Raw genomic sequence first — 144,179 nt, 5'->3', positions numbered from 1 at the left:
TGCACTTGGTTCCTCCATTGTATTGTTCTCACAACTTTGCTCTTGAAAATGATCATTTGTACTCATAACATCATCAACAGGTACAACTTTATATTCACATGGAGCATCGTCAACATATCCATCAGTATATATATCAATGTGATGTGATTCCGCTATTGGTTTTTCAGACTGACTCTGCAAGCTTTGTGTGGCGGCATTCATCATCTCTTTCTGATCTGTCTGATTCATCTTCATCATTTCAGTCATCATTTTCATCATATCTTCCAAAGTGACCTTTGTCACTGCACCATTCATTAGCTGACTCAAATCTTCAGACATTTGTTCAGCTCTGATGGCCAACTTCAGAAGCACATCTTTGATTTCATGACGAAGTTTGTTAAAATCTGGATTTTCAGGAAATCTTTGATGGGGTTGAGGGGTAGTATTAACAGTTACAAGTAATTCTATGAAGTTGTTCTTACTTGCATCCCTCAACATACCAGACAATATTTGCTTATTTTCGTACCACTCTTGCTCAATATTTCTACATCGTTGATCAACTCGCAACCTTTCATCCATGGACTCTAATTTCTCTATAACTTCGCCCATTAGTATCAAAACTTCTTTGTAGGATGGTCCATTCGTTGCTTCAAATTGCTGTGGTGGTACATATTGTTGCTGAAAACTATTTGGAACATATGATTGCTGAGGTGGACACTCAGAATATGGTTGTTGCTCATGTCCCAAAAAAGATGATCTAGGATATAGATCATTAAATTGTCGTAAAGTTAACCTACTTGTATCAGGTGCAGAAGTAGGTGTGACAATTTGTTGCTGATAATCATATGAATCACGTGGTTGCTGTGGATAGTAATCATAATTCACTTGAAAATCACACTGTTGATTATTTTCATATGAAAAACTATTTTGCATTTTTGAAAGAGGTTTTCTGAAAAGAAATAAGTTGAAAGCTTGTTGAGTAGACTTCCAGGAAAGAGAGGTGCGTCTCAATGGACAACTTAAGTACCTTGTCTTTCCTTAGCCAAAGTTTTTCCCAACTAGTTTCACAAATTTCCCAACAAAATTCCTCAAACAAAAACTATGCTTAAAAAAAATAACTAAATAAAATAAAATAAAATAACTAAAGAAAATAAAAAAAAAATGTTAGAACAAAAATTGAGAAAAGAAAATGTTAGTGATAAACAAAAAATAAAAATAAAAATAAAAATAAATAAAATCAAAAGAATAAAAATAAAAATAAATAAAATAAAATCAAAAAAATAAAAATAAGAACTAAAATGATAAAAATTCTAACCGTGTTCCCCGGCAACGGCGCCAAATTTGATAACGCTGTCGTTGACGCGATCAAATTAATACTACTTATCTATAACAACTTCAGTATTGTTAAGAAAGTAGTCAACAAAATAGTAAGGGTAAAGTAACCCAAAGTCATCTCCCAACGAACACGGAATTGATTTTTAACAAGTTAGTTCTTATAAAACTATACAAGAGTTAGTCAAATAAAATTATAAAAAAATATAGGGGATTGAGATAAACAAAGATAGAAATAAAATTTAAAAGATAAAAAGAAATAAAAATAATAGTAAAGAAAATAGATTGATTCCATTGCTTTTTCAGAATAGATTCATCATCGGTTATCTAAAGATTATTGCTCAATTAATTATTGTTGTAGATTTGCAAATTAATCAATGTAAAGTCTCAATTAATTTGTTGGCGTTCTCACTTTTAACCAAAGTACAGTCTCAATTAAAAGTGAGAACTTTTAGATTATCCATAGTAAATTCAATCAAAGTACAGTCTCAATCAAATTTTACTATGCCTAATCATGTCTATTCTTTAATCTCCTCACCAAATAAAAAGCTTAATTAATCAAAGTAAAGTCTCGATTAATTTTCATTAGAGTAACTACCTTTAACCAAAGTAAAGTCTCAATTATTGGTAAAAACTCATTTAATCACATGAAAGTTTCTAAATAAAATCAAAGTAAAGTCTCAATTAAATTTAAAAACCCTTGAACTCATATGATCAACATGCATATAGATTTAAAATCATTACTTTTTACGAGATTCAAAGATAAAAGACATAGATGAATTAAAACCTCAACAATAATAAAAAGAACAAAGAAATTAATTCATTCTAACCTCAAAATCCATAATGAAATTACAATGGAATCAACCCAAGAGAAGTTTAGCAATCCATGGAATACAAAAGAAGAATAAAGAGAAGAAAAGAGAGAGAAAGGAAACGAAATTAGGCACCCCTAAGGGTTCCAAAACTCCGAAGTCCCGAGCTTGTTTTCTATTTCTCTCTTGGTCTCTTTATATAGGAATTGGACTGGGCTTTTGGGCTTTATCTGTCAGTTGCTAAAATCTTTTATTTTTATTTAATTAATTAGCAACTTAATTTCTGTCCAATTTCCAATTCTGCCCCTCTTATTTAAGCATTTTTACCAAATTGACCAGAATTTGACCAGAATTGACTGCTGACTTTGACTAGTTGACCAGAGTTGACCAGTTTGACTGTCCTATCAGACGCTGACACGTGGCAGTGCAGATTCTCTCTCCAAAATTAGGGTTTCACTCTCACACTCTTCTCCCTCCCTCGTGACGGCGGCTGCTCCAACGTGTGGCTGCTCCGGCGAGCTCGCGGTGGCTGCAGAACAGGTGGTGAACTGCGCGGTGGTCCGGCGAGCGGAGGTGTGGCAGTTCTGTTGCAGCGGCGTGGTGGTCGTGGTGGTGTGCTCGTCTCACGCGTTGCAGAGGTGAGAAGATGGTGCCGCAATGATGGTGGCGCTGCGGGAGTTCAGTGGTGGCGTGAAGCTGCGCAGGTTCATGGCTCGCGCAGATGCAGGTGTAGGCGCGGTGGAGATGGCGATGGTGGTGGCGCGCGGAGCTCGCGGTGGCTGCGGAAACGGAGCACGCGATTTGTGGTTGCAGGTTCGTGGTGGCTCTCTGCGGAGAAGATGACCGCGAGTGGCACCGCTGGATGGTTCGCGGTGGTGGCTGCGCGGAGCTTCTGCTGCTGTTGCGTTCTGCTCCGGCGAAGTGAAGGAAGATGGTGGCGCTGTCACGGTGCAGATTCCGGCGAGGCGGCGGCGGCTGCCGTGGAGGGTGGAAGGAGAGGAGAAAATTAGGGGTAGGGTTTTGGGAGATGAAGATGATGACGTGGCAGAATCTGAGTGGTCAATTGAGTGAGTGGAGGATTATGACACGTGGCGGCTTATGGTTAGCTAATTTTAAAAGGTGAGGATTGCCACATGGCATGATCTGGTTGAGTGGAGTTTAAGTGGTAGGAGGGGTGCAACTTAGTGAAAACTGGGGGTGCATTTAGCTCCTGATTTATTCTTTTTCAAAATTTCTTGATTTTGGACTTATTTTGTAACTTTGAATATTTAAAATCACACTATTAATTGACCAAAAATAAATTTCAGCTGCATTAACAAACGTTAGAATATCCAATAATATTTTATGCAACTAAAATCAATTTTTACGCCACTTTTACCAAACTTACTCAATAAATCCAATAATCACAAATCCTAATTAAATCAATCTTTAAGAACAGAAAAATCAATTAAATCCCCAAATTTAAATATTAAATGAGGGCAAAAATACACACTCATCAATACATTAATTGAACATAATCATAAACTCTTTCAATGTTCAAATCCAGCAAACATAGACAAAGGGAGCTGGTAGGAAAACTAATTTATTTGTCTTATACACGTCTAGATATTACCTATGCAATGAATGTTGTTAGCCAATTTATGCATGACCCACGAAAGCTTCATATGGATGCTGTTGAGAGGATTTTGAGATATTTAAAGTCCACTCCTGGAAAAGTAATTTTGTTCTCAAATCATCATGGAAACTTAAAAATAGAAGGGTACACTAATGCAGATTGGGCAGGTTCAAAAGATTATAGAAGATTTACCTCTAGATACTTTACTTTTGTAGGAGGGAATCTTGTAACTTGGAGGAGTAAAAAACAACCTGTAGTAGCAAGATCTAATGCTGAAGCAGAATTCAGAGGCATGGCACTAGGTGTATGTGAACTTTTGCGGATTAAAAATGTACTATCAGATTTGGGCTTTAAATAAAATGAAATTATGAGTTTGTACTGTGATAATACGTCGGCTATAACAATTGCTCACAATCCGGTGCAACATGATAGAACAAAGCATGTGGAGATTGATAGACATTTCATTAAAGAGAAACTTGAAGCTGGAATAATTTCCTTTCCTTTTGTAAGATCAGAATTGCTATTGACTGATGTTCTCACTAAAGGAGTGTCAAGCAAAGTATTTAATGAGTCTCAATTTGAGTTGGGAATGTGTGATATCCATGCACCAACTTAAGTGGGGGTGTTAAGATAAGAAAAATATTGTATTAGCTATAATTTAGGCATTATTATCTCTGTGAGCAAATTTGTGCACTCATTCCTTTAATAGATGAGAAATTATAGCACTCTTGTATGTATATAGATGGTATCCTATTCTTTGAAATAATACATCATAACTATTCTTTAAATCGTTTCTATAGTTCGTCTCCTGTCTTTGAGTCCGTAAAGAAGCCAAACATTGTAGTGAGATTCTATTTTTCTTCCTTGTTCAATTCTTTCTTCATTCTTGTCATTTTGTTTCCTTTGTTAAAAGAACAACATATCATAGTCATCTTCTAACCCAAATCCTCCAAGAAAATAAACTAAGCGAGATTCAAATCCTAAACTCTAAATTCAAATCACCCTTTTCCATTTTAGACCACCAAATCACGACCATAATTCCATAAACCTACACCATATTCTCTCTCTCATTGATTCCATAACAAACCAAAACTATGAACCATAAGAAAATCCAATATTCAATCTTATACCCCTTATCATAGTCATAGCTTCCATAAATCATTCAATCTAGCATTCATACCGATTCTTAACTCCAAGAATCATTCAAGATTTGTTATAAATCTTACCTAACCTTCAATCCACCATTACCATTCCATAAACATGCAAATTGCGCAAACTGTAGCTTATCATACTAAAAATTATCCTAAGAAATCACAAATTTGGATTCTCTAATTGGATTTTCTTTATTTATCTGTTATACTTTCAAAATACATTAATGATCACTTATTTTTAAGTTATATATATATATATATATATTGTGATGATATTTATTTGCTCTTAATTTACATTATGTTATTCAAATTTTAAATTTATATTATAATCAAAGTCAGTTTAAAATTGAGGGGATCTAAATATTTTTTCCTATTTATTTTCTTCATTAATGACAAAGAAAAGTTATTCTCTCTTTTTTTCTTGAAAGCCATCGCATGAAGCTATTCTCTCGAGATCTATTTTCTTCTCCTTGAAAATCCTTTTGATAAGTATTTTCCTTCTTTATGTTAGTTGTTTTCTTTTCTTTATTTTGAGTTTCAGATGATTATAAACCTTAATCTTAACTTCAATTTTTTTAACCCTAACTTCAATTTTGAATCCTATTCTTTAGCTTGTTATAAAATTGAGATATCATTCTTCCCCGTAAAGAAACAAAACTAGATATTTTGCTACTAATATGAACATATTTTATCTAAAAAATACAAATAGAGATGCATTTTAGTGCTAAAGGGGAACAAAGATGGTATGTAAAGGCTATTATGTTTTTAGCATTACACAAATATAAAAACTTTATATGGTGAAAATTTATAGAATTTATTATTAACAACAGGGGAAAAATATGTTTTTGGTCTCTGAAATTTGACCTAAATTTTGATATGGTCTCTGGTCGAAACTTAGTCATTGTTTGATCCTGTACTTTCAAAATCATTGTTTTTGGTCTCTATTTTTGGACGACGTTAAAAATAACAAACACGTGTCACATGTTATTAATTTTTTTATAAAATAAAAAATTAACGTTGGCTATGCCGACGCTTTTCACGAACATTGGAAAAATATGTTTTTAATTCTTGAAATTTGAACTTAATTTGAAAATGGTCCGTAGTCAAAATTTGATCATTGTTTGGTCCTTGCATATTGAATAATAATTATATAATAATACTACTACTATTAATAATAATAATAATAATAAATAATTAAAATAAATAATAATGATTTTGAACTTTTAGGTCAAATAGTGACGAATTTTCGATCAGGGACTATTTTCAAATTTATGTCAAATTTAAGGGATAAAAACATATTTTTCCTTAAAAAAAAGTAGAAATTGATTAATTGTATTTTAGATTTTCTTTATTATATTTTGCAAGGTTTTGAAAACTATTTGTATTGTTATTCGATGTAAAGGAGATGTTTCAATATTGATTTCCAAATGAAAATAAAATTAAATAAAGTTAAATGAAACATAACTACCAAATAGAATCAAATCACCCTAAAATCCAAGTCAACGTTACAATAATTATGATGGAAATTATGATTTAAAATTGTAATTATATCATTGAAAAATAATATGTGAATTTATTTAACTCGATCCAACTAAGTTATATTTTTGTTGATTTCAGACATTTGGTTAAGTTAAATTTAATTTTAAGAAATCAAATTAAATAATATTGAATGACAATGTCATGAATTTTAAATTGGATGGACCTAAAACTTCCATTTATATACTAATGTTTAGTATAAATAGACAATGAAATAATTACTTTAAGATAATTTTTTTCTTTAGAGATAATATTCTTTAAACTATACAAACCAACTGAACTTAATTTAATTATTATAATTGAGTGGAGTCAAAATTGGTTGTTAAAGTTAAAAAAATTAATTCAAACCGATTAAGGAGAGGCTTCGGTGAAGATGGAGGAAGAGGATATGGGTGCCCAATGAAGGAGGAAGAAGGGGTGTCGGTGGAGGTGAAGGAAGAAGATGGAGGGAGGTGGAGGAAGAAAAAGACTGATATGACCCATTGCAGGAAGAATTTGATATGACTATTTAACAAAACTTATTTTTTGGCCCAATATAAAAGACAGAAGAAAATAAAATATATACGTAGCCCAATATGACTCCTAATCACACGAACCAAAAGTGTAGAAGATAACTCTATCTACACCCAACTGTTTTCTCTTTGCACTTCACATATATATTTATTTTGAAATGTTTCATTTTTTCACCCCCTCCTCATACTCTACTTTTTATGCATTCCCTTATGTTTCACATTTCCATTGTTCCCCTCCCTATTTGATGGTGAGTGCTGTTGGGGTTGAATATAGGAGGAAAAATTGGTCCCTATCATATAATTATGTTATTAAATTCATTAAATTCTGAATTGAACCCAGTAATTGAGCAGATTAATGATGGTTGATGTATCCTTCTGAACTCATTGATATTTAAGATATATTGAAACAATCTGATATTGTTATTTTTTTTTTCTTGTTCTGAAAGACATGTGTAAACACGCAACCAAAGAATTGTGCAGGAGGAAACTTGGTGAGACATGTGGTGGACCTGTTACTCACTCCCGCACATAGATATGATAGCAGAAAATCATTAAAATTGGAAGTGAAGTTGGAATGCATTTATTAGGGAGCAGTTTATAGAAAATTACAAAAAATGAAGACAGAGAGTACAGGGACAAAATAAATAGTGTAAGTTTGTGATGTGTGTTAAAATTATGGATAGTGTATTGGTGAAAGAAACTGAGGTTGTCCTTGAGTTGTTCAGCAAATTACGTGCAAGTAACCTAAAAATCTAAGGAATTAAGAAAGTATATTATTGTGGTCGATTGATTATGCCTTCGTGCCATCCATCCATGTCGGCAACACGGCTCTGCCATTCTCCCGCCATTGCGCCGCCATTGTCAGTACATCTGACGTCTTAGACATCAACACGCCGATACAATGCATCAACCCAACACTATCTTCTGCTTAAACCTTTCTTTGGATCAATAAATAAATACTATACTTTTCTTTCTTTACTAAAACTATCAGTAAGAAAAACTCGAATTTTATGTGTTCTTACTCAAATTTCACTTATAGTCTTTTATATACATGCAATATATCTAATAGTTGGATCTTTATTACAGTGTTTGAACTCTTTGATAAGAAGAGTATAGAAAAAAATACTTTACATTCAAATTAAAAAGAGTGGATGAATAATATTATATCGATATTGTTTTTAAGTTAATCATTTTAGACCTGTTTTTAGATTGATAGGTAAGAGACTCTAAAGTCAATTTGTGAGATAAATTGCATATTTACATGATTTTATTTGAAGTTTATATTAAGATAAAGATGAAACCCTATGTTATGGAGGATCAAATGTATTAAGATCAAATTTTATTTAACTTTCAAACAATTAACACATTAAATAATTTGTTTGAAACAAAAACATTTCCTTTTGACTCTAATATAAACTTGATAATCTTATATTTTATTGATTTCTTTTGGATATTGTCTCTACTAAATATTAAAAATATGTGTTGATATTTTAAATAATATCAAAAGTAATTATAATTAATATATTATAAGGACACTGCAGAAAAATTTCACAAAATTTCAGATAATTCAAATTCATAATCATAATCTTAATAGTGTGAGAAATTGTGACGAAAGTGTAATTATAATGAGAGACAACACAGGGTGTGGTGGATTATTTGTACTGGCCTTACGTCACCTGAGTCACTCTCCTTTCCGTTATTCTTCAATCAGTTTGTTCCTTTTTTCCTTTTTCTGTTAGTGCATGCTGAATTAGACCCAGTGACCTCTATCATATTCTTTTAGCCTTTTGTTCGTACAAAGTTAAATATCATTTAAAAATAAATTAGAAACAAAGAGTGATTTTGCATCCCTGAGTCAACTCACCCATTCCGTGTCTAAGAAAATTGGATGCCTCCCTAATTACTTTGTAAATTGTGTTTTCGTGACATTTATGTAAAGTTTCTGTTTAAATAAGTTTTTTAGTATTTTTCAAAATTTCTTTGTGCTTCCAGATTTTGATACCTAGTTTTTAGTAAATACGTTAATTTCACCCTCAAAATAATATTATTATTATTCACTCCATTCACAGTATTAACGTATACTTAATAAGTATGGTAGCATGCAAAGCTATGAAAGTCAATTAATTAACATTATTAATTTAAAATAATAAAATAATTGTTATAATCAAATTAACATATTTATCAACGTTGAACATGGACCACTAAAACAAATGTTAAGAATACAAACATTTTATTTAGTCACGCTTTTATGAATTAGATCAAAACAAAAGTATAAAAATAATGTTTTATTTTATTTAAATTTGAAAATAATAGTATAACTTAAACTTTTTAAAATATATCATGTTTTGTAACACTCTTTTTTTTTTTTTTTCATAAAAGGTCTAATTTGAACTTTCAAATTGATAGCAGACATAATACCAAGAACTATGCCTTTAAGTTATACAATCTTCGCAATTGCTATAAAATAAAATAATATATTACTTCAATTTTAAAATAACAACTTATTCATATTAACAATAAAAATATTCATAACGACAGTTCATTCATAATCAATGAAATCTTGGTTAACTATTCAGTTTCATATTTCAAGTTTTCATTAAGTGGATCGTTTATCTTATGTTTATTTTTAGTTGGGTGCCTGTTATTAGTGAGTCTAACTATATAGATAATTAATTACAGTAAATCTCAAAAAAAAAAAAAAAACATACATGATAAGAAAAACGAATTAAAATATTTCAAATATAACTCAATGAAATATTGTTAATACATAGTTTACTTACTTAAATAACATAATTGAGTGAGTTTCGTATTAGATTTTTTGTTCACCTTAATTGAAATATAACATGGTAAGTAGGCAAATCAAATCTGTTGAGTATTATAGTTGATGAGATTTAGATTCTTTTCTTTTATGAGTGTAGGAAGACGAAAGCCAAGATATGAAAAAACAAAATATGTCCGGCACAACCAAATTTGTTCCATTAATTTGGACTAGAAGCTTATAAAATATTTTTTTTTTAATTCTCTTATTGATTAGAAATAAGATGAGTTTATATTATACATATGGGTGTAAATCTCACCTTACATAAATTTTTTTGGGTTGAGTTAAATTTAAAATTCACCTTTTAACATGGTATCATAGTCATTGTTATAGTCTATTCTAGTGTTGTTTGTTGGATATATTATTCCACCCATTATCAGATCACTCATTAATATCAAGACCCACATACAAAATGCATATACTTCGACATGAGGAGTGTATGTTAAAAGTCGCATATCAACTATAAATAAATAAAACGAGTTTATAGTATATAAGTAGATGTAAATTTTTTCAATTTTTAAGTAACCATGTAGAATATATAAGATTTTTTAACAATAAGACGAGAGTATATACCTAACCTACTAGAAGAATTAGAAGAAGAACAAAATATGAACACATTAACAAAGAATGATGATAATTTTAAGAATATAAAGAGGTAACAAGAAATATAGAAAAAAAATTACTTGGTAATAGAAATCTTCCTAATAAAATCTTTTCTAAGTAATGGTGAAGTCCCCTGAGGCCAACCAAATCTTTTAAGGAAAATCTTAGAATATATATGTATATGTTATATCTCAGCAGACAAGGCACTAAATGAAGATGGGAAATAATGAAGTTACTGAAATGATTTTGCAAACTTGCAAACCCCACTATATTAAATGCTTGATTTGATTGTATAATATGTCTGAAGCTTAATATTATTGCACAAGCTTCTGCAAATATAATTGCACAATTAGAATCAACATGTCTCTGGTTTTCATTCACCAAACACTATATCTGACATTGCTATAGACGCGTAATTAGAACTTCAAGAACCATAATGCACCTACGCATATATAACATTCATCTACCATATTAAAATACTTCTTCTGGCCTAACTTTCTATTTAATATATGTATCCACCCTAATTGATTCCCCTTATATCTATCTCTTTAACAAAGGAAATACGGAAAGATTTTGAAGAAAATTTATAATGCTACAAAAAGGAGAAAATGAAATATATGAATCTTAAACATTTTAAAGTATAGTATCACAACATCAATCAAAATATTGATTGAAAAAGTTGAAGAAAATGTGAATAAATTATAGTTTTGTATTGATTATATTTGATTTATAAATTATGAAGTTGATGTTTGGTCTATTGGTATGGATTAGTTCAAAGTGCAGAGGTGTTTTGAATGAGGTGCAGAGATATTTATGAGCTAAGTATATGTTACTGTGTATGTTTTGTTGTGAGTTGCAATTATTGCAGTTACAGGCATAGTTCTGAAAAAAAATCTTTATAGGAGCAAATAATGAAAATGAAGAGATTAGGAAGATCCTCTTGTAGTAGTCTGTCAAAGATTCAGGGAAGCTAAATGCAAGTGCAGGTTATGTAGCCAACTTGGCCATCATCAGGGTAACATTTCTGACCGTTGCTTTTTTCATTTCTTTCACTTCATCTTTCTTATAGATCACATTTTCTAGACTTCTACCACATTTGTTTTTTTGTGTTAAACCTTCTCAACTAACATCTTTCTACCTCAACAATATTAATAGCCCTACAAGTCAAATTAAATTACTTTGATATTTGAGATTGGATAACGTTAGAAGTCTCAAGTGAGATATGAAAATTTTATAATATATAAATTGAGATACAAATTTTATTTTATAAATTAATTTTGTGAAATTGAATTAAATTTAAAATTTAAATTGAGTTAAATTTAAAATTCACTTTTATTATAGAAAGACTTTTACAGAAAAAATAAAATAAAATGAGTTATCCTTTGACAGTTAGAATTTTAAGTCTTCTCTAAATTAAGCATTAATTTTAATTAATCAATAAATCCTTGATAGCAGAGCGTAATAAAAACTTAATATAAGACAATCATAGGTCCTTCAGCTTTTTACAATCGAGACATTTTTACAAATTTCAGTCTTTTAACATAGAATAACCAATTCTTTAATTACATCAAAGCCGATCTAAAAACTAGCTGAGCAAGTATTAGTATATTTAAAACTGAGACATTTTTTCTTTTTGTGTTGCTCTTCGATTTTATTACTTTTAGGTTTTCTTACACCATCATCCACGCATCTTTCTCATGCACCGATAATCACTATTATGGAATGTTGACATTGTCATATTTCTTCTTTTTCAAATGAGTTCTAAGTGGTCTCTCGTACGAAGGGTAGAGAATGAGAGTGATAGAAAGGATTGATTTTATTGATTATGACATTGTGATTTAGAGAGAAAACATGGTAGAGAAAATGACATTTCTTGCATTGCTCATTTTGTTGCATGTAATACTCCTTTAGGCCATTTATAAGGTTTTTTTTTTCTTAAATATATATTTGGTTCCTATTTTTGTTGATTTTATTCAATTTAGTCTCTATTTTCGTTTTATGTTCAATTAGGTCCTCATTTTTCTCAAATTGTGGTCAATTTGGTCCTTTTCACTAACGGTGTTTAAATAGTTAACGTTTTTCAACAGTACATGTCACGTGTCAGCTCCTGTTTTTTTTTAATTTTTTTTTAATTTTTTTTAATTTCACAAAAAGTGTCCATGTGTCAAGTCACAATTGTGTCACATGTCAGTTTCTGGTAGTATTATTTTTTTTGTTCAATTTAGTTCCTATATTCATTATTTTTGTTCAATTCAGTCCCTATATTCGTTATTTTTGTTTAATTTAGTCCCAAATTTTGTTAAAATAAAACCACTTAATTTTTAAAATTGACATTATTATTACTTATTTTTTAAATTTAATTATAAATTATAATATTTAATTATTAATTGAATATAATTTTTAGATTCAATTGTTAAATAGAATATAATTATTTAAATATAATTAAAATATAATTATTAAAATTTTAAAAATATATATTAACATTTGTAAAATTTATATTTAAATTTAAAATATTTAATATTTTTATTGCAATTTAGATATTAAAATCTAAAATAGTTTATATGTAAATGTTAATTTTACAAATATTAGTTTATTTTTCTAAAATATTTTGAACATTTAAAATATTTTTATATATCAATTTTAAAAATATTTTAGAATATAAATATTAGAAAAAAAATTAATAATTATATTCTATTTAGAAATTAAATATAAGAATTTATTCAATTTATAATTAAATTCAATAATTTATAATTGAATTTAAAAAATTATAAATTTAAAGTTCAATTTTAGAAAAGATATTAATATAATTTGTATAAAAGATATTAAATTTAGTGTCAATTTGAAAAGGACAAAATTGATTTATTTTAATAAAAATTGGGACTGAATTGAACAAAAATAACGAATATAAGGACTAAATTGAACAAAAAAAATAATACTACCACAAGCTGACACGTGGTACTAGCATTGACACGTGGCACAATTGTGACTTGACACGTGGACCAATTTTTTTGAAATTAAAAAAATTAAAAAAAGTTAAAAAGGTTAAAAAAATTTAAAAAAATTTAAAAAAATTTAAAAAAATTTAAAAAATTAAAAAAATTAAAAAAAATTAAAAAAACCAGGAGCTGACACGTGGCATGTACTGTTCAAAAACGTTAACTATTTAAATACCGTTAGTGAAAAGGACCAAATTGACCACAATTTGACGAAAATGAGGACCTAATTGAACATAAAACGAAAATAGGGACCAAATTAAATAAAATCAACAAAAATAGGGACCAGATGTATATTTAAGTTTTTTTTTCTTTGGGTTGTAATCTTTTATGCAAGAGATAATCAATGTTGCATCAGATATATCCTTTACGTTCTCTAAAATTTGCTAAAATTATATGTTAGTGTTGTGTAGAAGATCCCGAGAGTGTGATCTTCGATATTTTACATATTATTTTATTAAATGTATTGGCATTTAACACTGGAAAATTGTATTGTTTAATTTTAGGGAAGTTCAAATTTTATGTTGTCCAAATTTTGTATATGATATATTGCATTTGAAATTCAATATAAATTATTTTTATGTTTTCTTTTTATAAAACCAAAGAGAAGGAGGTAGATATAGTCCTTTTAATTTTTCAATCATACACTTTGAGAAAATTATTCGTTTTTTAATAATCCATTAATATGAATATTTTAATATATACTTTCATATATTTTTAAGAATTTTAGAAAATTGCATTTTGTGTTAATTTTTGAGTATATATATATATATATATATATATATATATATATATATATATATATATATATATATATATATATAATTTTAGTTTATTTAATGTTGTCGTTTTGCTTTTATGTTACTTAAAAGACGAATGTGAAATGCTACCGAAGTTTTTGTGAAATATAAGAAACATGGATTAAAATTTGAAAAATAGTAAACTTTTTAAAACATGAATCTTTCTTAATAGGATAAAATTACACATTCAATTAAAAAGTGAGGTTTACGTGTATGTGACAATTTAATGTAAATCTCACGTACAAAACATATATATGGTTTGAAGTTGGTTAATTCATCAAGCATAAGTGGTTAATTTGTCAAGCATAAGTGATAAGTATAAGAGAAGATTGAAACAATATATACACTGTGCATAATGTAATGTTAGTGGCAGTGAGAATAGTGTAAGGATTTGGTGTCTTATGTTAATTATTTCCTTTTTCATTGTTTTACATGAAGACAAAAGAGAGAACTATATTACACAATCCACCAAGTCCAAAACTCAAATAGGAATAAAAAAATGGAACCTTAGAAGTTCTTCCCACATGCCCGTACCCATAGGAAGCTTTCTGATAACTTTTGGAAGAAAAGCCAACAAGCACGACCTAGTGAAATCTTCACCCTTATCATTATACTCACCACGGTTGAAAGCAAGCTCCTTGTAGATGGTCCAATTAGGATTTAACTTTTCCAATAAATACACTAATCAATTCTAGTACAAAAAAGTCGTATCTACATAGATTTGGTTTGATAACAGAGTAACTTATGATCTATTCAATTTTTTAATAAAATAGTGATAAAAGTTTTGAAAGATTTGAAAACAAGTTCAATTGAATAATGAATTAAGTGAGGTTGATTAAGATGTTGGGATTGAACTTGACTACTTTTCATCTGTTGCGCCTTTAACTCGTTACAAGTTATGCTCTTGACTTTAGTGTTCTTGGAAGTACTACTAATGGTCATTCTAAACCCATCATTGGTATCTAGAACCTAAAGTTATCAGACTCAGAGTGATTCCTCACCCCTGATTAAATAACTCCTTACATTAATGAACAAGACTCTTTGAATCAATTAAATCCTTAGATATATTCCTAGCATCTAACAAGTATTAAAAAACTTCATTGGATATAAACTTAAACCAGTTACATTTAAGTTGATGAGGTAAGATGATTGATCAAATCATCAAAAGGATAAAATCAAATCAAGTGACAACTGTGTAAAGCAATAACATAACATATATTGAAACAAATGCATTATAGAGAGCTAGAGAAGTTACATCTAATCCCAACAATGAAGAGTTTAACTACTCATAATGATCTCTAATACAAGCAAAAGGAGCAAATGTTATCCTCCCATGGTTCTTTTTTAGTATATTACAATATGTGCATAAGAACTCTAGGGATGAATTACAATATCAGTTTTTATTTAATTAACTTCAACCCATTACCAAAATATGCTTATGTGTATTGGAGATTGGCAAAGGGCCAACAAAATCTATTCCTCAGCAGTCAAATATCTCCAAATATGCATCTTCTACCAATCCATCAACACATATCTTAAAGAGGTATGGAGATGAGCCAACGTAGCTTGACGACCAAGGATGGGAAAAAGATGTTAGCCGAGGCTGACAAACAAGTCAAACCGACCCAAACAAATAACCGAGAGAGCTTGGACTAGGTTGAGGACATAAACAGGCTGGACCGGGTCGACAGTCGAGATAGGCTAGGCTAAGCCAAAACCTGAGTCAGGTCTGGTCGACAATCAAGATGAGCCGAGTCGACCCGAAGGCTTAGACGAGCCAAGTGGGGCCAATGGTTGAGAAGGGCCGACGATTGAGACAAGCTAGCCCGAGTCGATGAAAGAGACGGTCGAGCCCAAGTCAACGATTAAAACAGTACAGCCCAAACCGATGGACGAGACAGACTGACCCAAGCCAACAACTGAGACGAACCAGCCTGGGTGATGAAGGATTGACCCCAACCAAGGATGGAGGCACATGCTTAAGAAGACTAAGCATGTTTAGAAAGGAAGTTTACTAATCCTTCATCCCTTTTATTTGTGTTTGTTATTTTTGATTCCCTAAGTCGACTTAGTTGAATCAACTTTAGTTGACTTGTTGACCTTTGACTAGGTTTGAATTGTTGACTATAGTTGACTTGACTTAAGCCAACATGCTAATCTATGTTTATTTGCTTTGTAGGTTAATTAGGAGTAAGAAAGCAATACTAGGTGGCGCATAGTGATTGGGGAGCATAAATGATGTGGATGAGAGAGTAAAGCAAAGGCATAATGCATAAAGCATAAAGTAAAAGGCATAAAACAAGTGTACCTATGTACCTTTGGTCTCCTTTGTTTTTAGCACACTTTGGCCACTTTTTGGAGACATATGAGACACATTCTTTGTCTCCTTTTGTGCTAGAACGAAATTAGCCTTGCACACACCATAGTTGGCTCTTTTGTCTCTCATTTTTGTAACCTTATTTGACCTAGTTTCTAGAAGCTAGGGTTAGGTTTTTATAGACACATCCTTAGGTATCTTTTATTTGCTTAGAGGCCCCTAAACTCTTCTATATAAGGGGTGCTCCTAGACATGTAAAAGGGTTGAACATTTTGAAGTAAAAACACTCTTGTGTCTCAACCATTTGTGAGAGTTTCCTCCCTTGGGAGTGAAACTTTTAAGCCTTATCTTGCATAGCAAGTGGCGGCACACATTCACTCATCTTCAAGGTTGCCATGGCTTCTAGCCTAGCCTTGTAGTGGCGTGTTTCTCACATTTTTACCATTTCTTTCCTTTCCATTTTATGTTTTCTTCTTCCTTTAATTGTTCTTGGTTTTCTATGGTTTATGTGTTTTCAATTTCCTTTTTGTTTTGAATCAATCCATCATCTTCTTCTCTTGAGCTTTGTGAAAGGAACCTTCACATCTAGATAGCTTGCTATCTTAATGTCCAGTGGGGATTTCACTTAGCTTTCTTAATCAACTCAAACCATATTCAATCATCTTAAAAAGGAACAACATAATCCTTCATCATTGGGCCGATGGTCGAGACGGGTCAACTTGAGCCAACGACCAAGATGTGTTGGGTAGCGCCCTAGGTCGAGAAGGGTCGACGGTCGGGAAGTTCTAGCCAGAGTCCACGACGGAGATGGGTAGTGCCAGACCGACGACCGTGACGAGATAACCTTAGGACGACGACCAATATGGGCTGGCCCGAACCCATGATTTAGATAGGTCGATGATCGAGACATGCCAAAAGAGACTAACGACTTAGACGGGCAAGACAAGACCAACAAATGAGATAGACTAGCTTGGGCCGACTATCAAGACGGTCTAGATCAAGCTCAGAATCAAGATGGTCTGAGCTGTTTCGATCCGTCGTTCATGAGGATATGGCTTGGACTGACGACTGAGACAGACTGGGCTGGCCTGTGGCCTAGACGAACGCGCTAGTGCTTGTGGCTCAAACGAATCAGGTCGTGTCGACGATCAAGACTGGTCAACCTGTGCCCACTACTGAGACAGGCTAGCTCAGACCAACGATTTAGGAAGTTCGTCCCGGGTTGACGGACGAGACAGGTCAGCCTAGGCCTACTAGCGAGACGAATCGACTTGTGCCTATAGCTGAGACGGGTTGGGCAAAGCCCATTGCAGAGACATTCATGACAAATCTTTAATCTTCTTAGAGCATTTTATGCTTGGTTTAGAGAATTGGGGAAAGAGGTTTGGTTGGCCAAGGAGAGCCATCATCCAAGTTTGATCTTGTTCAAGTTTTTGGGTGTTGCTTAGTGGTTTTCCATGTCTGCAAGTGAGATCTTGTTGTGCTTGTTGAGACTCTTGTGGGATACAAAAGTCTTAGTGTTTGTTTTGTATATTTTGAAAGTGTAATCTTGTGGATTGTGTAAATCTTTTGAAATAGTGCAAGTCAGGCCTAGGTTGCTTTGACAAACTGGATGTAACTGAGTTTTGAGTGAACGAGTATAAAAATTTGTGTGCTTGTGTTTGATTCTTACTCTCTTTGCTTGATTTTTGATGTAAAGATTCAAGAAATCTTGTTTTAATAATCTTTGTATGTTTCTTGAGTGATTTGACACAATCTGAGGTTGTATCTCTGTTTGTATTACTATCTATAATCAATCTTGATAAGTTGCAAATACTGATTTGGAGTTAATCATCAAATTCATATTTCTACATAATTTCCTAGTATTTCAAACGACTACTTCTATATTTTAATTTGTTGAAATATATTAATTTGTATGGTTGACTCTCTATTTAATGAAATCAACCTATTAACTCTGTTTTCAATCAATTGAAAGTGCATGGTCCAACAGTAATTGCATACTGACTTCTTGGTTGTTCTGATTCAATTAAAGGTTTTTTTACAAGTATAAAAGGAACTAAATTTTTTGAAAAGGCCAATTCAACTCCCCTTCTTGGCTAATTACTTCTTCCATTATTTATAATAGGAATATAAACATTTTGGCATAAATTAGAAGAAATGTTATTCTCATCCTAGAAAGCATATATAAATAAAGTGTTAGAGAGGTTCTAGATGGAAAAACGCTCATCATCACTAGGGATGGCAGTGGGGCAGAGCGGGGACGAGTTTCGCTATCCCATACCCATCCCTATAGAAAATATTCATCCACATTCTCAAATTCAAATCCAACGGGTATCAAACTTTTGTCCCATCCCCACCCCCACCGAGTAACGGGTATAATCTCGTACTCGTATCCGTACCTGTTTTCTTACTACTTCAATATTAATTTTAATTAATTTTTATAAAATAATAAAAACCTATGGTAAATGAAACATAATATTATCAAATATTCAATATTAGGAGGATGATTGTTTTTTCAATATCAAATACTTTGAGATAAATTGTAATTATTTACATTTTAGATTAGAATATGAAATAAAATTTCATGAGAACCAAAACATTTATTAAATTTGCAAACATTAATAAGACCTAGTTGATAAAATTTAAAAATATTTTTAAAAAAATATAAAAGGAAAACAAATATTCAAATTAAAATATATTTTAAATGTTTGTTTACTTCAATTTTTTAAATTCTAATGAATCTCTTTTTTATATACTAATAAAATTTATAATACATCACTTGATCAAAATGACACAAAGAATAAATAATAAAATTTTGACATAGATCTTGTATCTTTTGAACTGCAATATATGTTGGATGGTGATATTGAAAAAATGTGTGTCTTAGAAACAATTTGAGAGAATATTGAAAAAATCGCGCAAAGAAAAAAATGTATAATTAAGAGTATGATAAGATGAAAAATACCTTATAAGAAAACTTTTCAAATGTTAACATATATACTCAATGGTTGAGAAATAACGAAAATTATTTTAGCGAAACAAAAGAGTTCTTCAAATGAAACAAAAATAAATAATAAGTAAAGATTTTTTTTATATTACATAGTAAATGAAAGGTTTATAATATTAAACACTTAAATTGAGAGTATTAAACATTATCATGTGAAAGAAAAATATATAATAAATAAAAATATTAAAAAATAATAGAAATATTCAAATGTGAGACATAAAAAAATTTTAATTAACATATATCATTTTAACATAATTAAATGAAGGTTATGATAAGATGAAAAATATATTAGAGATGCGAATGAGTTTCATGACAAACTAAATAATTAGAAGAAATAAAAAATAGAGAGTATATATATATATATATATATATATATATATATGGTTACTTAATTAATTGTGAATATTTTAATAATTTAAACGAGGATGGAGATATGGCGGAGACAGGTATTATGGCGGGGATATGTACATCCCAATACCCATCCCCATCCCCAATTGAAAAAATTGAGGATTCCCCATACCCATACCCAGTCAATGCGGGGATTCTCCATCAAAACGAGGACGAGTTCAGGCAATACCCACGAAGGCGGGTTTATTTGCCATCTCGAATCATCACACATCCCAATTCAGAAAAGGAAACAAGTTTACTCTTGCTCAATGTCCTAAGAATGATTTTGAACATGAACAAATGGAAGCAATTCCGTATGTGTCTATTGTTAGGAGTGTTATGTAAATCTTTTAAGAGATTATAAAATATTCTAAGGGGGTCAAAGAATATTCTATAGAACCTAAAAGCTTATGTTTGGACAACCAAAGTTGGAAAGGATAAACTTGACGTTAAGAAGTGAACTTTAAGCCTAATTCAATATTACAAAATATTACAAATTTGTTGAAAACAAAAAATTGATTTTGAACTAGATTAAAATAAGGGAAGAAACGCGAATGAGGGAACTACTTTTGGATGAACTGGAGAATAAACGTGAATAAGCAAGTTGCTTTGAAGAAACACACATACGACGTATTGTGCTGATGTTACCAAATTTTAGGAATTTAAGTTAATGTGGGCTATATAGTCCAAATGCGGGTCAACATGTCATTGGTCTATGCAAGTTATTCGAGTAGGGCCTAAACGAGCCAATAAGTTAAAATAGTTAGCATGCCTTGTTCTTTTTCATGTGGGTCAACAGGTCGGTTCACATGGTACATCCTACATTGTCATCCCTATTAATAAAGTAAAGGTTGTATCCTTTTTTATATAAGGTTAAATATGTTTTTGGTCCCTCAAGTTTCAGTGAATTTTGGAATTAGTCCCTCATCAAAACTTTATACCAATTTAGTCCTTCATCTTTCAAAATGCGTGAATTTTGTCCTTTTAACCAAATTTTGCTAAGTTTATCTGACGTTTCAAGCACATTTCATGATAGTATTTAAGTTAACATTGAAGCAAAAATGTGTCAAACAGTGTAAATAATTTAAATACTATCATGAAATGCGCTTGAAACGTGAGATAAACTTAACAAAATTTGGTTAAAAGGATTAAATTCATGCATTTTGAAAGATGAAGGACTAAATTGGTCAAAAGTTTTGATGAGGGACTAATTCCAAATTTCGCTGAAACTTAAGGGACCAAAAACATATTTAACCCTTTTATATATTATAGGGTCACCAGTGCAGTAAGGGCTTTTGGCCCCGGTTATTTTCAATATTCTACCCTGGTTCCAAAATCGAGGCATATTGGGATGAAGCAAAAAAGGGTAGTTTTTGGCCTTGGGTGTCAACCGAAGCAAAAACACCCCCTTTCTGCCTCGATTCTAATCAACCCGAGGCCATACAGGAAACTTTTCTGCCCCGGTTGTGGTCGAACCGAAGCCATATAGTCAAAAAAATTTAATTAAATAAATTTTTCGAAGACCTTTTAGCCTCGATTATGGTAAGAACCGAGGCCTAATGCACACTTTTTTTTAATAGGATTTCTATTTTATGATTATTCCCACATTTAAACCTACATATTTTTTTTTTCAGAAACCAACACAGACAGAACATAATATTTTATGAAACATTCACAATCCAAATACATTTAATAGACAATTAAAAATCATCTACAATTCAAACATTATCCTAATCAATACTATTGTACATCTGAATTATAAATTTTGCACATGTTATCCTACCAAACTTTATGGACTTTGCGGGAAATGGGGCAGGACTATTGAATGTCTGCAAAATAAGACATTAACTTAAGTTAGTATATAAAAAGACAATATTGCAAAGTATTCGTTTTAATTCAAATATATATTATCGTTTCCTAATTAGTTGTAATACGATCACGCATAATAGTTGTCATTCATTGCATTATATAGTAACCACACTCATATGAGCCGATTTGTCTATTACACTACATTATACCAACAAAATTGCAATTAATTAATGAAGAAAATCAAATTAAACAATTATAAATATATGGATAGAAATATCAAATCTGGAGGGAACACCATACAAGACATTTTGCCTTAGTCGTTGATCTCCCTAACAACATGTTATGTCCAAGAATTGAACTATAATAAATGGAATAAATTATGATACTTTTATATAACATGTCATATTCATAAGATTAACATTGAGGTTTTTACCAATCTATCACTTGTCTAAGATGGTTGGGGGGAGGACGGTGCAAAGAGCAAAACCATATAGCAAGGTTCTCCCTTAAGGAAACCACAAGTATTTGCCAATGACGTCTGAGAAGAAAATAAATTCATTGTTATGCATTAAAATGACAGATTATATTCATAAGTTAACAAAAATGACTTACCCAGCAACATAAGGGACAAAATAAATTTATTTTTCACGTTGAAATCATTTGGTCACATATGCTTGGATGTCATCAAACTTGTTGCCTTCATGAATTAGTTGGGGGTCTATAAACCCATATAGATCATTGAGCCCCATAGTTTCAGTGACACTAGAGATACCTAGACATAAAATTGATTTGATATAAGTAAATAGATAAATATATCAAATAACTATATATAATGACTAAAAGACTTACATCATCCATAATTGAATAATGGTCATATTTAGTTCCTCTTGTCCCTGTGCAAGCTCCAAGACATCTTTGGAATGCAAGTACAGTGGGATCTCAAGGTCTCTCCCAAAAATGTTAGAATCCCAAGGAACCTGCATTGACTTATCATCTATGATTTCAACAAGTTAGAGTAATGCACCAAGAGGATCTTCCAAAGAGAATGGAATCTTCTTTGGTTTAGGACTTTCCTATATCAATGCAATTTTAGTTAAAATGGAATATAATTTAAATTTGAATCTAATAAACATGTGTCAGAAACCATAGATATATTAAGAGTCTGTACCGGGGGGTCAAAAACAACCAAATCTCTAGGTCAGGCGAGGAAACATTCGAGTGCCTAAGTCACAGTATATACCTGATCTGTTGGCACATGAACTAAAGTAAACGGCACAAGAACCTCTTCTACCGTGAGCTTAACCTCATCCTCTGATAACTCTATCCCATGAAGAATTGTGGCTGCCTCAAATTCTCTTCACTAGGATCAATCTGTTTTTTTTCCATGAAGAGCGACAAACTAATGTTCAGACGCATGATCTTTAACATAGAAAACATGAGATGCTTATTGTGCCATGATAAATGGCTCGTCTCGATAACCCACCTTTCGAAAATCAACTAGAGTCATTCTTGATTCATCCATTTTGACACCACTCTTATATTTGAACAATGGAATAGTAAATATGGTATAATCAACCTCCCATATCTCTTGTATTATACCATAGTATGTCATTGATCCTACTACAAGATTTTGATCTTTAGATGTAGAAAATTGTAGCAACTCATAATAGAAAGAAAATCAAAGCAACATAAATGAACCAAAATGGCAAAAAAAAAAAAAAAACAAAACGCGAAGCAAAACCTATTTTCGAACTCACCCGCAGCGGGAGGCGATTTGCAATCGGCAAACCTGGACAGCACGACGGAGGCAATGATGCGCGACGGTTGACGGCAGATGCTGGTCGACGACAGAGGCAGAGCGTGGTGTTGGTGTAGAGCAACGAAGTTCACGTAGAGAGAAGAGAATTGTGGGAGACGATGAATAGTAAGGGTTCATAAATTGGGAACTTTAACAGGCCTTATGGCCTCAGTTCAATTAATAACCGAGGCCTAAAGCCCTTTATTGCCTCAATCCTTAAAGACCCGAAGCCAAACGTCCTGACGCTGGTGGCATTTTTGAAATTTTGGTTATTGGGCTGCCTTATAGGCTTTGATTCTTTTGTAACCGAGGCCTAAAGTTTCTTTACTGCACCAGTTTTCAGAGACCCGAGGTAATATAGTTGGACGAAATTGCAAAAATGTCATTGTCTCCTTATAGGCTTCGGTTCAGCTATAACTGAGGCCTATAAAGCGAAGTAAAATGTCAAATTTGCACTAGTGGGTTAAATATATTTTTTGGTCCCTCAAGTTTTAGTGAAATCTGAAATTAGTCCCTCTTCGAAACTTTAGACCAATTTAGTCATTCATCTTTAGAAATGCGTGGATTTAGTCTTTTTAACTAAATTTTATTAAGCTTATCTGATATTTCAAACGTATTTCATGTTAGTATTTGAAATGTTTAAACCTTTTGACACATTTTCTCTTTCATATAAACTCTCCTTATTTTTAGTTAATTTTTATAATTATATATATATATATATATATATAAAATATTATTTTTAATTATAGTATATTTGGTCCTTTGTACAGAATTATAAACAAAATTTTGACACTGCAAAATATTTTTGAAGATCTGCATGTCTCCCTACCCTTAATGAATATGTAATGTGCCTCTCCCATACTCCATCTTTCAAAGATCATACATGTGCTTAACCAAGAATTAAGAAAGCTAATTTGATGTTAACGATAGATAATGATAAATCTTCAAAAAATATTTTGAAGTGCGGAAACTTCTCTTTATAAATTTGAAGAGATTAAATATATTAAAAATAATAAGAAATGGTTTGTATTCATATTATATATGCGTAAAAAAAATAGAGGGGCAAGAACTCTTAATCACAATAAAGAACCGCCACTAGTATTAATTTTACATTGAATATAATCATTAACTTAATTTCATTTATTATTGCTCTTTTTGTTCACAATTATGATTCTTTTCCTTGCGTTCATATTGTTTAAAACTATTTTTTCCTTTTTTTTTAAAGTTTGGTTGAAATTATCTTCTATAAATAAGTCCAAAAACTATTTTGAACACTTACACTATTGAATACAAATCATATTATAAGAATACGGTGAATGTCTTGAGAACATGAGACTCTTACTTTCATTTTTTATATTAAAGATTTTCTTCAAATGAGGACTCTAGATTAATAGGCAGTTAGTAATCCAGGAGGTTAAATTGTCTTCTTTTTTTTTAACAAAGTTATATAAATTTATAGACATAGACATAAACATAAAATAGTATATTCTGATTTTTTTTTTGTTTTAATATAAAATTATTTAAAGAGAGAGAGTTGTGTAGTTGGACGTTGTTTTCCTTAATGAAGTGCATTATGCAGGGCAATTAAATTGTATCTACAATTTGTTAATGTGTGTATCTGCTGTAAGTAAATACCAGTAAAACACATTGATGTTGCATATAATTGCTTAACCGTATCAGTTCACAACAATTGTCACAGAATTAACACTATTTATCATCACCCACGTGGTGCTACTATAAACACGAAGGGGTGTTGCAGAATTAACGCAATTTATCATCACCCACCAAAATTTGGTGCCTCCAAATTGAATTTAATAATCGTTACTAAAGATCTGTTATGTATTAAACTCTGACAGCTGAACCAATTTATGGCACCCTGATTATGAAACCTTCATTTGTCTACACAACCTCTTTTATTAACACAACACCAAATTAAAAAATAAGCTTTCAGCAGGATATATTTATAGACGCCAATAAATGTTTGTGAAAATTTTCATTTATTATTGGATCACGCTTTGAGCACACAATTAATGTTTCACTTTAAATTGATTTGACGGTTCCTTTATTTAATATATTTTCTTATTCTTGCCCACAACTATATAAACTTTGAATATGTGAAGACAAATAAACAATAAAGAACAAATGAGTCATACACATATATAGAAGTATATATACATATAAATAAATAAAAATAAGGTTTTTGAGATCGTAAATTCATGATATGCAGTTATCGTTTTCATATGAAGTCATGCATACTGACCACTTAATATTATATTATTAATGTTTTACTATTTCTGAAAACCTCTGAGTAAAAACTTGATACTAGCCATGCATCAATTCCAAAAAAATTCAGGCGGTTGTGGAAATTCACATGGCAATGTATGTACAATGCATATCACGATAACTGATGCAGTGCATTCATAACACAAAAGAAATAGTGTAATACCTTGTCGTTTTCTGTGGTATGATTTGGGTATAACAATAGAATTTATCTCAATAAAAATTGTTATTTATTTGTACAAGTTGAATAATAAAGAAAATAGGGTAATAATCGACCACTTCATACAAGTTGAGATGTATATGGATGGTAGTTTGAAATCATTGTGTTGCATTTGTAAAAGACACTAGTGTGTTGAATAAGATAATTTAAGAGGGTAATTCATTTATTTGGAGAATTTGAATTTTTTCTAAATAAAATGATTTGTTTGGATGAAGAAATTAGAAAGAAATTGAAATTCAGTCATTTTGAGAAGGTATTTTAAATCACTAAAATAGTAAAATTTGAAATTCACTCAAAAATGAAGAAAATTAAAATTCCACAATTTGTGATATTCCTCATTGTTCAAGATTAGAGATGTTAATTTGGCTCAGACGACCCAGATGACTGAAACGAGTTGGGCCAACCTAACGACATACATGGACTGGGCTGACCTGACGATCAAAATAGGCCCGACAGTAAAACGGGTCAGGCGGATCGACGATCAAGGCGGGCTGGGCATGATTGACTATCAAAACGGGTCGGACGACCTAGACGAGCCAGGTGGGCCAAATGACCCAAACATGCACAATGATCAAGACGAGTCGGGCGAGCTTGAAGACCCACACGAGTTGGATGGGCTCGACAACTCAAACGGGTCAAGCAGGCCCGACGACCTAGACGGGTCAAGCAGGCCCGACGACCCAGACGGGTCAAGCGAGCCCAACAACCAAGACGGGTTGACGGGCTTGACAACTAAGATAGGTCGGGTGGCCCGATGACCCATATTGGCTAGGGGGCCCAATGACGCATGACCTGGGTTGATAACCTTAACGAGCTTGATCGGTCCAATAACCCAAATGGGCTTGATTGACCAAACAACCCAAATAGGCCTAACCGGCCCGATAACCCAAACGGGCCTGACTAGCACAACAATTCAAATGGGCCTGATATGCCCAACGATCCTAACGGGCTCGATCGGCCCGACAATCCTAACGGCTCTGACGACCTTAACTGGTCGGGCTAGACTAACCTGACGGACTAGACGAGCTCGACGATGTAGACGGGTCGGGCCGAGTCGAAGACCTTAATTTGACCGAATTTAAATATTTTAAGTTGACAATTATATTTATTAAATTTAATTTCAAAATTTATATATTAAAATAAATATTATTAAAATGAAATTTTATCTCATATGAGAAATTCAATTATTTTATCCAAACAAAAAATTAAAATATAAGGTATTTCAAAAATTATTTAAAAATGAAGGAAATTCAATTACAATAATTTCAAATGCAATGCATTTCAATTTTTTAAAATTGTTGAAATACATCATCCAAACACAAAGGTTAAAAGAAGATGATAAGTGTGAAAATATTAAAAGTATGTTTGGTTTTAAACTAATAAGTGATGAGTTGTTGTAATGATTTAGGAGGGGTGAAGTGATGAAGAGCATCTTAAATATGCAACCAAACGTACCACGGTTTAACGTTGGATAGGAGCATCCTCTTACAAGATTACATTCAAGAAAAAAACAACTACGTATAACTTTTTTGCATTATACCAACGTACGAAGTTAGTTGGATTGATGACAACTAATCTGCAACGCTATGTATATTGTGGAGAATGGTAACATTCACGAATATGGCTAGATTTCAGGTACGATTCTCTCACGTTTCACGACAAATATAAAGTAGATGTGGGACGATAATACCTCACATTTCAAACTATTTCTTCTTGTGAGAGAAAAATGAAAAAGAAAAAAAGAAAGAGTTTAAAGGTGAAGGGAAACTCTGGGTGACAGTGTACGAAACATAATAATTTTACGATGTAGCAGCAGATAAAATACGCACATGCTAACCATATTAATTAAATTATAAAACAAAATAAAAGGAAAGCTATGGTTTCATACTTTTAGGGCTGATTGCCAACCTCTCAATATCTGACCACACTTATAAATGGGGAATTCTATTTTTTAGCAACTGCCTGAATATTAACTAAATTAAACCTAAACCATAGACTTCCACATTCAAACTCATTATTTTTCAGGGGTATCACTCTCTAATTATGTTTCTTTTTATTCATCAAATTAGCTAAAAAATCTTACCTATAGTATTCATTTCATTCACACCATACACCATTTTTGTTTTTGTTGTCTAAAATGAAGCAACGATTCAAGTTGTTTTAATCAAATATAGTTTAATATTTTTATTCAACTATTGCATTGTTAGTTTATCATTATTAGTATCAGTTAAAGTAAGTGGGCTTAATGAACACCAGTGCAGAAAAAAAAAACATTTAAGATAGGCTAAAATTATCTTTTACATATCAGAACAAGTACTGACCTAGTTTCAGTCAATATAAAAAGAAAGACTTTTCAATATTGATTCTAGCTGCAACCGTGGTTGAAATTACGGTTTCAAGATTAATTATAAGATTTGAATTTTTTTTTTTAAATAAAAAAAATTGGTTTTTGTTAACCTAAAATATAATAATGTGTTTACATAATTTTAATTTTGATAGGATAACTCATTTTTATAAAGAATATAAGATTTTTTATGATAAAATATACTATTTGAGTAAAAGTTTTAAAATATGAGAATTTTATTAAAATAATTGAATTATAAAATTTGAAGAATTTGAATTTTTTTATATTTTCAAATTCATGTTTTATTAATCTTTGTGTATTCTTCTTATTTCGATTTGTATATGGTTAAGATTTTTTCGACCAACGTGGAGGAAACTTTTTTTTTTTATGAATGTAATATTTTTTTCGATTGATTATTATTATTTTGTTCAAGTCTATTATTTTTCAACTGATGGGTTAATTTTTTTTTTTTTTTTGTGAGGGGTTCATTAGGTTTGATTATATAAAGAAAAAGAAGGTAAAGAAAAAGAAAATGGGATGAAAATATAGGCATGGCATAAAATGTTATTATCCGTCCGAAGTATTATCCCATATGGAACTTGTCTATTACAATTTTACTTTTAAAAGACACATCGGTGGATGGGAGAAGAAAGGGATACGAGATTATTGGACATGTGGTAAGAACAACTTTGTCATACCTATTTAACACACACCTCAATTATTTCTAATAATAACAAATATAAAGTTTTTGTCAATCACTTACTAATTTAGTTATTTTAATATTTATTACAATTTTTTTAACTAAGATTATTTTCTTACATACAAGAATTTTTTATTGATACTAACATAAAATTGGAAAAAAGTTCCAGTCATGAACATTTCTTGATAAGTGTTAATTATGGTCGGTATTAACTAAAAATAATTTATTGAAAAATGAGAAAAGTTTTTCAAATATTTTAAAAAGTGTTGATGAACGTTAATCAAAAAATAATATCAATCAAAATCGACTAAAAAAACTGTCAAGGTTCATATTTTTGAATTAATACAATTATTTTTTATTTTCTTTTTTAGATTTAGTGGTATTTAAAATATTTTATCTAAATAAAAAATTAAAATTAATTAAATTTAAATCCAAACAAAAATTTAAAAATAAAATGAGATGGATTTATAAATTTTGAAATTTACTATCCAAACACTCTTTTTAAATGTTCAGCGACTTGTTACATTACTACTCCTGTCAATAGACAATTAGGTATCAGTATACTGTACAGTGTAACGTTATGTTGTACTTGCTGCTTAATGTAATAAATTGACATACGTCATATATATATATATATATATATATATATATATATATATATATATAACAAATTGTCCAACTAAATATTATATCGTATAACTTGCAAAATTTATATTATCTCATTCCATCAATCAACATCCTAGTATTAAACTAAGCATTACAATCATGATTTCACATTTTATTTGAACTCCACTTACTTAGGGATAAATCTATGAAAGCCTGATGAAAAACCATTCAACATTTGATATCAAATGTTGAAGTTGTGAGGGCAAAGTTGTCGCGTGTTACGAGTCCAATGGAGACGAAACTTTCTTTAAGACAAAATAGTGCAAAATAGAAATCTCCACTCTCTATATTAGTTTCCTCGCATAATAACTATGTAGAAAGTTATTTCAAAATGAATTGGCACGATCAGATGTAGAAAGTACATAGGATGGGAATGGAGATTATCAATTTTGTTCACTTCATAGGACCGGATCTCGGACCACATGAATTGGGGTCAAAAAAGTTTACAAGATCAAAAATGTCCCGATTAAAAAAACTCATAGAATTAAAAAGCTCATAAAAATCTTGTAGGTCATAATAAAAGAAAACATAAGATTTTTTCGAGTATATCCCCTTTCCGCGACTAAGCTTCACCTGAGCCACCTGCATCAACAACATTTGCTCCCGTGTACTGCGTATACGATCATCGCCAAACACACACAGATAGGGTGAGCTTAATAGATAAAACATATATAATGTTACATATATATATATATATATATATATATATATATATATATATATATATATATATATATATATATATATATATATATATATATATATTTACATACACACATATCACTATACATAACTTGAACATTCCACAGTTGTTCTATACTTTAATTCCTACCGTCTGACCCTCAATTAGATTATTTGTGTTCTACATCGTCTAATGATTACTTCAAGATGACTTGCTGCCATACCTATCGGCCACAACTGATAGAGCACGTGCGGAAAACAATGCTACGGATTATACACCGTAACGCCAGGTAGAGTTCCCATATACGGGCATAGTCTGTATCGTCCCAAGACTACCAAACTCGTCAGCCAACAACTGAGGAGGGCAATCCATCTGGACCCATCCGTATTGGCCACAACCAGCACACTCACACCGGCAACACTCGCCAACCCGAGCCACAACTCAAGCGTTCCTCATGTTCATCCGCCATCCCGAGCCACAACTCAAGGGATGTTATTCCGAGCCACAACTCAAGGAATACCACGTGCTTAACCCCTATCCCGAGCCACAACTCAAGGGATACGTTCTGAGCCACAACTCAAGGAACACCAGCAACCCCACCTTTAAAGCACCGCTAGACGCCTTGTAGATCACAAATACAAAACCAAAATTCCAAGCTACAGTAGAACAAATCGCCTGGCGGGGGACACGCGCCGCCAGGCGCTGCCAACTCCCAAACCACTTGACGGTTGTCGCGTACCGCCAGGCGCACAGCGCCTCAAGAATTCATCTCGTTGCAAGTACCGCCTGGCGGTATTACCCTCACCGCCAAGCGCCTACGTAATAGTGGCTCGTTGTTGGATAGATATCTCTTGGCGCCACAGACCCGACCGTCAGGTGTTGTGCTATCAGGTGCTCTCTGATTCCCTCTTTGTCGCCTGGCGGAGCCGTTCCCTCCCGCCAGGCGCTATACCAGAACAACTTCTTTCTAGTTTAACATGTATTAGTACCTATAATGATCCTTAATTCCCTTTCATTGACCTCTCAATCCCTTACGCCACAACCAAGCTTATGATTAAGGTCAATATTACCTGTTAATATCATATTTAATCCACTCCTACCCACATAAAACAGAAATTGTACCTTATAATATACTATTAGTCCTGTTGTGCATGTGATTAATCATCTTAGTCAACTATCTTAGACTCTGACTAGCTTATGTTCAATACCCATCCCACCTTAGTTGTGCTTTATACTTCATTCCTAATTAAAGCCTATTTTCCAACCTCACGACCCACTAAGGATTTTTTCAAACTTTATCCTTCATAATCCAACTCAAAAATATATCTAAGAGAAACATTTTCATTGAATTACCCTATATCATTTCCTGACCAGATTATCATCGCATCTAACCCGAACCTAACGCACTCCAAACTTTCCCACATGCCTCTGATTTTCTCGTCGTCGCTTGGCGGTATCCCCTAGCCCGCCAGGCGGTACACCAGACCTGGCAAATTCCAAGTTCTGTCACGGCCTATCACATCTTCCCCCATCCTCTTGCTGTGTTTCTTGTCAAATATTCTCTTAGTTCACACTCTTACTCACTCACATATAGTCCCATGTGTAATTCTCCACTCAATCTTTACCACTTTCTCCCTTAAAATTTCAACATCAATTGGTCTAATAGCAAGGTCTCCTTTCCTTCCAACCCTAACACTGTTCCATCACTTATACAGATCATTCATGCTGGAAATCAATAAAATACCACCTCAATTATCTAATACCCACAAATTCCCGAATTTCCCCCCGATTAGAATTCTCCCAAGAAGCACAGAATCAGGAAATCGAGTCAACAGACTCGCGTCGCCTGGCGGAAATTCATCACCGCCAGGCAGATCATTAAATAAACCCAGAATTTAGCCATCCACTTGTGTCACCTGGCGGTACAGGGTTTCACCGCCAGGCGCTGTCCCGAGAAACACCCCAAACTCATACAATTGGCATGAGCCGCCTAGCGGCTATGTATAGCCCGCCAGGCGGTTTCTGGAAAATTTCCAGAAATCAGAATTTCACAATCAAAACGAGAATGATGCATTCACATCATCATATCATTCATGTAATTTAATAAAACAACAAAGTAAACGAAATCCAGCTCCCCTAACCTGGATCCTTTAGCTTAAACCTTGACAATTGGAAAGTTCTCCTTTGATCACCAACCCTCCTGGGTTCCTCTCTATTTAGCCCCTCAACTCTCACTCAAACCTCACACAATTCCAGAATTTTCGTGCTCTCTCTCTAGGTATATTTTCCAGCTTGCCAAAACCCTTCCCTTTACCTCACTTTGGCCTTTTAAAGGTGTCCTAAAAACTAGGTAATAATACAAAAATGAACCTAAGACTTAATGGTGATGTTTATTGCCAATTCATATTTCATGCTAACAATCACAACCCAATTATCATATTATTTCACAGCATGGTTAAGCTATATTAAAATACACAAAATTCACTCAAAATTGATATACATAGGACTTGAACCCAAGTCCTCTCACACAATCAAAGTACTCTCAACCACTTGAGCTAGTACTTTTCCACATTATAACAACCATAATTTAATGTCATAAATGATTTACCCTCCCGCATTTATTAATTAATTATTTATTTAATTAATTAATTTCCACGGGTCTTACATCTAGTCTCGACCTTCGGTTCAGGCTGGCCCGAGACGGCTCAACTCAATCTTTGACTCAAACTCAAAATATTATTTTTAAGAATTAGTTAAAGTATTGTTGTGGCTCAGTCATGCGCCGCCTTAAATGTTGAGCACCATTTTGTTGTGGCTTAACTCTAAAAGTCACATTTTGGATCTTTCCTTGATTGTCTTATTGGAGCTCAATCATAGATTTTGGGGCTTAGTTGCATCATCTCTAATTCTTTGAGAAATTGCTGCAAAATCATCAAAAATTCATCAATTTTCTATTTTTCTTCTTTTCAGTACCTTATTATGTAATTATAAGCTATTAGAGGTTGTTTACTTACAAAATATTATCAATTAAAGCATGCTAAGTGTCAAATTTATATGAAAATTTTACATATTCTAGGCATTTATCATTGTAAGACCCGTGGAATTTAATTAATTAAATAATTAATTAATTAATAAATACGGGTAGTGGGAGCCTTTATGACATTAAATTCTAACTTGTATGGTGTGGAAAAGTGCTAGCTCAAATGGTTGAAGGTGCTTAATTGTGTGAGAGAACTTTGATTCAAGTCTTATGTATTCCATTGTGTGTTATTAATTATTTTTATTTTTAATATATGTTGATCATGTTGTGGGATAATATAATAATTGAATTATATTAGTTAGCATCAAACATGAATTGGTTGAATGGTTGAGCATTGATTTGGCATTGACATGGTTGTGTGTTCTAGCCTTGAAGAACCTAAATTAAACTTTACTTTTGCTATTTTTAGTTTTGGCTTGAATGTGAAAGGGTAGTGTAAACCCTAGCAGATATAGCAGCCAAGAGGGGCTGGAAAGTAGTCCTTAATGAGTCATTGAATGGTAATCATCATATACCTTAAGCAATTTTCGTTTTGCCACATTAAAGCCACATTAAGACACCAATTAGAGGCCAATTAAGAGAAAAGGATAGTGGTTTTGTGGCTGGTTTTACTGGATTGGTTGAGGGAGACGAAAATCAGAGTGAAGAGAGTGTGGTGAGTAAATCATTGAGGCTGATTGGAGGAGAATCAAGGGAGGCTATTGGAAACAAGTGAGAATCAAGATTCATTCAAGCTTTTAAGCGAAAGGATCTAGGTTAGAGGAGTTTTATACGTTCTAATTTATGTTAAGCCTGAATCACATGCTATACATTGTGAAAAATATGAATGTCATCTGTTTCTACTTGAATTTTTGTGTTTCTGGAAAATTTCCAGAAACCGCTTGGCGGGCTATGCATAGCCGCTAGGCGGCTCATCATGTTTTGGTACTTCTGAGTTCCTGGGAAAGGAATCGCCTGACGGCACATTTTTGGCCGCCGAGCGACACAAATTGATTCACCCAGTTTTTTCTGGGTCTATATGAAGCGCCTGGCGGTAGAAGTGACCCGCCAGGCGACCCAAGCAAGTTTTGGCTCGAATTTAACATTTTTTGTGATCTAGGTTGTTTTTGTTCAAAGGAAAAACTAAGTTTACTTGTTAAAGGATGTTTTAATGTCAAATGGCAATTGATTTCACGTCATTGGGCGTGTGATTCAATGGATCAGTGAAAGGATGCTCTCATGGTTGGAAAAAGTGGGGTTTGTGGTTTAAAGAAGGTGTGTGGGGTTAATTGTACTGGAAAATGTTAATAGTGTAAGGGGAATGTGAATCTCTATGATGATGAGTGATTTCGAGTGAGAACTGGATGAAAATTACAAAGACGTGAGGTTGGGAGTTGTTGGGGTTTTCAAGGGTGCTGGAAAAATTTTGGGAAATTCCAAAAGGCTATGCACCGCCTGGCGGTACGCAATGAGCGCCAGGCACCAGCGCAATTTGAGTAATCTGCGTGGCTGAAAGGTGCCTAGGAGGAACTGGATCCATGGAAACTAAGTTAATACTAAGTTATTATTAAGGAACGTGATTGAACAGAGACCTAGGGTGATTGATGTGTGAATTACACTAGGGAGAATTGAAATGACTTAATGGTGTTGAAGGAAATTAATTATAATTAGACTGTGGTAGAGGTCTGGAATATTACCACAATTGGTATAGGTTTCTATAAATATAATTAGCTAAGTGGAGGATGATCTTAAAGTATATTGGACTAATTGATATTTAGATGAACCTAGGACATGTTTAATATTAAGGAAGGAAAAATGGTGTGGTGCTATTTTGGAGGAATTACTTAGGGTCCTATTGTTAAATAATAAGTGTAATTGCTTTGGGTTGAGGTAGCAATGAGAAATGGTAGTAAGATTAGGTAGTTTTGTGTCTTTGGCCTAAGGTGGAGTATCTTGGTTGTTATTTAGTTAACTTGGAAGAGTGTGCATGATCTAGGGGGTGAATCTGGCATTGAGTTAATGGTGATATTAAAGGAATAAGCCATGTGACTGCATTGTGTTATGGTAGTGATAAATAAGGTTAATTTAAGAAAACCAATTTTGTACACTTGGATGGTTGAACTTAGATGGAAGTAGGAAACTGGATAGTAAGTTAGCCACTGGAAAAGCGATTCAACTGGATTGGTGAAAGGCATCGTGAGTCATGATGCCTGGATTAAAGAATCAAATATGTGCAGAAGTACACAAAATCCAGAACTGTGCAGGTACTGATATAGCGCATGGCGGTGGGTTTAGACCGCCAAGCGATAGTGGCAGCGACAGTGGGTACTGGAACGAGTGCACCTAGCGGTGAGGCTAGTCCCGCTAGGCGGGATCTACAACGTGGGTGTTTTCAGAGGCGCTACACGCCTGGCGATACGTGTCACCCGCTAGGCGGTCTGGAAGCGGCAGCACCTGGCGACACGTGTCTCTCGCTAGGAGATTTTGCTACAACAGCCTTTGATTGCTGGTTCTGCATTCGTGATCTACAAGGCTTTTAGGATACTTTAAAGGTCAACTTGTTGGTGTTCCTTGAGTTGAGCTCGGAACGTATCCCTTGACTTGAGCTCGGGATAGGGGTTAAGCACGTGACATTCCTCGAGTTGAGCTCAGAATGGCATCCCTCGAGTTGAGCTCGGGATGGCGGATGAACACAAGAAACCCTTGAGTTGAACTCAGGTTGGCGATTGTTGCCAGTGTGAGTGTGCTGGTTGTGGCCAGTACGGATGGGTCCAAATAGACTGCCCTCCTCAGTAGTTAGCAGACGAGTTTGGTAGTCTTGGGACGTTTCGAACTATGTTCGTATTTGGGAACTCCACCTGGCATTACGGTGTATGATCTGTAGCAATAGTTTACCGCACATGCTCTATCGGTTGTGGCCGATAGGTATGGTAGCAAGTAGAGCTGTCAAAACGGGTCACTCGACCCAACCCGGCTTGTCCCGTGACGGGTTGGCCACTTAGTGGGTCAACCCAACCCGGCTCACTTATTAGCGAGCCAACAAAATTAGAACCCGACCTGACCCACCACGGGTTGGCGGGTTAAACAGGTTGGCTCACTGGCTCACTTAATTAAAAAAAACACACAATTTTTTTTCTTCAATCCCAAGAAAACTAAATTATAATTTCGATTAAAATCTAAACAAACTTCAATTTCCCTAGATCTTAATTTTCCAGTATGATCAAATATCATTTTTCCCACGTCATTGTCTTTTAATTTCTTTAGGACCGTACACTTTGACAAATGACGTAACATTGTTGAGGTCCCTATATTTGAACCACCAGAAACATACTCTGCACCACATGCATTACATTTTTCCTTTTCTTTACCTTCTTTTATACCAATTTTTGTAAAATGATCTCAAACCTTAGAAGTAGTTCCCCTAGGTCTCTTACTTTCTCTACCAAAATTTGTACCCTCATTATCAATCTCTTCTACGGTTGGTGACAAAGAATCATTCAAATTATCATTAACACGTTGATCATCTATTATTTCAGAAAATTCATTTTGTTCTGTAATCACCACAAACATTAACTACATAAACAAACAATCAAAAATGTCAAGTAGCATAACTTTAAAACAAAATAAAATATAAAGTGAAAGTGAAGGAAAAAAATAAGAAATAGAAATTAAAACCATAAAAATAATAAACAATCAAATAATATGAAGTCCAGAAACAAAGATTCAGGACAATAACAACAAACTAAAATATAAACAGAAAAACAAGAGTTTTACTTTTCTAATATTATATAATATATATATATATAATATATATATAATATATAAATATATATATATATATATATAATATATAAATATAAATATATATATATTTAATATATATAATATATAAATATATAAATATATATATATATATATATATATATATATATATATATATATATAATATAAATATGTAGATATATAATATAGTATATAATATATCTACATATCTGTATATTATATATATACGTATACAATATATAATATATAATATATAGTATATAATATATAATATATAATATATAATATATAACATATATATTATATAATATACATATATAATATATAATATATAATATATAATATATATATATATATATATATATATATATATATTATATATAATATATAATATATAATATAATATATATATATATTATATACATATAATTAATATATATATATAATGTATGTATATATATATAATATAATATATACACATATAATATATAATATATAATATATATTATTTTAATATTTAAAATTCATTGGCGGGTTGGTGAGCCAATCCGCTCATCACGGGTTTAACCCGAATGAGCTGGGTTCTTAACGGGTTGGGTTCAATTTTAACCGGTACTGAAATTTGTAATTTTTTTTAACCCAACCCGACCTGAACCCGTGATGAGTCGGGTTGGCTCGCGGGTTATAACCCATTTTGACGGCTCTTGGGACAAGACACCTTGAAGTAATCACTAGATGACGTAGAACATAAATTAACGTGGTGGTGACCATGTGGTATGAAATCAAAGGAGGAAAGTTCCTAGGATGTGATTGTATGATATATATATATATATATATATATATATATATATATATATATATATATATATATATATATATATATATAAAAGAGTGTGTTTATTATATGTATAAGCATGTATGTATATGATTATTCTGTTAAGTTCACCCTATCTGCTTGTGTTTGGCGATGATCGTGTACGCGATACACCGGAACAGATAATGTTGTTGCAGGTGGTTCTGGTGAGGCTTAGCTACAGAGCGGGGATAGCTTGGGAGTTTTATTATTTATGGTTTTGAAATGATATGTAAACTCTTATGAGATGCTTTTATATTATTTCCCGTTTGATAAACTATGGATTTTAGATTATATTTGAAAGTAATAAAAGATTAAATTTCCCGTGTTTTTGGGAAATGAGGTTTTATTTAATGATGTGTATTTAGTATTTTCTTTATTTTATTATCTAAATCCGTAATATCCGGTCAGGATGTTACAATCACAACACCCCACTTTAACTCTTTGTTTGCCCTCAAACAAAGCAAAACAAAATCAGTTTGTACAGAATGGTTCAAAATAATTTTTGCATTAGTAGGACAAATAACTCATAAAAAATCTCAAGGCATTGCTCACAGTCTTGAATGACATCCATTCAAAATATCAAGATACAAATGCAAATCACTACACAGTTTTGAACACAATTTCTCTCATCAAAATTCTCATTTAAGTGCAAGAGATTTTCCTCCCCAATTAAGTATTTCACTTTAGGCAACCTTGCAAGTTTCCACTTGGTTTTTGTATATTTGTTTCCAATCACTATGTACATACAATTAGCATGAATCACTAAGGTCATATAAGGGTTGTAATGTGGTTGGAATGTCAAAAAAGTATGGTTTTTCAAGATAAACAAAATTGATTGATAAAGGTATTTTAACAGTATGCACATGACATAAGTTTCTTTCTTTCTTTTCCAACCTTGTTTGAAAATTTTCATTTCTTTCTTCAAGGTGTATTAAATTTTTTACTCAACCTTTTAACCTGCATTAACCTATTTTCAAGTAATCATTTCATTCTTCTTGATAACATAAGGACCTTTCTTTCTTTTTCATTCCATAACAACTCCCAATTTGGTTTTAATAACACAATATTGTTCTATCTCTCTCATCAGTAAGGAAGGTAAGATTTTCACTTTTTCAGGCCCAAGGTGAGTGGATGAAAACCTGAGGTTCAAAGAGGACAATTCAGTTTATGTTGGAATAGTTGTTTGGCTCTAGGCTAAAAATATTCAAAAAGGACCTTTTGTAACCAACTGTAATGTTTTACCAACAAGTTTAAACTTGAATAATAAAAATTCTATGTCTAGCAATTGTTATTATCACTTTGCATTAATGATCAAGTTTATGATGTTATGAATGACTAAATGTTTCACATCTATGTTTATAATGTGAAATCTATTCTATCCCAATCAGGTTTCCCAAACTATCTTTCAATCAGCAGGTACTCTCACATATGCAGTCAATTTAGAATATGCAGTTAAAACAACAATAGAACACAAGAGTGATGGAAAAGAATTAATGAAATAGTGGATTTTACAAAAAAAGTTAAGAATACATTACAGCCAACCTTAGTGAATAAGGGAGTTAGCTACTCCTAAACATTATGAATCCAAGAATAATAAAGAAAATGAATGCCTTCAGCCTCCATAATGCACCTCTACCGAAGAATATTTTTTAACTATGTGAGGCCTTCTATTTATAGACTTTCATAATTGGAGTGAGCCTAAAATTTGGACTTGATTTTGTACTTGAATAAATTGTAATAGAAACTCCTTAATATATATATATTTTCATGTTCGAAGATTTTATATCTTTGATATATTCTTCAAATCTTATGATTTGTAATTGAAATAACCAACTAGATAGAAAATTTATTTTGTTGATATATTCTTTAATATTCAGTAGTTGATAATCTTCTTAAATATATGAGATTTTCACTTATCTATAGAATATAAACCAAATATTTATCTTTTCCAAATTTATTAAATAAAACTGAAATATATAAAAAGATAATAATAAAAGATAAAAATAAACAAAAATAAAAACATGATAATGTCAATTATCAATACACGTTTAACACATAGACACACATGTGGTACACTATTTGCCGCGTAAAAAAAATTAACGTTGTTAGGTGATGAGAACCCTATTCATTCATTTCTAAAATAGAAGGACCCAACATGTTAAAAGTTTATATTCTATCTTTTTATTCTAATTTATATGCTGCTCCTACCACTTTTAATGTTTCTATTACTTTTATACAACCTTTTATTGATTCTTATATTCCTTCTTTAGTTACTAATGTTTAAAATTATTTTTTGATTAAATGTCCTAATCTTCATTAGGTGAAGCATGCAATTTTTTCTCTTATTTGTGATAATGCTCCTAGTCCAAATGACTTTAGTAGATGTTTTTATCACTCTTTGTGGGATATTGTTTGTGTTGATGTTGGTAAACCTGTCCAACAATTTTTCAGTAGAGTTGGATCCTTCCTAGTATGAATTTGAATATTATTTCTCTTATTCCTAAAGTTAACAAAGTAGAACGTATAACTGATTTTTGTCCTATAGTAGTGGCTAATTTTTGTTTCAAAATCATTATAAAAATTTTAGCTAATAAGCTTGTAGTGATTGCTAGTAGGATTATTTCCCCTAATTAAAATGATTTCATTAAAGGGAGGGATGTTAAAGATTGTTTTTGTATTACTTCTGAAAAGGTTAAGGGTGGTAATGTAGCCATCAAGATTGACATAACCATGGCTTTTGATACCATCAATTGGCATTTCTTAATTCAAGTGTTGCATTTTTATATAGGCTTTTTGACGCGGATTCTTCACATCTTGCAATCTGCTCATCTTTCTATCTAAGTTAATGGTGGTTTGGTTGGTTACTTCACTTGTGGTAGAGGAGTTAGACAGGGGATTCGCTCTCTCCTTTGCCTTTTTGTTTTACTGAGGAGGTTTTGAGTAGGGGCAACTTTTTAGCTTTTTAAGGGGTACAAATTTCTATTTATGTTGAATTTATGAAGTCATTTATGCATTGAAGCATGCTTAGAGGGAAGGCTTTCAAAGATTTTGGTTGGAGATTGATTCTTCTTTAGTGTGTCATGGTTTTTCGGATCAACGAGTGGTTCCTTGAAGTCTTAGAAGGAAATAGAGTCGATGCTTGCATTTTTGCAAGCATATGTAGTTCAAAGTTTCTCATCTTTTGTAAAGGAAATCATTGTAACAATAAATTAGCTTATTTAGCTTTGATTCTTAGAGATCAATAAACGTGATTTAATGTTTTACCTCTATGTATTTATGTAGAGTTTTTTCATAATAAGTATAGTTTGCTTGTTTTGTAAAGTATAATTTTTATCATGGATTTGGTGTAGTCCTCCTTACTTTGAATTTTTTTTAATAAATTTTCATGTAATGATAAATGATTAGTGAGTTTTTGGGTGTAAACATAATTGAGATATCAAAATTGATCATGATCCCTAATATGACCTTGAAAACAAGTAATTTTTTTTTTAATAAGAACCAATTCCAACATCGTTATATAAATCTCAAACGAAAAAACATAATCAACCCTTAAATTAATAACTTCGATGAAAACTCCCATCTCCTTCAACTTAACAAATATCCATTCACAAACACAATAGACAATTATAACAATTTTATTACATCATAAATGTATCTAAGAAAGTTTCCCTTATTTGAAATCCACAATTATTAACTTTGATTGCATTTACTCAAATGTTTAAAATTTTGGTCTTCGAATGAAAATATTTTTAAAAAATTATTCTAATTGTATTTAAACTTGATTTTAATGTAATTGTTTTTTTTATTAAGTTCGTCATATTAAACTTATATACAAAAAATATATATTTTAATTAAAATATGCTATTCCGTAATTACTACTTAATTTTAAAACTGCTTCTTCTTTAATTTAGTTTTGTCAAATAAAATAGAATCCTAATTGCTCTAAAAGTTTTCTTAAAATGTTTACTTTTATAATTATTAGTCTGACATTAATATCACACATGATAAAATACACACATCATACATAAAAAATTGCAAATTCGGGTTTAAGTCTAAATCAGGCACTTGTTATTTTTATGTTCACATGTTCACTTGTATCAAATTCAAAAGTGTTCACGGTGATTAGTTTTTTCATCATTAAAAAAATTATTAATAATAATATATTTTAATAATAAAAAATAATTATTTATCATAGTGACCAATTAAATATAAATTTATAAACTAAAAAATATTAATAACTAAAATTATTTTAAAAAAATATAATTGATCTCTAATTTAATAACAAAATTAATTTAATTTTTAAATTCGTCACTAATATTTATTATCAAAATTTTGATTACCAAAACAATTATTTTCTAAATTTATCTTTAATTAAAAAATTAATTTCTAAATTCATCTTTGATCACAACTTTTATTAATAAAATTAATCATTATTTAAAGATTTGAGTATAGTGTCATTCCAAAATAACTTTTCACAAGATGACTTTAATCAATAATTTTTCTTTTTTATTTACAAAAGTTAGTCAAATTAGTTTTGGGTTATTTTAATATTTTTAATATTTAATATTTAATAATATATTAATTCAGTTTTAATTATTTAATATTAAATTAATAGTGTTACTATATAATTATTTTAGTCAAATATACTCGTACGTGATATTGTAAAAATTAATATGTCAAGATAATTAATTCAACAAACGTAAAATAATTGTCAAAATTAAATTAAAAGATTGAATGTACAAACACTTAAAAATTGAAATTACGAAATTTCATAGGCATCGATCTTAGAGGTAAAGCAATTTACTTAGCCCATTTTGTTTTAATCAACAATATTGAGTACGCAATTTCTTACCATTAAAACTAACTTTGTGTTTTTACGATGGATTTCAACATTTTTAAGAAATTAAAATATTTAGAATAGAATTATTTGTAATTGAATTCTCTTTATTTATTAAATAAATAGTTTGGATGAAGTAATTAAAATATATTAAATTTTAATTCTTTTGTTTGGATGAAGCAATTTAATTTTTATCTAAAGGCGAACTCAATTCTACCTTTAAGTCTAACTTAACTTAGTTTGATCTTCAATTCGATACGACTTGTCTTGACTTTTGGTTCAAGTCGACTCGAGCTGATTTGACCTCAACTAGTTTGACCTAGGTTGATTCGAATAGATTCAACCTCGACACAATTTTAATTGATTTGACCCTAGTCATTTTGAACCGATTCGGCCTAGTTGACTCGACTCGACCTTCATCCTAGGCTGACCTAGCTCGACCTTCAACTAAACTGACTCATCTTAGAGCCATATATATATGGAACACCGACACGAGCCCACTCGGCTTGAACTTTACACCAAGCCCACTCGAGACAACCTTTGGCCCAGACCGACTCGACTCGACCTGCGCCGCATGTCAACTTGGTTGGACCTTTAGTCTAGGTTGACTTGGTTGTCTTTCACTCGAACTCCACTTAGCTCGACCTTCGAGTTAGGTTGACTCGGTCAACCTACGACCTAGGCTGACTCGGCTCGACCTAGGACGGCCTAACACGACTCAGCTCAACCTTAGGTTCGGCCTGAAGCAACTCAACCTTTGATTTGGGCCGAATTGGCTCGACCTTCGGTATTGGCCAAATCGGATCGAGGTTTGGCTCAAACCAACTTGGCTTGACCTTCGACCTGAGCCGACCCGACTCGGAGACATCTTGTCTGGACCTTCGGCTAGGGTCGACCCGACTCAACTTGAGGTATATGTCGGCTAGGCTCGACCTTTAGTCTCTGAAAAATCGACTTAACCTTCGGCCCGTGCTAACTTGTCTCGACCTTGGTCTTGGGCCAGCTCGGCTCGACCTTCGTCCGAGGCTAACTTGGCTCAACCTTCGGCTTAGGTCGTCTCGACTTGAGCTTTGGTTCGAGCTGACTTAACTCATCCTTTGGCTCAAGTTGGCTTGTCTCATCCTTTGGCTCCAACTGACTCTTCTCGGCCTTCTGTCGGACCCGACTCAACTTTTTGGAACTGTGGATCTTTTTTGTCCTAACCAATAAGCAATTCCACAACTTAGAGAATTTCAATTTCCTTCTTTTTTTGAGTGAATTTCAAATTCTTCTATTTTAGATATTTGAAATACCTTCTTAAAATTTCTCAATTTCAATTTCCTTTTCTTTTTAATTTTCTCATCCAAACATGTCATTTTTCTTAACCTTGTATTTCGATGAAGCATTTCAACAATGCTGAGAAATTGAAATGCATTGTATTTGAATTGCTTGCAATGGATTTTCCTTCATTTTCAAATAACTTATTTGGATAGATAAATTAAAATATTTTATGTTTCAATTTCATGTTTGGATAAAACAATTGAATTTCTTGTGAGATAAAATTTGATTTTAAAAATATTTATCTTAGGCTTAATTACTTTTTCAGTTCCTAATAAATTTGGAAACTTTCAATTGAGTCTCTACTAAATTTTTGTGTTCCATTGAGTCCTTAAAATTTTAAAACTTTTCAATTGAGACATTGTAGTTAAGTGTGATTATTAACTTTGTAATGTAACGTTTACACTAGTACTCTACAAAATGTTGCCACATTATATTTTGTTACAAAAGACCTTGATGACGAGATATTGTTAGAATATTTACTACATTTAACGAAAATTATTTTTAAATTTAATTAAAATTATAAATTATAAAATTAAAAATTACAAAATTACAAAAATATAAAACATCTAACTCCAAAATTATGAAAACAAAAGTATAAAATTAAAAATAAAAAAAATAAAAAATTACAACAATTAACAAATTATAAAATTATAAAATATATAATTTCATAATTACAATATTATAAAATATACAAATCTAATTTTTATTTTTTTTGTACTTTTATAGTTTTATAATTATAAATTATAAAAAATTTATAAAACTATAAAATTATAAAATAAAAACTATTTATGAATAATTTATAATTTTGTAATTATGAAATTATATATTTTTATAATTCTGTAATTTTTTAATTTTTGTAATTTAATATATTTTAATTTTTGTAATATTTTTATAATTTTTCATTTACATGTTTTATATTTTTATAATTATTTTTTTTTTATTTTTTTTTACTTTTAATTAAATTTAAAAGCTATTTTCGTTAAATACAGTAAATCATTGGAAAAGATCTCGTCATCAGCGTTTTTTACAACAAATATTATGTGACAACATTTATGGGAAGTAACACTTCAAGATAATTGTCACATCACCATGTTAACAATCATACTTAAGTGTAGGGATTGAATTAAAAATTTTTTAAAATTTTACTGAGAGACCACAAAAATTTATTAAGACTCTGAAAGTTTCAAAATTTATCAAGGACTTTAAATATTATTAAGCGTTTATTTTAATGTATAAAATTTTTAAATTAAATTTAAATATTAGTCAACTTAAAATATTTAAATAATGTATATTATTTAAGGTCCAAAAAGTTCAGAGTGTGAGGTCATGAGTAAGAAGAATTTCAAATTCCACCTATTTTGAGAGTATTTGAATTTGTATTAATTTAGCTAATTGAAATACTTTGAAAAAAAAATACTTGTATTTAAAATACATTCTAATTTCTCTATTCAAACAAAGCATTTCATTACAACAAAATTCAAATTCTTCAAAAAATAAATCACTTTATTAAAATACTCTATTCAAACACATCAAGAACCTACATAAATAAATTTTCTCAAGAGGTTGATCACATGAATCTTCGTCGTACCAGAAAAATTATACCAAATTTATTTTCAGTGTTTTTCTCTTTTCTATTATTTAAATCTTCATCGTTGTATAATAAAAAATATTTTAAACCCAGACAAAATTACTAAGTGCAACAAGTTCTACATTTTATTCATAAACATAATGTTACTTTGATGACGGTAAAAATTAAGTTTCATTTAAAAATATATTTTAAAAAAAATAAAAGATAAAAAAAGTAGAACTAGAAAACAAATATTTATTCTTTATTTTACTTCGATTTTATTTTTTCTAAAAGTTGTTCTTTTGGATATTTTTTTTATAAGCTTAGAGAATAATTAAAACTCTATAGTGTGGTTGCAATCAGACAAAGCAATGTAGATGGTCAAAGTTGTGATCTTCATTAGTGGTTCAATTCTCTTTAAATATTTTATTTCTTTTCGTCTTCTGTAGTGATTTGTAAAAAGACAATGTTGTAGGGATAGGCTTTGACTTCTAATAATTTTCATGGAGTTTTGTTGAGATTTTGAGAGCGTCAAATGAATCTTTAGCTAATACATAAGTCACCTACTTAATGTTCGCATATAATCAATGATTTGGTTATTTAGATGTGGGAAGAATGTGAGATTTATATATATATATATATATATATATATATATATATATATATATATATATATATATATTATTGTATGGGTTCTTCGACCGTAATAAACTCTCTGATCTTATTTCTTAAGATCGTGCACTACACTATGGTGTGGTCAAGGCTGTGGTGAAACAAGCGGTGCTTGTTTTTGTCAGTGTTAATAAAGGTAGGCGGAGAAGGTTGACGTTGAATGTTTCTTTTATTTTTATAAAAATTGAGATTAAATTAAAATTAAAAATAAATATAAAAATTAATTAAATTATTTTAACACGTGTCAATATTAAATTGAAATTAAAAATAAATATAAAAATTAATTAAATTATTTTAACACGTGTCAAGATTGACGTGTAAAAAAAATAAAAAAAAATTACAAATTATATAGTGTTGATTTTAATACTGTTTAATCAAACTAACGATAAAAACTAAATTAAATCATTTTTAAAAAATTAGAACTAAATTTAAACAGTAAAAAACTTGAAGACCAATTTGACATACCTTAAAAAATAAAAGGATAAAAAAATAATTTAACATTTTTATAACTGTATATAGTTATAAAATACTTTCTATATGATGGTATATAATATTTTGCATAAATGTATGAGATATGCATCATGAAATTTATACGAATGAGAATGATGTGATAAATCATGTATGTGAGTTTGTATTAGACCTTAAAAATTGAGGCATTAAACATGAACACTGACTGAGTAAAAGAGATATGATTGATTAGAAAGATGAAGAACGTTTTACATTTGGCTTAGTTGTGAGCGTAAAAATCAGTCTGTCATAAGAAACTGACAACGGTGTTTACATGATATTTCTAATGAGTCATGTTACTCTCTAATGACACGCGTTTACTACATATAGATCTTTAGAGAAAAAATGTCCAGTGATAAGTTACAACTTGACGTTGAATGTGACTTGGATTATTGACATCTATTAGCTGAAGATTTATTTTTTTTTTTAAGAATTTGTTCGCCTTGGTAAGAATATATCTATGTAATATGTGATAAAATGTTTTTTATGTATATACCGACATCCTTGTAACAATGTTTTTTTTTCTAGCAGTTATTGTTATTTAAGTTTTTCTTGGTCTATTTTTAATTTATTAGGAGAGTTAAATATTATAATATATCTTCCCCCAAAAGTACGAAATAGTTATGTTGATGTTTTTGTTTTGAGAAAACTTGACGTAATTGTTAAATTGGAGAAAATTGAAGAAGTGAGGACCAATCTCATACTCAACATGAATTTGTTTGTGGTGTCAGTAAGTCTTTAAGTCATTTATTAGGTTCTATAACTTTCTATCTGTATCATTTTTTTATTACTTCCTGACAACTTCTTATCTCCACCGGCTTCTAACACATTTTTTCACTATACATTTCTCCAGAAAGATTAACAGGGGATTTAGGCTTCAAAACTTTTTACCATACTTGCACTAAGAAAGGACACACAACAAACTATGAGTGTTGTTAGATACCATTCTAGCCCCAACCTTCTGTGGTGCTACTTTGCATTCACTCGTGCATTAATCTTAAGATCTGTAAACTGGAGAAGAAATTATATTTGGTGACACCGTAGTAAATATCAAGATGGAACCCTATTTTTGTTCCAGTAAGAATTTATTTCTACAATTATGATTTCGTATTATTGTGTTCAGACATAGCTAATCAATAAATAGATAATACAGGGTAAAACCAAATATTCTGATATTATTATTTACAACAAATTAATACTTCCTTCCATTTTTCATTTGATACCACTTCCAATTGTGAGCTTAATTGTTGGTTTTAGATTAGATTATGTAAATATATATGCAGGACTTCCAGTTTATACCGTTAAAATATTTAAAAACTATGAAAAACTATGAAAAACTCTCATATAAAAAAAATAATTATTTGGCTATAAAAAATGAATATGTAAATTTGATATATCAATAGTTTGTAATATATCAATCGATTTTTATACAAGGCATGTACATGTGATGTCTATCCTTGATCCTTTCATTATAACTAATATTTGTTATTTCCTTTTCTAAAATAAATTGCTTAGATTAAGAGGGTGTATTTGGTAGAATGACAAAAAAAAATCAAGAATATAAATTATAATATTAAATAAAAATTTCAAAGTTATTGATCTTTTGGGGTATCAATAATATAATTAGGATCTGATAGTGCTTTAATTTAGATAGCTTTTGTATTATATATATATATATATATATATATATATATATATCGACAACATTTTTAACTTATATATATGTGAGAATTTAACTTTCCAAACATGAGAAGAAAGAATAAATGAGTAAAAAATCCATGGTAATCGCATTAACTCATTTAATAAAATTATATAATAAAACTTTAAAATATTTCTATTTAATATCACAAATTAATAAATTTTAAAAAAATGCTAATAAATTTCTTACTATATCTATTATAATTCAAAACAAGTTTTTATAAAATATGCTGTTTTAAAATGTAGTACAACATTCTTCTTATTTTTAAATTACATGAAAAATCATCAAAGAAATAATTAAAAAAAATTATGTCACTAGTGCAGAATTGGATTTTTACCTCGCCTTATAGGCCTCGGTTGGCCAGGAACCGAAGCCTATAATGGCGCGGTGGCAATTTTGCAATTATAGGCAACTTTTATGCCTCGGTTCCCCTAGAACCCGATGCCAAAATCAGTTATAGGCCTCGGTTGTAAAAAAACCGAAGCCAAAAGGGTTGTTAGGCCTCGGTTAACAAGGCCCGAAGCCAAAAAGGATGCCCAAAATTTCAAAAATGCCATTCTCGTTTTGACATATAGGCCTCGGTTGGGACAATAACCGGTGCCAAAAGTGGTTATATGCCTTGGGTGGTCGGGACCCGAGGCCAAAAGTGGTTATAGGCCTCGGTTCTATATTGAACCGAGGCCATATGTTTAATTAGGGCTCAAAGCTGCAGCCCCTTTCTTCCTCGCGCGCGCAGCTCCTCCATTTCTCTCCTCCATTCCTCGCGCGCGCAGCCTCTGCAATTCCGGCCACCATCCCGCGACTGCTCCTCCTCCATTTCGCTCCTCCACCACTGCCACACCGTCGAGAAAACCACGTGAGCACGCGAGCACGCGAGCCGCCGCTGTCTCGCGTTCTCTCTCCGCGACTTCCGGCGAGATATCCACGCCAGCCCCCTGCCGCCGTGTCGTCTCGCCTCCGGCCACGCTGCTGCGACAGTGGTCCCTCTCTCTGTCTCTCTGCAAGTGTTCCGGCATCCCTCCACCACCACGCGAACATTTTGGTTCTTTTGCCGCAATTGTCGCGCCGCAGTTTTTTTTAAGGTAAATTTTCAACGCGTTTTTGTTTGATTTTCTGTTTTTGTTTGATTTTCAATGCTCTTAAATTTTAGTTATTGTGAGTGTTAATTTGGATTGAGATAGAAATTGTTTGGAGTGTTTTGATTAATTTTGTGAAAGGATTGAGTATCAATTTAAGAGCATTGTGTCTTCCGACGTAGAGCATTAAGTCTGAATTTAATTTAAGAGAATTGTAAAAACACTATAATTAAATAGGTAATATATGATGTTAAGGAAATTGTTGTTTTTGCTTTTATTTGTTACTTATGACTTTCTCTTGTGTTTTTTGTTATCTCTTGTAGCTTTCGAACGCGTTGAATTGCATCATCTTCCAGTGTCATCTGCTCTTTTTACGCGCTCTCAGGTTCCTAATTCTAATATTTTCCTATGATGCCAATCTGTTGTTTGCTTTATATATTTTATTAATTATTTGTTAAAACATGTTGTTTGTTTTTCTTATATGTGAGTTAGCCTTAGTTTCCCGTTTGAGATTCAATACGTAAATTATGTATTGTCTCCGAGTTTTCATTTTGAAAAAATTACATTTTTTTAAAATTAGATATAAGGGGATACAATACTAATATTTTAAATGTATTGAATCTTGAATTGTCCGATTGGACAGTTTAAGAAGATTAATCACTTTCTAGTAATTTATTAGTGCATATATATTTAAAATACATATCTTAAAATTCATGAATATTTGTCAATTGTGTTTTGTATTGATCTTCGGGTGCATATTTGATTGTGGTTTATAATCACTTTCATTTCGTGTATCCTGAAGGCCAATGCGAAATGCTAGCAAAATTTCGTGAAATTTAAGATATGTATTTTAAAAGTAATATGTACCAATAAAATAAGGAAAGTGAATCTTCTTAAATGGGATAGGGTCACACCTTGATTACGACGTGAGCATTGATTCAAAGATTACTGAAATTGTTCACGCAATTTCAGTATGGATCGAGATTGGATTAATTTACCACGTATTAGCGCTGAGTATGAGAATGGAGTAGAAGAATTTATAAAATTTGCGCAACGTTATGAGGGGAGAAGTGATGATGAGGTGAAGTTCAGATGTCCGTGTGTCAACTGTTTGAATGGAAGAAAATTGAATGCAACTCAAGTTAGGGAACATCTTATTTGTGATGGTTTCCTTAAAAGTTATACAATATGGACATGGCACGGCGAATTAATACACATTCCAACTGTTTCTCGATCTGAATATCTTGCCAATTCCTTCATGAAAGAGCGACGAGAAGAGCGACGGGAAGAGCGATGTGAAGAGCGAGTAGAAGAAGACAATATAGAGGATATGATACGGGATGTTGGCGTAGAAGCTTTTGCACAAGCGCATGTGTATGAGACGATGTCTGCTAATGCGGAAACTCCGCTGTATGTTGGTTCAACTAAGTTCACGCGATTATCAGCGGTTTTAAGACTTATGAATTTGAAAGCGACCAATGGTTGGATAGATAAAAGCTTCACAGAATTGCTCGTGCTCTTGAATGAAATTCTTCCCGAAGGAAATACTCTACCCACTCGAAACTATGATGCCAAGAAAATTCTTTGTCCGATGGGTATGGAGTATAAAAGGATACACGCATGTCCTAATGATTGCATATTATACAGAAAATAATTTGAAGATTTGAAGAAATGTCCAAAGTGTGGGTCATCACGGTACAAGCAGAAAAGAAACAGTGAAGATAATGGTCAAATAGAGAAGGAAGGATCTGCTTTGAAAGTAGTCTGGTACCTTCCAATCGTGCCTAGACTTAAGCGTTTATTTGCAAATCCTAAAGACGCTAAAAACCTTAGATGGCATGCAACTGAGAGAAGATGTGACGGACTCCTTCGTCATCCAGCTGATTCAATGCAATGGAAAAATATTGATCAGGAATTTCCCAAGTTCGATGAAGAATGTAGAAATATTCGTTTTGGCTTAGCTACCGATGGAATGAATCCATTTGGTAATTTAAGTACAAATCACAGTTGTTGGCCTGTTATATTATTCATTTACAACTTATCTCCTGGACTCTACATGAAGAGAAAATACATGATGTTGTCTATGATGATATCTGGTCCAAAGCAGCCTGGAAATGACATAGATGTATATCTCAATCCTCTAGTTGAAGACTTGAAGGTGTTGTGGGTTGATGGTGTTGAAGTATTTGATGCTGTTGCTTCTGAAACTTTCATGATGCATGCAATGTTATTTTGCACCATTAATGACTTTCCAGCTTATGGTAATTTGTCAGGGTACAGTGTCAAGGGTCATAAAGCATGTCCTATATGTGAAGAAAACACTGCATCTCATCAATTGAAAAATGGAAGGAAGACCGTGTATCTGCGCCATCGAAGGTTTTTACAAGCTAATCATCCTTATCGAAGGTTAAAGAAAGCATTCAATGGACATCAAGAGAATGACAAAGCACCAACTCCATTAACTGGCATTGAAATTCATGAAAAAGTTAATAAAGTACATCATGTATTTGGTAAAACGTCCAAGAAGTCATCTGCATCGAGCCCTTGGAAGAAAAAATCAATATTCTTTGACCTTCCATATTGGTCGAAGTTAGAAGTTAGGCATTGCATAGATGTCATGCATGTAGAGAAGAATGTGTGTGATAGCTTGATTGGTACACTACTCAACATTCAGGGAAAGACAAAAGATGGAGTAAATGCTCGTTTGGATTTGGTTGAAATGAAGATCCGAGAAGACTTGGCACCAAGGGAGGTTGGTAGGCGCACTTATTTGCCCCCTGCATGTTACACTATGTCCAGACAAGAGAAGATAAGTTTTTGCTTATGTTTAAAGAGTGTCAAGGTACCTCAAGGATACTCTTCAAATATTCAGAGTTTAGTGTCCATGCAAGACTTGAAGCTTGTTGGCCTCAAGTCTCACGATTGCCACATCTTAATGCAACAATTGTTACCTGTAGTTATTCGTGGAATTTTACCCAAAAATGTTAGACAAACTATAACGCGTTTGTGTGCATTCTTCTCTTCAATTTGTAGTAAAGTCATTGATCCTTTAAAGTTAGATGAACTTCAAGCCGAAATTGTTATCATCTTGTGTCAGCTAGAGATGTTTTTCCCTCCATCATTTTTTGACATCATGGTACATTTACTTGTTCATGTGGTGAGAGAAATCAAGTTTTGTGGACCAGTATACTTAAGATGGATGTATCCCATTGAACGTTACATGAAGATTTTGAAAGGGTATGTGAAAAATCAATATCGTCCAGAAGCTTCAATGATCGAAAGATATATTGCTGAAGAAAGTGTCGAGTTCTGTTCAGATTACATGGCAAAAGCAAAACCGATAGGAGTTCCTCATAGATCATGGTTGAACAGGTGTTCTATAAGTAACAGCATACGAGGTGTGAGTGTGGTTACCAAAAATCGCGAAGAGTTGATGCAAGCACACCTATACATTTTGAACAACACAAATGAGGTAATGCCTTACTTATCTGCACACAAAGTCATTGTGAAAGAGAACAATCCAAGACAATCAGAGAAATGGCATTTGATGGAACATAATAGAACATTCATGCCTTAGTTTAAATCTGAGGTTTTGAAAGATGCGCAATGCTCTGAGACTTTGATGTGGTTAGCAAATGGGTTGAAATTTGATGTCATATGTTGTACAGGTTATGAAATCAATAATTGCACATTCTATACAAAGTGTCTTGATGATAAAAGCACAGTACAAAATAGTGGAGTCAGTCTTGAAGCCGAGTCGCTACAATTTTATACATCTAAAGATCAAAATCCCGTAGTAGGATCAATGACATACTATGGTGTAATACAAGAGATATGGGAGGTTGATTATACCATGTTTACTATTCCACTGTTCAAATGTAAGTGGATTGACAATAAGAGTGGTGTCAAAATAGATGAATCAGGAATGACTCTAGTGGATTTTCGAAAGGTGGGTTATCGAGACGAGCCATTTATCATGGCACAACAAGCATCTCAGGTTTTCTATGTTAAAGATCCTGCGTCTGAACATTGGTTTGTCGCTCTTCATGGAAAAAAACAAAAAAGCAGACTTTTGGCCTCGGGTGCCACCAAAACCGAGGCCAAAAAGGGTATCGAATTTAAAAAAAAAAAAGAAGCCCATATAGCCTCGGGTGCGACAAAAACCGAGGCCAAAAGGGTATCGAATTTAAAAAAAAAAAAAAAAAAGAAGCTTATATGGCCTCGGGTGGCTCAGAAAACCGAGGCAAAAAGGTTGGCTCTATGGTCTCGGGTTTGTCTGAACCGAGGCAAAAAGGTTGACTCTATGGCTTCGGTTCTTAACCGAGGCCAAAAGCTGGGCTCTTTTGGCCTCGCCCCAATATGTTTCGGTTCCCGAACCGGTGCAGAATATGATAAACAACCGCTGCCAAAGGTCCTTTCTGCACTGGTGTGTATTGACAACATGGTAATCTCCATCTTTTAAAAGTATAAATTCGTTTTTTTTTTCCTTTCGTATTTTCTCAAAACAAAATCATTTTAATTAAAATTAATCAATTCCATAAAGTTTTATAAAAACTATTTATATTTAATTTATCATTGCAGTGAAAGATACTAAAGAGAAAGGAACACGTTTGGCAAGTTAAGACAATCATACCTCGTTTCATATTTAAAATGGTAATTTCTGTTTTAGACAATGAAGTTTATTGACTAATTAATTAAAAAAATTTAAAAATTTTCAAAAAATAAAAATAAATCAATTAACTCATTTATATAAAAGATACTTTTGAAAAAAAAAATACTTATATATTTAGAAACAATTACATATAATTTAACGAAAATTTATAAACACTCTCAATATAGTTTATGAGAAATAAAAATATTTTTATTATTTCTAAATACCATTATTCCAAAATTGATGACTTTGAAATATAGGAATTTTGTTCTACCAAAACATTTTTAATAAAACTTATAAAAGAAAAACATATTAGTGCTAAGGATGTTAAAGTGAGTCAATCTACCACACATGAATTAACTTATCATGGATTGAGCTAAAAAAATGATTAGTTCACTTTGTGTATTGACTCGGTTATGTTTTATAACAAAGTAGAATCAATGTATTCACCTAATTAACAAAATATTATTATAAAGATAGTACTTGAAAATTAAAATTTTGACAAACAAATAAATTAATCATCTAAATTATTCAAACATTATTGAATAACATAATTGTATTTAAAATGATCAAATTGTGAACTTATATAATTAGAAATAGTAAATAATTATAATAAAATACTTTTAAAATCGTTGTAAAATTATTTTAAATAGTGTTGTTATTGATGGGTTATGAATCAACTCACTTTCAACTTATTTCGTGATTTTAGTGAGTCTAAGTTGAGTTCAATTCACATTAAAAAAACTAAATTTTTATCAATCTAACCGAACTCAAATCCGTGTGATGAATTAGGATGGCTCACGAATCAAAACCCTTTTTAACGTCTCTATATAGTATGAAAAATACAGTTATCTAAATCATTATAAGACTGCATAGTGGAGATTATTTATGTGATTAGTTTATTTTAAGAAAATTTAGTTTATAAATTACATTCTAATATTGTGAATTATTTAATTTTATTCTATATTATTATTTTAATATTTTAATATTTATTACGACATTTTTTTCAATTTTATTAAAATAATTATTTATTATACTATTTTTAGTATTTATTAGATTATTTTATTATAACTCAAATTAATTTGACATTAGAACTTAAAGTAAATAATATTTCTTTAAATCACACAATAAAATTGTAAAACAATAAATATAATAATAGTTAAAATTGATGAATAAATAAATAGTTTATAACAATCAATAAAAATTTGATTTGATTAATATTCATTAGATTTAGATTAATAACTTATTCAAATTAAAAATATACAACTTTTAGAAAATAAATAAAAATACTATAATTTCAATAAGAAATTAATTATTTTTAATATAAATTATAGTCACATAATAATATTTTTGTTTAGAAAATAATGTTTTTTATAATAAAATTTGCGTTGCTATATTGTTTTGTGTAGAGTTGTCAAAACGGGTAACTCGGCCCGACTCGGCTCAACCCACCACGGATTGATGATTTAGTGAGTCAACCCAACCAAACTCACTTTTTAGCGAGTCGAAAAGATTCGAACCCGGTCCGGCCCACCACGGGTTAGTGGGTTAAATGGGTTGACTCATGTATTCACTTAATTAAAAAAAATACAAATTTTTTATTTTTTTTTTCAGTCAAAACTAAATTATAATTCTAATTAAAATCTAAATAAACTTTAATACATTCCAAATACAAACCAAAATAAAAAAAACACAAATTATTTATGTGTTGGCTAAAAAAAACTTAACATGACCCAAATGTAAAGTTCAACTTAATAAAAAATACTTGTGTGACTCTTTTATCTGCGGGTTGGTGAGTTAACCCGGCTCACCACGGGTTCAACCCGGATAAGCCGGGTTCTAGATGAGTTGGGTTAAAAATTTCAATCCAACCCGATCCGAACCCGTGGTAAGCCAGGTTAGCTCGCGGGTTCCAACCCATTTTGACAACTCTAGTAATGTAATTTTATCAAACACGCCTGATCTAATAAGTTAGTTTATCGACTAAAACTTATTATAAGTTATGAGTTTATCAATTTGTAATTAATTTATTAACTAGAATATTATATTATATTATATTATATATATATATATATATATATATATATATATATATATATATATAAATTTCCATATATAGTTTTCTGCAAACGCCCCAACATCCCTTACTACTTCTTATAATTGTTCAAGCATGCAAATTTCTTTGAAATTAGGTTATTTCGAAGTTTAAATGATGTAAAATAGTTAAGAGAAAACCGTGGTCAACACTGGAACTTGAAGATTGAAAATATGGACTTGCTGACTTAGAAAACAAAAAATTTTATATCATGTGAAAAAAATAAAAAAATATTTTCTCTTAAATTTGATAAATTAAAGTACTCTTCTGAAAAGAAACCTGACAAGTATATTGTTAATACGTAATACTTAATTATGGATTCCATTAGAGATTAAAATTGAATTGAAAATGATGTGAAAGAATTTACATATGCAGAGATATTGTGGCTGGTTGTGAAATGCGATTTTTTCCTTTTAGAAGGAAACCTAATAAGGATCTATTTGACTAAGAAAGTTGAAGATAAGATGAAAAATCTTTTTCTCGTGCTACATATGTGAGTCTTGTAATAAAAGTTATGTCAGTTTATATAAATATATATAACACAGAAGCACGTTTGGTGTAGAAAGCTTACATTCATGGGCTCTACCAAACAGTAGTAAATGAATGGAAAAAGCAATGTGTGATGAACCCCACAGTATTAAATTGAAGGTGCTAAATTCTGGCATGCAAGGCAACGACAGAAGTTGATTAGTAGATACAAATTCTTTTCCTCTCATATGGTCCACATATTGCTTGCTTCTTGGTGGATGCTATTATGAAACATCACAACCATTACACCATATTGAGGTATCTTGTCTTCAAGGGTTATGCAATATTTCTTATACATATATGTGTTATAGGTACCACCCAAATCTTATGTCCGTTACCATACCAACTAAACTAAATCATTTAGTACTGTGTCGGATCACCTTGTCTTCTGCTTCATTATTCTTTTTATCAAATACATATATATTCATTTTTCCAATTTCTTACATATCTATGTGCAGTCATTTTGAATTTGAAGAAACATATGCATACTAACTTACATTCCAAACTAAATTTGTGGATTGCACTTGAAATGTAAGCAAGAATTAAACTATATCAATTCAGTGATAGTAGGTCATCACTTGTAAAGCCTATTTTATTGTTAGTGATATTCTCCTTCCAACCCTTTATTATTATTGTCTTCCTCTTCCAAACCCCTTCATTAGTTGCCACTAGTAGCATAATGGTAATGATGCAAAAAGGGCATTTGTCTTGGTCTTATATTGTGAAATAGTTGTAGGTTGAACCATAGTTGATTATATGTTTTATTTTTCTTTTATTGTTGGTTTTGGAGGTGGTTAAGTTTTTTTTACCATGGTTGGAGGTTTCTAACGTCTTTTTTCTCTTGCTTTCCATAATCATCACCTTGATTTCGAAAATGATGAGTGATTATGTATACTTATTTTTGAGTTTATATATATCTTTCAATTCCATTCTTCGGTTATTTTTAATTTCTTAATATATATATTTTTAAACTCAACCAATAAATCAACATGAAATTGAAATTGAAAATGAGTTTGACTTTTTATATAACATTTTAGGTTAAATATATTTTTAGTTTTTAAACTTTGACGTAAAATTAGAGTTAGTTCATGTTTAAACTTTGATACAGTTTGGTTTTCAAATTTTAAAAATTAATGTAAAATCCTCCTATTTTAAAAAAATATTATGTGTCAAACACATTTTAAAATGACGTTTGAATTGTTTACATCGTTTTGACCTCAAATATTAGCTTAGAACACTGATTAACAAGCCCACAAAAAGTAATGTCGTTAGCTTAAAATGATTATATGTTTTCTGTTATTTTTAAAGTTTAGAAATTAAATTGTATCAAAGTTTGAGATAAAAATAATTGTGTCCGAACAAGGACTTAAAACATATCTAATCCTAAAATTTTAGATTAAAACTTTGTAAAAAAGAAAAAATAGAACAAGTGATTCCGTTAAATTTGGTTAATTAGTTTTTGATAAAATTTAATCATCAATGAAATTAATGAATATTTTATATTAATAAAATAATTATAAGAAAAATCAAACAATAGTATATTTGGATCTAAATGGTCAATTTATCCGCTGTGTTTGACTGGTCAATCACATTAGTTTATAGCAGGTTACTTTCTTCAATTCATGAAACATTTATTTGGTGAAAATGTTTTCTTACGATGTTATTTGTTCAAGTTAAATAAAGAGCTCTCCGTTATGTTGGATAGCTTGTGATGATTCTCCAATTTAAACTACTTTCTAAACATTGTATTTTCTAAATGGAAGAATATTTTTTCAATGTTTTTCATAAAATAAATTCTTGAATCTTATATTAGTACAATCAAACCCATCTCATATAAGTTATTATACACTCTCTTCTTCTTTTTTTGTCGATTGTAGAATGGATGAATTCTTCCCCGATATAAAAAGTATAACTTTTTTTTTAAAGAAATAATATTTTGACTACTTTATATAATATATATTATTTTACAAATTTATTAAAATAAAATTAATATTTGAATTAACAAATAAAAATGAATAGTATATATACAAATAATATGAATAGTTTTCGACTAGTTGTTATAAAGGTTGTTACCATATCTTTAATTATATTTTTTTTATACCGAACTTTGAATTGATACGAAAAATTCCTTTCAACATTTATTATAAATTACAATTGATGTAAAAATTGCATGCAGGAAAGAAGAATGTGAGCCCTCTTAAACATGTATACATGTTTTTACACTCATTTGCAACCCAAATTGATTGTCATACATACATATTTCTAAGAGCGACATGCCATTCTTGGAAAACAGCTTAGCATTGTTGATCACCATGCATTTAGAGGACATTCATTCATTATTTTAATATCCTACCAAACTTTGTTTGGACAATACGATGCTCAACTTCCATGTAATAGTGATAGTAACAAACATCTTAAACTTTGTCTAAGATCTTTCTCAATAAAGAGTGAGTGAGGAAAAATGGGTACAATAGATTCATGGATTGTCTTCACAGCCGTCAAAGGCATCATAAGAACTGACAACAACAATGTTGTGATAATATACCCAACAACTACGGAACGATAAAGGGTGGTTGACAACAACTAAGAGTGTTTTGGGTTATCATAACGACAACAAAATATGTAATGCTACACATTTACGTTTACATTCAGTTGTTCACACATTATTTGACAAGTGTAGCCTTCACTGCTGTTTGGTCATTGTTGATTCCACTTCTTTGTACACATAAATTTCAATTATGCTACCCCCAAGTGTTTGCACCTATGAGCATATATATCATTTATCTCACTTGCATCAGAGTTACAAAAATTAGAACATGGAATATTAAAGACATTAGATGGGTTTAGCTGGCATGAATAAAGAGATTTGAAAAGTTAATTAAAGTATGTGGTTGCTCAAATAAAATTAAAACAAAAAGGTTATTCCAATCTATCTTGACTTGGTTTTGTGTAACCAATTATTGTGTACTTGCAAAGTACAAGTTTGAAAATGGTTGAAGCAAAACTAAAGCTTAAAATAGTATACAACTTAAAGTTATCACTGCTAAACGAAATAATGTGTAAATTACTTTTTCCTATAACTATCACTTGATTGTAATGTTCAACATAGAATTATGCTTCCAAAATATTGTAGTAAATATCTTAGTTTAAAAGATTTGCGATTCCTATCTTAGGCATTAGTGTTGAAGAATAAAGTGATATGAGTAGACGTGACACGTAGTGTCTGTAAATGGTAAAATAAGTGGTGATAAAAGACGTTGTAAATATAAAATAAAAAGAGAGTAAAATAAAAAGAAAATGAGAAAATATATATTAGGCCTCGTTACTCTGACTATCCCTTTCCCACGCAGGTGTCTAAAATTAAGATACGGAACCTCACTCACAAATACACGTACTGCATCATAACTACTTGCACAGTGATTTGTGATGTTTATCCCTCTATATATAACGTTGTTTTCTTACCCTTCTCCTTGAACTTGCTTACTTTGCTTGTGGCTTTTTCTCTCTTCCTCTTGTTCTCTGCACCAAACCTTCCAAAACCGCTAACTCAAACGTTTCAGTATTGGTCCACAGCAGCAGCAATGGGTAGGTCACCATGCTGTGAAAAAGTGGGCTTGAAGAAAGGCCCTTGGACTCCCGAGGAGGACAAAAAGCTGATGGCTTACATAGAAGAGTTCGGCCACGGAAGCTGGCGTGCCTTGCCTTCCAAAGCTGGTACTTGCTGCAACACAACACACAATACACAACCTTTCTCTCTTCTTCTTCTTTTCTTTATGAGGTGTGTGTTATGTTAATAGCTTCTTGCTTTTTACGTACTGAACTTTAGGCCTTCAAAGATGTGGGAAGAGCTGCAGACTGAGGTGGACTAACTACCTTCGACCCGACATTAAAAGAGGAAAGTTCAGCTTGCAGGAAGAGCAAACAATCATTCAACTCCATGCCCTTCTTGGGAACAGGTGAGAGCAAACCAAAATCACTCACTCACACTGCTGCACAACTCCTACATGTCATACACCCATAAACCAAAAATAACAACCCTTCCTATTCCCACTTTATTAATATTCATAGCTAGGAAAGTTAACTTCCATCGAATAATTTTAGTATGCAACTCCTACAACAACATCAAGCCATTGCCATTTATAAACCAACAATACACTTACATTTTTTATTCATGTTTTTCACATTCCTCTCATCACAATTCAACATTTCCATTCAATGCTTGCTAACTGACTGTATAATGCCTGTTTTTGTGCTGAATATTTTTGGAGCATAGATGGTCAGCTATAGCGGCTCAACTTCCGAAGAGAACCGACAACGAGATAAAGAACTACTGGAACACACACCTGAAGAAAAGGTTAACAAGAATGGGGATAGACCCCACCACCCACAAGCCCAAAACCGATGCGCTTGGTGGCTCCGGTGGTTGCCAATCCAAGGACGCAGCCAACCTCAGCCACATGGCGCAGTGGGAGAGTGCTCGTCTCGAAGCGGAAGCAAGGCTGGTGAGAGAGTCAAGGTTGCAAGTCCAGAACAACCTGGGACCCGGCTCCAACACACAACCCGCGAGGCTGGTCCTCAACAAAATTACTACGCAACAACCCTCTCTACCACCCTGCCTCGACATCCTCAAAGCATGGCAAAGCTCATGGTCCAAGCCACAACCACCAACCAAAGAAAGTAACCCCAAAATGATGCATAGCATGTACGCCATGATGCTATCCACGGAAGACACTCTAGAGTCACCAACCTCCACGTTGTGCTTTCCGGGAACAGCACCAACTATGCTCCCTGTCTCCAACAACAACAACATCGGAGTACTGTTCAACGAAAACAACAACAACATGTTTCCTCTCCCCAGCACAAACATGGATGGTGGGTTCATGAAAGAGAACACGGTGTTACATTTGCAAGACGATGATATTATGGCGGCTGTGGAAGCATTTAGAGGCACTACTACAATGTACGACAGCAACAATAATGTTGTTCCTCCCACACTCCCCAACGGTGTCGTCCTCGAAGGACTCAACAATGATGAAGGGTTGGTTTATGAGTCCAACGATAACTTGGGAGCGGAGGAAGAGAACATGGCAATGATGAACGGGGATGGAAGCCTCTGCAACGTGAACCTGGAAGAGAATAACAAGCATTACTGGAATAACATATTTAATTTGGTGAATGATCCCTTGTCTGGTCCCTCTGTCTTCTGATCGTCTCATCGATACACGGTTGTGTGGTGTCGTATGTTAAACTAGTTAGTTAGAGTAGCCGTTAGCTATAGGAGTTTATTAGGTTAAAATGCTACTAATAGTAATAATGTCTCACAAAATAATCATGTAACCATCATATTCTTGTCCAAAATAGTAGATTAATTAGGTGTTAACAGTTCAGTTCATGGGTGTGTACAAGTACAAGTAAGTAGTAACCCCTCTTCATCAGCGTAATATTCTAGGATTTCCGAAGACAACATCAAATATTTATTTAATTAATTATAATGTACTTCCTGCTCCCTCTTTCCATGGCAATCATTAGCATTAACATTAACGATATACTCATTATTATGATTAACCTTTAACACTGAATCTGTATAGGGAAAAATTAGGGGTACGCAGCTAGGTGAAATTTATATGTGGAACTTATGAAGTTTGGTAGAATCTTTTAGTGACCTGCGTATTGCTCTTCCATTATCAGCATGTACGTCACTCTTCATTTATGAACTTGAATTAATGATGTTAGCTGGCGGAGCAAGCATCTATTTTGATTTAGAACAAGACCCCACCAATCTGCACCTTCCTGTCAACAAAATCACATTATTATACATTCAAAACAAATTTTCAAAATCTGCATTATCACCATCTCACAGACCACACTTGCATATTCTCTAATATTAAAGATTAAACAAATAAATAATACGTAAGACATAATGCATGCTGCACATTACAAAACAAATCTCTCCACCTATTATTATTCAATACCACTACAGATACACGCTTCCACGTATTCTACTTTTCCTATATACCAAGTTGCCGTTTAAGGTTTTAATAAGGTTTTTTTCCAGAAAACTAAAAAATATAATTTTTCTTACATTATTATAAATATGTACTTAAAGAACAAAAATACAAAATGATAAAGAATAATGAAGGTTTTTTGAATTTCAAAAGGAGTAGTGTTTTGTGGGCAAGCCTCCTTTATTGAATTCTACTGTTTTGATAGATAGGTATAAGAGGATGTCTTTCAAACATTTTCTAATTTTAGATATGTGAGATGTGAATTTATATAAAAGGAATAAGCACCACGTGCATTTTAGTTAATGAGTTGAGTAGCTAAGTTGGTCCACCATATAAAAAATGCAGTTAATGACGTCAAGATTCCTGGTCTCAGGGAGGAGTGTGAAGTTGGGTTTGGGATAGATGCTACAAATTGGGTCAATTCCTAGCAGGCCCATTTCATATTAAGTACATAGTTCATGGTATTAAATCAATATGGTCCTCTCAACTTTAATATCTGCAACTTATTCAATGCAAGTTGCTCTACTTGTTTCACATTATTCATTTTCTTATTTACTTTGCTTTCCTACAAGAGTACAACATTATAAACGTATCAACATTTTATATCATTTCATTAGACTCATTCATCCATATGATGTAAATTAGATTTGGGTATTATATCAGCCATTTCATAGAGTAATTCTCACTCATTTTCATTCACTACCAACATTTCATGTTTTTTACTTTTTTAACTTTGTCGGACGCGTATGTAAAAATAATAAATGATATTTGGTGCATATATTAACGTGGAGGTAAATGTTTGAAGTACAATAATAAAAATATAGGTGTGTTAAAAATAAGGGAGGTGCAGAAGCAATATATAGCACCAACTATAGCTAGATGGTGAAAATCATCATAGCTTGAGTATAAGCAGAAAGCTTCACCGATCTTAATTAATCTCCAATTTATTGGGAACAATAAAAAAAAAGTATTCTACAAATTGCAAAAATCAAACGTTGAAAATATCAAATAACGTGTGTTTACACAGCTCATGAAACAAAAACAAAAAGTATTGAAACACTATTCTAAGCGAAAAACACATAACAGTTAGTATGATGAAGTTCATTGGCGTAACCGTGTTTTTATTTGACTATATGAAGTTCGAGTTGTTTCGATATCATTAATATGTTATTGTTTCACTTTGCTATATCTACCTATGAAGTAAACATCATAAATAATGTTTGGTATATATTATTGTGGATATAAATGATTGAGGTACAGTAATTAAAATATAAGAGTAAAAAACATAGCACAAGGGTGAAATCCCCTATACCGGCGGTTTTGATCCTAAGAACATGAAAGATGTCTTCAATGTATCTTCTAAAGCAAATTTTTTTAACATTTTTTTTTTGTATTAAATTTTATTAGAAACTATAAAAAAGTTGAAAGTTTTATATTTTATTCAATAATGATTTTTTTTTTTTGTAGTTTTCTAAAATAACATTTTCTTTCTCGTAAAACGGAAATGTTAGTTTTAATTTCAATTTTCTTTTTTTTTTCTTTCGAAGAAATAATTCTGGTTGTTGTGGTAATTTCTTCTACTATATTTAATAGTGATGATCATCTGTGTCAAGTTGCTAAATTTGTCGAATTAGAAAATATTTATATCATAAAAAGAATTAGATTACCAAATGTCATCATCATGTATTAAATATATATATATATATATATATATATATATATATATATATATATGGGTTAAATATATATTTTTTCTTTAATTTTCAGTGAAAATTGAAATTAGTCACTTTTGAAACCAATTTAGTTTCTCAACTCTGTAAATACATGGATTTAGTCATTTAACCAAATTTTATTAAGTTTATTTGACGTTTCAAACACATTTAATTATAGTATTTTAGTTTGTTTACACCGTTTGACACATGTTCGCTTCAATGTTAGCTGAGAAATGTGTTTCAAACATCAAATAAACTTAAAAAAATTGGTTTAAAAGACTAAATTCACCTATTTCAAAAAATAAGGGACTAAATTGGTTCAAGGTTTCAAGAATGATTAATTCCAATTTTTACTTAAAGTTGTAGGAACATAAACATATTTAACCATATATATATATATATATATATATATATATATATATATATATGTATATAGTTTGTAAAAGAAAAAAAAAAACATATTTGCATAGATTAAAAAAAAGTGATATATTAGTAAAATTAAAAATTGTGTATAAGTCATCAACATTATCATCACAATCACATAATATATATATATATATATATATATATATATATATATATATATATATATATATATATATATATAATACGTATAATCATGTAATGCATCGAGTGTAAGTCACCAATATTATCATCACCATCATCTATAAGTTGTTTGAATAATTCTTTTCATCACTTTTTAAAGTTGTGAAAGATTTTTTTTAGCAAATATGTCACCATTTAAATGATATATCTTTGGAAAGCATAATCGGTCAGGTATTTTCTTCATTCAAATGTTCACCCAACAAGAGCACCTATACACCTATCAATAGAGCGTCCTCTAAATATTTGAGTTATGTACTTATTATTTGATCATTTTCATTCAAATGATCCACTTCAGCAATGTCTCACCACTTGAGTGATATAAGTCGTAAACAAATACTTCATCGATAGATCATGCAGCGTCTATTTTCAATAGATAATCTTAAGGATGGTAAGAGATTCAAATTTTGAGATCCAATCGATAATAATCTAAATCATATAAATCCTTATTTTTGGACTTTAAATCCAATCTATAATAATTTAAATCATATAAATCCTTATTTTTGGACTTTAAATCCAATCCACTTTACTAAATTTGGATTGGATATTTTTTGAATTTTGAAAATCAAAATTCGAATCCACTTAATAGGATTTCGATTGGATTTAGAATGGATCAATTTTTGGATTTTGAAAATCCAAATCAAGTTGCATCTAAGTCAAGTCAAGGCGGTTGAGGACCAAGATGAAAGTCGGCACAAGTTCACCTCACACCAGTGCAGTTAGGGCTTTTGGCTCCGGTTATTTTCGTGATTCTGCCTCGGTTTTAGAACCGAGACATATTGGGACGAGGCCAAAAGGCACCCCCTTTTGGCCTCGGTTATCACCCGAGGCCATAGAGTCTCTTTTCTGCCTCGGTTGCAAAGAGACTGAAGCCATAGGTGTTCAATATTTTTTTTTTAAATTTCGCAGGACCTTTGGCCTCGGTTATGGTATGAACCGAGGCCATATTGTGAATTTTGCTAAGCCTCGTGAGTTTGGGTTAGGATTGCACAATTCTTGGCGACGACGTTTCGATTCGAATGCAATTAGGGTTTCGAGGTGCGCAAATTCGTTCATGTGATGATTGCAGCGGCATGATAGTTAAGCGAACAATGATAGCCGATGCACCGAACCTGAAAAGATGTAAGATTGACGGTACCGAGAATGCGATTCAGAAGAAGTGTAGGGTGAACGGGTTGTACTCGCGGGGAGTGTCGGGGGATGCTGAATATTTCAGCAGTGGTTCTAGTTCTTGGAGCAGTGAAGGATCGTATAGGGTGGTGGTGGTGAGGTTCAGTCGAATTCGAATTCTTTTCTGTTCAATGGGAAAATGGTGAAGGAGGCATGTCGTCCTTCGCTTCTGCGGTCCTCACGTGGACGCCTTCAAAAGCTTCTGTCAAGGTGCAGCCTGCAAGTTCTTGAAGCGAAGATGCATACCCAATTGTATATTTGCACCTTGCTTTCGTTCTGATGAGTGCAAGAAATTTGCCAAGGTGCACAAGGTTTTCGGAGCCAGTAATGTGAGCAAGATCCTCATCAAAGTTCCCGAGGAGCAAAGAGAGGACACGGCGAATTCTCTCGCTTATGATGCCGAAGCCAGGCTCAGAGACCCCATTTATGGATGTATTGGTGCCATAGCTCTTCTTTAGAGGAAGATGGTGGAGCTTCAACACGACCTTGCCATTGCTAAGGATCGTCTTGCTCGTTATGTTGTCGTCGCCACCACCACTCCTTCCGCCGCCGCCACCACCTTCAATTCCCATGTTAGTTTGCCACCTTTCCTTGAATATTTCTCTTGCAACGACTTCAGTGACAACTTCTGGGCTTCCTTCCCCATTCCAACACCTTGAGCACCCAAAAATTACAGAAACATTACATCCAAACCGTCGTGTATGCATTTTCTGAGCATAATTGGGAATCAGAAACGATGCAGTTTTGAGAAAGTGTACCTGACCGGGGAAGAGGAATGAAGTTGAGGGTTTGTAATCGGTGAACAGAGTTTGGTGAACGGAAGGCTGAGATCCGGTGGAAACACTGAAATGGAGGTGCAACACAGAGAGGGTTCGCCTTCGCCTTCGCGTGGTTGCAGTGGTCGGAGGTGGTCAGAGACTCTGTGGCAACAGCGGAGAGAGAGAGAGAGAGGAAAGAGTTGCATAGGCGCGAAGAATAAGAAGGGGGTTCGCGAAATTGAAACCCTAAATAAATCATATGGCTTCGGTTCCTTTAACAATCGAAGCCATATACCCCTTTTTGGCACCGAGTCTTGTTGGACCGAAGCATATAGTTCTCTTTGGCACCGATTTTGGGCGAACCGAGGCCTATAGCTCTCTTTGGCTTCGAGTGTTAGGTGAACCAAGGCATAAAACTTGGCTGGAATTGCAAAAATGCCACTGCGCCATTATATGCTTCGGTTCCTGGCCAACCGAGGCATATAAGGCAAGGTAAAAAGGAAATTCTGCACTAGTGTCGTCTGAAGGTCAACCGAGTCACCTCGGTTGAAGGTTGGCCTAAGTTGGTCCCGACAAAAAATTAACTTAAGTCGGTCCTAGCCAAAGATCAACTCGTGTCGGTTCTGGTCGAAGATCGGCCTTAATTAGTCTCAAGCAAACGTCAGACTAAGACGACCTTGGTAAAGGGTTGGCTCGAGTAAGTCCCAACTAAAGGTTGGCCTGCATCGGCCCTAGTCGAAGGTTGACCCAAGTCAATCCAAGTTGAGTTGGCTAGGCTAAAGGTCACCCGAGTCAGCCAAGATCCAAGATAGGCTTGAGTTGGTCGCATTCAAAGGCAACCCCAAGTTAGTCTCAATCGAAGCTAAGCTCGCATTGGCAACGATCGAAGGTCGACCAGAGCGGGTCCCGACTGATTGGTCCCGAGGGTGGTCGGCTCGAGTCTGTTATGACCGAAGGTAGACATACGTTGGCCCCCTTACAAAATATCAAGAAAGAAGGTCAGTCAAGTCAACCTCGACCGAAGATTGATCTCAATCGTCCACGACCAAAGGTTGGCGTGAGTCGTCCCCGATTGAAGGTCAACCAAATCTTCCCCAACTAGGTCAATTTTGTCGACCCCAACTAAAGATCGACCAAGTCGGCCTGACAGAAGGTCGACAAATAGACATGTCAAAGTGAGCCAACCTGGCTCACATCGGTTGGCTCACCACGAGCCGGGTTGAAAATGAGTGAACCCAACCTGGCTCATTTTATGGTGAGCCAGAAATTTTGCAACCTGGCTCAACCCACCACGGGTTGGTGGGTTAGGTGGGTTGGTGAGCCCAACCCACATAAAAAAATTATCTATTTATTTATTTTTATATATTCAAATATTTAAATATTTTTTTAAGCAATCCATGAGAAGACAATGTTAGTATTATGGTGTTTGATTTAGTCCCACATCGCTTAGAATTGTGAGATGTGGTTCTCTATTTTACTATATGAGAGACCTTATGTAAAGCTTGAGATACACCAGAAATAAAAATACTTCCTAGTATAGTTGTGGACGTAGGCATACACATTGTACGTCGAACCACGTTAAATTCTCTGTGTCTATTTTTCTCTCCTTATTCTTTCCTTTATTGCCTTGTTCCTAACAAACAATCACAATAAAATCAAGAACCAATGTATTTATCATGCTTACCACCAATATATGATGAATTGTTTCAAAACAAATGTCCATATAGTCCAAGAAAACATGGCTAATATTACACATTTTCTATTATGCTATTCAATAAAATATAAATAAAAAAACTACACATTTTGTTCATGCTAATTTATAAAAATTTGTTTGTAAGACGGTTGCTTGAGTAATTTACTATAAAGATTATAGTTAAAGATTAAAGTATCAACGTGCATAACTTGACAATCAAATTAATTAAACATTCAAACTATTTAAATATTATTGAGAAACATTTTAGCATTTAAAAATATATAATTGTAAACCTATATAATTAGGATTAGTAAATAATTATTAAAAAAATAAAAAAAAAGTGTAAAAAAATGTTGGTGGGTTAAGTGGGTCAACCCACCTTCAACTCGGCTCGAACCCATTTAACTTGTAGGTTAAGTGAGTTAGGTTGAGATCAACCCACCTTTGAAAAATCTAAAATTTTCTCAACCCAACCCGGCTCGAACCCATGATGAGCCGGGATGGCTCACGGGTTGAAATTTATTTTGACATCTCTATCGACAGAGTTGGCCCGGACGAGTTTGCTCTGATTGAAGGTCGACTGAATTGGCTCAAGTCAACCTCAACTAAAGGTTCGCAAAAGTTTTCCAGTTGAAGTTCGACCCTAGTCGGCTCTAACCGAAGATCGTCCCATGTCAACTCTAATCGAAGGTTGAGTTTAGTTGCATAGGATTTAAGGTTGAGTCGAGTCGGCCTAAGTCAAAGTGTTGGGTTGAGTCGGTTTAATCCGAAAGGTTGAGTCGAATCTAGTCGACTACATTAGATCGATCTCATTGAATTTAATCTCATTGACAAAGTGGATTCAATCTAATTTTAGTTCATTTAAATTCAATTGAAAAAAAAAAACTAAATCTAATTGATCTAGTTAAAAGAGATCCGAATTTTAATCCAAATTCACTCTAACTAAATTGACTAGATTTAAATTATAGATCCAACCCATTTTATTGGATTAGACCGGGTATTGAAAAGTTCGATCAATACCTCTCCTTACATAATTTAGGTTCAAATCATCTAAATTCTATCAACTTCGTCACCTAGCTATGACATGACCACAACATGATAATATCACCTTCTTATAATTAAAAATAAAAAAACATAATTTGAAGAACTTACAATTATACACATGTATAATCTCTTCTTAATATGTATATTTTTACAATGATCATGCATCACAACCTTATATCATTCACCCATTTAAACAATAATTAACACAACTTATACTTATATTGAAAAAGGTTGTGGATTTAATTTCGCCACTAACACATTTTGTTTCTAATTTTAACTTGTAGATTGTAAATTTTATAAAATTTATTTTTAAGTGTTTTTTATTTTTAAATTTAATCATTTTTATAAAATTTAACCGTGTTTCATCTAAAATTTATTTTAAACTAAAATAATTATTACAATAAATAAATTATCTAAAAAATAAACATTACTTATAATAAGTAAAAATTATTTTAAATTAATTTAATAATTAAAATAATAATAATAATGTTATTAGTTTTTGTTATAAAAATAAATATTATATATACGCGCGTGTTTTGAATATATATATATATATATATATATATATATATATATATATATATATATATATATATATATATATATATATATATATATATAATACGTCGTGAAAATTAAATAAAATATTAGCATCATTTAGCATGAACTAAGTGTATTAATATGTGGCTCTTATAAATTTTACATAAAACAAGTCTGATAATTAGGTTAGTATTATACCTATTAAAATTTAGTCTACCAAACGTGACGAATGAAAAAAAAAACAATTCAATTACTTAAAATGGATAATATTTTTTTTCTAAATACTTATAAAATAAAAATAAATAAGAGAAATAAAATAAAATAATTTTTAATTATAATTTGTTCGTGCATAAATTAAAAATAAATTTGGAAAAAAATAAACAGAAGACATTTTAACGTAATATAATTTCTATTATTTAATATATTTTTTCCGTATTTTTTTCTATTAATATTTATGGAAAATAAATTATTTTTCAGTATTACCGTGTGTTTCTGTTAACATTTGTATCCATTATTACACTAAAAACGTAAAAGTTAATGCACAATGCTTAAAAAATAATAATAACGTATGTTAAGTGGCATCGGCTGACAAACCAAACAACTCGTTAGAATATGTTTGAGAACTTTGTTTTTTTCCAGAAAAGCTTTAAAATAAATAATTAAATTTCTAGAATAAATGTAAAGACAATATATAGAAAAGAAATATGTTTTATTTCTTCTAAAATCCGTAGTATTAAATATAAAGGTTAAAATATTTTTTGGTTCCAATTTTAGTCAAGTTTTTTTTTAAATAAGTCTTAATTTTGGTTTTGTATTCAAATAGGTCTCAATTTTCATCAATTTTGTTCAATTAGGTCATTTTTTGCTAACACCATTTAAATCATTAACAGTCATGAACAGTGATCGCCACGTGTCACTTCGTGATTTTTTTGAATTCTTTTATTTTTATTTAATTTTTTAAAATGTACACGTGTCAACCCAGTAGTGTGCCACTGTCACTTCGTGATTTTTTTGAATTTTTTTGAATTTTTTTAAATATTTTTTTTGAATTTTTTTTTAAATTTTTTTTAAATGTCCATGTGTTAATCCAGTAGGGTGTCACGTGTCAAAGTCAATGTTCTATATTCAATCTGTTCCCTATATTTGTTATTTTTGTTCAATTAGGTTCCAATTTTTGTTAACATTAATCAATTTGGTCCCTATCAAAGATGTGACCAAATTTAATTTTTATATCAAAGTTATAATGATGTGAATTTTAATATATTATATAAAAATATTTAATAAAAAATGTGAATTTTAATATAAAAACTAAATTTGGTTTAATTTGGAGAGGGACCAAATAGGTTAATGTTAACAAAAATTGGAACCTAATTGAACAAAAATAACAAATATAGGGATCAAATTGAATATAGAACATTGACTTTGACACGTGGCACGCTACTGGGTTGACACGTGGACATTTGAAAAAACTTTAAAAAAAATTTCAAAAAGAAATTCAAAAAAAAAATATAAAAATATAAAAAAACCACGAAGTGACATGTGGCACGTTACTGGGTTGACAATGTACATTTAACAAAATTTAAATAATTTAAAAAAAATAAAAAAAATAAAAATAAAAAATATTCAAAAAAACCACGAAGTGACACGTGGCAGTCAGTGTTCATGACCGTTAATGATTTAAACGGTGTTAGCAAAAAAGGACTCAATTGAACAAAATTGACGAAAATTAAGATCTATTTGAACACAAAATCAAAATTAGGACTTATTTGAAAAAATTTGAAGAAAATTGAAAAAAAGTATTTTAACCAAATATAAACATCGGAAAACAAGAGTTTTATCGAGAAAAAAAAAACACTAAATGAGTGCAAATTGTGAAACCTTCCATAACTCAAATCTTAATATCTTATAAGGTGTTTTGAGACGGTAAAATATTCCACTATTTGAAAGATGTAAAAATGTGTTTTTACACCATAGCAAATAACTATCATCTTATATGAACACTTACAAAAATAAATCAAACTTTCCTTTTTTGCATGGAATATTTGGGGTTTGACAAAATGAAGAAATGGACCCAACGTCAGGCCATGGGCCCATTTACTTTTTACAAACTTATGGTGTTGCTTCCTGCACCTCCGTATTTTGTCCATGCACCTCCATATCGAAGGCGAAAAGGCATTTTTGCCTTATCTTCTTTTTTGATCCTTCAAGCACACCCCCTCTTTCCCTTCTTCCTCATTGTTGACACCTTCTTCCTTGTACCCATCACATTTGTGGTGTCAAATTAAATACAGAAAGTGGAAAAGGGTTGGATTTGATTGATGACCAAGGGACGAGTGGTGTTGCAAAGCGTTCATGACCTCCATCGATGGAAAAAAAGGGACCCCAATCTGAGTCGTGAAAACGGGGATTCCCGGTAACTTTTGCATTTTGAAAAAGGGGATTCGGGGTGGCTAGAAGAATATGGAAAGGTAAAAATGTTTCTCAAAAAGAGAATTCGCATTTCGGAACGTAAAATTTACCTCAATCTGAAATTTAAATTTATATCATAGATTCTACCACCTGGAACCTAGTTTACGTTCTAAATTATCATCAAATTTATTACAAATTTTACAATTTATAATGTAAATTTGTATTAAAGATCGTACAATTTAATATGTAATTTACATTTAAAGTTATTTTCTAATTTTACATAATAGATTATAAAATCCGGAAAATCCATTAAAGTCAAATTTAGAAATGGTAACTTGTCTTTGTTGGTTGATAAAATATATATATTTGTTTTGAGTATAATATTGTGTTGATATGTGTGAACAAGACTTTATTTTATTGAATCTGGTGTTTGAGATGTTTTGGGGGAAGAAATTGGTATTTGGCCAAATGATCCTCGTTAAAAAAAAGTTTGATTTTGAGAAAACAGAAAATGATAGAATTTTCTTGTTTGGTAGTGTCCAAAATATTATTCACTTCTATAATATTGTGAATCTTGATTTCCCCTCCGATTAATAAGGAATTTTGTACAATACAAATCCCATAAAATGCAACAAATAACAGCATCACTGTATGATATTAGGTGATAAACTAAAATTATTAAATCTGTAATGTAAAATAAAAAATAACAAACCTGATATTAACCCACCTCAAATTCCTGAGGTCAAACACAAAATGTTTTACTATTGACATTGTTCACAACACCAAATACATCTAAAAGTAGAAGAAACATAAAAGCTATATCATCAAATAAATAAATAAGTATATCTTTCAAGGAATATATATACCAATTAACAAATTAGTATGGTAGTTTTCATCATTGATGTCCTTTATACTTTTAAATTTGAAAAGTTTTAAAGTACACTTGTAATGGGTTGTGGCCTTATAAATGTTGTTTTTATGAACAATAGCTTAAAACACACTTTAAATTGACTTCTGTTTTTTATGATTTTGAAATTATACATTATATAACTTCAATCTTATATTAGCTTCTCCTCTCAAAAATTCACATCTTCCTTTTTAATCATTGTAGGTATGACATCACTTGACCATCATAATGTTTGTTATATTATATATATATATATATATATATATATATATATATATATATATAAAATTAATATTTAATATATACTAAGAAAAGTTAAAGTTGTGCATGGATATTTTAGATTACCTTTCGATATGTAAGAATCATCTACATATCATATCATGTTAAATTTCTTTTACACATAAACCAAAATAAAAAGAAATAAGTAAATGATACTGTTAGTAATTTTGGGTCATGCATATATATAATACATAATTAAATGTGTTAGGGCCATTATTTATAAAGCCAAATAATAAAGTGATCTGACTAAATTAAAGATTTGGCTAAAGGCATATGTCATGAAAATAAATATTGTGTAGAGACCAGTTAGTAATTTTTAATTTGATGAGGGGCCAAATTAGAAATATTAAAACTTAAGTAATTCAGTTTATAAATGGTCGTGATCCCCTTCTGAGAGCACACAGAGAGTCATAACGTACTTTTCCTGTTCCTTTCCCTCTATCTCCATCAAGAGAGAAAACCAAAGGAAAATCAAGGTGCTCTACAGAGAAAGATCACTGCGCATATAGGAGTGCTCTAATATTATCGTTATGGCCAATTCAGGTACGCTTCCGTTTACTTTTTACAGCATGATTATCAGTATGGGATATTGTTTATGATTGATTGTTAGAATCAATAATAGGATCATATTCTGTGTTTATACTTACATGTGATATCAGAGCCACCCATGTGTTTATCAATAATAGGATCATATTCATGTTTGTCTTTGGTTAATTTAATTAATTTCTATTCAGAACCCTAAATCCTTAATTTTGAAACCCTTAATCCCAATTTTGTTTTTGGGAGAAAAACCCCAAATTGAGAATCCAAGGTTTCTTAAAACCCTAATTGAAGTAAATTATTTTAATTAATTTTGAATTTTGGGTTCAAGACATTTGAACATAAGGATTTATATTTTAGAATATAAATAATTTTATTTATTTTATATATTTTTTTGGTTGTTTAATATATAAAATAAATATATTTGGTTTTGGAATAAATATATAATCAAATTTTGGTTTTGTTTAATATTTTAAATGAATTAATTGAATCAATAAGTCACCAAAGTGACCTCTCTTGAGTAGATAGTTCGTGAAAAAATGTTAAATGTTGGTGTTTATCTACATTCATGCGGGTATTGATCGGCCCAAAGGAAGATTAATATTTGGCCGAATTGCATACACACATGTGATGATAAACGTGTGATAATGATAAGGATTTGCTTTGTCGATGATAAATTAATCCAAAGATTGATTTGTTGTTGGATGTGCTTTATTATCAATGTTTGGTCATTACAACAAGATACCCCTAGCAGTTAGTATTACTGTCCAAAGACTTGATATTAATGGTGCATTGGGTGTTTTGGGATGGGTTAAACCATTATTTGAATATATATTTGTAATGATTTATTTTATTATGTGAGCATAATTAGTTAATTCCTCTTGTTTTATATACAGCTACAATTGCTTTTGTATCTGCTAATATGAATTCTGATCTGATCCTCAACGAAACAATTTTTTAAGGACTGGAAAAGGAACATGGAAATTGTTCTCAACTGCATAAGTCTAAAGCATAGTCTTGCTATGGTCTGTTCTGAGGTCAATTTAGCGTCAGTACCTAGTAACACTTGGTGGTTAGACTCAGGTGCTACTACTAACATTAGTGTTTCTATGAAGAGTTGCCTGAACTACCGGAAGCCAACTGATTCTGAAAGATGGATATATGTTGGAGATGACAAATCGGTGGAGGTGGAGGCTATTGGGCACTTTAGATTATTATTATGTACTGGTTTTTATTTGGATTTGAAAGACACTTTTGTTGTGCCGTCATTTAGACGAAACTTAATTTCAGTTTCTTATTTGGACAAATCTGGTTATTCTTGTTCATTTGGAAACAATGAATTTAGTTTGTCTTTTAATTCAAATATTGTTGGAACTGGTTCACTTTTGACTTATGATAATCTATATTTGCTTGATACTGTGACCACCTATAATGAAACCCTCAATACAGAATCTCATGGTACTAAACGTAAAATTGACAATACTCAATCAGGAGCATTATGGCACAAGCGCTTAGGTCACATCTCTAAAAATAGAGTTGAACGACTTGTGTCAAATGGAATCTTAGAGTCCATTGACTTCACAAACTTTGATGTTTGTGTTGAATGCATTAAAGGCAAACAGACCAAAGCGAAGAGATTAGGTGCATATAGAGCTTCAGACGTCTTAGAGTTGATTCATACAGATATTTGTAGGTTATTTCCTACACCTTCTTGGAATGGTCAACAATACTTTATATCATTCATAGACGATTACTCAAGATATGCATACTTATTTCTTATACATGAAAAGTCACAGTCTTTGGATGTGTTCAAATCTTTTAAAGCAGAAGTTGAAAATCAACTCAATAAAAGAATTAAGTCTGTTAGATTTGACCGTGGTGGTGAGTACTATGGCGGATATGATGGATCAGGTGAACAACGTCTAGGACCTTTTGCCAGGTACCTAGAGGAGTGTGGAATTGTCCCACAGTACACCATGCCAAGATCACCTAGTATGAATGGTGTAGCTGAGAGAAGAAACCAGACTCTTAAGGATATGATAAGGAGTATGATTTGTCATTTCACCTTACTAGAGTCACTCTAGGGAGAGGCACTAAAGATGTCAGCTTATATTCTAAACAGAGTACCAACTAAAGTAGCTACCAAAACACCTTATGAGCTTTGGATTGGGCGAAAGCCTAGTCTAAAGCATTTCCATGTGTGGGGTTGTCCAGCTGAGGCAAGGCCTTATAAGCCAAATGAAAAGAAATTAGACTCCCGAACAGTAAGTAGTTACTTTATTGGTTATTCTGAGAGATCCAGGGGATATAAATTTTATGATCCCATATTAAAGATAATTTTTGAGACAAGACTGCTACATTCTTTGAGGATATTGAGTTTGGGGGGAAGAATCAGATTAGAAAATTTGTTTTGGAGGAAGAATCGGTAATAATTCCAGAACCGATTCAAACAATTACTTTTAATGAAGTAAGTTCGGAACCTCCACAAAACATTGCTGATGAACCCCACACTCAAGATGATTTGATTGTTCGTGAAGAACAAACTCAAGATCCTTAACAACCTATGCTTCATGAGCCAGCACCTTTGCAGAGATCCATGAGAGAAAGGAGAAGTGTCATTTCAGATGATTATGTTGTATTTCTCCAAGAAAATGAAGATCCTAACAATGGTGTGATGGAAGATGATCCAATCACCGTCCGTCAAGCCATACAGGATCCTGATTCAGAAAAATGGATTGAAGCAATGAGGGAAGAGTATAAATCCATGCAAGACAATAAGGTTTGGGAACTTGTCCCATTACCAGAAGGTGTGAAACCCATTGGTTGTAAATGGTTATTTAAGACCAAACGAGATTCTAACGGTAATGTGGAGAGGTATAAGGCTCATCTTGTAGCTAAGGGATTTACTCAAAAAGAAGGGATTGACTTTAAAGAGACTTTTTCTCCAATTTCATCAAAAGACTCTTTTAGGACAATTATGGCTCTTGTTGCACATTATGATTTGGAGCTTCATCAAATGGATGTCAAAACGGAGTTTCTCAATGGTGACATTGACAAGACAATCTATATGGTGCAAACAGAAAATTTTGTGTCGGGAGACCTAAATAATATGGTTTGCAAATTGACTAAATCCATTTATGGACTAAAACAAGCATCCTGTCAATGGTACCATAAATTTCATCAAGTAATTCTCTCATTTGGCTTCGAGATGAATCTTGTTGATGATTGATGACATTCTGCTTGCCACTAGTGATATAGGCATATTGCATGAAACTAAGAAATTTCTGTCAAAGAATTTTGAAATGAAAGATCTTGGTGACGCCTCCTTTGTATTAAGAATTCAGATACACCGAGATCGATCTCGGGGTATTCTAGGATTATCACAAAGGAGCTATATCGATAAAGTTCTTAAAAGGTTTAGAATGCATGAATGTAAATCTGGGGATAGTCCAGTTGCTAAGGGAGACAAGTTCAGTCTCAATCAGTGTCCAAAGGGAAATTTGGAAATTGAGGAAATGAAGAAGATTCCTTATGCATCAGCTATAGGGAGTTTGATGTATGTCCAAGTATGTACGCGTCCAGACATAGCATACATAGTTGGGGTTCTAGGCAGATACTTAAGCAATACAGGAATGGACCATTGGAAAGCAACAAAGAGGGTCATGAGATATTTAAAGAGAACAAGAGGTTATATGCTCACATACAGAAGGTCAGACCAGTTGGAGATCACTGGGTTTTCTGACTCAGATTTTGCAAGATGTCAAGATAGCTTAAAATCTACTTCAGGTTACATTTTTATGTTGGCAGGTGGTGCGGTTTCTTGGCGTAGTGTCAAGCAAACCCTTACAGCTTCATCCACCATGGCAGCAGAATTTGTAGCATGCTGTGAGGCATCTAATCACGGGATATGGCTGAGAAATTTTGTCACAGGGCTAAAAATTGTGGAAAGCATTGAAAAACCACTTAAGTTATATTGTGATGATAAATTAGTTGTATTGTATTGCAACAACAATAGGAGCTCGACTAAGTCGAAGCACATCAACATTAAGTTCATAGTTGTTAAAGAAAGAGTACATAGTGGACATATTTCCATAGAACATTTAGGGACAAACTCCATAATTGCAGATCCTCTAACTAAAGGACTTCCACCCAAGGTCTTTCATGAGCATGTTGCTCACATGGGTGTTTTACAGTTTGAGGAATTTGAGGTTTAGTGGGAGATAATTATTTTTATATGTTTTATGTTTTATGTTCTATGTTTAATTTCTAGTATGCATACATTAAACTTTTAGACATATTTGGTTATTTATATATGTGGTTTTAATTTTACACTTTGTACATTAAGTTTTTATATTGATCTCATTAAGTTAAAGTTTGGACCAGTTGAAAATAGATGCGTATATACAGATCACCTTCACATAATTTTTCATGCTACACATTTCATGATGAATCCATGTCATTTGGTTGTGTCAAGATTAGTGATCATTATTTGTTTTATTTACGATTGATGCAATGAAAAACTGGTTTGGTTCTACATACTGATATAATCAATGGAGGGAACTTTTGGGGTATGCTCGAGTAATATAATGGCAATTTTGAGCTCATAAAGTCTAACACATTTAGAAGGTTGTAAGGACATATATATTTGTGACCAATGGGAGATTGTTAGTAATTTTGGGTCATGCATATATATGATACATAATTAAATGTGTTAGGGCCATTATTTATAAAGCCAAATAATAAAGTGATCTGACTAAATTAAAGATTTGGCTAAAGGCGTATGTCATGAAAATAAATATTGTGTAGAGATCAGTTAGTAATTTCTAATTTGATGAGGGGCCAAATTAGAAATACTAAAACTTAAGTAATTCAATTTATAAATGGTCGTGATCCCCTTCTGAGAGCACACAGAGAGTCATAACGTACTTTTCCTGTTCCTTTCCCTCTATCCCCATCAAGAGAGAAAACCAAAGGGAAATCAAGGTGCTCTACAGGAGGAAGATCACTGCGCATATAGGAGTGCTCTAATATTATCGTTATGGCCAATTCAGGTACGCTTTCGTTTACTTTTTACAGCATGATTATCAATATGGGATATTGTTTATGATTGATTGTTAGAATCAATAATAGGATCATATTCTACGTTTATGCTTATAGATACTGCTCAAAAGAAGTATAGTTTGTATTGCACGATAAGGTTCTTATATAAGAAGATAGTACAATATTATAGTATCTATAGGTCTCATAATACATGATGATGAAGAAAGATGCAATAAATTAAATGATATAAAAAAATTAACTTGAAGCCAAAAACAAATATTTAGAGAACAAAATACATAAACCATTGAGTAAAGAACATAAAAATAAAAGAAACCCCAAAGTACAGGAAAGAAGGTTTACATGTATTTCCATTTAGGTATAATTATTGGTATAGTACCCAGTTTGGGGCTAGTGTGTCAAATAGGTACCCCGTTTAAAAAATATGTCAATTGCATCCTAACTTTTGAAAAAGTGCTTCAATTAGGTCCCTTTCAGACATAGTTGACTAACGTCGTTAGTCAATGTACCACATGTCAATATGTGTTTTTTTTTTATTTTTTTTTTGTTTTTTTTTTATTTTTTAATTTCTTTTAAATTTTTTGAAAAAATAAATAAAAATGCCACGTGTCAAGTCCCTATGTGTGACACGTGGCATTGCAATGCCACATGTCAGTATCACTATCAAATGTCATTGTGTTGATTTCGATTTAGTCCCCATATATGTTTTTTTGTTTCAATTTAGTACCTACTTATATATATCTGATTCAATTTTGACCTAATATTTTTTAATAATTAAATTCCATTTTTTATAAAATTAAAAGTAATTAAGTATAAAAGGTTTACAAAAATTAAGTATTTGATATTTATATTAAAATTTAGTGGGTACTATACGAGTAATAAAGTATAAAAGGTTTACAAAAATTAAGTATTTGACACATTAGCCCCAAACTGGGTACTATACGAGTAATTACACCTTCCATTTAAATAACCCTAAGTGTAGAAGAAAAGCATACATTTGATGAAAAACTCAACCATATAATACCAATGCTTTCATAATAAATCATGACAAAAGATACACACATACAAAAAAAAAATTCTTTCATAACCAAGATATAAAAGAGAAATCATATCAAAAGTAATATAACATACTAAGACAATTAAGATACGAATATAAGAAGGAGAAGATACACATAAACAAAAAGAATACAACTTTCATCAATAACTAAACCTCCAATACAAACTAGTCTCACACTAGATGATGATGATGAAAAAAAGATAGAATAAGTTAAATGACATATGTGTTCTTATATGGAACCAAACGATGTCAAGAACCTTCGGTCTTCTTCTACTGATACTCCTCATATCTTGCCTTAGGACTGTTCTTGGTATTGCCTCCAGAGGGAGAGTATCCGGAAACACTCTGACACTTAAGTTAATAATGCTTTAACGTGATGTGTATGAATGAAAGTGATAAAAGCATACCTTTGACTTTAGCTGCTGAACCCTATTTTATATTATTCATTTCCTAATCCTGTCACTATTACTTACAGACCGTTCTTATTCTTTTGATCAACGTTGATATACTCCATTAACACCTAACCATAAACTGTTAATGATCGTTTCATTCCTCTCTGTCTGAAATTATATGCCCCTTGTCTACACATTTGTACACCAGTTCCCCTGCCCTAGGCCAGGATGCCCACCTGACCATCATTAGGTCGGAATATACCCGACCTCTATGCCATGGTAGCACATCTCTTCCTGCACATGCTAGGTTGGAAACACTTCCTCACACTTCCTTAGGCCAAGATATAAATGACCTGCTCCAAAGCAGGTTGGGGCACGATAGTGCCGACCTCTTCCTTCATCGCCAATATACCAGCTAGCCTACCTATACAAATAAATGATAACGAAAAGAGATTTTTTTTTTACTGAAAGCAAAATCAAAAGGAAAGATACACACGTACGAAAATACCTTCTTTCAGAACGAAGATAAAAATAAAAAAAAATAGATCAAAAGTATCATACCATACTATCAGAACAAAGACCAGAAGAAGATACACACATACAAAAGGACCTTCTATCAGAATGAAGGGACGAAAAACAAATTGGATTAAAATATACCTAACCTTCAAGCTTACGGTCACTATATAAGAAGTAGAAGAAGAACCTGAAGACAAATAATATAACATGAGTAATGATTTTTTGATAAAGAAGTTTTTAACAAAGTTTGACAAAGCTGACGTGGTGTGTTATGTGTCATGTTTATTTATTTTTTTACTTTTTAATAAAAATTTCACGATGGCCGCGAATGGAAAAAACTCTTCCATATGAAATCTCTTTCCTCATTCTTCTCGAAACTTCTCTCCATGCTTTCGCCATCTCCTGGATTGATGTTTGTTGTCGCGCTTTTGATGGTTCTTCTCCACGATCCATCCATTACAAATGTTCGGTTTTATCCCTCTCTATCTCGCATTGGTTCATATTTAGGATTTGGTGGGGCTTTTGTTAAACTTTTTACTAAAAACTAGGAGACTGACCCGTGCATATGCACGGGTCTTTTTTTTTTTCTTTTTCTTTTTTTTAAATAATATAATTGATATTATATTTATTATTTATAGAAAATGTGTAATTAATTTTTAAATAAAAATTTTTAAGACAAAAGAAATAAAAAATATACATTTTTAATAGTAACTTATGCGTACATTTTTTTATTTAAATATAATATAAAATTATCTCCTAAAAGTATGATATTATAGTTTTATAAATTTTATAATAATATTTATAGTTTATGGTCATTGTATTTTTTTTATTTTGTATATTAAGTAGTAAAATATATGTAATGAAATATCATGAAAATTATGTTATATTGTTATAAATGTTGTTATTAAAGTAACGAAGTAGTAAGTACTAAATCTAAATGATGTAATAATAATTTCATTTTAAAGTATAATAAATAAAATTGATATCAAATATAGTGCAGTTAATTGATTTTACGAAATAATTATTATAATAGCTTGTGACCCAAGTAGGAATGATAAATAAACTCGCGTTCGTGGATATTGCCTGAACTCGTACTTATTTTTACGGGAAATCCCGACCTTGACTGGGTATGGTATGGATATGGGGATGTACATATTTGTCCCGTCCCCGTCCTCATACCCGTCAAACTACTACTTAATATAAAAAAATTATCATTTTTACTCTATTATTATTTCATTTGAAGAAATATTTTATTTCGCTAAAATAATTTTCGTTATTTATAAACTATTAGTTATGTTGATATTTAAAAAGTTTTCTTAGATCTCTAAAGTATTTTTCATTTTAACATACCCTTGATTATATGTAATATAAAAAAATTATCATTTTTACTCTATTATTATTTCAATTGAAGAAATATTTTGTTTCGCTAAAATAATTTTCGTTATTTCTAAACCATTAGTTATGTTGATATTTAAAAAGTTTTCTTAGATCTCTAATGTATTTTTCATTTTAACATACCCTTGATTATATAGTTGTTTTCCTTCGTGTGATTTCATTCAATGGTCTCTCAAATTGTTTCTAAGACACACATTTGATAATTTTTTAATATTTTTATTTTCATAATGTAAAATACTATTTTGACATATTTTATATAATTATCTTTTATTTTTTAACTCATTGTCATACTTTGATTTTGTCACTATAATTGTATAAATAAATTTTAAAACTTTATTATTATTAGTTTAATATTTGTTCTTTGCATTATTTGGGTCAAGTGCTTTATTATAACTTTTATTAGTATATAAAAAAAGATTCATTATAATTTAAAAAATAAAATTGAAGTAAAGATACATTTAACATATATTTTAATATGAATATCTGTTTTCTTTTATATTTTTTTTAAACAAATTAAATTTTATCAACTACAATTCATTAATGTTTGCAAATTTAACAGAAGTTTTGGTTCTCATGAAATTTTATTTGGTTTTCTAATTTGAAATATATACAATTATAACATAATTTTTTTATAAATATTTGATATTGAAGAAACAACCCTCCACTTAATATTGAATATTTAATAATATTATGTTTCCTATGCCCTAATTTTTTATTATTTTATGAAAAATTAATTAATATTAAAACAGTAAGAAAACTAGTATGAATATGGGTACAAGTATATACCCGTTACCCTATGGGGATGAGGATGAGGATGAGGATGGGGATGAGACAAAAGTTTGATACCCGTTGGGTCGGATATGGGGATGAGGATGAATGTTTTTTATGGGGATGTGTATGGGATAGCGAAACTCGTCCTTGCCCCGTCTTGTTGCCATCCTTAGACCCGAGCGTGTACACACTTTTTTTTTGTTTTTTTGTTTTATTTCAAATCTTTGTAGAATAATAATATAATTGTTATTATATTTATTTAACCATTAAATATAATAATAATAATAATATTAATATTAATATAAATTTTAAAAATTTTAAAAGATTAAAAATCTATTTAGCAAAAGTATTTAGTATAACAACGTTTTTATAATTAAAAAAAACTTATATTAATAACACCACTATGAATAATAATAATAATAATAATAATCTATAACAATATATAAAGGGAATTTCCCTTTTTGTGTCCACATTTCAAAATACCAATTTTATCCTTTAAATATAATAATTTATTAAATTTTTAAAAATTGACTGTTACTTTTACAAGATTTTTATAAGATCGGATGTCTCTGCTTCTTCTCTTCGTCTTTATTTATTAATGGTTATTCTTTCGTCTGTTATCATATATTTCACTTCATTTTTAATAAATATAATTATATAATTTTAATTTATATATTAACTTAATAACATTATAATATTATCACCTACTAATATAATAACACGCATATTTAAAAAATGCATACACACAGGCGCTATCGCGCCTGTGTGTACGCTAGTAATACTAAAAATAATAATGATACCAATAATACAAACTAATGATAATAATAATGTTTATGCTATAAATATTAATGTCAATGTTATACTAAGGTTAATTTTAACGATAATATAATCTATAATTATATATAAAGATATACATCAATAACAAAACAAATAAAAATGACAACTAATTGAAATATGATCTTATAGTAAATAAAATTAAAATGTGTGTCTAACTATAATAATAATAATAATAATAATAATAATAATAATATCATTATATTAATATCCCGTAGTGTTAATAATAACAATACAACAACTAAATATATAAAAAGATACACATTTTTTGTGTTCTTTTTCTATTTTACAATTTTATCCTGTTAATTATAATTTTTTAAATTTAAATAATTATTCATAATAAAAAATTAATTGTCAGTTTTATCATTTAACTAATATAGAGATAAAATAAATAATAAAAAAAATAAAAAGTACAAGTAATTGAGATATGATCTCGTCATAAATACAAATAAAATGTCTAACCATAATAATACTGACAATAATAATAATAATAATAATAATAATAATAACAATAATAATATCATTATAATAATATTGCGTAGTGATAATAATAATAATAATAATAATAATAATAATAATAATAATATTACAACTACATATTTAAAGAGATAAACATCTTTGATATCCTCTTTTGGTTCTTCTCCACAATCCATCCATTACAAATGTTCGGTTTTATCCCTCTCTATCTCGCATTGGTTCATATTCAGGGTTTGGTGGGGCTTTTGTTAAACTTTTTACTAAAAATAGTTGTTGTTTTTTATTTTTCAATTTAAAAATACTTTTTTAAATAAACTTTATTTTATATAGTTGTTTAATCTTTTTAAAGGATTAAAAAAGTAAGAATAAGTAAAGAATACACTTTTTAATTTGGTCAAGTATATTTTTGTTCTTGAATTTTAATCTAAAATTGAAATTCATTCCTATCCGAAAATTCAATATATTTTGGTTCCTATTTTTTTATGTGTCAAATGCGTTTCATGATAACATTAAAGTTGTTTATATCATTTGATATATACTCAACTTAATATTGGTTGGAAAAGGATTTGACACATAAAAAAAAGTAAAAAGTTATCATACTTGAATTAAGAGGTCTATATTCATTATTTTTAAAATTAAAAAAAAATTAAAATTTCAAACGTGACAAATTTCAATATTAGATCAAAATTTAGATATTAAAAACGTAGTTAATCTTTTAATTTTTATTTTATATAATTATAAAGTTAGTGGCATGAAGAAAAGTTTTAATTCCGGTAAATCTATCTATAATACAATTGAAAGTATCACAAAAAGCAAAATGTTACACGTGTCATCTTCTTAGCAATTCTTCAATTTCAGATTTCAAAATTTCTTTACCTCTTAAAGTAGTTTTTACACGTGTCTTCCCAGTAAAAATTCTCAACCCATCTTTCTCACTTTCCACCACACTCACTTTTTTCATCTCTCTTCACTTTCCATCTCTCGAACCCTACCATGTCTTTCGCACTCTCCACTTCTTTGCCTCTTCAAACCCTAGCCACCTCTCTCGCTGCCTTAAACGCTCTCCCTCGCTTTGCCTCCACAAACGCTCTCCACCTCTAACGCTATTTGTTGGAAATATTTTAATATAATTTAAAAAATAAATAATTAAAATAAAAATTCTACTGTTACTCATGTTTTTATAGACCTTTAATTTATGGGTTAATGTGTTTTATGATTAACGGCTATATTTTTATTATAATTTACTCCTTTGTCTCCTTTTGCTACCTATAAATACCACCTAGGTGCATGGAAAAAAAAAAACAACAACAACAGAGACAACAAACACTAGAGTTTTTCTTAAAAGTGTTCTTCTTTACTTCTCTATATTATCTTTAAGACAGTGGTGTTCATAAGGTTTGGAGATCCTTCGCTGCACTCGATCGATCTGACGGGTTATTGTATCTTGGAAGAGAAACACATATGAGTGTGTATTTGTTTAGCCCTGTGCAGTAGGAGCGTTTTCTCTTTAAGGATAGCGTTATGCGTGCCTCAACCCAGGATATTTCTACTTCTTACCTTTTATCTATTATTTATTATTGTTATAATAATTATCAAGTCTCTAATTAATATTCTTTGATTTATCTATATATGTCTCAGTGTTATTATTGCTTTAATAATTATTGTTATATCATTTTATATTTTTATTATTATTAGTATTATTTGAGTAATCAATTTTCTAACATTCTTAGAGAGAAAAGTTATCTTGTTATTTCTATTTTTTGATTACTCATTTGTATTCAATTCTAAAATGAAAAACAATATAAAGTTGAAGACTGCAAAACACATTTTGGGAACTAATGTGTTTCTTATGGTTATAATTAAATCAGTTTCAACTAAGCCTAAAAATTTATGTGTATAATTGTTTCTATTTCTATTGGTAATAATAAATGAAATTATGAATAAATGAATTTTTTGGCTCATTGAATAATTTTTTTGTGATGTTTATAGCTAATATTTTTGTTATATTAATTTATGCTTTAATATTGTCTATTCTTACCATTGATAAAGATGTTCTATATCATGTATATATTTTATGTGTTTGTATGAAAATAATTATAAAATAATTTGTGTTACTAAAACTACTATTGTGTTATGGAAAATACTTGAACTAAACTTTGCATTTGCAAAGAGAAAAAAAAATTAGCTAGATATTTATATGAAAAAAAGTGACTGATAATAAAGATAATCTTTATCAAATTTATGAATTCAAAATTATTGAGAAGATTGATTAGAGACCATTCAAATTATGAAATTTTGAGGTACAAAATTAATTAAATAGAGAAATGACAATACATGTATATATAAATGAGTGTTTTGTGTGAAATTCATGGTATTATTCATTAAGTAACATCTTCACATAGTGTATGGTGTTAATATAATGGTGCAGTGAAAGAAAGAAAATAATGTTTTGATATGGTAAATATTATTCTACAGGTTCTAGCTTGCCTAACATTATATTAGTGAAATTTTATATCTTGCTTACCATATTTTGAACACAAAAAATTGAGATAAAACTTTTTATGAGTTTTGAAAGAAAAAAGAACCACATTTAAAATATTTCAAAGTGTTGGGGTGTCTTGCAATGGTTAACATACTTGTTAATAAAAAAATCTTGGTTATATATTATAGAGTGAATGAATATATATCTCACTGTTTTGCCATCTAGTGATAATATTATTTTGTGTTTCTTCTAGTTATGGTAATATGTCCAATTTCTTGAGATGATTGAAGGATAATGTAAATTGGATATTGATTTTGGTGGCACAAAATCACCTATTGGTTATGGTTATGTTTTAACCTTGGATGAAAATGCCCTATCATGGAAATATGTTAAAAAGTAGTTCTTTTGTCATGATCTGCTATGCAAGCATAAATTATTTATATTTTCAATGCATCCTCATAATCAAATTGTTATATTTAATGTTTTTAGTAAAAATGTCAATAAAAAATGACATATAAGAATGAGAGACAAATGTATTAGAAATTTAATTACTCATGGTATTGTCTCTATTGACTTTGTCAGGTCAGAAAGAAATATTGCAGATACGCTTATCAAAGGGTTGATGCATCAACAAAAAGAGTTTAAGTCATCGAGGGGAATGAGACTATAGCCCATAAATTAGTTGCAACAATGGACACCCATCTCCACATGAATGGCGATCCCATGGAATGGAGTTCAATGGGTAACAACGAAGTTGTTGTTGACTAAAATACACAAAATAATTTGATTAAATTTTATGTCTCATTCCTATGGCGAGGTGTACTATAAATTGTGGCAATAATTAGGTTGAGGTATGTGCATTATTATGCTTATTTTATAAAATACCTCTTAATAAACCCAATGGTTGAGGTATCTGCATTATTATGCTTATTTTATAAAATACCTCTTAATAAACCCAATGACAATTATTGTAGGGGTGTGAGTCACAAACCACCCTTTGAGGGTTTACCTAGTGAGTGTGATGGTGGGCCGCCATTGTGAGACATGGATAAGTCTCTAAGTGACACTCATGAAACAAGATACATGCACAAGGCCGTAACATGCACCCACTAATTAGAACCTATAATGAACACCGATATTGTATGTGTTATTTACTAAAACCCAGTCAAAAGGGATGTAGTTCAAGACAATCAAGTCTCTGCATTTTCTTGGGTGGAAGTTTATGAGCACTAGGTGTAAGGGTCAGACCCAGAAGGTTCCTTACACTGAACTACAATATTTTGTTTTAAAAGATAATATATTTATTTTATTTTATTTTTTAAATTATGTGGGGGATTTTTGGAAATATTTTAATATAATTTAAAAAATAAATAATTAAAATAAAAATTCTATTGTTACTCATGTTTTTATAGACCTTTAATTTATGGGTTAATGTGTTTTATGATTAACGGCTATATTTTTATTACAATTTACTCCTTTGTCTCCTTTTGCTACCTATAAATACCACCTAGGTGCATGAAAAAAAACAACAACAACAACATAGATAACAAACACTAGAGTTTTTTCTTAAAAGTGTTCTTCTTTACTTCTCTATATTATCTTTAAGATAGTGGTGTTCATAAGGTTTTGAGATCCTTCGCTGCACTCGATCGATCTGACGGGTTGTTGTATCTTGGGAGAGAAACACATATGATAAGAAACACATATGAGTGTGTATTTGTTTAGCCCTGTGCAGTAGGGCCGTTTTCTTTCTAAGGATAGCGCTATGCGTGCCTCAATCCAGGATATTTCTACTTCTTACCTTTTATCTATTATTTATTATTGTTATAATAATTATCAAGTCTCTAATTAATATTCTTTGATTTAAATATATGTCTCGATGTTATTATTGCTTTAATAATTATTATTATATCATTTTATATTTTTATTATTATTAGTATTATTTGAGTAATCAATTTTCTAACACTCTCCACCTCTCTTCCTTCTCAAACGCATTCGACCTCCACCTCTAACGCTCTCCACCTCTCTTCCTTCTCAAACGCATTTGACATCTCTACCGCCTCAAACCCTCTCGACGTCTCTTGCGATTCAAACCCTCTCCAGTTCTGTACCGCATGAAACCCTACCATTTCAATCTCATATCTTCTTCGAATCGCACTCACCTCTTCCTTCTCGCAGATCTTTTATTTCTGGTTTAGAGTGATGTTTTGCTCTCAGATTCATGAGCATCGTCAAGCACATCAAAAAGGTAAAAACTTTTCTGATATTTTTCGTTCTTCTACCATATTTGTTCTTCTCGCAGACCTTTTCTTCTTCTCCAAGATCTGAATACTTTGAATACTCTTTTATGTTTTTTTGTCTCTAATAAATGAATGCTTTTTGGCAGATAGATGAAATGTGTCAAGAACACAATAAAGGTTGAAACTTTTGTTCTTCTTGCGTTGTTCTTCTCGTGTATCTTTTGTTCTTCTCTTAGATCTGAATATTTTTTTATGTTTTTTTTCTCTGATGAACGAATGTTTTCTAGCAGATGGATGAACTATTCCAATAACACAATAAAGGTCGAAGCTTTTTGTTCTTCTTGCGAATTTTTTCTTCTTCTCTCAATCTGAATACTTTTTTATGTTATTTTTCTCTGATGAATGAATGCTTTCTGTCAGATGGATGAACGGGTTGAGGAACACAATAAAGGTAGAAACTTTTGTTCTTCTCGCGGATCTTTTCTTCTTCTCCCAGATCTTAATAATTTTTTGTGTTTTTTTTTCTCTAATGAATGCATGTTTTCTAAGAGATGGATGAATTGTTCAAGAACGCAATAAAGGTATACGTTTTTATTCTTCCCATGAATCTTTTCTCCTTCTCCTGGATATAAATACTTTTTTATGTTTTTTTTTCTCTGATGGATGATTTCTTTCTGTCAAATTGATGAAATGTTTGAAGAACACGATAAATGTACAAGCTTTTCTTCTTCTCGCGATTTTTTTTTTCTTCTCCCAAATTTGAATTTTTTGTGAATCGTTTTTGCTTCTACCACCTGTATGTAATGTTGTATGTCTTCTTTCTTCTTCTTTTTTATCAATGCAGTTTTGATGCTTAATGTTGGTGTTGATAGGCAAGGATTATTTTTTTAGATTATTGGTGCTCTGAGATGAAGTTGACGAGGAAATGGTTAGTTTTCGAGTTTTTCTTTCAAAATCTAATCTTAAATCCAATAATTCACAACAGTAATTGTTTAGTTTCAAATAAGATTTCGTAATCCAGGATAATATTGCATATGAATGAGATTATATAATTCTAAGAATGAGTTTTTATTTGGTTGATTGATGGGTAACTTTTGATACTTATTATTAGTGTTGGCAGGCAAGGATTTGTTTTTTTGGAGGTTAGTCATGCTATCAAAGATGAAGTTGAAGAGTAAAATGGAACTTTAATGGTTAATTTTTGGGTTTTTTTGTCTTCTCTGATTGTCTGTTTGAGTATTTGTTGGTTCTATTTATCTTTGTTTCAAATGAATGTTAACTTCATTGTTTTTTTTTATATCTGAATGGATTTTTCATTCATATCCATCAACTCATTAGTATCATATCTTCTTGAGCTCCTTTATTGCTCCATATTAACTCCTATCTTTGTAAATATATTTGGCAAATCTTTGTGTACAAGATCAAACTGATATTGTCTCTGGAATTTTACATGTTGAAATTGCTCCAGTGGAAATGGTGGCTATTTGTTTTTTAAATTTGATCACACACCCAAAATTACTCCTCTAATTCTCTCTTGCACCTAAAATTATTCAAAATGTTTTTGAATTCAAAATTTGAATTTCAATTATTGCATCCACATCTATGGTACCTTTACAACTCATTTATATGTACACCTCTAGACTTTGTTCAAATTTATGCTTTTATAACAACAACTTGCCAAACATGGAAATTGGACAAACTGGTGAGGTTGAAGTTGGAGAAAAGAGCTGAAGATTAGAGCAGTTGAACATGTAGTTTAGGTTTGAATCCTTCGCAGAAGGCAAAAGTCAAGTCATAGGTTTGTTCTTGGATTTCCTAATGATACTTGATTTTTAACATATAAGTTTTAACTACTTATACTCATTCTTGTATTTGCAATTATTATCATACAAGAGTTAAAAAGTGAAGTTTAGTAGGTATAATATGAAAGTTTGGGGAGAATTGGTTTCAATATTCAATAGATTGTTTATTTTTTAATATTTTGTTTTATTTATGTTAATGTTGTTTTTCTTTTCAGGGACATATTTTGATAATTTGAGGAGAAGGAAGACTTTTAGCATGGAGTGGTGTTGGATATGTAAAGTTGACTGTGAAACGGTAGAAACATAAAGGAGCACAAGAACATGACTATGAATATGGTTAAGACAATCAAATTTTTAATCATCATAGACTTTTAACTATTGGTGCTCTTTTTCATTTTATGTTTTGACACATATTAGAGTAATGTTTGGAATTTTGATCCATTTAATATACATATTTTCTTTACTGAGAGTTGATTTTTGTTATCAATTTTTTATTTGTTAGGCCTTCTTATGTAAATGTAAATGTATCTATTAATTTTACTCAAGTTTCTGTCCTATAGTGATGACATGATTGACTTCAGAGATATTATGATTCTAATGTGAATGAATTGTAAACTTTTGCACTTCATATTTTTTTTATTGCGTATGATGCTTGACTTATTTATTTTTAATTTTTTTTTTGTAATTTTATTGTTTTGAAAATTAATTACAGGCTTTTGGTTGATGCAAAAGAGTTTTTAACCTTATGTGATGAAGTCTACAAATTCTATAATAGTTCTTGATTCAATCGTATAAAGTCGTCATTCTTTCAATATGTATATAATCCTTTACTCTTTCTTTCCTTCCTTTGCTAAATAAAACTTGAATTTTTGCATATTGAGTTTCAAATTTTTTTTGAGTACAAATTTTGATGTAAAGTACGAATGTGAAGTCGAATCGAATGAGAGAAGTTCAAGAGGAAGGAAGAGTATGGAAAAAGGTCAAAAAAAGAAAAGAAAGAAAAAGAGTCTATTTTAAATATGAAATTTAAATAAAAATATAAGGAAAGTAGCTTTAGTCCTTGCCTTTTTATTTTGGGTTATTACTAGATTTTGATTGTAGAGGGAAAAGTTTTGTTAAAACCTCTTATTTGAAATGGTTTAAAAAATTTTATGTTCATATATTTGTAATAAATTACTTTTAAAATCTTTCACAAATTAATCAATTAATTCTATTAATTATTTTAAATTTCTTTAATTACTTTTAGATTTCTTTAATCCATATATTTTCTAAATTGGATTCTTCTATTTTTGAATTTAAATAATCTGACATTATTTGAATCCATATGTTTGCAACCATTACTTATATGAATTGTAAAAACAGTTTCCATTAATTATTTTGATTTTTTTATTATTTACATTATTTAATCATATTTTGTTCAATTATTATTACCATTATTAAATACATGTTTTTTTACTAAATAATATTTTTTTCAAAATCAGAAAATAGTAAATTTCAAAGTACACACATTTTGAAGAAAAATAAAAATAATATTAAATAATTATATCAATATTTTAATTAATATAACAAAGTTAAGTAAATAATTTAAAAAATATATATAAAAAGAATTGAAAGAAATATATTTTAAACAAGAAGACTTACATATATAATTTTTTATTGTTTATATGAATTGTTAAAAACAGTTTCCATTAATTATTTTGATTTTTTTATTATTTACATTATTTAATCATATTTTGTTCAATTATTATTACCATTATTAAATACATGATTTTTACTAAATAATATTTTTTTTTTCAAAATCATAAAATAGCAAATTTCAACGTACACACATTTTGAAGAAAAATAAAAATAATATTATATAATTATATCAATATTTTAATTAATATAACAAAGTTAAGTAAATAATTTTCAACAAAATATAAAAAGAATTGAAAGAGATATATTTTAAACAAGAAAACTTACATATATAATTTTTTTATTGTTTAGTGTACTTCATTTAAAATATGAATTGTTATATTTTTAATTTGACTTTTTAGCAATATATATATATATATATATAACTAAATTATGTTTTTATAATATTATACTTTTAATCCATCGTATTTAAGTAAACTTTGTCAGGAATAAGTATCAATAACCGATTCAACGATTTAATAAGAACCACTTTTAAATACATACTTTTTATTTGGTAATATTTTATTATAAAAGAATTATAATATTGTTTGTTTTAAAATTGATATCTATTTCATTATGTTTATGATTTATTCAATTATATTTTAAGTTTTTTTTTTATGTTTATTTTATATTGAGAAAGAATTATAAAGATAACAATTAAAATTATTCAATTATTATAATTATTTATTTATATACCTAAAATACAATTATTATACAAACAATATTTGAATACATATGCTTCATACACATACACTTTATTAATGATATTATACTGCAATTCAATCTTTATCTAAACACGAATCAATTGATTTATTATAGGGTTAATTATGATTTTCGTCCCTCAAGTATTATGCGATTTTGTTTTTAGTCCCCTAACTAACGTTTGCTCCAATTTGGTCCCTCATGTTTTGAAACGATTGGAAATAGTCCTCCTTTTTGGACGCCGTTAATTTTATTTGACACCTCACAAACGAACTGCCACGTATGGATCCCGTTTTAAGCTGTGTAAGTAGAGTGTGTTTCTGCACGTGCTAATTAAAGAGAAGCTCATCCAAATAAAAGAGGGGTTGGGAAATTTAGAAACCCTAAAATTGAAATTTGTGAATTGGGGCTTCGGATAGTGAGGAATTGCTGCATATCGTCACTGGGCAGGCAAAGTTTGGCATAGTTATTGCGTTCTTGACTGATGAAGAGTGGTAGCAAAGGGTTTCCATGTACGCCGCGGAATACAGGTTCGAAAATGTCGCAAAGTTGTGCGTCATCTTCAGAAATGTCATCCAAAGTCTGTGGGTGTGGGGAAAGATTGTTGCTCCTAAAGGCATCTACTATGAGAAACAAAGGGAGATTATTTTGGAGATGTCGAAATTGGGCTGTAAGTTTCAAATCCCGTGACTTATTGGATGTTGCTTTTGTATTTGTGGTAATGGTTTCATCTTTTTCTTTCGCAGACCAATTCACATTGTAATTACTTTGAATGGGTTGACGATGAGGAATCTGATTTTCAAGGGAAAGGAAAAGAAAGTGAAGCCAGTGGTGGAAAAAGAGTTTATGGTGGGAAAGAAGGTGAAGAAGATGAAGTTTCTTTGAAAAGGGAGAAAATTATGCTTGATTTGATGAAGAAAAATGAGAAGTTGAAGATGAAATTGCAACAAGAGAAAAAAATTGGGACATTCCTGTTTTTTTAATTTGTGATATCGTGGGTCTCAACAATTGTAATGGTGTTCATGCTGTTGTTCAAAGTTAATTGCAATGTTTGAGATTACTGTAGTGGGAAGTTTTTTGTAGTTGTGATTATGATATTATTGGAATTGTAATGGAATTTCAAACTTTTGGTTACTGTTATGTCTTAGTATTTGCAATGAAAATGGAACTTGTAGCTGTGATTATTATGCGTTTACTGTTATCATGAATATCAGATTCTGAAAATTTTCCTTAATACCACATTCAGGGAATTGAAACAAAACTCACTGCAATGAAATAATTACATCATGATTTACTGATAAATAGTTTTCATTCATAAACAATAAAACATAATCCAACAAACAGTAGCTGTCAATTAAGTCTAGCAAACAAGTGGTCCCAAATTGTTAATACAATAATGCAATAGTTCTGCAATCAAAAAAGTGGGTAACTTTCACTATGCCCAATATTCTAAAACAGTGGTCCACTATTATAATGCACTACATTACAGAAAAGTGGTCCACCATACAAAAAAATCAACAAAAAAACTTCATTCTTTCACATTCACGTGGGTTGTGCTGAAGTTGCAGTACTTGCTTGAGACCCTAAAACCCTTGTTCCCATTCTTCTTCTCCTTATGGTGGTTCGAGGTCTTTCTCCTTGGTTGGTGGATGCTGCAATCCGTGATGTGGATCTGGTTCTACTGGTGGAGCTAAGGTTTAATGTTCCTGCAGTGTTGCTTGCTGCACTACCAGTTGTATGCATCTGTCCCTGCCAATTTGGTATGAATTAAAGATTCAGAAGTTGTATTTAGGAATGAAAGAAATTGTAAGTAGTACAGATTTGTGTTTACCTTTCTGTTTTTGATTCCCCTTCTACAGCTTCTTATGTTATGGCCTAACTATTTGCACTTGCTACATTTGATGATGGTATTCTTCTTTGATAGTTTGGAATGGCTGACATGTTCATCAGCTTCCCTTCTTCTTAGCTTTTTTGGTCTCCTAGGTGGAGTCTTGTAAATGGGTGGCAGTAGTTCAGGTTCATTAGTTTTTGGCCAAAGTTGTTGTCCATTGATTGGGGTAATTTGAGGGCCATACGAAGCCTGGTAGGCATCCCTTTTGTAATAAGCATGAACATAATCCTCTGGGTTTTCAACCTTGTAATTAATGGCTGCCACAACATGCCTACAAGGTATACCAACTAAATCCCAAAAATAACAACTACAGCTATGGTTACTTAAATCAACAACAAATTTTTCCATAGTGAACCCCTGCGTCACTTCAAACTTAGAATCCCCTGCCCATACAGGAAGCCAATTCCCACTTTTTTCTATTTCCCTATCCAACCTTTTCTGTGGTTTTGGCATCACAGTTCCTGTATATGCATTGACTTTCTCTCTAAGGGTTGCAAACCTACTCATTATATATGATCTAATCCATTCCATCATAGTAATTATAGGTTTATCCCTAGCCAGTAAAATAGTACTATTAAATGACTCTGACAGATTATTCATCAAGACATCACATCTTGGATACATGCCGAATGTATGTTTACACCAAGACTCCCTAGGAATGGCAACTAACCAATTAAAAGCATCAGGGTTGATGTTTCTCAACTCACCCATCTTTTTTTCCCATCCTACATAGTATGTTGTCTTTGCTGCTCCCATCATCAAGTCCTTGATCACAACACCACCACCAAATTTCTTCTTGAAATTGCTATATAAGTGTCGCAAACAGAAATGATGCTCCACTCCATTCAAGATTTCCTCAAATACCGTCATTAGGCCCTGCACAAATTTAATTCAGAGGTAGAATTAGATATCAATTTGACATTCCAGATTAATTTAAATCAGAGTTTACTTTCCACTATGGTAGTTACCTTTTGTTGATCTGAAATAAATACCCATCTATGATTTCCAATGTCCCCAATATCTTCTAACAGCAATGTAAAGAACCACCTCCAAGTCTCCTTGCACTCATTTTATACTACTGCAAAAGCCAGCGGATAATATTGATCATTCGGGTCCCTACCCACTGCAACCAACAATTGACCACCATATGCTGTCTTCAAGTGGCAACCATCCACACCTATAAAGGGTCTGCATCCAGCCAAAAACCCTTGCTTACATCCATCTAAACACATGTAAAAACAGCCAAACCTAGGTGGCAGAGTTGGTTGAGGGTGATTTATCTTAATCTTGAAAGTTCCAGCTTTCACTCTCAATAATTCAGCCACATAGTCATATAAACGAGCATATTGTCGCTGACCATCCCCAACCAAACAGTCCATGGCAATCTGTTTTGCTTTCCCAGCCCTCCATGGTGTTATACCTACACTATATGTCTTCTTCACCTCATCAATAATTTGAGCCACAGTCATAATACCAACATTCATAATCCTGTCTATAAGGACCTGAGCAATCCAGCCCTTATTTGCATTTTTATTTCCAAATACCCTTCCACATTTATGACGCCCAATAAGTGTCTTGACTCTGTAGGTTTCCCTTCCTCCAACCCTGCTAGCCATGATTAGAAAACCATATTTCTTCTTGCAAATTGCCCTCACTCGCTTATGATCATTTTTAACAAACTTTACTTCTTTTCCATTAAGAACACTATGCTCCATTAAAGCTTGTTTAAAGTCCTTCAAAGATCCAAACTCCATTCCCAATTTAAATTTGAAGTCTTTATTCATATCTTCATGTCTGAACTTACTAAATTTGGGACCAACTGTGGCAGCACCCTCATCACTGTCAACATCAGAATCTAATTCATCTGATTCGTAGTCCTCATTAATGTCATGCACTCCAACATCTTCATTTGTCACAAATGCCCCTTCACCAATATCTCTTTTCCTCTTCACTCTGCTTGAATTCCGTTTGAATGATTTCCACCTATCTAAAACAAGCCCAAACTTCCTCACAGGTGGATCAATATCCATCCCAAACCCATCATCGTCTGCCACCCTCTCTTCTTCACTGTCATCTAATTTCTCTCCACCTAAACCTTCTTCATCTTCACAATTTACATCTTCAGCCACTACTTCCTCTTCTGCTATCACATTCTGTTGAGTCACATTTTCTACAGCCACTCCTTCCTCTTGAACTACCACATTATCTACAGCCACTTCTTCCTCTTCTACTACCACATTATTTGCAGCCACTTGTTCTTCTTCTACAACCACATTATGTACACCTATTCCCTCCTCTTCAATTATCACATTAGCTGCAGCCACTCCCTCCTCTTCAATTACCACATTAGCTGCAGCCACTCCCTCCTTTCAATTACCACATTAGCTGCAGCCAGTTCTTCCTCTTCTCCTACCACACTTTCTTCAACCAGTACTTCCTCTTGGTGTATAACATTCTCTTCACCCACTACCTCCTCTGCTACACCATCACAAATAAAGTGCACGACTTCAGGCTGACTAGGTACATGTTGAACGTATATATCAACCTCTTGCTTAGTCTCCTCTGCAAAGAAAGCCAAAGCCATTGCGTCCTTGTCATCATTCAGCGTGCGTAGATTGTTTAATAGCTTTTCTTTTGAACCCTTCCACCACAATTTAACATCACCCCCGTATTTAAACTCTTTGAGGATGCCCAATGCTTCAAAATAAGACCAAAAATCGGGGTCGATCCCTTTAACTACATGAATCTCACCCCCAACGTATTTTAATCCCTTATTCCTTTCGAATCGTCCCATATGATGAAAAGCAACTGCAAACCTCATTTCCAGCCCTACAATAGACAACCATACAAGGAACGAACTTACTTAGGTCGCGATTTATCGTAAAAAACCTTACTCCAATCAATACACAACCATACACGAACCAAAATATGAAACCAAACCAGACCAAGTATCCAAAAAAAAAACATGAAGGACCGAACTTACCTTAGGTCGCGATTCTACTCTTCAATACTTGAATCCCTTACATCAACCTCCTGATTCTACTCCCGATTCTACTCTTCCATGCTTTAATCCCTATCCTCAACCTCCTGATTGTTGTGTAAGGGTTTAATCCTTTCCCTCAAGCCCTGGATTGGTCTGTGCAACGCTTTCGTTCAGACAAAATAACTCTCCCACTCAAAATAACTCTCCCACTCAAGATACGACATTCTCATTTAATTCAGAGAACTTAATTAAATAACACAACCCACTCAATTCAGACAAAATAAATCTTCCACTGAAGAAATAACATTTTCGTCTTATTTAATTAAAGCTTCTGTTTAATTAGCACGTGCAGAAACACACTCCACTTACACAGCTTAAAACGGGATCCATAAGTGGCAGTCCGTTTGCCAGGTGTCAAATAAAACTAACGGCGTCCAAAAAGGAGGACTATTTCCAATCGTTTCAAAACATGAGGGACCAAATTGGAGCAAACGTTAGTTGGGGGACTAAAAACAAAATCGCATAATACTTGAGGGACGAAAAACATAATTAACCCTTTATTATATTAATGAGCAAATTGTGTAAGGCCCACTTTATTTCCTACCTTTTATTTTAAAGGCTGTCCCAAACTATTGGGCCTAAGGGCTGGCCCAAAGGAGAAAAGGAGACCCTAAGTCTACCCTCATCCTTCCATTTCTCTTACTCTACAAATTTCGCAGCCGTCACACTCTCTCTCTTTCGCAACAGGAAGCTTTGTTAGGGTTTGATCCCAGCTCTTAGGCAAGACAACTCTAAACTCAGCTCTTCTCCATGTAAGTTAATCTCGAGCTCATGCTTCTCACTCTCTGGGGCATCCTTTTCTTTTGATGATCACAGTTGGGACTTTGTAGTAATCTCGTTCCTATTCTGCTTCCCTTCGTTTTCAGCCCTTGGCCTACTCTTAGAACTGTGGTGCTCTCTGTGTGCGTGTCAGAACTTTCCGCTAGCTCGTTTCCAGATAAGGGAAGCTAGGATTTACGATTTACTATGTTTTTCGCATATTTTCTGAGTTTAAGTTATATTCTTGAGGTGTGCTCGTGATTTGATTGTTTGATATTGGTAAAAATGTGGTTTCAGGGTGGTTTCTATGTTTTGCACGAGAGAACAGTGGTGAGCACTGTTTTCCTCACCCAAGCGAGCCTGCCTCGCCTAGGCGAGATTAGCATAGGCTCGCTTGGGACCTGCTGCTCGAACTGTCGCTTAGATGATGAGTTTTTATTTTTGAGTGAGGAGTGGTCTCGCCTAGGCGAGAAGGGACTCGCCTGAGCGAGACCTCGTAGAGTCCGCTGCTCCCCTACTCGAGTCCTCGCCTAAGCGAGACGGGGCTCGCCTGAGCGAGAGGACCTCCCTCGCCTGAGCGGGACCTGTTAGCCTGAGCGAGACTGGGGGGTAAGTTTTGGTACTATTGTTGAATGGTGCATTGATGTGTGATTGCTTATCTGATCTAAATGCTTTACTATGAGGGTTGAGGGATGATGCCATGATTGATATATGAGGTTGTGGTGGGAATGGTATGTTGTTTTATGTTGTATGAATTGGAAAGCATGAATTGCATGATAGGATTGTTATACATGATGTTAGTATTATGAGAACTTCTGATTGGTTGGTGAAACATATACAATGTGTGAGTAGGGCGTAATTCCATGACTCTTGTAGTGAGAGCTCATGGTGGTTCCTCATCTGTTGGACGTAATCCCATGGACCCTCCTAATGAGAGTCCCTGGTGGTGCCTCACCTATTGGACTTAATTCTATGAACCTCATGGTGGGAGTTCATGGTGGTGCCTCAACATAAGGACGTAATTCCACGCGAGTATCATGGTGGTGCCTCAAGGCCAGGACGTAATTCCACGAAGGCCACGTGGTGGTGCCTCTTGTAAGGGTAATTTTGCGAAGGTCTCGCGGTGACGCTTCATTGTTAGGACATAATTCCACTGCCACGTGGTGGTGCCTCATTATGCGTATTCGGATAGTCAAGTCTTGGGAGTCTTAAATGATGTTGGTAATCCATGTGTGAATGTCTGTTATTCATGTTTGACTCTGAGATTGCATGTTGACTGTTATGACACAAGATTTCTTTACTCTAGCTTACCCTGTTTGCGTGTTTGGTTGTCTTGTATGTGGTTCTTCTCCTATTGCGATGATCATCGATTTTATTGATGTGAGCAGATGGGAGAACCCCTAACAGTGGTAATGATGATAGGAATGCTACAACTTGATGGACTGGACGAGTATTAGGCCCACTTTGGGGCCCATCGCTGAAGAATTTATTTGCTATACTTTCTTGTCTGTACTAGATTTATTACTATTAGTTCGCTAGTATTTTATGTTTTGGGCCGTGTGGGGCCTCTTTTATGTTTAAGAATATGTTGGAGTACGGAGTAATTCATATCACAAATCTTCGTACCCTCTGGATATTATGTGTGTGGCATTTTTATTAAATGGGTTTTATCTATTTATTCGGAACGTTACAAATTGTATTTTGATAAATTTAAATTTCTTTAATAATTTGCTCATTTGACCAAATGCACATTCATGAACTTTATCAATAATTATTTTGAATGTCAACTATACAGTGATAATTCAAATAAAATACTTCAAATTACCATTAATTGTAATAATCAATATACATGATTTTATATATATATATATATATATATATATATATATATATATATATATATATATATATTATTTATTATGATTAATATATAATATTTTTTTACACCAAAATTATTTATTTATTTAATATATTCTAAACTTAACACATTACATTACATTAAACCAATTTTTAAAATATTTAATGATAATTCCAATTAAACCTTAAAAATTGATAATAATATAATATTATAAATTTAATCATTAAACTATTTATGTTATTTTAAGGTAAATACCCTAAATAAGAGTTTAAAATATAAATTTGTACTAAAATATGAAGATTCCACTAAACAGGTTAACCAGATATCCTATCTTTATATTTTTATCAAATTTAATTTTTATATTTGATATTATTTGTAGTTATAGATCCTTTACTATTTTTTTTGTATTGTTTAACCTTTATATTTTTACATTTTTATAGATGACATATCATATGTAGTTTTATATAGTCTATTTTTCATAGAGATGTCAAAATAGATTGGAATATGCGAGTCAACTCAGTCCACCACATGTTCGGGCCAGATTGGGTTAAATTTTTTTTACAAATTTTAATACGGGTTGATTTTTGACCTAATCCACCTAGAACCTGGCTTACTCGGTTGAACCCGTGGTGAGCCGAATTGGCTCACCAACTTGCATATAAAGGGCCACGAAGTATATTTTGTTAAGATGAGTTATGTTTTAATGAACAAGTTATGTTTTAAAGCTTTTGGTAAAACCTTGATAGATATAATGAGAGCTAAAAATGAAGATAGTGTTGAAAGACCATTTGGTGAGAAAGTTTTGATGTTGGAAGGTGATTTCAAACAAATTTTGTCGTTGTAAAAAAAGGATTAAGATTTGATATTGTGAGGATATCAATATACTACTATGATTTGTGACAACATTGCACAGTTCTAAAACTTCAAAAAAAAAATGAGATTAAGACTACAATTTCAAATCAAAGTGCAAGAACTATAAAAGAATTTACTGATTGAAATCTACAAATTGGAGATAGAGGTACTGATTTGAATGAAAATGGTGAAGGCAATATTTTATAACACTGGATCTTTTAATTCAAGAATCTGAAACACCTTTACTTTTTTTAGTAAACTTTGTTTATACTGGTCTATTAAGGATATCATGAATCGTTTGTGATGGGGCTATAACAATTGACTCTATTGAACAAGTAAATGACTTCATTCTATCTTTGATACATGGTGAAGAACAAACAAATTTATTTAAGTTCAAATACTCCTTACCAATATGATGAAAATGAAAAAATTCAAGGTGAGTATTTTACTTTAGAGTTTCTCAAAGATATTAAATGCTCAGGGATTCCTAATCATAATATTAAATTAAAAACTATATCATATCATGCTTTTAAGAAACATTAATCAAACAAATAATTTTTATAATGATTAAAGATTTAGAATTAATTATTTGGGAAGAAATGTTATTTCTACTATAATAATAATAATAATAAACAAAAATATTAATAATAAAATATTCAAACTAATACCCCTTGTTCCAACATATCTTTCAAGTTTCATACCAATAAATTTATTTTAATAAACTCATGCATTTTTTTTAATAAACCGGACGTTGCACGGTTAAAAATTCTAGTAAATACATAAAAATATGTGGATTGGTGGTCAAGGAAGGAGACGCAAGGGTTTTAGGGGTTTTTGGAGGTTTTAAGCAGAGCATAGCATAGCATCTGTTCTCTCTTTGGTGCAGTATCTTGCGACTCAGCCACCATGTCCACGCCTGCGAAGGAAGATCCGAAGCTCCAATCCGATGCGGAAGCGCAGGATCTCCCTCCCGATCCGGCAGGTTCGGAGTCCCCCGGAGCAGAGGAAGAGGAAGAAGAAGGAGAGTGCGGGTTCTGCCTCTTCATGAAAGGGGGCGGCTGCCGCGACGCCTTCATCGCATGGGAGAAGTGCGTCCAAGAAGCGGAGACCAACAACGATGACCTCCTCGAGAAGTGCGCCCGGGTCACCGCCTCGTTGAAGCAGTGTATGGATGCCAACTCCGACTACTACGAGCCCATCCTCCGCGCCGAGAAGCTCGCCGAGGAACAGGCCGTCGCTGAATTGGAAAAGGAAAACATAGTTTCCCAGCAAGACCAAAAGTGAGACTCATCCCACCCTCGGTTTTTACTTTCTCACAATAATAATTGGAATCCCTAATGTTCTCTTACATTGATCTTACTTTATGTTTCCTTCACCACAAAAGTCTGTGTGCTCTATGCCTGTTTAGCTCTAGGCTACCCAATAGTTCAGTTACTGAATGTCACGTTAGGTTTCCTTCTGTTGAGAATTAACAATTGAGAAGAAGAAGTAACTTCACTTCCTTATTCTTGGTAATGTAGGATCTTGGTAGGATCTTGGTAATGTTTTAACTTGTGGTGGTCGTAGTAGCGGTTTTGTTGTGGGAAATTGTGGACAAATGTGGCTGCAATTATATCACAGTGCCTCTCTTGGCTGGAATTGCTGTCACAAACGGTTATTTAGAACTTTATATCTTTGATTTTTTGGGGAGTAAGATGAGAGAACTTTTGAAAAGGTTGAGATGGGTAAATTAATTTTGACTTAAAGAAAATAGATGTATTTTTTCTTCTTGGCTTTTCTTCTCCTACTATAAGTACTTCGTGGAAGTTTGTCTGCTCAACTCATTTAACTTTAATAGAGGCAAAAATGTAATGTTGATTTTAGATTATGAAAGAGGTTTGATTCATTTCACTACTTTTTATGCAGATTCAGCAAATTGAATTTCACATTCTTTTCCTTCAACTGCAGCATTTCTGCTTTAACTCTGTTGTTCTGTTGTAATTTCATTTCCATTTTTAAATAAATAAATAGTTTGACTTTGAAAAAATGTTAATGCACCTAACTTGTAGCCTGTTTGTTTTACCCCAAATATCTTGGTGTATACAGTGCTCGTGAAAAATTTCTAGTTTCTAACCTCAATTCTGTGGTTAGTAGAGTTGGTTTGAAGGAAAGTAAATCTTTTTAGCCTTTTGTTGATTGTAGCTCTTAAAATGTGCCTACATTTTCACTTTAAAGTTTATTTACTTTATCCTCCAAACAAAATCTTTATAAATTCAACTTTTAACGTACCATTCTCAAATGCAGATCAAAGATTGTAACATCAGTTTTTTGATATCAATTATGTTAATGTTAATAATGATGCCTTTAAAATCTTAACAAAATGGACTTTTTTTACAGAGCCAAGTGGACTCTTCACAAAATGGCTTTTGACATAACATTGATGGAAATTTTGAGGATGAAAATATAACGTTTGAGTTACTGTCCTTAGATGTAGATGAAGTGTTGAAGCTTGGATATTTGAATTATAAATCTTCTATAGTGAAATTTAAAATATTAGAGTTGTGTATGATGCTCATGATTACTACAAATTCATTCTCAGGACTGATCATGTCGTTGAGGAAGTGGCCACCATTGAGTTGTTGAAGGAAAGCCAAAATTTGTCGCTTAATGAATCCCAAGCTCCTCCTCCTTCTAGTCAAGACCCAAAGTGAGACATCATTTCATTGCCCTTTTTGGTTTCTCTTAGCCTGCTGTCATACCTGTTCTGTCAATGCAAATAGATTACAGTCATTTATAACTGACACATTTTTGTCACAATAATTGGAATGACAAATATTTTCTTGGATTCAAAGCTGTATCAATTTCCAATTTTTAGCATGCGATATGGTTGTGTTGTATCGGATTTTATTTTACTGTCTAGTCAGTGATTCATACCATAGTTACAAAAGTGTGTGATCTATGCTTGTCTAGTTCTGTTTTGTCTGATCCACTCTAGGATAACAAATATTCATTGACCGAATGTGACATTGGGACTCTTTCTTAATGCTAGTTTTATAACTTTATAATGGTGGGAATGTTTTTGCCGTTGATTTGCAGAATTAAAAAGTGCTAGAGCTAGTAGTGAAAAAGAAATGAGAAACTTCTTGACTTCCAGATTCTCAAATTAAGAGCTACTTTGTATAATTTGATTATAGTCGGTTATAAGAGACAGAATAAAATGAATAAATTTTTTCAGAAGTTATAAATAGCTTTCGTATGTTAGTAAGGTTGTGAATTGTGATCGCAGTTTTACTGCAATCATTGTTGTTGGGAATTGTGGTTGTATTGACGCTAAAAATCTTAATGACGCTGTTGAAATTTTACTTTTAACTTCAAGAAGAAAGTGATTTATTTTCTTACAAAGAAGTTTATTTAATCGCAACTCATAACTAGGAAACTTTGTAACGTCGATTCTCTCAATGTCAATACTACTAAAATGTAAGCCAACGGAACTCACATCTATCATAACGTAAGTCGTAAAGGTTGTTTTGGGATGGATGAACTAAGAAGTGTTCTAGCATTACTGATTTTATAGTGAAATTTCCCATCCTTATGTGTGTCCTCCCTGTAGTGCCGAGAGACGAAATAACAATTGAATTTTGAAATAACAAAAAACGTGGGTATTTTTTTTTTCCTTTTTCTAAATAAGAATGATACTATATGCCCCTATTATTTCTCCATAATATTTTGCGTTGCCGGAATCGGAGGGGAAGGGTGAAGCAAACTATAAAAATATCTTGTTTGATTCAATATTGTGCTTATCCTTGATTTGATTGAATACTTGTACTTAATAATTTAATTTGTTTACTGTATAAGTATAATATCAAATTAGTTTCGTCGCGTTGTTCTTCTCTTCCAAGTTGCTCCTCTTTCATATGTTATTCAGTTTAAACATTTTCTTGTCATCATAACCAATTTTGATGTGATTTCAAGACTAGCTCGATCGAACGAACGACGTGCATCTATTGGATTGTAATACATATCCTCATCTGTATTATGGACAGAAATGTGAGGGGGTGTTACATTCTCTCTCCCCATTGCAATATTTTCAGCTACCCTTCAAATATTTGCTTTAATCAAAAGGAAAATATTTACTCTTGAATTCCCAGTGCATATTGAAGAAAGATAGAAGAAAAAATGAGAAAAATGATGACTTAGAAAAAGAAAAGAGAAAAACAATAAAATCCATGTCCTAGCCTAGTACTCATCACTCGTCTTTATCTTCATCTTCGTCGTAATTGAAGGGTAGAGGCACAGACTTGAAAGCACGGTACTTGCCAACATTGTTCAAATGCTCATTCTCCAATCTGGAAGTTAGAAATGCAGCAATGAATTATCAGATAAATTAAACGTACTCTGGAAGTTATCCTGGTTTCTCCAAATGGTGAATGGAGTTGGAATACTAATTTCTAATGCCCAACGTAAAGAAAATTTATTAGGCTCAAGAGCTTAAAATGCATTGTGATTTTGGGAGTGACTAAAATCCTGATTAATTTCATGATGTTTACCTGAAGAAGTTCCATATGCCGCGACGAATGATCTCTAGACATGCAACAATGGTAGTCATGGCTTGTTTATGCAAGAAGCTGACGTTGAATCTCAAGACTGTCTGCAACCAGGCAAATCTCAACAAGACGTTAAGGACCTGCACGGGTTCAATTTGTCAGCAACTTTCCAATTCAAAAAGCGTAGAGAAACAACAACATCATCAATCATACATGCAAAAACAAGTTTGATAATTTCAAGCACAATTGTTATACCATGGCTATAAAATATACACTTTTATGAGGGATTGCTAGTTTGTCCCTCAACCAGCGATTCTTGGAACGTCTCTGCAGAAGGCCCCAGTCTATTACAAGGTCCCAATATGTAGAAGCAACTGCTGCAAATATTGAGAAAACCCAGGCCATCACTTTCCACACCATTGAATTGTTAAGACTATACGCTATCCTCAGGCAAACAGCAATAATTGTAAGGAAGTATTTCAATCCGTTATATCCTTGCATTGGATCTTTCTCTTCGAACAGCCTCCTAAGACACTGCAACATATTCAACAACATTTTCTTCAAAACTTCAAACTTTGTTCATCACAGTTTCACCCCAGTATTTATGATGCGTAAATAAGGATAACAAGCAAATGAAGAAAGTAAAAAGCAATTTGAGGTGTCTAAATTTTAGGTTTTCTGTAAGATGATATTAATCGCTAGTCACCTGCAGGAAACGGGACCAGTAGGGAATAACAGCCACGATGAATGAAAAAGTGATGAATACGCTGCTAGAGCTGCAAGTGTTTTCTCTCTGTTTGAAATTACCCCACCCGTAGTAACAAATGTAGAACTCAAAACTTCTCAAGGCTTGCACCTGAGTAATCAGAAGGGTCAAATTGTCATACATGGCAAAGAAGTAAGAAAATAATATTAATCCATGGTTTAAAGTTGGAAACAAAACCTGGCTAGTAAATTGATCTGCCAAGAAAAAGTCCGGGAGTGTGACCTGAAATGCATGGAAAACAACAAGTGTTAGACTACCCCATAAAGTTAGGAAATGCAAAGACCTTGTGTTTGCAAGGATTTTGCTATACCTTGTAAAGAGGTGCACATATACAGTGAAATAGGCATACGAGGAGGAAAACCCTGCTTGAGCGATAAAAGATGTTTATGGGGCACAGTAAAATAGCAATCAGAACCTGCAGAGTAACAATAAAATGAATGAATGAATTCATTATGTACTTCAGTACTTGCTAAAATATTGAATGGCAAAATGTTTCAAACATCAGATTCTTACAAGAAGCAAGATGAGTGGAATGAGTTCAGTGAGTGTTTCGTAATCTTTTGTCTGTGGATCAATCTGCATGTCTAGGTTTGCAAGCACACCACCCAGTGCCAACACCGCTAGACCAAAACCGATCATAAGAACTTGGTTGTAGCCTAAGTCAGTGCCCGGCTTGAAGCCAAATATGAATGAATGGTTCACTCTGTACCGTCTCCAGAAGTATATATCAGCAGCATACATCAGCAAGTGTAGAACTACAAATCCATACAAACTGCAAAAAACAAAGTTCAACAAAGTTCACTTTATCTCTTCTATGTTGATTTTGGTGGGGGCTCTTGTTCCAAAGCTACTAATTTTTCAAATGGGTTATGGAATTTGGAAAAATTACCTATGCAGTGGGAACAAGGATTCCATGTACTTTGTACTCCCAGAATGATCCAATATTTTTCTGGTACGAACGATTAGAACGAGGGCTAACACCAGAGCTGCTGTGCATCCTGCTAAGAAACCTGAGAATAGGTTGACAGTGTCAAATGAAAGAAGAAACGAGAATCAAAATCTGTTTTCTTTACCCGCAAAATAATAAGACTTTAAATTATACATCAATATCTTGGTGCTTACCCATGGAAAATGTAACTCTGTGTCTTTCCCTCTTTGCTTTTGGTCTTAAGATATTCATGGCTTTATTACGATTTGAGTTGTAGAAGTGCTTAGTGAATGTTTTTTCAACCCTATCCATGAGTTTAGTGACCTGCCACAGGAATGTCAAGTAAAAACATTCAGAAACTCAAATAACAGTGTAAAAGGTTTTGCATTGTGTTCATCCCAACCTGATATGTGTGTGTGTGTGTATGTTAATTTTTACAGTAGTTACATGAAAAATCATATTTTTGATAATTTCTGATTAATTAATATCATATAAATTTTACACTGATTGGTGTATAGAAAGGAAACTCATAAGAATAACGAATCACCTCATCAGAGTTTCCGAATTGGGTGTTGTCCACCATTTTCATATAAGCTTTAGCTGCATCTCTTGTAGTGATCTGCATAATGAATTTGCTAAATGAAGTGACAGCGGAGACAAGGTTGTCTGTTAAGAAACTAAACAGAGAAAAATGAAGAGAAGAGTGATTGGATTTCCACCTTATCATATTTCTTCATTATCTTTGAAAATGCCATGGTATTTAGAAAGCTGTTAATTTGATGAAAAGAGTTAGCTAATAATGACGAAGGAGAAAGATGAAGCAGCTGAATACATTAGCTTCTTGCATTACCTAAAGCTCTTGAGAAGGCGAAGCTTGCGGTAGAATTCAATAAATGAGCGTTGAAGCTGTTCCTCAACTTTGTTCAGATTTTTTCTGCTGAATTGTAGTTCTGTCTGGCCTGGGAAATTGAGAACACCTTTTATAGTAGAACGTGGAGTTTCAAAGGTGTGGTTCAGTTGAACACGATCAAGTACTTCCAAAGGAGCTGGTCTAGTAACCCTGAGATTGTTTGGCTTCTTTTCCTCAACTTTTGATTTAGCAGTTTCTTTTACTTGTTCTTGATCATCCTCATTAGAATCATCTGATTGTTCATGATGAGTGCTACCCTCTTCAATAACTTCCATAATCATCGAAGCTTTTCCTGCAATCACCATAATGTAAACTGTTTCACATTCAATGCACCCAAACACCATCACACAAGTTTGCAGAGGTATCTCAAACTTTTCAATGACATTAGTATAGACCTAGCATTTTCTTCTTAAGGTAATTTTGTTTAAGGAAAAGTTTTTAATTTATAATCCTGAATTGTTGTCTGTATAAATTTTACGATAGTTGTTACAAAAATTAATAATTTTATTATGCATAATGGGTTATAAGTAAATGACAATATAAAACTGTTTTACATTTTTATACTCATTTTTATATTTAAATTAAACATTAATTTCTTTATTCAAATAGTTAAGAAAGCATAAGTGAGAGAGGTTTTAATCAGAACTATTTATAAGATCATAAATATATTTATATTGATATATTTTTTATACTAGAAACAAAACCTTTAATCAAACATTATTTAAAACAGTTTGACAATTCAAGATTTCTTCAAATAAATCGCGTATTAAAATACTTTTTCCTATTAAAAGAAATCACTTTCGTTGATATTGATATACGCTTTAGAAAACACGTGCAATCTTGCTGATAATTTCTGTTTCCACTACATAACCGCGTTGACCAAAGAAATAAAATAAAGCAGCGTTTCGAACTAAAATTACAAAAAATAAGCCAGGATTAACATCATAACATTTAATAACGACAATTCACAACATTAAAAGGCTTTTATAACACATTTAAGATATTGGTTACGTGTGATAAAACTGTCAACATTTATAATAATTATTTAATTTTTAATCAGTTAATAATATTTCTTTTCATATTATATTTTGACAAAGCTAAATTGATTAAAATATTTCTGTAATAACTATGTTAAGATAATTTTCAATTATTTTATTATGTAATATCAGTCATAAATTAAAATACTAAATAAACATGAACTATTTATTCTGTAATCTCAAGTTATTGTTATGAAAACTTTATCTGAATAAATTTGTATAAGCATTTATAAAATAATAAAAAATATGTAATCAAACCAATTTAAGCCTTCAAAAAATATAAAACAAATGTTTTATTGTATTAAAACAGCTCTAAAAAATAATTTATGTTAAAATTTGTTTTGTAATTGTTTTCTTTTAAGGTTTGCACTGGGTAATGCTTGTGGTAACATTTGGGCGATCTTTCTGGTTTATATATAGATGAATTTATTGAGTTTTATCCGATATGAGAGTTGAAGGAGCAGCAGTGGAAGTTAGTTCAATGTTTGGTGGGAAAGTTGTTTAGTTTGAAAAGAAAGCAAGAATAGTTGATGGGATGAAGAGGAATTACTGTTGAGTTTGGCTCCTCGGGGTGTGGAAGCAGAGAGAACAGCGGTTGAAGAAGCAACGTCGGAGGCAAGACGAGTCATCTCGAGGGAGCGATGAAAGGAGGCACTGGGGTTCTCAACTTTGATCCTGAAGGCGATCAAAGCGTCCATTTGCTTGTTCAGCATTGCAGCTTCCTTCATCACCTCCTCCACTTTCCCTCGGTAGAACTTCTCCACCTTGTTCAACTCATCGTCCAGTCTCTTGAAGTACACCAACTCGTACTCCCCCCCTTCGTCGGAGCTCATCAGGAACGTCGTTTCGTATCTCTCCGACCCTCCACGCTTCACCGTCTGCACCGCGATGTGCTGGCTCTCGATGTCACCGGAGGGACTCAGAGGCTGGTACTGTCTGTTTGTGAGACCACTGAAGGCTCTGTACAGCGTTAGCTTTCGCCTCAGTCCTCTTGGTGTCGCCGGAGGAGCTTTTCTGCTCTGTCTGAAACGTTGGATTTGCTTCAACTGGGATTTCAGAAAATTGTAATCCATGTATGCCTCTTGCCACTCAGGCACCATCTGTGCTTTGTATTCTTTTCCAAACTTCATTTTCTGTGAGAAAGGAAATAATGGATAGAAAGCAAGCGAAGGAGCATAAAGAAGACGATCAAAATGGTGAATGGTGAATGGTGGATGGTGTTATTTATACGATGAATAGGGTAAAAAAATGACGGTGTGTTTGTTTGACAGAGTTGGTAGAATAGGCGCAGAAGACTGATTCAACGCATGTATGTTTCTTTAAACAAGTTGAACGACAGAATGGAAGAAAATGCAAAAAGGGACACACCACCTTTTGAGACCAAAGTGGAAAGCGAGTGCCTTTTCACTTGTCTTTAAGGTGCCCTACAAAGACAAATTGTTTGGGGTTTTCTAGGAAGAAGGAAAGAAAGGACTTGTTTTTTCGTACGGTCTTGCGCTCCTAAACTCTGGCTCACCATCACTACTCAACTCTGTGGGTGTCTATGTAACACTACGAGACATTATTGAAGGATAAGATAATGTGACACATCATTTTGTTACTTCGTCCCTATATTTTAATTGGGATTATTGGTGACAAGTTCTATCATGCATAAACAATTGATCTCAGAGATAAAAATAAAGCAAATAAATAATGGTTGAAGTTGACAAGTATTGAAATCTGAAGATTGACCGTGATCAAAGGGCGATGGATGGGAAAAATAAAAAATGATTTCTTCTCTCGTTCAAATCTGAGTGCAGAAGATACTTGTGTACGATCATTACACTTTCTCCTTTATTTTTTCTTTTACCTTATATATATACATAATGTGATAGAACGCCACTCTTTTTAATGTCGTTGTTTCGTAACAAAGACTAAATGGTTAACATAAGAAATATATAAAAAATTGTTAAAGAACTAAAGAATTGAAAAAAAGTTGTGAGATGATAAAAAGTTTAAGGTATTCGTTAATCAGTGTTTTGTAATTAGATGCGCTTAATGGTTCTTAAACACAAGTTATATGCATAGAAGGATGAAAAGCGAAAGTTGAATAGTGTTTGGTGGTTAAGACTTAATACAGTGCTTAAATTGTTTTAAAGTGGTTAGGGTGGTTGCACCGAATAAACACTCCATCGTTAGCCTCTGGTTTTGTTGTTCAACTTTCTGATGATGGTTTTTCTCTACATTAGTAGGCTTAGGTATTAATGACCCTATAATGTATTATGCAGATCCCTTACATATTTTTTTGAAAAAAAAAAGATAATAAAAAAATGAATGATTTCGGTCTTGACGATAAAATAGACAACATGAGTAAATTACAAAATATGTATAATTTATTTAATATTGAATATTAATTGGTGATTTTATGTGCAATTATATTTATTATAGTAAAGTGCGTCGCTCATTTTACTAAAACAAAAACTGATCCGGTATAAATAATTACAACGCCCGTGGTTGAATTAAGGTCGAAATAAAGGTTAAATAGTTTTCGGTTACTTAATCTTAGGAGAAAACTAAAATAAACCTTGCACGGCCAATGGTGATAGAAACTAAGGTTAGTTGAGTTTTATTGAACTCAAATGCATAGCTTGTGAATGTTTTTGAATGAAATTTTATGCTTTAAAGGCTACTTCTAACTTCGTTCAAAAATCTGATAGGTTTAGTTATAAGATTAATTTTTAGTTACCATATACTTTGATCGCACGCTTGTGTTGATTGTATTTCACAAATTTTTTAGCAATTTGAGGAATTTTTTTGAAAAATGTTTCTTATAAATTAATAAAATAATTAGTATCAAAATTTGTTTCTGAAATTTTATGGAAATTAAAATTGTTCTAGAAATTTTGTTTTTCAGGTGTGGAAAAATTATAAATACAGCAAATTTATAAAAAAACAGTAAATTTTTACATTTTACATCTATAATTGCACTGTCAGACGTAAGAAGACGTCAGATTGGGCAACAACCGACATTAAGGGACGTCAGAGTTACACTCCTACATCAGTTTTGATGTCACCTAATATGATGTTGGAGTTTAACAAAAATTAAAAGCAAAAAAATAACAGACATCAAAAATCATTTTTGTGTTAGTGTACTTTTATCTAAAAACATATTTACCAAATAGGATAACTACTAATTTTATATAATTAAAATTACTATTTAAACATACAAATTATATAAATAAATAATTTTTTTTACCCAAAATAAGTTGCATTTCAAACTTATAATAAATATTTCATATCATGCAAAGTTATTTTCATGAGTGATAACTTTTTATTTTTAAGAAAATCGATTAAAGAAAATTAAAAGTCAAGAAAATATTTGAAAAGGTTTGACAAAACCCAACTCGAAAGAATACAAGTAATAAGCCTGATTTTTGTGGAATTATTCAAGAAGTTTGACAAAGTAACTGTGTTTGATGAATACTAAAGTTGGAGAAAAGTTGTTAAATGAGGAAGGAATTTAAGCGGTGAATGAAATTTTCACTTACATAGGTTCTTGAATTGTAACTCTATTATCACGTTAGTATCTCAATTAAAGGATTGTTAGTAGCAATTAAAGAGATGGATGATATGATATGTGGTTGGATTCTTGCACTCGGTAGAAGTTTCTAATTCAGTTTGGTAAAAAAGTTAGGGTGTTTATTGTCAACTAATTAAAACTCTTTAATTCTTATGACACAATTTCAAAGTGTTTTGAGAGAAAAAGGGTAATATGAGAATTAAGAAGATTGAATCAAAATCAAGGCACCATTAAATTTAAATTGTCCAATTTCTTCAACTGAAGGCACTAATTAAATGAGGAAATTTGAAGCAATGTTAGCTCCTCAACCAAAATACCTCAAAGAAATTAAACACACTACTTGTTCGAAATAAAATAAAACACACTAATTAAAAAATATATATAATTGCATACAACATCCCGCGTATACTTTTTTCAAATGTAAAAGAAAAAAACAGTTAATGAATCAGTTCAAATTTTATTTTATCAACTCCATCCAAATGTGCTCTAAGACAACGGTTTTAATTATTTATTTATATCGCGTGTGAACTATCTATGACGTATTACTGAAAAAAAATTAAATTAAATAAACAAGTACAATTCAAAAGGTACACATATTCCATATTAGAGATACGTGTATAAGCTATGAAATTTGGTGCATGATTTTTTTAAATCCGGACTGCTATCTTAACAATACAAAATAATTCCTGAATGTCAATCGATCAGTGTATACAATGCATCTGCATTCTCATACACTTATTCAATAAATTTTAGTGGCTTTCATTTCATTTCGGAAATACTATTAAAATTGTTTATATTTAGCAGAATTTTCCCTACTAATGTTTCGTAAGACTTCCTAAAATGGCAGGAAAATTACTCCAAATTCATTTTTTACGAATTTGACTGCGAGAATATTTTGACAGAGTCATTGTTATATTTTTTCAGTGTTTGTTCATATACTTCCAAAGACTGTATTTATTCCCTCATTCGTGAGATCAGATGGATACATTCTTATTTATTCGGTCGTTATCACAATTGTATTATATTTATGGACAATACAAATTATAATTTTCTTCTCAACGGTATTTTTCTTATATACTCTCGTTTCATTGACTATTTCTTTTAGTTTAAATAATAATATTCAATGATCTTAAATTTCTTTAAATGTAATAACTCAAACTCACCTAAGAGTTAAACTTTAATGATGTTTATTTTTATACTTCCTTGAAACTTCTCTAGTGATATGTTACATACTTCTTATACATGTGACATTTGTACATGCAGACGTATTCTCTAAAAGTAAAAATCCACATTATAAATATGGTATACAGGTAAGATATTGACTACTTTTAAACTATTATTATTAAATTATTAATTAGATCTAATTATGGATGAGAACGGCTGAAAAAAAAAAACTACTCGTTATCTATTCATTTACCCATTGGATATTTATTTAGAGAATATTCACCGATTTTTTTAAAATTTGTAGGTACTCGTAGATGTCCACATACACAGTGAACATTTAAAATATATATATATATATATATATATATATATATATATATATATTCTAAAAATTTTAAATAAAATTATGAAAATAAAATAAAATAAAATATATATTAAATTAACTTTTAATTTTAATTAAACATAACCTAATAAAATATAATTTTAATTAAATTTAACTTAATAAATATAAATTAAATTTTTATTTTTATTTTTTTTGGGTAACATGTACCTGCGAGTACAGGTAGTATAATACCCGCACCCGATCCGTTTATAAGCAGGTATTAAAATATTTGTTACCCACGAGTATTTATTACCTATGAGTACTAGCTGCCCATCACAGATTTTATCTGCGGATACCCGCGGACGTGAATAGTTTGGCCATCCCTACATCTAACTATACCAAACACTTATTTAAGCGTCATAATGCTTCTTACAAACAACCAATATAAAATGAATAAAAAAAATGGAGTTGAGCTGCATTGGAGAAGGCCGATTGTCCTTGGTAAACAACTATAAGAGCTTGGAGATTAAAGATACTCAGCCTTACAAGAACAACATTATTATTCTTGAAAAAAATCGTATTAATGTCTATTAAATATTAACGTTCTTGTGCAGAAACAAGCTATCTCAAGAATCTTTATTCTTCTACCTCTTCTCCACAAGATTCGCCTCTAGGTTGCTTCTGGGTGATGCTTCCGGAAGGTGGATACATGCAAGCATTCTGCTCCTCAAGTCAGTGACACTTCAATATTATGTGTATGTAAAGATTGAGTTCGATTTTGTCCTACCTTTGGACATATTTTATATTACCTAATCTCAATCTTGACTTATTACCTTAAGAGCCATTATTATTCTTTCATAATACACTAATAGACCTTGTGAGTACCACATTATAATGGTCAATGATTTTGAATGCATTGTTATATTTCCACATTGTAACTATCAAGGATTGAGCGTTGTAAGACCCGAGAAATTAAATAATTATTTAATAAATGCGGGTAGTAAAAGTCTTTGTGGCATTTAATGTTATTTGTTGTGATGTGGAAAAGTACTAGCTTAAATGATTGAGAGTATTTGGTTGTGAATGGACCTGGGTTCAAGTCCTATGTATGCCAATTGTGTGATATTTTATTTTTGTGCATTATTTTAAGGTTAGGAATGAGTGTGAGTAGTGATAATGTAATCCTAAAATTATAAGAATTATCACGAAACATGAATTAATTGAATGGTTGTGCATTGACTTTGTGATTCCATGGTTGTGTGTTCAAACCTTATTGAGAATGAAATTGACTTGTTTATTTTTGCTAATTTAATTATAGTCTGAATGTGAAAGGATGGGTAAACCCTAGAGACATTGGGCAGCCACGGGGACTGTTTTAGATCTTTTACATGTCTTTATGCTTGTGAATTTTCGTGTACTCTGAAATGTATGTGTTTAATCATGATTGTTCGTGCTCCACATAGTATGATTTAGAGGTGTAATTATTTTTATGTTGTTTGATCAATCTTTTATGCGTTGTATGAAAATAATGGGGTTTACTGCACTGAATGAGAACTTTGGTTCAATCCCGAATTTTGATGGTTAATTTAGGGTCTAAAACATGTTCAAATTGCTTGTGTTCTGTGGGGAATCGCATCTAAGCGAGACCTCGTAAGTGTTGTGTAGTTCCGCTTGGACACCTCGCTAAGGTGGAGAGTCCTAATTTTTGGGCAGTACACTCGCTCAGGCGAGAAAGCTTAGCTTAAGCGAGACAAGCCTGGTTGCTTAAGCTAAGGCTTCTAGCCCAAGCGAATATAGTGCAGTTTGTGTGTGTTGTTTGTACGCATTGATGGGACGTGGATCAGGAGATGCTGTGCCATGAGCGAGTAGGTTCATGGATGGTGGTTAACATGTGATGGTATGAGCGAGGAGGTTCATACTCAGTTACTCTCATGTGAGGATATGAGCGAGGTAGGTTTGTATGTCCCGTGCTCACATTTGAGAGATGCTGTGTGCGGGGAGGTACGTGGCTGGTGGATCACATGTGTTGGACTACGGGCGGGCAAGTCTATAGAGTAGAACTACGAGCAGGGAGGTTCGTAGAGGCAGGACCACGAGCGGGCAGGTTCGTGTGAGCATCATGAATCCTGAGTCCATGGCTAACTTTGTTATGCGAATTGAAGGTTGAAAAGCCTTGGGGTATTAAGAACTTGGCCAAGGTCTAATTTTAATAATATAGTTGGGTGTAATTATATTATTGAATTGTTGTGTTTCTTTTATTATTGAGCTCACCCTTTCTTTTTGAGCTTAGCGATGATCGTGTAATTCTTTACACGGGAGCAGTTGATAATACAGGTGACGCTGCTAATGCTTGAGACAGAGAGAGGGGCTAGCTTGGGTTAGAGCTAGGAAATTTGTTATGTCTTTATTTCTTTATCAGAATTTTTGGAATTTGTAACAAGTTTATTACTCTAAGTTTGTTTAACTTATGGCGCCTTGATTAATATTTTGAATTTTCCCGCGTTTGGGAATTAATAAAAGTTTGACATTGATGTTACAAGCGTCCACGTCTCCATGCTTGTACATTTACTATCCCTACTTTGGGTCGAGATCGAGATATATCTGCCCTTACTTGGAAAGAGTTATACTCGATTTCCATGGGCTAAGATCCTTTTGGCCTCCTTACGCACCATCTATCCAACTTCTTCATATGCCAATGGGTCGATATGTTCTCAGACCCCTACATACTATTTTATTACAAGAGATCCTGATTAGGAGACCTCTCCCAAATATTGACGGTATTTAACAAAAATTATTTTTAACTTTAATTGAAGTTATAAATTTCAAAGTGAAAAAATATAAATTATAAAAATATTAAATATATAAATATAACATTTTGAATTATAAAATTATAAAAAATTAAAATGAAAAAAGTTATAATTTGATAATTTTTTATTTTCATAATTTAACAATTCAACAATTTCATAATTTTTTTTATTTTTTAATTTGTAGTTTTATAATTATATAATTATGTAATTTTATCTTTATATATTTTATAATTTCATAATTATGAAATTATATATTTTTATAATTTTGTAGTTTGTTAACTTTTGTAATAATTTTATAAGTTTGTATTTCATAATTTTATAATTACATATTTTATATTTTTGTAATTTTTTTTTTCAATTTTATAAATTTAATTAAATTTAAAAATAATTTTTGTTGAATACTATTAATATTTGAGAAAGATTTCATTTTTACAATTTCTTATAATAAAATATTATGTGACGATATTTAGAGAAGGTAACATTTCGAGATAACTTAAAAATCAATAACAACATTTAATCTTATGGTGACTCAATTAATTTTTTTTAAAATTTTATGGATCCAATAAAAATAATAATTAAAAATTCAATTAAAAACTTCCAAATTTATAAGGACTCAAAACATAATTAAATTTTATGCTTAAGTCCAAAAATAATTGAGCGTTCTCCGGATTCCGTTATTAAAATTTTGAGAGATAAACATGTTTAATCGAGTAAGTGATAATTCAATAAATATAAATTATAAAAGGTAGCTTTGGAGATAGTGATAAGTGTTGAATAAGAAAAATTTCATTGTCCTATAATTGATTTGATAAAAGTAAACTTTGTAAAGGTTTTATTAACTTCTAGACAATAAAAAATGGCACCACATGTTATATTAAACTAGAATTTTCTAACTTATCTTTTCAGGTGTATGACAAAAGAAACCTAATTTATGACTCAGAAGTTACATAGTTTGATAGACATGAAAATGTAATGGATCTATGCCTGCTGTTCCTGACAAATCACTCATTCTTATCTCCATCTTCATCATCATCATCATCATCGTCGTAGTTGAAGGGTAGAGGCACAGACTTGAATGCACGGTACTTTCCAACATTGTTCAAATGCTCATTCTCCACCCTGAACCACGTAAAAGGAAGAATGAATGCAAATGAAGTACGAGTAAAATCTTTTTCCTTTGTTCCATGCAGAAACAGAACAACACCAAAATGTTCTTTTCCTCTTCGTTACCTAAAGAAGTTCCACATGCCACGACGAATGATCTCTAAGCTGGCAACAATGCTGATCATGGCTTGTCTATGCAAGAAGTAGAAGTTGAAATTCAATATTGTTTGTAACCATGCAAACCTTAATAAGACATTCAGCACCTGTGTATGGTTTCAACGACTCAATAACTTCGCAAATAAAACACTAAAAAAGTAATCCATTCATTCATATACCATAGCAGCGAAATAAACACTTTTCTGAGGGATTAAGAGTTTGTCTCTGAGCCATCGGTTCCTGGAATGTCTTTGGAGGAGGCCCCAATCTATGACTATGTCCCAATATGTGGAGAAAATGGCTGTGGATATTGAGAATATCCAGGCCATCACTTTCCAACGCCTTCCTCCATCAAGATTATCAGCTGTTCTGAGGCAAACAGCTGCAATAGTGAGGAAATACTTCAACCCGTTATATCCTTGCATCATATCTTTCTCCTCGAACAGGCGCCTTACGCACTGACATCACAAAGAAGAAGATCATTTCACAGTCTCAACCTTTTCTTAATCAAAAGCATGCACATTTACTTTCTTAATCAAGGGTAACCTGAATAGATCATGTGTAACTGTATTCTTGTTTCTATGACTAAAAGCTACAATGGAATGAAGTGTGTACCTGAAGAAAGCGAGACCAGTATGGAATCACAGCGACAATGAATGAGAAAGCTATGAATACCCTTGTGGACTTGCAATTTGTTTCTCTTTGTTTGAAGTCACCCCAACCATAGTAGCATATGTAGAACTCAAAACTTCTCAAGGCTTGAACCTGAGCAGGTAGAGAAATTATTTTATCTGAGTGACATTGATCATGAAAGGGGACAATGGGACTACAAGCTGTAACATTGGAGGCAGAAAAGTAAAGTATAATCCCATTTTGGCCTTTCACTGACCTGGCTTGTAAATTGATCGGCCATGAAGAAATCTGGCAGTGTGACCTGAACCAGTGTTAAGAGATCCGAGAAAAATCATTTTCAAAATAAATGGGGATCTTTAGTAAATTATCTTGGCCCCACTATTTTTCTTTACCTTGTATAGAGGAGCACAGATGCAGTGAAACACACATGTAAGAAAGAACACTCGGCTTGATCGATATACGATGTTTAATGGGCATAATAAAATGGCAATCACAATCTGCAGAGTAAAAATGAATTCACTACGTAACTTTAGAAAAAAAAACTCTATGACAAACTTAATGTGATAGTGTAATAGCCTTACTAGAACCAAGATAAGGGGCAAAAGTTCAGTGAATAATTTGTAATCTTTTGTCACAGGATCTATTTGCATGTCTAGATTTACAAGCACGCTGGTTAGTGCCAATGCTGCCAGAACAAAACTAAGGAGAAGGACTTCATTGTAGCCTAAGTCAGTGCCTTGCTTAAAACCAAATATGAATGAATGGTTCACTCTGTATCGCCTCCAGAAGTATATATTAGCAGCATACATCAGCATGTGTAGAACTACAAATCCAAATAAGCTGCATAAAGTTTGAAAACGATAATTAGGTACATTTTTCTGCTTCTTTTTCAGATTGGAAAGGCTTAGGAATTCAGAGACAAACAAGACGCTTATTTGAAAATCAGCAAATAAATTTGCCTGTAAAGAGGAAACATGATTTCCATGTATTTGCTACTTCCTGAATGATCCATGATTTTACGCGTACGGACAATTAGAATAAGCGCCACTGTTAGAGCAACAGTGCATCCAGCAGAAAAACCTGAAGAGCAGTTACATGTCACGTGAAGATTGTTCAAGACCATGAATATGTGTGATAATTTCTCATGAAGAGTCAGGGAAAAACACTCATTTACACACCAAAATTACACATTTTTTTATGCATATCTATGTAACAAGCACATCAAGAACTGGTTTACCCATGGAAAATGTAATCCTGTGCCTTTCTCTCTTTGGTTTAGGTCGCAGGATGCGCATTCCTTTATTTCGATTTGAGTTGGAAAAGTGCTTAATGAATACATTTTCCACCCTCTCCATAAGCCTGGTGAACTGCAAGGAAAAGTGATTCACAAAACTAAATAATAAGCATTTCACATGCATTCAAAATGATTATGTCAAGGCTTAGGTCCATATATGCAATTCTGACCTCATCAGAGCTCCCAAGGCAGGAGCTATCAACCATTTTCATGTAAGCTTTTGCTGCACCTCTTGATGTGATCTAAAGCATGAAGCAAATGGAAAGGAATAGGCATTTTGTTTGGCTTTAAGAAGAGGCTTCAAGTTATTGAAAGTTGAGTAATTACCTTGTCATATTTCTTCATTATCTTTGAAAATGCCATCACATTCAGAAATCTGTTTCATGAAGTGCATACAAATCCATAAGAAACGTTAAGGCAATACAACTATTGATGTAAAAGAGATTGTGATAGCATCTACTACGTGTAGTTCTTTAGAAGCCGAAGCTTGTTATAAAACTCAATGAAAGCCCGTTTGAGTGTTTCTTCTACTTTGCTCAAATTTTCCTTGGTGAAATTTAACTCTGCTTGGCCAGGGTATTTGATAATGCCTCTTATAGTTGAACGAGGAGTCTCATGTGTATTATTTAGCTGCACTCGATTAAGTATTTCCACAGAAGCAGGTTTGATGGGTTTGATTGGTCTGATATTCTTCTTCTTGTTTTGTACTTCAACTTTTTTGTTGGTAGTTTCAATCACTTTATCTTTGTCATCATTGTCAAACTTCTCTAAATGTCCATCATGGGAACTTCCTTCCTCTTTGATATCTTCAATTACCGTGGAAATCCTTCCTGTCCATGCACCGGAAAACGACTCAACGCATAAACTCAGAACTTTTCTATCATTCAGTTTAAACATTGGAATTGAGTATACTATAATGATGTTATGAGATGAGGTTATAAAATGGATTCATCAAATGATGCTACAAGATTATGTCATCAGATGGCAGGAAAACCTGACTAATGAAGTAACAAAAGAAACTTTTGAGGTTGTTATGCATTTGCATCGAAGATTAATGAAAAGAAGAACAAGGTTTGATGTTGAGGATAATGATGTAAAAACTAAAAAAAGAATGAGGATTGAATAGGAGGATGTGAGCAATATTCACAAAATTTCTACTGATAAATTTTGCCATATCCAGAACTAGAAACCTTAATGTCAAACTGTTCATTCAACTTCTTCGAGCTCAGAGCAACTTGAACCTCCTCAAAGAGTGAGAGTCTCTTTCCATGAACATGATGGTTTCCATGATCATGGATCTTAGGTAGAGAACATAACAACAACAACAACACTTGCTTCAAATACAGACGATTCACCAAGGACCTGGCCATGAACAATCTTTCAAGCTTCATCTGTTGTAGTCTTCTCCTTCGATACCTGCCGTAACAACTTATCTCCAAGACTAAGAAGAATCGTGCTATGAGTCTTCTCCAAAACCTCTTCATATTCCTGTCCTCTTGTTCACCTATTTGTATGGTTTGCTTCATCATATTTTATTTTATCTATAATAATATAGTATAAGATTTGATATTTGATATACATAATTTTTTTTATTTGTAATCATATTTTGAAGTCATAATACAGAATTTATAATGAAAATATAAAAAATAAAAGTACAGCCCAAAAAAAAAAACAGAAATGAACAAGTATTTCACTAAATTAAAAGAAAAAGTGTTCATATTCTTATAATTCAAGTGTTTAGAAGGTTTGATTAATCAAACTTTTATTATTATTATTATTATTATTATTATTATTATAATATAATGTGTTATAAATAATTATTACATGTATATAACAAATAAAATCATATAAAATAAAAATTATATATATATATATATATAAATATATATATATATATATATATTGATTATAGGACTGTTAATAAAAAATTCCAATCTCTTGGATAACCCAAAGCCTGATAAACAATAATGGATGTGTCCCAACAGCGCAAACAGATAAGATCGTCCAGTATTTGTTCAAACATAGTCCCCACACAAAATTGAACCCATGAAACCATAATTTACACATACCAACATAAAATCACTGATTTTTCTGGGAAATGACTGTGTCCATATTTGCAAATAGAATTTATTAACACATTAATGGGTTTGAAAATGGTCTGCTCCAAATGCGCAAATGCAGAAGTGTTAAAAAAAGCTAAGAAATTCGATAACTTGTCTGCTCTAAAGTAAGGGAAAACAGTTCTGGTAACTAAGATTACTTCTTTTGGCCTTTAAAGGGAAAATGAAATTACTAACTTTACTCTCCAAACTGCAAGTTGGATCCCATTTAAATTATAGAATTTAACTCCTGCGAAGCCAAAATTGGTTCAAAAGAATCGAACAAAAAGTAAAGCAACCAGTCACTGAGATTAACTAGAACACAGTCACTAATATAAGTTCAAATTCAGCAATTACAAGACTCTAAACAAAACAGACATGCAGAAATAGCAGATAAAGATGGAAACTTACTGTTGAGCTGGACCCCCCTGGGTGTATTAGCATGCAAAACTGTGGTTGAAGCAGACACATCAGAAGCAAGACGAGTCATCTCAACTGAGCAATCAAATGACTGAGTTGGATTCTGAACTTTTACCCTGAATGCGACCAAAGCATCCATTTGCTTGTTCAACTCAGCTGCTTCCTTCATTACTTCTTCAACTTTGGACATATAGAAGCTCACCACTTTGTTGAACTCATCATCAAGCCTCCTAAAGTACACCAACTCGTACTCTCCACCTTCTTCTGAAGCCATGAGAAAGGTAGTTTCATATTTTTCATGACCCTCACGCAGCACTGAGTGCACCAAAATGGGTTGGTTCTCAATGTCCTGGTCGGGGCTCAAGGGTTGGTAGTGCCTCTGTGTGAGGCCACTGAAAGTTCTGTGGAGTGATAACTTTCGCTTTAGACCTGATGAGCTGCCACTGGAATGACCCTTGTTTCTCTGCTTGTGAAGTATGATATCTTTCAAGAGGGATTTCAGGTACCCATAATTCATGTATGCTTGCTGCCATTCTGGTACCATTTGTGCAGCAAATTCCTTCCCAAACTTCATTTTTTTTTTTTTGGCTTTTTTGTGCAACCTTGATTCTAGCTTTTATGAAGACTGATGATGATGATGAAGAAGTAATGGATTACACTATCTAGAAAGAGAGAACAAAAAGGTGGTTCCTTCGAGGCTTCTGATCATCTTTGCAGAGTGGAAATCATATAGAGAGGAAGTTTTTATTGCGGAAGGTGGAGTCCACGCTGTCCCATACAAGCATCAATAATTGGTTAGGTTGTGTTTGTTGTTCCAGTTTGAGTTGGTAACATATACACCTCACTTTCTGCAAACACGGGACAGTGAGGCTTTTATGTCATGTAAACCAATCGCTAGAGCTCAACAGAAACAGGGCTAAATCAATTAGTATATTTGACTTTCAACTTTGACGTGTCACTTTTTTATGGAATGTTATAGTTTGTAGTGATAATAATGGATGTTATGGTTTTGTGTTTAAAAATTAGGACCTATAGGTTAACTTTTTAAATTAAAGAAAAAATACTATAATCAGATATTTTATAAGAAAATTGTAAAGAGAGTTCCTGAATTAGTTAAAACTGTTAAAAAAGAAATATTTCTGACAATTTTAAGAACTATAGAGATTATTACATTATAAAAAAATTTGTAAAAATAATAATTATATACTTTTTTAATTTAGAAACTTAATTAAAATATGACCTAATTAAATTTTAAGTAACTCATAAAATTAGATTTTTTTATTGAGTTTTATTGGGAAAAAATTATTTTATTGAATATTTAAAATTATTTGTTTTTTCTGTTACTTGTTGAACTCCCTTTTATTTTTAATTTCTCGTAACTTTTCTATTTTTTTCTGTTTTATAAATTTGATTAAGTCGTTTATTTTCTTCTTGACAAATCAAGTGTACAAGGAGTTGAAAGAAATTGTAAAAAAAGAGTTATTTGAAATAAATTAAGACGAAAAGATAAAAATTATTATTATTTAATATTGTTAACAATAAAATTAAACAATATAATATTTATATATATATATATATATATATATGAAACACTCAATATAACGAAAATATATATATATATATATATATATATATATATATATATATATATATATATATATATATATATATATATATGAAACACTCAATATAACGAAAAATTTTATAGTTAAAAAAATAAGTATCTTAAAACTTATTTAATCCTTATCTTATAAGGAAGATGTGGTGTATGTAGAGATGACAAATAAACTCGTTCCCGTGGTTATTGTCCGAATCCGTCTCCGTTTTGACGGGGAATCCCCGCATTGACTGGGTATGGGTATGGGGAATTCCCGATTTTTTCAATTGGGTATGGGAATGGGTAGGGATGGCAACGGGGCGGAGCGGGCACGGGTTTCGCTATCCCATACCCATTCACGTAAAAAAAATTCATCCCCATCCCCATACCCAAACTCAACGTGTATCAAACTTTTGTCTCATCCCCATCCCCACCGGGTAACGGGTATAATCTCGTACCCATACCCGTACCCATTTTCTTACTACTTTAATATTAATTTTAATTAATTTTTATAAAATAATAAAAAATTACGGTAAAGAAAACATAATATTATCAAATATTCAATATTAGGTGTATAGTTGTATCTTCGATATCAAATACTTTGAAATAAATTATAATTGTTTACATTTTAGATTATAATACCAAATAAAATTTAATGAGAACCAAAACATTTATTAAATTTGCAAACATTAATGAAACCTAGTTGATAAACTTTAAAAATATTTTTAAAAAAATATAAAAGGAAAAAAATATTTAAATTAAAATATATTTAAATGTTTGTTTACTTCAATTTTTTAAATTATAATGAATCTATTTTTTATATACTAATAAAAGTTATAATACATCATTTTATCAAAATGATGCAAAGAACAAATAATAAACATAATCATAAAATTTTAATATAGATTTTGTATCTTTTGAACCACAATATATGTTGGATGGTGGTAAAAAAATATTCATGGCAATTACATTAAATTTTTATATTGTAGTAAATAAAACTTATTTATACAATTATAGTGAAAAAAATTAAAGTATGATTGTCATGAGTTAGAAAATAAAAAATAATTAGATAAATTTTATTGAAATAGTATTCTACATGATGAAAATAAACAAAAAATAAAAATATTAAAAAATTAACAAATGTGTGTCTTATAAACAATTTGTACATTATTGGAAGGAATCACACAAAGGAAAACAAATATATAATTAAGGGTATGATAAGATGAAAAATATCTTAGAGATCTAAGAAAATTTTTCAAATATCAACATATAGACTCAATAGTTGATAAAAAAAATGACGCGAAGAACAAATAATAAAATAATAAAATTTTATCATAGATCTTGTATCTTTTAAACTCCAATATATATTGGATGGTGATAAAAAAAATTCATAGCAATTACATTAAATTTTTATATTGTAGTAAATAAAAATTATTTATACAATTATAGTGAAAAATTAAAGTATGATTGTAATGAGTTAGAAAATAAAAAATAATTAGATAAAATTTATCAAAATAATATTCTACATGATGAAAATAAACAAAAATAAAAATATTAAAAAATTAACAAATGTGTGTCTTATAAACAATTTAGAAACTATTGGAAGGAATTACACAAAGAAAAAAAAAAGTATAATTAAGGGTATGATAAGATGAAAAATATCTTAGAGATCTAAGAAAACTTTTCAAATATCAACATATATACTCAATGGTTGAGAAATAACAAAAATTGTTTTAGCGAAATAAAACAATTCTTCAAATGAAACAAAAATTAATAATAATAATAATAATAAGTAAAGAATTTTTTTTATATTACCTAGTAAATGAAATGTTTATGCTATTAAACATTTAAATTGAGAGTATTAAACATTCTTATGAGAAAGGAAAATATACAATAAATCAAAATTTAAAAAATAATAGAAATATTCAAATGTTAGACATAAAAAAATTTTAATTGACATATCATTTTAACATAATTACATAAAGGTTATGGTAAGATAAAAAAATATATTGAAGATGCAAATGAGTTTCATGACAAACCAAATATTTAGAAGAAATAAAAAATAGAAAGAATATATATATATATATATAGGATTACTTAATTAATTGTGAATATTTTAATAATTTAAACGAGGATGGAGATATGGCGGGGACGGGTATTATGGCGGGGATATATTCATCCCATCCCTAGATGACAAATAAACCCGTCCTCGTTGGTATTGCCCGAACCCGTCCCCGTTTTGACGGGGAATCCTCGCATTGACTGGGTATGGGTATGGGTATGGGGAATCCCCGATTTTTTTAATTGGGTATGGGTATAGGGATGGGGATGAGGATGAGGATGAATATATCCCCGCCATAATACCCGTCTCCGCCATATCTCCATCTCTAGGGATGGGGATGAATATATCCCCGCCATAATACTTGTCCCCGCCATATCAATTAGGTTTCATTAATGTTTGCAAATTTAATAAATGTTTTGGTTCTCATTAAATTTTATTTGATATTATAATCTAAAATGTAAACGATTATAATTATGTCAAAGTATTTGATATCAAAGATACAACTATACTCCTAATATTGAATATTTGATAATATTATGTTTCCTTTACCGAATTTTTTATTATTTTATAAAAATTAATTAAAATTAATATTAAAGTAGTAAGAAAATGGGTACGGGTATGGGTACGAGATTATACCCGTTACCCAGTGGAGATGGGGATGAGATAAAAGTTTGATACCCGTTGGATTTGGGTATGGGGATGAGGATGAATTTTTTTTACGGAAATGGGTACGAGATAGCGAAACCCGTGCCCGCCCCGCCCCGTTGCATCCCTAGGTGTATGTAAAAAATGACTTTCATTGTGATACTGTAAACACTAAATCTTAAATCTTAAACAGATAAAATCATGGGAGAAGACGATTTATAAATTTTAAGGATTTAGGGAAATATCACTTCAAGAAAAAATTAAATTGAGATCATGTGTATATTATTATAAATACATTCATAAGTTTTTTTTTTTTAAGTCGTTAATAATAAAACTTAGAAATATTTGAGTGTGAAAGTGAATGCTATAAATTTTCTTATAATTATTTTATTTCAATTATATTGTATCTTTGCTTTGATTTTTCACTTTTTGTTTTTTGAATTCTTAACTGATTCTCAATTTGAATTAATTTAATTTGTTCATATTTAATTGTAATAATTATAAAATTAAATAATTATACATTTATGATTTTCACACATAAGTGTTTATTATCACGTTCTTATAATCATATCACTTTTTATGGGACTGGATTGCGTCAGTTGAGTTTAATAATTTTTTTTACTGAGGACTATTTCTTTAACAAAGTCGTTATTTATATAAATCACGATATCATTGAGAAAGAAGTCGTGTTTATGTCTCGCCACTTGATTTGAGTTTTATGGAAAAATAATTCCATGCTTGACGACTTTAAAAAAATATTTCTAAAGTTATACATGAGAGAATCACTTTCGATGTATTTATATACATAAAAATTGTCATAATTATATATAATTTCAATGTATTATTTATTTAAGTTGAATTAAAATCGTCTTTCATATTATTTATTTCATATTATTTATTTAAGTTGAATTAAAATCGTCTTTCATAAAGATTATTGAAGTCGTTTTTATTAAATATTATTTATTCATAATTTTATATATATATATATATATATAAAATTATGAATAAATAATATTTAATAAAAACGACTTCAATAATCTTTATGAAAGACGATTTTAATTCAACTTAAATAAATAAATAATATATATATATATATATATATATATATATATATATATATATATATATATATATATATATATATATATATATATATATATATATATATATATATATATATATATGAAACACATTCCACACACACACAAAATACAATTTGTGATTTGATATCGGTATCGGTATTCTTTTACCTTTTAGGCTTAATTAGTCGAATAATATCATTTTTGATTCAGAAGTTTAGTTTGATACCCGTTTTTAAAAAAATTCAATTTTGTTCTAATTTTTGAAATAGTGTTTTAATTAGGTCCCTTTACAAAAAAAAATATTAACATCGTGTCACATGTTAGCCTCTGATTTTCTTAATTTTTTCATTTTTAATTTTATTTTCAAAATTTTATTTTTTGAATTTTTTTTTGTTATGTGTCAATCCTTGGTGTGACACGTGGCATTGTCAGTGACATGTGACAACAAATCGTCATGTGTTAGTGTCATTGTCTTGATTTCAATCTAGTTCCCACATATGTCTATTTGTTTCAATTTAGTCTCCACCTATGTATTTGTTTCAATTTAGTCCCAATTATTTTTTTTAAATAGAGAAACAAAATTTATTATTTATATAAATGTTATATTGATATTTATTATTAAAAAATGACTTATAAAATTAAGTATTGATATTTATATTAAAATTTAGTAGTAAAAGTCATAATTAACAAAACATGGGTTAACAATTAAGAAAAAAAATGTAATATGTTATGATGTCTTTTTTAATAAAAAAATATGAGTATTATTTAAAATGTTATACTCAAATTTTGTATTCTTTTAATTGTTAACTCATGTTTTGTTACTTATGACTTTTACCATTAAATTTTAATATAAATATGAGTAATTAATTTTGTAAGTCATTTTTAATAACAAATATCAATATAAAATTTATATAAATAATAAATTTGGTTTTAAGGGAAAAATAGTATTTTTCTATTTTGAAAAAAAAAAATATTCCTACTAAATTGAAACAAATTGAGTGAGGACTAAATTAAAACAAATAGACATATATATGGACTAAATTGAAACAAATAGACATATGTTGGAACTAAATTGAAATTAAGACAATGATACTTGGCAAAGACACTGACACGCGACAATAACTTGCCACGTGGTACTAACAATGTCACGTGTCACACCAAAGATGTGACACATGACAAAAAAAATTAAAAAAAAAATAAAAAATTAAAAAAACCAAAGGTTGACACGTAGCATGTTATTTACGGTATTAATAATTTTTTTTCTAAAAATATCTAATTGAGATACTTTTTCAAAAGTTGTAACAAAATTAACTTTTTTTTAAAAATTGAATATCAAATTGAAACTTACAAACGAAAACGAAAATGGATATCATTGACTAGTTAAATCTATTTTTATCACATTAGACCTGCGTGAAAGTTTTCTCATTATTTTAATTTCTCAAATAAATAAAAAAACCAATTGCTACATCCTATAAGGTAAATAATATCTTCGTTATCACGGTCCTTCTATACTGTAAGTTATTTCATAAGATGAGTTGCGGAAATGTAATTATTATAATGAGAAACTCTTTCTCATCAAACATTTTTCAGAATACGGTTGACTATCCTACAAAACTCCACACCTTTCAAAAAATTATTGAATTTTAAAAAAAAAAATATGAAATAAAATTTAAAATAATTTTATGGACAAAAAAGAATCGCGTGACAGTTGAGTTACATTTTGAAATCTCATGAAATCGGGAAACATGTTGGAAAACATTAAATAGGCCTACAATAAATGAAATTCAATTATTCAACCACTATTTATATATTTGTATATATAATCTGAATACTATTGTTACACATTTTTTTTTTGAAGAATGAATTCATATATTGTAAAAATTGTTTTAGTTTTGTCAAAATCTTGGAGAAGAATAAACTTTATCATACATCTTATTCTTGCTTAATTCTTGTTCATGTTAAGTTGCATGTGATGTGGTTTCTTAAAAAATGTATCAGCTTTTTCTGTTGGTAAATGTCATTGATGTGTTTGTTTTCTTGTGGAATTACTTTACAACTCATGCATGTTGTACATCAAGCCTTGTCCATTTGTGTTTGTAGGGTTCCTTTCTCGAATTTGTTGGTTAGTGCTGAAACAAGATATCTGTAATAAATGCTAAAATTTGGTGAGAAAAAAATTTAAATATAGGCTGTCAGTGGAGTGAAGAGTGAAGAGTGAAGAGTGAAGAGTGAAGAGTGGGTTTCTTACATAGATTTCGTTACAATGTACAACATTTTCTGCAAGTGTCACCGTGAAGTTTGAATCTAAAACCACTCAATTATTTTTTCTCAGTGGTACCTGTACTTTTTTATTATTACCAACCCTATTTCCAAATGCTAACTTAATGAAAAGAAGTTTAGGTTTTATTTAATAAGTTAAACATTTGTTTGAATATATGGATCTTATTATAACAAAATATTTTTTTTTCCATCTCAAAAATTCTTTTTCTCGTTTACTCTTTAAGTGTAATACCCTTCTTTTTCCGGTTCTTCCCTTAAACAGAAACCCAACACCCCTCTCTCAGTTTCTTTGCAATTCAACTCTCTTCCCATCTGTCTTTCTCTCAAACCTTGCTGCCATCTCACAACCTCTTGGTTCTTGATCAGATTCTGGACAAATAACCACAACTGAGCCTCCTGCTGCCTCCACTCTTAGCCTCCCTTCCTCTAGGTAAGCCTCTCTTTATGTTTTGAGGTTCAATTTCGGAATTCAACTCGAATTTTCTGCTTCCATTCAGAGTTTAATCAAGTGTTCATCCTTTCCATGTGGCTTGATGATGAATTCTCTAGGTTAAGCTAAGGAATTATGCTCCTCCTCTCTTAAGTTGCCTTCACTCAAGTATTCACCTAAAAATAGGTAAGGGAAGCTGACTTTTCGCCCAATTTTCGTATGAAATGTGTTCATGAGTGATTGATTTAATTCGTGTTTGGAATTGCCTGTGTGTGAAATTGAGTGTTGGATGATTTTGAGCGAGTATGCATGTGAAGAACAGATGAGAAATCCTGGTAATTTGGCCCAGGCGAGCAGCTCTCGCCTAAGCGAAAATACCAGAAGATCGCCTCTGTCATTGTGCGAAGTCTCGCCTAGGCGAGCTGAGTCGCCTGAGCGAGATAACTTCTCGTTTAGGCGAGCCAACTTAGCCTAAGCGAGAGTTCGCTCAGGATTATTAATTTGCCACTGTAAGAGGTCTCGCCCAGGCGAGAGTAGCTCGCCTAAGCGAGACAACTCTCTAGCTCAGGCGAGACCCTCTAGCCTAAGCGAGATTCCCTGCAGAAGTTGAGTTCTTTCTCTGTTTTTGATTAAATGATGCTGTATTAATTGGATTGATGTGATAATGGCTAGTCTTGTATGTGATCCTTATGCATGATAGTTAGTGTGATGGAATTGAGTGTGAAATTGGTCTGTATGAGAATATGTTGGAGTTAGGATTTCACGGGAAATTCTAAGGAAGGTGGTTTTAGTAAATGTAAGGGCATGAGGACTCATATTGGTGGCATCCTGACGCTCTTAATAACCATTAAGACTCATATAGAGTATAATGGATTATGTCGGGGGGAGTAGCAGGAGGTCCTAGTCTATGGACCCGATCCGTCATAGACGTGAAGGGGGCTTACCTTGGGAGTGGTTGGGTGAATACCCCTTGTGCCTAAAGCTCTACAGAGTTTGGGAACCGTCACAAGTGCAGGCCACCGAGAGCTCCAATGTCACTTACATAATCCGGATATCGAGTATAGAATGGTGATATAGTGTTATGGTTGTGGTGATTGGGATGAATCTAATAATTGTGTGATCAATCTTGATTTATGCTTAATCATTAGATTACATGATTTATTCTCATTTAATGGCGTGAGCAGATAAAGGTGCAGGTGAGGATACACCCCTCTTGGACAGGAGTTGAGTGGTGTTTGGACGCTTCCAACAGTAGTTGTCACCCTTTTATTTTTTTTTTCGCTTAGATGTTTTGGGTGTTTTGTAACCCTTTATGCTTTGTATGGGCTGTATGTATTAGACAATATATGTATAGTTATTTTGAGGATGACTGTATTGTACTTTATACTGACCTATTAGTATCATCTGCTTCTGAATTATCAAAATTTAATATTTTGTTTTATAGTATAAAAACTATAAAACCGGGATGTTACATTAAGTACACTTGAATTGCTATGATACTATTTTATTTTATTTAATTAAAATTTAATTGTCATAATAAAATTATATATATATATATATATATATATATATATATATATATATATATATCAATTTTAAATTTAATATATATTTTTATGATGTTTCGTTTAAATTTGATATATTATTTTGGAAATTTAAATTTGTAATCGACGACTTTTTAATAATCGATAAGAATTTAAATTTAATTGCACATACGCAGCCTAATTTATAGGCACAAAAATAATAACATACTTATTATTATAATTATTCATGTAATATTTTAATTATTAGTTAATAAGATATTAACAAAATGTGTTAATATATTCTTCATAGATTCATAAGTTCTATAAATACTTACTTCTATATGAGGGAATAATTCTCTTTTTTACTCAATGTTATTTATTATGATCACATTATTTATTTATTTTTATTAATTTGAGTGTTAGAAAGTCTTTCTCGGTAGACTTTTCCTATACTTATATCAACGACTTCAAATTGAACTAACACCGCTCTAGACCAGAGATATGAACATTGAAGATCGCTCATTCCACCTCTCGATGAATTGTAGTAAGAATTTTTGCCTCTCACCGTGGGACTCGAGTAAAAAATTTCCTTGACCACATTCTGCTTATCATCACGCTTTCAAAAGAAAGGTGGACATGGTATAATCATATGATTGAATGGAAGAACTATAGGACCATGCAATTTGTTAAATGCGAGAACCTGATTATACATTCCGAAAAGAGTAGTTATATTTGTTGTTGTTGTAATTCAAAATATCATAACTGTAATAACTGCATTGAGTTTAGCAGTTATTAGTTCCTGTTACATTTCTGTTTTGTATAAATACTTTGTATCCTCCACTTTCAGTGATATGAGAAATACATTCTAATTTCTCTGCTCTCCATCATTGTATGCATTATACTCTTTTCTCCATCTCTCTCTCCTAACAGTGGTATCAAGAGCCCTTCCGACCCAGGAGGATTTGAGGGTGTGCAATAGTGTGATAGAAGCTTGCTGCGTGTATTAGCTTCATGGCTGCTGGAGGCGTGATTTCTAGTAACTTGCCTGTGTTCGGTGGCACAAGCTATGGTGATTGGTGTGTCAAGATGGAAGCCATTCTTGGTTTCCAGGAGGTGGATGATATCGTAAAGAAAGGACTGCAAAGAACCAGCCAAGAATGCTACGGATGAAACAAAGAATGCATACAAGGAGAGTCGAAGGCTAGATTGCAAAGCTCGGATGTTATTGCACCAGTGTGTATTTGCCACTGTTTTCCAGAAAATCTCGAAAGCCACAACATCCAAGGAGATATGGGACATCTTGCAAGAAACATATGGTAATGCTGGTAAAATTGAGGCAGTTAAACTACAGTCCCTGCAGCGACAATATGAATTACTGTGCATGATAGATCAAGCATCAGTTGCAGACTATCTTGGAAGGTTGCAAGTTTTGGTCAATTCCATGAGAGCCTGTGATGAACCTGTGAAGAACAACAAGGTTGTGGCTAAAATCCTTCGAATACTTACAACAAAACCTAGCCTTGCAGCCATGCAGCAGCAGAATGCTAACATGGTGAATCAACAAAACCTAGCCTTGCAACAGATGGAGTCTGCAAGACTAGCAGCAGAGGTGACTCAGCAGAGGCACTTGGAAGCCCTGCATCAGATAGGAGAAAATCGTTCAGTCGCTGGTTCTTCCCAAGCTTCACTACCACGAGTGCAAGAGTGGAGTTTGGAGGATTTCCTTCAACACCATCCATCCCGCTTTGATGGCAAAGTTAGCCCGGATGGAGCTGATCAGTGGATGCGGGACATGGAACGAATCTATGATGCAAAGAGATGTCCTGTAGAGAACAGGCTGGCATACACTAAATATCTTCTTGCTGGAGAGGCAGTGCATTGGTGGTCCAGCATGAAGATGATGTTGGAAGACAGCCAAGAGACCATCACCTGGGAACTGTTTAAGAAGAAGTTCTATGCTGAGTACTTCCCAGATAGTGTGAGGTATGCAAAGGAGGTCGAGTTCTTGCAGCTGATGCAAGGAGACATGTCAGTGTCGGAGTACGCTGAAAAGTTTAAACCCTTGGGCAGATTTCACACCCTGAAGATGGCGGAAGACTGGCAGTGTAGAAAGTTTGAGAATGGGTTGAGGGGTGACCTCAAACTCATGGTGGCTCCGCTCTCTATCCAGGAATTCCCCGCCTTGGTAGAAAAGGCAAGAGTAATGGAGAAGCTTAAGGCTGAAGTTGAAGCTCAGCAGAGATCTCAGCAGAAGGTGGGAAGACCATCTGGGTCCACGAGCAGACATAACGACAGGAGGAAGTCGTACTCTAGGCCTCAGTCCCAGGGGCCCAGGAGGTTCTCACATCAGCCTCAGCAATCCCAGCCTTCTAGGCCACAATGCTTTCACTACAGGGGCCCCCATCTGAGGAGCGCCTGCCCCAGCTATCTGGCAGGAGGACATGCCATAGATGTGGCCAAGAGGGCCACTTCATCAAGGAATGTCCAGTTAATAGGAGCACAATGCCGAGGCCTTCATCACAGCCTCAACCACATCAGACGAGGGGAGGTGCGAGACCGTATGCGGCTGGTCGGGTGTATGCTGTGACGGGTGCCGAGGCAGCTGGATCAGGTAACCTCATCATCGGGTCTTGTGTGATAGTTGGTAGGAGCTTACATGTTCTGTTTGATTCGGGAACGACACATTTATTTGTGTTGGAATCTAGAGTGGTTGAGTTGGGTCTTCAGGTGAAGGAGCTCCAGTATAACCTGGTGGTGTCCACACCTGCTTCTGGGTTAGTCAACACCTCGACCGTGTGTGCTAGGTGTAAGATCGAGGTTGAGGGGCACAAGTACAGGGTAAACCTCATCTGTTTACCCTTGGTGGGGCTAGATGTCATATTGTGGATGGATTGGCTATCTGCCAATCACATTCTCATTGACTGCAACGAGAGGAAGGTGTTGTTTCCTAACTTGGAAGATGAAGACCTGTTGATGTCCTCACAACAGGTGGACAAGGCAATGAAGGAAGGGTCTCAGTGCTTCTTGGTTCTGACCCAACTATCTGTTGAGACTGAAAGCGGACCTTTGTGAGACACATGTAGTAGGGAACTTCTCAGATGTGGTTCCTGAGGACGTGCCTAGCTTACCCTCTACTAGGGAGATTGAGTTCTCCATTGATCTGGTGCCGGGAGCAGGACCAGTGTCTATAGCACCTTACAGAATGGTCCCTGTTGAGCTAGTGGAGTTGAAGAAACAGATTGAAGAGCTACTAAAAAAATAGTTTATCAGGCCTAGTGTATCGCCATGGGGAGCGCCAGTGTTGCTGGGTAAAAAGAAAGACGACATTTCTAGACTCTGTGTGGATTACAGGCAACTGAATAAGCTAACCATCAAGAACAAGTACCCTCTGCTCAGAATTGATGACTTGATGGATCAGTTGCACGGTGCTGCAGTGTTCTCCAAGATTGATCTGAGATCAGGATACCATCAGATTTGAGTCAAGCCTGATGATGTGCAGAAGACCGCTTTCAGGTCCAGGTACGGGCACTACGAGTATGTAGTGATGCCGTTTGGTGTGACTAACGCCCCCACCTTGTTCATGGACTACATGAACAGAATCTTCAGGCCATTCCTAGAGAAGTTCGTGGTGGTTTTCATAGATGACATCTTGATTTACTCACGGACTCAAGAAGAACATGTAGAGCAGTTGAAAACAGTTCTGAGCATACTGAGAGAGAAGCAGTTGTATGCAAAGCGGTCAAAATGTGAATTCTGGATGACTTCAGTTTGTAACGTCCTAGCCGGAAATTACTTATTAAAATAAAACAAAATTAAAATTTAATAAAACAACCTCATTTATCATTCAACAATTTCCCAAAATGCGGGAAATATTTAAAACCTTAAGTTCAACGCGCCAAAATAGATAAAATCTTTCGCATTAATACTGTAATACAATTAAAATGGTCTATAAAATTATTACAATAACAACATAGTCAAATAAAATAAATTAGTGAGAAAAATCCCCAAGAGATCCCCACTCCGTCTCTATGCACCTATCCGCTCACCTGCATCAACATCTGCTCCCATGTAACAAGTTACATGATCATCGCCACACACACACAAATAGGGTGAACTCATGTAAATAAAATTAACCAATAAATATTAAATACAACATCAAGACATTTAACCCCGAGTTGGTATTCTTCTCCCTTTTTTCTTACTTCTCCACTTCCAATACTTTCATTAGACGTCTATCATTTCTATACCCTTTAGGTGAGAACAATGATCGATCTTTGCAGCACGAGTGTCTACTCGCCCCTCCGACTACAGGCCACCACCTGATAGTCCACACGTGGGAATAACCTTGCCACAGCATCTCACCGTGACACTAAGTGGAGCTCCCCGAAACAAACATAAAGTTTGTAGCTGTTCCAGACTACCAAAACTCTATCAGAATCACTCTGAAGAGGGCAATCACCCGAACCTCGCCGTACGAGCCACAACTCGCACACTCCATTGGACTTCCTAAACCACCAACCTACAACCTAGAGTGGTCACGTGTTACCCCAATACAAGATACACTCCTAACTGGGCCCCCAGCCAAAGCATCGCATCATGAACATCCCTTAAAGCAGTGTAGAAAACTTTCCTCGCGCACCATCACTGGACCAAAACCGCTTGGCGCGCATCTCACGTCGCCAGGCCAACACTAGGTCCAGATCGCCTGGCGAGCATCACACACTGCCAGGCGCCACGCGCCTACAGCATCATCACTGCACCACTCGCCGCTACCTCCTAGCGCACCTGTCTCGCGCCGCCAGGCGCCACTGCACCTTCAGGATCTCTGCTCTTCCATACCGCCTAGCGGAACTCCCCTTACTGCCAGGCGCCAAGCGTCAACAGTGGCCATTGCCACTGAATTGTGTTCTGTCCGCCTGGCGGCTCGCTCTCGCCGCCAGGCGCCATACTAGTAGCGCAATGCTACTGGTTTTTGGCACTTAAAACAGATCCCACTGGATCTTAAATCATACCACACACCAACTTATAGAACAATTAGGACACACCAAGCATAGTTTTATTACTAGAATATCATACACTTTTTTAATCATGTAAATTAAAATTACCAATGTCGCACAAACTTCTTAAAATAACACAAACAATATAGCATATTAAGTACAACACCTAATAAGCATAGTTTTCATACATCCCTACACATTCATATAACTGAATTGAATTTCACACATTGCGTTTAACATTTTCTTCTCATTTATTTGCATACCATCTCTCTAACAATAATGCCCATGCATTTCACACTTCTCACTTTACCAATTTAGCATGCTTCTTGGTATATATATCTTAGCACATACAGCAAAACATTTATGACATCCATTTAATTATCTCACTTCTCCCCCTTTTCTATCTTTAACCTTCCTTACTCCCTACATACCATATTCATCTAAAATTTTCCATATTTAGACATATATATTTATAGTGAATATTCTAATTGAAGAGCCAACATCACGAAATCCCTATCAATCAACCAAAATAGACTGCACTGTTAGGCCGCCTGGTGGCAGTTCATGCCCCGCCAGGCGGTGCATACACCCCTGGGTTTTGCCCAGAATTTCCAGTACCAAACTACACTCCAATTTTTCCAGTTACAGTACCCACCTTCATCCCACAGTTTCTATATGCACACACTATACAGGGTTGGTACATCATTCATACTAAAGTCAATTCTGGATAATCAACACAACAATCATAGAACATTTCATGCATTTTACTCCCAATTCCCGCATAAACCCTAACCCCCAATTCCATTCTCGAGTTCATGCAACTTCCATTAATTTAGTCACTGCAACCAACAATTCATCATACAATTGTTATATGTGCAACTAGAATTCAATACTAACACTACCATCAATGAGCAACCAATCAAAACGAAAGAAAAACCAACAACAGCAGTACCTCGCCTGGCGGTTTATCCCCGGCCGCCAGGCGGTTCATCCGCAACCAGAAACACGAGTATAACCACATGTGCCGCTTGGCGGTAGGTCATGTGCCGCCAGGCAGTTTCTGGAAAAATCCAGAAAACGCGAATAACACCAGCAATTCAAGCGTTCACAATTCAACATGGTCCAGAATTCATCATCAAACGATATAACAATAAATCATACAAACAGAACTCCCCTAACCTGTATTCCTTGTTTAATTTGATAAGTTCTCTATTTCCTCCTTGATCACCACTAGCCCTCTTGCCCTTCTTCCAACTCAGCCCCTAACCTTACGCAACACTCACAAAAAAACTCACAATTTCGTGCTCTCTTCTGCAACCCCAATTACAGCCCCACCAAAACCTTCTCTCCTACCTCAAAATACCTTTTTAAAGTGGTCTTAAAGTGGGTTTAATGTGAAAAAACGAAAATGGCATTAATCCTAAGTTAATTACCATTCAATATCCTATTTAACTTCTATTTTTCAGCCACTCTTTAGCCCTTCAAATTCTAATCCAAAGCCAAAATAGCCAAAAATGAAGTTCAATTTGGGTTCCCCAAGGCTTGAACCCACAACCCTGAAATGCCAAGTCAGTACCAAACCATCATGTCAATTCATGTTTCATGCTAACTAATATAATTTAATTACTATATATATATATACACATAAATAACCCATAATTGGCATACATAGGACTCGAACCCAAGTCCTCTCACACAATCAAAGTACTCTTAACCACTTGAACTAGTACTTCTCCATGTCATAAGAGTTAACATTTAATACCATAAATGCTTCTATGACCCGCATTTATTAATTAATTATTTATTTAATTAATTAAATTTCACGAATCTTACACAGTTCAGTTCTTGGGGCACATGATCTCAGCTCAGGGCATATTAGTGGATCCATCTAAAGTGGAAGCTGTGCTAAAATGGGAACTCCCTAAGTCAGTGACTGAAATAAGGAGCTTTGTGGGGCTGGCGGGTTACTACAGGAGATTCATTGAGGGATTCTCCAAGATAGCAGCACCCTTGACCCAGTTAACCCGTAAAGACCAACCTTTTGCTTGGACCGACCGGTGTGAAGAGAGTTTCCTAGAGCTAAAGCAAAAGTTGACTAGCGCCCCATTGTTGGTGATTCCTGATACTGGTAAACCCTTTGAGGTTTACTATGATGCTTCCCATCAGGGGTTGAGATGTGTTCTGATGCAAGAACGGAGAGTAGTGGCATACGCCTCACGGCAGTTGAAGAATCATGAGAAGAACTACCCCACACATGACTTGGAGTTAGCAGTAGTGGTGTTTGCACTAAAGATCTGGAGACACTATCTATATGGTGCACAATTCTAGGTTTTCAGTGACCATAAGAGTTTGAGATACCTGTTTGGCTAGAAAGAGTTAAACATGAGGCAGAGACGGTGGATGGAGTTCCTGAAAGATTTTGATTTCGAGTTGTTGTACCACCCAGGGAAGGTGAATGTGGTGGCTGACGCCTTAAGCAGAAAGACAATTCACGCATCTCATATGATGGTTAGGGAGTTAGACTTGGTGGAGCAGTTCAGAGATATGCGGCTACAGGTGGTTTTAGATGAGGGAGTCATTAGGTGTAACCATCTCACGGTGTCTAATGATTTCCTTACTCTGATAAAGGAGAAGCAGCCATCAGACCCCAAGCTACAGAGGACGATAGAGTTGCTTGGCATTGAGAAGGCCATGGATTTCATGATGGGAGGTGATGAGGTGCTGAGATTCAAAGGCAAGGTTTGCATACCCGAAGACTTAGAGCTGAAAGGTATGATTCTTGAAGAAGGGCACAAGAGCCGTTTTAGCATGCACCCAGGCATGACTAAAATGTATCATGACCTGAAGGAATCATTCTGGTGGTCGGGCATGAAGAAAAATGTTGCTCAGTATGTGTCGTCATGCTTAACCTGTCAGAAGGCTAAGGTAGAGCATCAGAGACCGGGAGGGATGCTTCAACAGCTTGAGATACCCGAGTGGAAATGAGATAACATTTATATGGACTTTGTCACCCATTTACCCCAGACCGTGAGGAACCACCATGCTATATGGGTTATAGTAGACCGTCTCACCAAGAGTGCCCACTTCCTAGCAGTAAACTTGAGGATGTCCATGGTGAAGCTGGCACAATTGTATATAAGTGAGATCGTGAGGTTGCATGGTGTGCTGTCGAGTATAGTCTCTGATAGAGACCCACGATTCACCTCCCGCTTCTGGCAGACGCTACAGGATGCTATGGGTAGCAGGTTGGCTATGAGCTCCGCTTATCACCCTCAGACTGATGGGCAGTCCGAGAGAACCATCCAGTCTCTTGAGTATCTCTTGCGGACGTGCGTGCTTGACCATTTGGGTGCGTGGGATGAGGTCCTGCCTTTGGTGGAGTTTACATATAATAACAGCTTTCATACCAGCATTGGCATGACACCTTATGAGGCCCTCTATGGCAGGAGATGCAAGACGCCTTTGTGCTCGTACTAAGACGGGGAATCAGTGGTGGTGGGACCAGAGCTTCTGAGGCAGACTACGGAGAAGGTCAAGCTCATACAAGAAAGAATGAAAGCATCTCAGAGTAGACAGAAATACTATGCTGATCAGAGGAGAAGACCCTTAGAGTTTGAACCGGGGGACCATGTCTTCTTGAGAATTACCTCGACTACTGGTGTGGGAAGGGCAATTCGCCAGAAGAAGTTGTCTCCTAAGTTCGTTGGTCCATACCAGATTCTGAGAAGAATTGGACCAGTGGCATATGAGATCGCCCTACCTCCTCCTTTGGCCAACCTCCACTCAGTGTTTCATGTCTCACAGCTCCAGAAGTATGTGCCTGACCCTTCCCATGTGCTTGAGATGGAAGATTTGCAGATTAGAGGAGATCTCACATTGGAGGTTCAACCCGTTGGTTTAGGAGATGTTCAGATGAGGCAGCTCAGAGGGAAGTCCATCAGACTAGTCCAGGTCATTTGGGACAAGAGGATAGGTGATTCCACTTGGGAGTTAGAAGAAGACGTGAGAAAGTCATATCCACACTTGTTCTATGGTAAGTCTCAATTTTCGGGTCGAAAATTTTTGTTGTTGGGGAGAATGTAATACCCTTCTTTTTCCAGTTCTTCCCTTAAACAGAAACCCAACACCCCTCTCTCAGTTTCTCTGCAATTCAACTCTCTTCCCATCTATCTTTCTCTCAAACCTTGCTTCCATCTCACAACCTCTTGGTTCTTGATCAGGTTCTGGAGAAATAACCACAATTGAGCCTCTTGCTGCCTCCACTCTTAGCCTCCCTTCCTCTAGGTAAGCCTCTCTTTATGTTTTGAGGTTCAATTTCGGAATTCAACTCGAATTTTCTGCTTCCATTCAGAGTTTAATCAAGTGTTCATCCTTTCCATGTGGCTGAATGATGAATTCTCTAGGTTAAACTAAGGAATTCTGCTCCTCCTCTCTTAAGTTGCCTTCACTCAAGTATTCACCCAAAAATAGGTAAGGGAAGCTGACTTTGCGCCCAATTTTCGTATGAAATGTGTTCATGAGTGATAACGCTGTCATTGACGCGTTCAAATTAATACTACTTATCTATAACAACTTCAGTATTGTTAAGAAAGTAGTCAACAAAATAGAAAGGGTAAAGTAACTCAAAGTCGTCTTCCAACGAACACGGAATTGATTTTTAACAAATTAGTTCTTATAAAACTATACAAAGCGGTTAGTCAAATAAAATAAAAAATATAGGGGATTAAGATAAACAAAGATAGAAATAAAATTTAAAAGATAAAAAGAAATAAAAACAATAGTAAAGAAAATAGATTGATTCCATTGCTTTTTCAAAATAGATTCATCATCGGTTATCTAAAGATTATTGCTCAATTAATTATTGTTGTAGATTTGCAAATTAATCAATGTAAAGTCTCAATTAATTTGTTAGCGTTCTCACTTTTAACTAAAGTACAATCTCAATTAAAAGTGAGAACTTTTAGATTATCCATAGTAAATTCAATCAAAGTACAGTCTCAATCAAATTTACTATGCCTAATCATGTCTAGTCTGTTATCTCCTCACCAAATAAAAAGCTTAATTAATCAAAGTAAAGTCTCAATTAATTTTAGTTAGAGTAAATACCTTTAATCAAAGTAAAGTCTCAATTATTGGTAAAAACTCATTCAATCACATGAAAGTTTCTAAATAAAATCAAAGTAAAGTCTCAATTAAATTTAAAAACCTTTGAACTCATATGATCAACATGCATATAGATTTAAAATCATTACTTTTTACGTGATTCAAAGATAAAAGACATAGATGAATGAAAACCTCAACAATAATAAAAAGAACAAAGAAATTATTTCATTCTAACCTCAGAATCCATAATGAAATTACAATGGAATCAACCCAAGAAGTTTAGCAATCCATGGAATACAAAAGA

General features: G+C 32.3%; 6 protein-coding genes, 2 long non-coding RNA genes and 2 pseudogenes across 11 annotated transcripts; 6 read left to right on the top strand and 4 right to left on the bottom strand.

Annotated features, from left to right (window-relative positions):
* Nucleotides 1-50,608: 50,608 nt before the first annotated feature.
* Nucleotides 50,609-54,387, top strand: LOC146887818 (uncharacterized; annotated as a pseudogene).
* Nucleotides 54,388-60,460: 6,073 nt separating this feature from the next.
* Nucleotides 60,461-62,427, top strand: LOC114179362 (uncharacterized). Its single transcript, XM_028065685.2, has 3 exons — nt 60,461-60,685; nt 60,798-60,927; nt 61,245-62,427. Exons 1-3 carry the CDS (start codon nt 60,553-60,555, stop codon nt 62,176-62,178), a joined length of 1,197 nt encoding a protein of 398 aa, XP_027921486.1. The 5' UTR covers nt 60,461-60,552; the 3' UTR covers nt 62,179-62,427.
* Nucleotides 62,428-89,635: 27,208 nt separating this feature from the next.
* Nucleotides 89,636-92,151, top strand: LOC146887817 (uncharacterized). Of its 2 annotated transcripts, XR_014993359.1 has the most exons (6): nt 89,636-89,861; nt 90,000-90,030; nt 90,144-90,174; nt 90,274-90,304; nt 90,726-90,781; nt 91,871-92,151. It is a non-coding gene; the product is annotated as an uncharacterized LOC146887817 (long non-coding RNA). The 2 variants fall into 2 exon arrangements; XR_014993358.1 differs by lacking the exon at nt 90,726-90,781 and having other exon boundaries at nt 90,274-90,434.
* Nucleotides 92,152-95,573: 3,422 nt separating this feature from the next.
* Nucleotides 95,574-96,792, bottom strand: LOC146887816 (uncharacterized; annotated as a pseudogene).
* Nucleotides 96,793-96,992: 200 nt separating this feature from the next.
* LOC146887815 (uncharacterized) lies at nt 96,993-98,743 on the bottom strand. The gene is made up of 2 exons (XM_085670412.1): nt 98,336-98,743; nt 96,993-98,288 (listed from the first exon to the last, which is right to left on the bottom strand). The coding sequence occupies exons 1-2, from the start codon at nt 98,741-98,743 to the stop codon at nt 96,993-96,995; spliced, it is 1,704 nt and encodes a 567-aa protein (XP_085526538.1).
* A 4,494-nt stretch (nt 98,744-103,237) lies between these two features.
* On the top strand, nt 103,238-105,360 carry LOC114176866 (uncharacterized). Its single transcript, XM_028062046.2, has 2 exons — nt 103,238-103,714; nt 105,013-105,360. The coding sequence occupies exons 1-2, from the start codon at nt 103,341-103,343 to the stop codon at nt 105,122-105,124; spliced, it is 486 nt and encodes a 161-aa protein (XP_027917847.1). The 5' UTR covers nt 103,238-103,340; the 3' UTR covers nt 105,125-105,360.
* A 1,035-nt stretch (nt 105,361-106,395) lies between these two features.
* LOC114176125 (phosphate transporter PHO1 homolog 3-like) lies at nt 106,396-112,041 on the bottom strand. The gene is made up of 13 exons (XM_028061061.2): nt 111,149-112,041; nt 109,502-109,853; nt 109,371-109,419; nt 109,199-109,270; nt 108,846-108,975; nt 108,613-108,733; nt 108,237-108,495; nt 108,034-108,138; nt 107,901-107,945; nt 107,664-107,813; nt 107,213-107,491; nt 106,961-107,097; nt 106,396-106,759 (listed from the first exon to the last, which is right to left on the bottom strand). The coding sequence occupies exons 1-13, from the start codon at nt 111,726-111,728 to the stop codon at nt 106,660-106,662; spliced, it is 2,379 nt and encodes a 792-aa protein (XP_027916862.2). The 5' UTR covers nt 111,729-112,041; the 3' UTR covers nt 106,396-106,659.
* Nucleotides 112,042-119,220: 7,179 nt separating this feature from the next.
* LOC114176505 (phosphate transporter PHO1 homolog 3-like) lies at nt 119,221-125,014 on the bottom strand. Of its 3 annotated transcripts, XM_028061567.2 has the most exons (13): nt 124,148-125,000; nt 122,101-122,467; nt 121,965-122,013; nt 121,808-121,879; nt 121,581-121,710; nt 121,303-121,423; nt 120,925-121,183; nt 120,736-120,840; nt 120,600-120,644; nt 120,326-120,475; nt 119,890-120,168; nt 119,681-119,817; nt 119,221-119,569 (listed from the first exon to the last, which is right to left on the bottom strand). In XM_028061567.2, the coding sequence occupies exons 1-13, from the start codon at nt 124,728-124,730 to the stop codon at nt 119,452-119,454; spliced, it is 2,415 nt and encodes an 804-aa protein (XP_027917368.1). In that variant the 5' UTR covers nt 124,731-125,000; the 3' UTR covers nt 119,221-119,451. The 3 variants fall into 3 exon arrangements, with proteins under 3 accessions (XP_027917368.1, XP_027917369.1, XP_027917367.1); XM_028061568.2 differs by having other exon boundaries at nt 119,681-119,746; nt 120,736-121,183; nt 124,148-125,014; XM_028061566.2 differs by having other exon boundaries at nt 120,736-121,183; nt 124,148-125,002.
* Nucleotides 125,015-131,762: 6,748 nt separating this feature from the next.
* On the top strand, nt 131,763-133,693 carry LOC114174936 (uncharacterized). Its single transcript, XR_003602771.2, has 3 exons — nt 131,763-132,252; nt 132,372-132,438; nt 133,437-133,693. It is a non-coding gene; the product is annotated as an uncharacterized LOC114174936 (long non-coding RNA).
* Nucleotides 133,694-134,786: 1,093 nt separating this feature from the next.
* LOC146887814 (uncharacterized) lies at nt 134,787-137,253 on the top strand. The gene is made up of 4 exons (XM_085670411.1): nt 134,787-134,900; nt 135,034-136,029; nt 136,170-136,843; nt 137,127-137,253. Exons 1-4 carry the CDS (start codon nt 134,787-134,789, stop codon nt 137,251-137,253), a joined length of 1,911 nt encoding a protein of 636 aa, XP_085526537.1.
* The last annotated feature ends 6,926 nt before the right edge of the window (nt 137,254-144,179 follow it).

Source organism: Vigna unguiculata, chromosome 3, assembly GCF_037176805.1.
Source record: "Vigna unguiculata cultivar grain cowpea cultivar isolate G323 ecotype 2 chromosome 3, ASM3717680v1, whole genome shotgun sequence".
Classification (NCBI taxonomy): domain Eukaryota; kingdom Viridiplantae; phylum Streptophyta; class Magnoliopsida; order Fabales; family Fabaceae; genus Vigna; species Vigna unguiculata.
The sequence above is the reverse complement of the archived record's forward strand: the minus strand, read 5'-3'. Positions and strand labels throughout refer to the sequence as shown.

Excerpts from the sequence above, each read along its gene's own strand:
- LOC114179362 (XM_028065685.2), top strand. The coding sequence starts at position 60,553 with ATGGGTAGGTCACCATGCTGTGAAAAAGTGGGCTTGAAGAAAGGCCCT. Across the intron at positions 60,686-60,797 it reads TGCCTTGCCTTCCAAAGCTG|GCCTTCAAAGATGTGGGAAG; the intron begins GTACTTGCTGCA and ends ACTGAACTTTAG. Across the intron at positions 60,928-61,244 it reads CATGCCCTTCTTGGGAACAG|ATGGTCAGCTATAGCGGCTC; the intron begins GTGAGAGCAAAC and ends TTTGGAGCATAG.
- LOC146887815 (XM_085670412.1), bottom strand. The coding sequence starts at position 98,743 with ATGAGGTTTGCAGTTGCTTTTCATCATATGGGACGATTCGAAAGGAAT. Across the intron at positions 98,289-98,335 it reads TACTGGTTGAAGAAAGTGTG|GAGGGAGTGGCTGCAGCTAA; the intron begins GTAGGAGAAGAG and ends GGTAATTGAAAG.
- LOC114176866 (XM_028062046.2), top strand. The coding sequence starts at position 103,341 with ATGTCCACGCCTGCGAAGGAAGATCCGAAGCTCCAATCCGATGCGGAA. Across the intron at positions 103,715-105,012 it reads GTTTCCCAGCAAGACCAAAA|GACTGATCATGTCGTTGAGG; the intron begins GTGAGACTCATC and ends ATTCATTCTCAG.
- LOC114176125 (XM_028061061.2), bottom strand. The coding sequence starts at position 111,728 with ATGAAGTTTGGAAAAGAATACAAAGCACAGATGGTGCCTGAGTGGCAA. Across the intron at positions 108,734-108,845 it reads CAGAGTTACATTTTCCATGG|GTTTCTTAGCAGGATGCACA; the intron begins GTAAGCACCAAG and ends ACCTATTCTCAG. Across the intron at positions 107,492-107,663 it reads ACTGGTCCCGTTTCCTGCAG|TGTCTTAGGAGGCTGTTCGA; the intron begins GTGACTAGCGAT and ends AATATGTTGCAG.
- LOC114176505 (XM_028061566.2), bottom strand. The coding sequence starts at position 124,730 with ATGAAGTTTGGGAAGGAATTTGCTGCACAAATGGTACCAGAATGGCAG. Across the intron at positions 122,468-124,147 it reads CAGGGGGGTCCAGCTCAACA|GAAGGATTTCCACGGTAATT; the intron begins GTAAGTTTCCAT and ends GTGCATGGACAG. Across the intron at positions 119,818-119,889 it reads GTGTTTATTTCGCTGCTATG|GTGCTGAATGTCTTATTAAG; the intron begins GTATATGAATGA and ends AACCATACACAG.
- LOC146887814 (XM_085670411.1), top strand. The coding sequence starts at position 134,787 with ATGGCTGCTGGAGGCGTGATTTCTAGTAACTTGCCTGTGTTCGGTGGC. Across the intron at positions 134,901-135,033 it reads TCCAGGAGGTGGATGATATC|AAAATCTCGAAAGCCACAAC; the intron begins GTAAAGAAAGGA and ends ACTGTTTTCCAG. Across the intron at positions 136,030-136,169 it reads AGCAGAGATCTCAGCAGAAG|GGGCCCCCATCTGAGGAGCG; the intron begins GTGGGAAGACCA and ends CTTTCACTACAG.